Raw genomic sequence first — 144,179 nt, 5'->3', positions numbered from 1 at the left:
CTATTCATTGCCTTTTTCCTGGCTTCTCTGCATTAATAACACGTGTTTTCCTCTTCATTATTTAGCATCTGACCGAATTGAACTGATATCAGCCAATCAGCATCTCAGATGATGACTCACTTGCATTCAAAAACCTTAAAATCCTGAGTCCTAATCAACAAAAAATTAAGCTTACTGCTTGCTACACAGTGGGCTTTGAGCAAAGTCAAGGAAAACATAAAAACATCCTTTCTCAGCCCTCTCCAAACTGAAAATATAAGTTTCAGATTATAGAACCCTTAAGATCCTTTCCAGCATGGAGACCTATATTTTTAATACAAAACAATCATTACCACTGACTTTGCAGCTTACAAAGTGCTTTTATTTGTGCTTAGCTCATTTGAAATTCAGAAGCAACCTCTACTCTCTGCTCCTCTTAGCCCCAGTTGATGCACCAAGAAACTGATGCTCAACTTCCAATCAACCCCTATGAACTCTGACCTACACTCTCAAACCTGCTTTTAAAAATTTCACTCCATGCATCTCTCTGCTCTGGAGTTCTTTGTGGAAGATCTTTATCTAAACACAATGTGTGGAGTGCTTTTGAAGAAAGGTGCCTGAATTTCCTGAATTACAATGATCTGGGATACTCAGTAAAACACACATGTTTCCAGGGCCCCTCCCAGCAAGAAATAAAACACAGAGAGGCAATTCCCCAAACTCCCAAAAGTGAAACTACACAGGTAAATCTTCAGCTGACTGAAGTTTGAGAATAAGAAGTTCCAGGCAAAGAGAGCCAAGTTACTGCTTTGGAGATACAATTGTTCACAGCAAGGTTGGACTGAGCAACAGGCAAAAATCACAGGATGAATTAACTTTCATATCAGATCATAGAATCACCTTGGGAGATGAGCATCTTAAACGGAGGGCCTGGCATGGTTTCAGTGTCTCCGGTCTCTGCAACACCTTCAACAGCTTCAGGCAGGCACTGATGTGAGCAGCTGCAAGGTCAATGATTTGCCTCTCTTGAAACCAGAAAAATAAATTTAATCCCAGATCCAACCTGCAAAAAGCTGCTTTCTTGCTCTGAGAGGCAATGTTTCTAAAGTTTATTACACCTGGGTGTTGAACACACTGTGCCACTGACAACTACTTAAGCATGAAGGAGTACGTAGTAGAAGTTGTTGTTGTTGCTCTTCTTATTAAGATGTGATAACCAGAGCAATGGACTGGAAGCTTGGGAACTAAGGTTCAAATTCAGCCTCAATATATCACCTACCACATTTATTTATTTACAAGTCACAGAGCTCTAAAAGCCAGCAAGAAGGCTATAATGCCAAAATTCAGAGGTATCTTACAAATCCCGAAGGCAGATCCAGGCCTCTGAGGGAGGGGACTCTCCTGAGCGAGGGACTCACTCCTCCCTCCCCATCTCAACATGTTTTCTTATTCATCTTTCTTTCACCAGAATAGTTCTTCCTGCTGTCCTGTTTTTGGATTGGAACACAGTTGCCCTTCTGCCGCTGGGACAACCTGAATCACCTAATCTGAAGCTTCCAAGTTGGAAATGCCCCAAAGCCTGAAACTTTTTGAGTGCCAATGTGATATGACAAGTGGAAAAATGCACACCTGCTCTCGCTTGCCAGATTGAAGGCAGAATGCAGAGGTGTGAAAACCATTACAGAATAACACACTCTGGCCAGGAGTACACGGTGTGCACGAAATACAATTGTTGTGCTAAGACTTTGGTTCTTTCCCCGAGATATTTCATTTTAATATACAAATACTTTGAAATAAAAATATAACTCCAGAACCCAAAGCACTTCTGGTCCCAAGCATTCAAACAAGGCAACGTCAAGTAGTAATACCTGACAGTTACTGCATGCTTAACCTGAGTAAGACATTACTCCAGTGCTTCACAAGTATTATCTCATGTCCTCGTTACATGTTCTTTATGGAATCGAGGTCATGATTACACTCACAGAGTTCAAGTTACTGCTATGGACTCCAGGCTGACTGAACCTAGATTTCTGCCCTGCTTAGGCTTCTTTATTTCACACAGAAAAGCTGAATGCTGTCTCTCTGTCCCATTGCACATTTAAAAATAGAACCACGTTTTCCTACATGTGGCTAGTAACAGCAGTTTCACAGAACAAATAAAAATTAGGCAGTGGACACTACAGCAGTCACCATGCAACTAAACACAAAGGATGATCTTTCAGTTCCTCCCTTCCCTTGCTCTCAGCATCTCCTCATCCCATGGTTTAAGCATAAGCCCTCTCCAGAAATCTCTTCTACTATTTCCAACTCCCTCTCCAGCACTCCTCTAGTTGTTGCTCTAGACTCACGGCTCTCCTTGTAACTGCTAAGCATCCAAATCTCTCATGGTGAATTCCCAAACGCCCAAGGCTCCAATGATGACTCCTAGCATTAATATTCTTCCCTGAAACATCATACTCGTATCGTGAGCTGCCTACCTGTCATTTCCATTTGGATATCTCACACAGGCCTCAGAACCAATAGATGCAAATTATTGTCACAGGCAGAAACAAAGTGTTCTTGAGAACTGTGCTAAGGCATTCCTCATTGTTGGAAAAAAGAAGTGTGCTGTTGGACCCAGGGCAGAGGTCTAGCTTCTAAAGTCCTTGCCATATGGGTGAGGTTTCTAATCCCAGAGGCCCCACTTCCCACCCATCTCCCTGCTTATGGCCTGGGAAAGCAGTCGAGGACAGCCCAAGGCCTTGGGACCCTGCACCCACATAGAAGACCTGGAAGAGCTCCTGGCTCCTGGCTTTGGATCAGTGCAGCTCCAGCCTTTGTGGTCACTTGGGGAGTGAATTATCAGAGAAGTTCTTCCTTTCTGTCTCTCATTCTCTCTTTATCTATCTATCTATCTATCTATCTATCTATCTATCTATCTATCTATGTGTATATATATATATATATCTACATATATATCTGACTTTGCAATAAAACTAAATCTTTTAAAAATAAATAAAAAAGATTTTAAAAGGAGTGTGTTGTCCCAACTGCCACTTACAAGCATTTTAGAAAGCAGTTTATGAAAATGATTCACACACTAGAGCAAAGAGGCAGACAACCCAAACCCAATGGCTTTGTTGAACTACTTACTGAAACAAGCCTGAAGCTGATCGTGTACAGCTGAACTTAAGATTTGAGATGAACAAATGGCTGGGGTGCAAATGCTAGTTTGAATCATTTGTTCTCTTACTGCAGATACTATCAAATTCATTCATATGTTTCCTTCCTTTCAGGCTTTATACACAATGAGTTGCTGATTCTAGAAATGAGTAAGATCTTTCTAGCCCCAATCATTCAGTGAAGAGATGAACAAATCTGGCAGGTGCTGGCAAGGAAGGCAAAACACTTTGTCACCAAATTTAAAAACATTTCTGTTTACCACTTAAGCTCCTCCATATTTCTATTTCTTCCAGATCCATTTCAGATACATTCAGGACAACATGGAAGAAAGACAATTTATTTTACTGAAATTGTGACAGATGTGACCATAACCCCATCAACCTTACCTTCTGCCTGTTCCTTTTAGATCCAACCCCAGCATCTGCTCTCCCCTCCACATCACTAGACTTACCAGAACCATCTATGCACTGTGTATCATTGTCCATTACATGCCCCACCACGGTACCAGAGAGAATGGCACATGAGACAGCAGGCACTCATTGCTGAGTTCTATGGTAAGACAGCATTTGAACAAATCTGTGACCGTGAGGATCGTCGAACATCGTGGTAACCACAGCTTAACACAATATACACCTTATCTCCTTGAGTCCTCACAAGCAACACATTGGTGCAGACACCATTATTAACCCTGTTTTCCAGATGAGGTAATGGGCCACAGGGAGGTTAAATCATTTGCCAAAGTCCACACTGCTGATAAATGAAACCCTTTTTCCTGGATCATAGAGAATAAAGGTCAAGTGAGTGAAGTCCCTGTGATTTATTTTGTTTTAATTAAATCAGTCTTATCTAACAATTTCAATTCAAAACAGTAGATTGAGAAGATAACCTAGCCAAGCCATGTGGAGAGAGGTAAATTGAAAAGCAGGAGTCTTACTCCTCTCTGCGCAGCCTTCCATCCAGCTAGCTCTGCAGGAATAACAATTGCTACACGTTTCTGGAAGATTTATGGGGACATTCTTCTTGTGCAAAGAAGTAGTTCCTCCTTTGAAACATCCTTTCTCTCCCTTACCCCAAGATGTTTCCTTTCCCCCTTGGACCTAATTGGTCCCCTTCCTAGAAGGCAGGCATGCCCTGCTGCCATGAACTAGCCCTGGCCAAGGTCGTGGGAGTGGAAATGATAGTGTGCTGATACCTGTTTTGCCTTTGAGTGTCCTTCCGGCTTCCACTTGGGCCATGAAAAGACCAGGCTTCATGTTATTTTATTGGTCGCAAGAGGAAGACAGACGTGCTGGAATACAGTCTCCATAATCTTAAACCCAATTACACTTACCTAATGAGACCTACAGTTAGAGGCAGTCACTCTCCCAAGTCCAGCCTAGATGAACAAATCACAATTTTCACAAGTGTTAGCAGTGAATGTTTATTTTAAGCTACAAAATTTGGCTTGAAATAAATCTGTTACACACTAATTGCTATCTGATACACCCCCTTCTTAGTACTAAATATTACATCCTGGCCATTATCACTGACCTAGCCAATAATTTTGGACATCCATTGACTAGATACACCTGCCAGACGTCCTGCAATAAGATATTTAGGGCATCTTAGGGGAAAAGGGTCATTTTTCTTTTTTTGCCTAGTTTCCAGATTAAATATAGGAACACAATCTAATTTGCATTTTAGATTTATTAAATCGATTAATTTAGTTTATAATACAGTTCCAAAGGTTCTGGGATTTCCCATCCCCTCTACTCACTGATTTCCCCTATATTATTACAATTGTATAGTCCTTCAAAAACAGTCCTAAGTCCATCATTCTGCTATTTAAGTGCATCCTGACATTACAGGTATAGACAATGGCAAAGAGTCCAGCATCTTATTATCAAGATAAATTTAACAGCTTCATTGGGAGTGCATCTTTGATTTGGAAGTAGAGATGCATACTGCATTGTATTTTCACATCTGGATATGATAGTCTGTATTATACAGTTCTCCTAGATGATTACATGTGCATTCATGTTTATATATCTGATGATTTTGCATTTTGCATGAAGATTGGCATACACATGCCAATAAACATATATTTCAGATTTTAAAAATGAAGTCTTTTGGTATAAGTATGTCACAAATATCCGAAACTTAAATTTAGCCAAGAATTCTGTATTTTCACTTATTAAATCTGGCAACCAAACCTGGTTGACTTTTAAGAAACAAAGAGACTTTCATTCCCCCTTCACTTAAAGTTTAATGTCATTTATTCTAACAGTGCATGGAGTCATCATTTTCAATGAAAACTTATATGCACAAGTGTGTGTGTGTGTGTGTGTGTGTGTGTGTGTGTGTGTGTGTGTGTGTGTATTTGAAATGACTTTGTCATGAATACACTTCCCGAATTCCAGGGCAGGTGAGAGAGAAGAAAATTATGTGGAGTTTATTCAGTTAATCAAATGAGTTATAAATGCCCTATCTAATAATCAAGGGAAGCTGGCCATTTTCAGCATTACAGGAGTAAAACAGAGTTAAATAGCAGCAGCCACAAATTGAGATTATAATGGCTACTTCTCATTCCCCAGTTCATAGAAGGACCCTATCTTTTATTGTCAATTTGATTAAAGGTTTTAGCTTCAAAATAAAACTCATGTCCAAGGGGCTTTCATTTTCCCTTTAATAAACAGGCATAATTCACTTTCCTTTTCCAAATAGCATTTTGTTACAATGGGGTTTTTGAAACTGTTCTTATCTTTGAGAACTCTTGCTAACAGTCACTATCATATTCTTTCGGGCGTGGGCATCCTTGCTCTAGTAAAGAAATAAGAAATAAGTTTATGGCCTCTGGTAATTGGATCACCTGGGAAGAATGGAGAAAAGGTTGCGTAAAAATTCTTTCCCCTTAAAGGCTTTGTCAAATGGATAAAACACAGCACTCTGAGTCACTTGCAATAGATTCATTTTTAACCAACATTTTGTGAGCATCCATTATGTACCAGGCAGTTCATAGACCAATATCACTTAACCTTGAGCACACATTATAATCACCTAGGGAAACTTACAAAAATACAGCTCCCTGAGTTTCATCTCAGAGATTCGATCTTAATTGGTTTGAGGAGTAGCCAGAGTGTTCCTATTTATAAAAATCCTCCATAGGTCTAAGGTAGAAGCAGCACTAAAGACCACTGCCATATGTGATTTTGTTTTTTCTTCCCCCAAATCTGGCAAGAATGACCCATATGAGAGGGTTGCTTATTATAAGGCAATCTCCGTGGCCTCCTCTCTAAGCTCAGGCCTATTTAATTCTCAGCTTCATATTAGGTCAGATAATATTGCTATGATGTTACAAGACTGTTTTGAAAAATTGAGTCCTCTAAGAAGAGTATAAATGTGCAGTACCTCTCAGAGAGTTTAAACTCCATACACCAAAATGTTATGCAATAATTTAAATCCCTTGTACTCTCTCATGGTTTAACACACCCTAAGTTATCAGTAGTTTAAGTAGTTCACATAACCCCTCATCCAACCCCAATCTTATTTTCTCTCCTATAGGTTTTCTTGTTCTATTTTATTGGATTATTGTAAATGAAATTCCACGCCTCTTGTGGGTCACTTATATCTACTCTGCCTGTGTATGTTTTCATTATGATACAAAAAGCATAACTTCCATTGCGCCATTTTAAATGTACAATTTCTGGCTATTGAGTGTGTCCATGTTACTATACACCTGTCACCACTGCTTCTGAAACTTTTTAGCTTGTATCCATTTAATAATCCCTCCCCGTTGCTCTTCTCCCAGCCTGGTGAAGTTGCTTTCTTTTTGCCTCTGAATTTGACCATCCTAGGGAAGCTCATAAAGGTAGGCTCACACAGTCTGTTCTTTCAGGTCTGGTTTGTTTTATTCAGCATAATGTTTGCAAAATTCACCCAGAAAACAGCTGAAAACTCCTGCGGACTTCCGTTAACAGCAAAGCACGGAACCGTTACTGGTGTTAACAAAATTAAGAATTCCTTAATGTGCTCTAATATTCCATTTGGATTCGCTTTTCTCTGATTGTCTCAAAAATTTCACTTTTTTGACAAACCAAGGTGGATGTCTTTCATGTTTCTTTTCGTGATTTCCCTCATGAGAAAATTGGCACAGTGTAACAAACCAGGTCCTTCATCCTGGAAAGCTGCATTTTAACTGCTTGCATTCTTCCACACTATGAAGCATGCAACCTGCTCCTCCAGCCTCACAACCTCCTAGAAACAAATATTGTGCCACACCGGCAGCTCACAGGTCTGCCTGTCCTGCTTACATTACTTTTAATATTTCCCAAGTGATGTCATCCAGATGCATGCACCCAGTTTCTGTATGATAGAATGTCCACACTGAAAAGAGGCTATATACATACAGTTGCTCAGAATTGACGTCCTCCCGCCAGACTTAATTTTCCTCTCTTGAAAGGGAAAAACAGATCCAGAGAAGTTAATGCCTTGGTTAACATCAGATGTGTGTTAACCAATATTTACAGTGCTTCTATTCCTTGAACATCCCTAGGTTTTTGCTGAAAAAGTTACATCAATCTTCTGTGTGCTTCCACTTGTCTCAGTTCACTTTGTTTCTTCTTTCACTTACATGCTTTAGTGAGACACAGAGGACACACAATACACTGCACTCATTTAATGTATATATTTTGATGATTTTAAACCTGCTTATAATAGTCAGCTGTAATCAAGACATAATGCATGCAGATCACCTTCTTGTGTTTTCTCATTCTGTAGGTTGGTTTGTTTGTGATAAGAATACTTTGCATGAGGTCTTCTATTTTAAAGTGTACACCATCAGCTTGCTTACCATAGGAGCTATTAAATACAGCAGATCTCTGGTAAGGATCTGCCTCCTGATTTTGTGGGTTGTGCCTTCTTGGTTGTGTCTTCACATGGCAACATGAAAAAATAAATTATCTTAGGCTTGGTTTTTAAGGACATTAGCACAATTCATGAGGTCAAATGACACATCATCTAATATCATCACTTTGGTGATTAAATTGCATCATACAGATTTTGAGGAGTCACAGCCATACCATTGCCTAACTATGCAGCATGGCTTAGCTCTAGGAATGTTTACAAAAACTTTGATTTGCTTAGGTTTCCAGGTTCCACATTTAATTCTCTTAAGGTTGTACTTCTTCCCAATTCAGGCCCGAGATCTAACACCTGAGGATGTGTCTTATTCCTGAATCTAGAAGTCCACATCATTTCCAAGTTATATGTGGGCTCTGTCTTCTTCTCCTCTGCCTTCCCTCTGCCCTATTCCGCCCACTCCTACCCTGGTCCTTACTTCAGTCACTGTGGCTGGGGCCATGCTACCTGCTGAATCAGTGTGATCCCTAGGTTTCATCTCCATATCGCCCCCTACCAAAGCCTTCTCACTCCTCCTCCCAGCTTTGCAAAGCATCCCACACTTCAATGATGGGCCAAATAAGGAGCTACTAATAGTAAACAAAATTTGTCCCTGTGCCCCGTGCATGCATTGGGGAAAGCGTGTTCACAAGCTTCACAGGTGCTTATGATGGAAAGAATTACCAGCTTTTCCAGTTTGGACCATCAAGTTAAACCACGAAATTACTAACATGGCATCTTAAAACACCTACAAAAGCTCTTGTTTACTTATCATGTCAGCTAACCTATCTCTTCCAACCAGACATGGCATACTAAACTACTGTAGGATGTCTGGAACTAAGCTAGAACAAAGGAAAAATGACATAATTTACATCAGCATTGTTCAAAGGTTATATTTTTGTACTCTGTGTATTAGTCACCACAATCAGAAAACAGAATGATATTTGTCTCTTTGGAACTAGCTCGGTTCATTAGGCATAATACTCAAATGAAATGAAACCAGCATAAGAGAGAATTCTTTGTAAACCCATGTTAATCACAGCACAATACACAACAGTTCAGATAAGGAATCAATTCAGATGCCCCTCAATTGATAACTGAATAAAGAAAACGTGACTTATATAACCAGGAAATACTACTTAGTCATTTAAAAAAATGAAGTCTTGTCTTTTGCAACAAAGTTAATGAAAATAGATTTTCTCTGACTTAGTTGCAAAACCATGGGAAAAGTTTCACAGTATTCAGTTTGCTCACTGATAAAAATGGGTATAAAAATACCCACACAATGGGCCCAGCGCAGTGGCCTAGCGGCTAAAGTCCTCTCCCTGAATGCACTGAGATCCCATATGGGCACCGGCTCTCGGCAGCTCCACTTCCCATACAGCTCCCTTCTTGTGGCCTGGGAAAGCAGTAGAGGACGGCCCAAGGCCTTGGGACCCTGCACCCATGTGAGATGACCGGAAGAAGTTCCTGGATCCTGGCTTCGGATTGGCATAGCATCAGCTGTTGCGCTCACTTGGGGAGTGAATCATCAGACGGAAGATCTTCCTCTCTGTCTATCCTCCTCTCTGTATATCTGACTTTCCAATAAATAAATAATTTTTTTTTAAAAATACCCACACTATTTTAGGAATGAAACCTGGTGATCAATGCAGCTAGGGCACTCACTATAAGCAGGTTTCTTTCACTACTTCTTTTTTTCATAAGCACTATATTTATTCTCAGGTTTCCTACTGGAATTCATAATCTCTTGTTTAAATAGGATTGTTCAGGTTGGAATAGACTCATATTAAGTGGGATAAGAATCTGTGATTCTCGTTTTTGTGTTCCATTACTTACTGGATAAATTTTGCCCCAAACGATCAATGTGTCTGTTGGCTTTCCTGTTCTATTTTCAGATATATTTCAAACACATCAGTATCAAAGAGCAATGTCAGTGTTTGGCTGTCACATTGGACTTTGCCACTGTTCAAGCACTTGGCCAATGTCAGTATGGGTGATAAGTAATTGTTTCCAAAATTGAAAGGAGCCAATAGCTATCCTGTTGGGGAAAATATAATTAATGACACCTTTTGGAAGACAATTTAATGGCTTGTATTTAAACCTCAAAAGTATATAAGGTCTACCTTTAAAAATCCTAAGAATATTTGGCAATAAATCAATCAGAAATGAGCCTGCCCGGCATAAAATGAATTCAATAAATGCTCATTCATAAACATTTGAGGGCAATGAAATTCCTTAATATCCAAATTCAAAAAACCCTTTTGATTAAATAGATTGTGAGTATTCATGAAATGGAAACCAATGAGGCCAATCAAAATCTCCTGATAAAATTAGAAAATGCAATCTTTTTCTAGGTGAAGAGAGCTGATTATAAAATAGCAGAGTGTGCTTTTTTAGAGCCAAATGCACCAAAAGCAATATTTGCATGAGATCATTAGTCTTTTTTTAATCTGTCTATTTTCCAACTTTTTTTTGTAATCTTCAAAAAAGTACCGACAATATTTCAAAATTGGGGGAAAGGGTGTATTTTTTATTTCATAAATAACTCTTTCAATAGTATCATGCCACCACAGGGGAATCAGAGCAGAGCACAGGGACTTCCAAGAATGATGGAGACACTCAGGGCCTTTGGTACATCACGGGAAATGTATGAGGATCAACCTGTTTGCTGTTTCCTCACTCTGTTTGGGTTCATGCTTAAAGGATGCCATGTGGAATTGTCTAGGGTAAACAGAGCTGCATTCAGCTCGATGTGTCTTACTAAAGGATGTCAGAATAGGAAGGAGTCTCTTAGATAAGACACCCAATCTCAGAGAAGGCAAGTGAGTTGTTACAGGCCACAGAGTTAGCACCACACACACTGAGGCTTACGTGACAAAGGAGGAAAGATAACCACTGAGTAAAAGGATTCTTCACAAAACACATCCATTTGGTTCCTCTGGCCTTTGTCTCCAAAACCTTTCATTCTTCTTGGACCCTCGTGATCAATATCATGTTTTCCAACTGTGCTGGCTTCACAAGGTTTTAGCTCCCACATATAAGGGAGAACATGTAGAATTTGTCTTTCTGCATCTGCTTGATTTCACTCAACATGAAGATACTTATGGGATACTTACAGGAGAGATAGAGTTGGGATACATGGAACTCTGTATAACTACCTCACAATCCTTGTTTCGTAAGTATCTTTTAAAAGGCGTTAGAAGTATATTGGACACAATGGTGTATAACAGTAAAGAGACAAGATGAAAGTTACTTATAAGCACTCCTCTACAGGCCACGGTTGTGGTAAGCTTGATGAGAGTACAGATTAAGATTCTGGGACCATGAAATGATTGGAGTCAAGGCTTCAAGAAGAAAGGCAGATATCTGTTCCTAAGAAGAGAAAACTTTGTTCCTGAAACATGGAGGGGTAAAGAGGGGGGATGAGAAATGTTGGCATATAAATCATTTTTGTTAGATGTATGCAATAGTAGCTAAATTCCATGTTCGGTAGGGACAACTAACTCAGCTCATTTTCCCTAGGATTTTCCCAGTTTTAACAGTGTCCCGCCTGTGTCCTGGGATTCCTTCAGCCCTATGCAAACCAACAAAGTGAATCACCATGTGGTCCCAAGTGCTGTATATGGGACTGAGAAACCTCATCTGACATTTGAGTTACAAAATAATTTTTTTTAATACAAGAGATTGTCAAGTTTTGCAAAAACACTGTCAAGTTTTGCAACAGGTTAAATGAGCAAAATGGGAAAGAAATCAATTCTTCCCACATCCAAAGCATCTATAATTTTTCAAAAGTCACTGCCTCAGTCATAATAAAACTTTGTAATTGTTGAAGAATGTGAGAGTCTTGATTAGAAAATGTCTCTTGCCATTCTTTTGCATGAAGTCTAATACTTCAATTTTTTCCCTGCCAACTGGGGGAGGGGGAACTCATGAAACTGAAGAATACAGCAGCATTCAGAGCTTTTGTAAATTATGTAAAACTAAAGATGTAATTGTTGCACTGTCACAAAGTCCTGGGATTAGATGAGTTCCTATGTGCAATGACAGCTTATAAAGCATTTGTTTCCAGCTTTGGCTGTCACTAAAGCTGCTGTTTGTATTTTCATTCTACTTTCAAATCCTGTGCAAATGTGAATATTGAAGGCAGAAGGTAAAAACTTAATAATCATTGTGTTGGGCCAGAGCTGCTTCTGACACATGGAAGCTCCCAACTATTGTTCTCCCAGACTTCCTCAATTTGTCTTCTCCAATCTTTTCCATTTTCTGCAACTCTAGAATGAAGATTTGGGTTGCTACTGCCTACGCCCATCTTACTTCAGAAGACAGTGTCGACTCAGGATGGCTAGGCAAGGTAGTGGCAGATGTACCTTTCCTCTTATGGCTTAATAAAGCCATGTTAGTGATTAGCTCAGCTCTTGAGGTATCCTTAATAAATGCAACGGTAAAATGGAATAAATGCAAAGCGACAACAATGTGACTTGACCAATTTAGCTCTTCACTGAAGTCCTCCTAAAAGGACCTGATTCTAGTGAACAGAGATTAATGGTTCCCAACCTTAAATGGCAATAGAATCACAGGAGCTAGTTGAAAACAGACTTGCCAGGGAAACCATTATAGGCTTTCCAAATCTAGAGATCTGCGTTTTTGACACTCATCTCTATATTTAAATACTTTTCAGGTGATATCAATGTATAGCCAGGGTCAAGTACCCTGAGTCAGATATGTGGTACAATGGGCATTAGGTACATGTTTTCTTTTTAACATTTATTTGTTTTTATTGAAAATGCAGATTTACAGACAGGGAGAGACAGAGCAAAAGATCTTCCATTCGCCAGTTCACTCACAAATGGTCACAGTGATGGGGTTAAGCTGTTGATCTAATCTGACACAGGAGCCTCCTCCAGGTCTCCAACATGGATGCAGGGTCCCAAGACTTTGGGCCACCGTCCATTGCTTTCCAAGGCTACAAGCATGCAGCTGGATGGGAGCAGCTGGGACACGAACCAGTGCCCATGTGTGAATGTCAGTACTTGCAGATGGAGGATTAGCCAATCTAGCCATCATGCTGGCACACAGGTGGGTGGTTTGCAGAGCCATGAGATGTACACTTCACCTAAGAAAAGAATGCTGCCAGGGATAGCAGCACAGTTTCCAGGCTCAGGAAGACCAGGGCATCCCTGCTCTGCAATACATAAATTGCTTGAGTTCTCAATTTCCTAAGAAACAAATTGGAATTAGGATGAAGACTTCTTTGTGCTTGCTATGGATAAAAGGAAACAGTCATGTGTAAAATGTCCAGCTGCACAAATACAGCATATAAGAAATGGTAGGAAACATGGTGGCTACTTCTGAACAGTCTGAATCATCCTCTGGGGTCCTCACCATTCACATCAGTACTCAAAATGTGCACTTACAGGGGCCATCTACAAGGTACCTTTCACTTAACTAACTCCCTAGACTGAGGAGGATGTAAAGAAAGAGTTGGCAAACTTTCTGTGCAAGAACAGAAAACAAATGTTTTTGTCTTGGCAGTCCATAGGGTCACTGTTACAATTGTTCAGCTCTGCTGTTACAGTGTAAAAATGACTATAGATCATGTATAAATGAATAAAAACAGAAATGTCCTCATTCCAACAAAGTTTCATTGACAAAAATAGATAGTGGATTAGATATAACCCTGGGCTGGAGTTTACAGAACACTGTTGTAAAGGATTAAAAAAAAAAAAAAAAGGTAGGTAGGTTAACTCTTCTGGTTGCTGGGTAGAATACCTGCAGTAATGTGTCTCATCCCATGTATTTCGCTTTTAAGTACATTGAGGCAAGGGTAGGCTGTAATACTTACCATCACATATGATCTTCTTCAATAAGACATTCTTCTCAGCAAGACAGCAAGACCCAGAGCCTGCTTACCATTACTTTGCCTTTTACACTGTAACAGTAGAGCTGAACAATTGTAACAGAGACCCCATGGACTGCCAAGTGGCACAGGTAACGTATTCAGGCAATTGCAAGTTTATATTATTAAAGCTGATACAATTTCTTTCTGGTTCTCCAAAGACTCATATTTCTAACCAAGACTATGCTATGAGGAAGCGCACATCCTCCACAAGAACCGGCAGTCAAAGCCAGTGCCTGTCATCTGAATAAGCCACCTGCCTTTCACATGGGTCATCCCACACTAGACAAGCCTCCCAATTGAAGTTAAGAATCACCCCCACAGAGCATCACCCTGGATGAAGACCATGAATTTTAGGATGGTCCCTTCCATAGTAATAGATAAGGGAACTTGGATACTTGGAACAGAATGCTTCCATAAAAACCTAAAATATGTGGCTTGGCTTTGAGGTAGGCAGACACTTAAAAGGCTTTGAGAAGGTTAGTGAAAGCCTCAAGGGCTTCAGGGAAGCCATCAGAAATGAAAGTGGGTCAATGTTGTTTAAAGCTCAAGGAGGAAGTTCATTCTCACTAAGTGGCAGAAAAGTTGGCAATTCAACCAACTAGGATAAATGGCCAAAAGGAAATGTAACTATAAAACTTCTTAGTTTTTTTAAGGTGGGATTGCAATGTTGGTAGAGCCTCCTTGCTCTTCATTTATGATAAAATGAAAGGAGAAAAACAGAGCTCAGGAAGAAATAGCATGCCAATGAACCAGAATTGGCTGGTTTTGAAAATAAAATTATTTCTCCTCCTAAGCCTTTTCAAGATTTCGAAATTTTGATATGTGACTTTAACAGAAAGTTGATTAAAGAGAGGCAATTATTAAATATTTAAGATGATGTCTGGATATGAAAGACATAGCTCAGATTCTCAGATTCTCCGTATTAAATGAGAAGGCTTCCAATAATCTTAAGGGCAATACCTTTGAAGAGACTCAAGAAGAGCAACAATTAAAAAAAAAAAAAAGAAGTCTCTGTTTCAAATTGATTTGTTGGTGTTGCTTTGAATAATGAACATGTCAATATGATTCATCTAAAATCCCAACCTTCCTATATCTGTATTTCAATATGTGCAAAATTTTTTAAGATTTATTTTTATTGGAAAGTCAGATTTATGGAGACGAAGAGATACAGAGAGAAATATCTTCCGTCCACTGATTCACTCCCCAAGTGGTCGTAATGGTCAGAGCTGAGCCAATTCAAAGCCAGGAGCCAGGAGCGTCCTCCAGGTCTCCCACACTGGTGCAGGGACCCAAAGCCTTCGGCCATCCTCAGCTACTTTCCCAGGCCACAAGCAGGAAGCTGGATGGGAAGCGACACTGCCAGGATTAGAAATGGCTCCCATATGGGATTCTGGCACATGCAAGTTGAGGATTTAGTCACTAGGCTAACAATATATGTGAAATATATCCACTTTGTATAAATATATAAAATATCCTATTTTAATAGTAATAATAAATTCCAGCCCTTCATAGGAATTATTGCTATAGAGGCAAATAATTTGGACTAGAAGAGATAGGAACTACACAAAATTTTAAAAGTGATTTGCAGTAGATTGTAGCATGAGCTATAGATTATGGAGGAGGAAGGATAATTCGGAGTTTGGAATGAGGAGTCAGGGGCAGCAACAAGAGATGTGAGAAGCCTTTCCCAGGCAGTAGAATGAGCCCTAATTGAGAAACTAAGAGCATATCTCAGCTTCTGTAACAGATGCATGTTTCTTACTTTCTTCATCTTCGAATGGAAACACCTATAGGGTTATTCTATGCCTTTCTCACATTGTATCCTCGGTGGGAGGGAAGTGGATAGTTTTCTTTTTTTAGTCACAGCTTTTCAAAATGGTACTCCAGTGGCTACACCTGAGTCATAATGAGATGAGAGCCATAATGAGGAGAGGGATATGAATGTATTTTGTTTCAGGATGAGGATGAATTACTATGGCCAGAAGTAAGATTTTGTTTTCCAAAATATCTACAACAGTACCTTCAATCCCACATGTTATTCTTATAATGAAACACCGACATTAGTCTTAGTCTATTATGCACTGTTAGAACAGAATACCTTAGTCTGTGTAATTTGTCACTATAAGTGAACAGAATATATAATGCATCAACATCTGTGATCATGAACCCTGTCATGCAATACCAGTATTAATGAGTTTATCAGGGCAAAAAACCTCATGGCCAAACCACTTTCAAGGCCACAACTCAGCACTGTTAAGATGACGCATCTCAAAATGAGTTTCGAAGTGGACAAGCATTCAAATCATAGCAGCACCCTTCTACCAAAATGTGATAGCATGACTTCTGAGACCAGATCATCAAATATGGCATAACTTCTGCCTAGGTATCTTGGCATATATCTCATTGGAATCTAGTCACGTTGCTGTAATGAAACCCAAGCATTTTGGAATTGCCAGTCATATGAGAGGGCCCTCTTGATAATAGATCTTCCAGCCTTATAAAAGCCATCTCAATTAACACCCTGAGGAGCAGAAATACACTATCCCTCTGAACCCTACCCAACCTTCTCGTCTGTCCACTACATGGATGATTGTGCTTTTCTAAGCCGTTAGGTTTTAAGGTGTTTTATCACACAGCAACATACGATTGGCGCACTTAGCAACTGGTGGAGCCCACATTTGAACAATGGCACTCCGACTCCAGAATATAAATTTGTAGTGGACACAGAATGCTGGACTGTCCAGATGTCCATTCAAGGATTGAAAGGCTTCTTCTCTCAAATGCCCACCAACAATTTTCAGTAATTGTCACAGGATAAAGAGATCACCTTCCTGGCCAGGGGCAGGCTATCCCCAATGCCTGCTTCATGCAGAGTCAGTAAACATTCAGATTCTTTTCCTTCACTTGAGCCCCAGTTTCACAGCTTTCTGTGGGGTCAGCTAAGGCCTTCTGCTTCTGCACCACAGCCCAACTTCTCTCTTCTCCCAATCTGCTTCTTTCACTTCCTCCACAGGTGTTGATCCTGAGACCGCCCCTCAAATTCTTGCATGCAAATTTCCATTTCAAAGTGCCCTCCTTGGGGAATACAGTCTGTATCATTTTTTCTTAACCATGATTAAAATAGGGTAATGGGGTGAGATGTTTACAAAAGTGGGTAACTGAAGGCACTCAAGCAGAGGCACTGATGGGAAAGGGGTAAAAGGAAGTTAATTTATGTAAACAACTATTGCTGAATGCCTACAACATCTTGTGCATATAGAGGTAGCAAAATATCTTTATGTAGAGAAATTTACCATATGACAAAGGATTTAAGTAAAGGAAAAATTTAAGTTATTATGCTGTAAATAGGTGCCACGTAAGCAAAGATTCTAATAGAGTTGTGGGAAACTAGTGGGCCAGCACCTCAAAGCTTAAAAAATATAGCAATACAGAAATATAGAACATGAATTGCATCTAAAGACCAAGAAGCATTACTGAAAATCCAAAAATATAAAAAATGGTGGGTCATGTGGCTGGAAAAGTGGACAGGGGCTGGACCATGAAAGCCTTTGGTACCTGGCTTGTGGGATATATTTTATTTTATAAGTACCACGGAAAGGTATCAAAAACCAGATAATCAGAAATATATCCCTATTCTGGAAGGATCACCTCAGCTACATATTAAAGAATTTGTAAGTTACCAGAGTGAAAAGAAGGAGAACATCAAGATGAGAGAGTGTGGTCTTTACTTTTAGCATTCAGTGCAGCAAGAGAGATACGGGGATTCTGTACCTTGCCCTGACTTCCTGCCAAAACCTGGACCATGTAACCTGGGCATCCTGTGATAAGTATGGCTGCTTGTATTGATTAAATGGAGCAATTAGCTGATTAATACTCTCTCCACGGAGAGGCTGAGAAAGTTGAGCAGTTGACCAGCTTCACAAGGGCAAATTAGTTTCTGTATCCCCGCCACCCCCCACAATCACTCCAGAAAAAAAGCCTCAGTTTCTCAAATTGAAGGTTTAGTGAATTAGACACTTGTGCAACATGCCACTGGCCAGGCAAATGTGGAGACGTGCTGGGCACCCCAAATACCAGCTAGCCACATCCTGCCTGAGAGTGTCCACTTGGGAGAATGTTTCCAAGATGAAACATTTCTACTGTCAATGCATGACCAAGAACATCTTGCCTGCTTAAACCAGAATTTGCCTTTTATGCTTACCTTAAAGACAAAACGGGTTTGCTTCCATGTGCCTGGGTCACAGAAAAGAAAACTGTGAAAAACTTAATAAGGAAAGAACCTTTGCAAAGTCACATTCATGTTCAGTTTGGAACAAAAATGTCCAACATCATGGCACATTAGAGATCCATAAAGCTGATTCAATCCTTTGTGATTCAATTCTCTTGGTATTAGAATGCGGGAGAATGGTGGGGCAGGGGGAGAAGCATGTTTTGTTTTATCAACTCCAAGATATCCACGCACACGTGTAGCAACTATAATTCATTTTATTTTCATTTCTTCCTTTTTAACTAATTTATTTTTGACATAGTTTCAAAGGCTCAGGGATTTCTTCTCCCCCACTGATTTCCCCTATGTTGTTACAACAGGATAGTCCTTCAAAAACAGTCCTAAGTCCATCATTCTGCTGTTTAAGTGCATCCTGACGTTGTAGGTCAGGATGGCAGAAAGTCCAGCATCCTATTGTCAAGATATATTTAACAGCTTCGTAGTGACTCCATCTTTGATTTGGAAGTAGAGATCACATATTGCATTGTATTAAATAGACTATACAGGAACTTCGGGGTTTTTTGAAAAAAAAATAGGCAAAACAGATTATTGTGACAAAATGTTTGCTTTCCATTTAACGTTTTCTTCCAACTCAAATTTCTGTGCCAAAGGAATCACTGTATATCTTGCGTATTCTTCCAGGAATAGTCTACCTCCATCTACACACACTCACACATACACACACACATAGTCTACCTCCACCTACACACACTCACACATACACACACACATACGATACTTCAAAAATTCTGTGCAAATTGAACTAAGGGTTTATTCTGATGAAAAAGTTGAAATCCATGCTTGATTTTTCAAAATATACCTTTCCATGAGCTTTTACACACACACACACACACACAAACGCACACTTATATCTGTCTATAGCTATGTATCTATACATCTATATATCTATATATCTATATATCTATATATCTATACATCTATATCTATATAAAAACAAGGGACCATGCTATTAGTCCATTTTCTAAATTAAGTAATATGAGAGCATACAGGGGATCTTTTTTCTGATTTGATACAGGATATATATATCCTGGATACCTTTAGGATTTAAGGCACATGTATCTTTGCTTACTTAGAAGATACACATGATTCTACACATATGCATGTGCAATTTATTCACCATTCAACTAGGTCATTGAGATTTTGTTAAATGCTAGAAGAATCCTGCTATGAGCATTCCATATGTGTGTGTATGTGTGCGTGTGTGTGTTTGCGTGTGTGATGTATACATGTACAGAAGTAGCGTTAGTTCTGCATGTGTATTTAAATTTTTGAAAAATATGACTGAGCTTTCCTGGTAAATTTGCTCTTGTTTCCCACCATGCTGCCTCTTAAGGCACTCATGGGTTTCTACTGCAAGCACCTGCAGTTCTTGACTAAGAGACTTCTCTAGTTTTAAGGGTGACTTTTGTAGGCCAGGAATGATGAAGAGTACACTTACACTAGATGCACTTACATTGCCACCCTCAGCCAATGGCAAGCAGAAGGTGATATATAAATGTCCCAGTGTTGTTTGCTCTTTGGCAAGCGACAGCTCTATATGGTTTCCTAAAGATCCCAGTGGGATTAGCCTTAGTTTCTCACAACACTAACCCTGTTATGCAGTTGCTCTTTTATTGGCTTTCTTCTCTCCCCTCTCTCACTTCCCTACCTCCTTATCAGTGCTTCCTAGGATCATCTTCCAAATAAACTACTGGTATAGCTTGAATGTTTTCTAAAATTCTTATACTACAAACTTAATTTCTATTTCAATAGTGTTGGGCTGTGGGATCTACTTAGATGTTTTAGGTCATAAGATGGGATTAATTCACCTACAAAAAAATGGCTTGCAGGAGTATCACTCTGTCTTGCTCTTTCACCTTCTATTAGGTGAGGGTAAAACAACAAGTTTTTTTAAAAATGGTTGATTCCTTAGTCTTGGGTAATATGAGAAATACATTAACCCTCTCTGTTAATTATTTCACCGCACATATTCTGTCCTAGAAACCTTAAACACATAAAGACAGTTGCTTGCCCTTAAATCTTTATCTCAGGATCAACACATGTATGAAGTACTCTCAAAAAAGTTGGTAATTCTTATTTCTGTTAACAATGCTTGTTCCTTGTTATCCCCATCAATCTCACTCCTGACCCAGTTCACCAGTATTTATTAAATCTTTCATTCATTCAGCTGATGATGTGTCAATATTTTTTGTTTCAGACACCTTTGATGGTTTGGAGTGTAACAAAGGCACTGGATATCAGATGCACTCTGCGTTCTCTGTGGTCCATTCATCTTAAGTTGGCAACTGTCGTTGTCCACTTAGCGTTGCTGTAACACAAAACCTGTGATGGAGTATCTTATGAAAAAAAAAGAAACTTAGCTCACAGTTTCAGAGGCTGGAATTTCAAGATTTAGCCACTCCATCTTCTATGACTCTGATGGAGACCCCCTGGATGCATCCCAACATAGAATGGTAAGTACATGTGAGAAAGATCACATGAGAAAAAAAGAAGCAACAGTGCAAGCTAGAAAGCCCAACTAGCTTTGCAATAATCTTCTCTCCTACAAACAGATCCAGTCCCTCTAGAACTAACTCACTTTGTTGAATTTGGCGTTACTTCCTTTTGAGGGTGGTGCTCTCAAATATGCAATCTCCTCCCATTTGGCTCCATTTTTCAATTTCCTGCCATGTCTCAGTGCAATCAAATTGGGGACCAAACATAGCACATGAACCTTTGTGGAAAAAAACAGCATACAAAGTATAACATTCTCAATTATCTTGAAAAAGGAAAATGCAACATTATTACTCCACAATTGGAAAAAAATCGCTGAAAATACATATCCTTCGTTCAGGTAGATGCAAGTGAGGGGTATCAACTACTTCTGTGTTAATCAGCTTTTCATTACTGTAATTAAATGCCTGGGACAGACTATAAAGAGGCTCATTTATCTCACAGCTTTGGAGGATGAGCATCTGAACAACATGCTCTAAGTACTTGGAAGACCCCATGGTGGATGGTGAGAGTGATAGGAAGCAATCATATCTTGAAGCCAAAGGCAGAGAGAGGGAGAGACAGGAAGACACGCTTTAACACAACACGCATGAAAGAAACGATCAGGGTACCACAACCAACACCTTAATCCTCTTTGATGACCTAAGGACCTGCCTCCAGATCTCATCTCTTCAAAGTTCCACGTCCCTGTCCACTATTACTACAATGGGGAGTAAACTTCCAAGTCATGAAGCTGTCGGGGATACCCAATGATTCCCCCATAGCAATCTGTGATCAGCATTAGCAAGACTGGTTATCAAATCCTTCCCAGGCTTGCTAGGGGGTAGAATAGGAGAGAACAGGAGCTGTCAGACCCTTGGAGTGGGTCAAGAAGACCTTGGAAAGAAGATGATCTTTAGAGGTTCAGTCTGATCCAAGGGGGTGAAAAAACAAAAACCTACACAGTGGGCAATTTTGTCATGCAACTACCAATGTTTTGTTTTCATGATTTATGGGCATGTTTTTGTTTTCCAGAGTGCCTGTTCTCATAGCAAAGCACAGCATCCCAAGAACACTCATTAATGGAGATATTATTGTTTTCCAAAGAACAAGAGTCACCATTACCCGGGACAAAAACCAGACTGCCCTCTCTGTTTCTGCACCAGGCTTCCAAGCATTATTTACATGAACTCCACATTCTGTAGTCACAGCGGGAGCTTACCTCCAGGTATCCTCAATAAAAATTGTGATTTTGAGTGGTCAACACTCTCTTCCCAGCAACTATTTCAAACTCTCACCTTTCTTTTTAAAAGTTTCCTACTGTACTCTTCTCCTGTTACTCTAAGTATATGAGTCTGATTTCTATTCTAAGAACCAAACAGTCCAAACCTGGGCTTCTCCACAGATACAATTCTCCCCCTCTATTTGCAGACCTCATTTATTTTCTGTGGGTTCCTCCCACACATCATGCTAGCACTGAGTCCTATCCTTCTATATTGTCCTCTTATCAAGACTTCACTACAGTAACTTGATGCCATCAAAAAATGCCCAAACCTTTTCCATATTTAAATAAAAAGGTTTTCCCTGTAACTCACTCTAGATACTTCCCTCTCATTCTCATTCCTTTGATAATGTAAAGCATTGAAAAACATTTTCATCACCACTGTCTCTACATCTTTCCCTCCCCATCTTTTCTTGTAGCTTCTTTTACTCTACACAGCATAGAAACTGTTCCACTTTTTGTGTAATTTCCAAATTTCACCTTAGTCAAAATCTGCACAGTTGTGGTTCTCAAATGTAAAACAACTATCACCCAGGAACTTATTAGAAACTTAACTTCTTGAATCTCACCCAATAACTACTAATTTAGAAATTCTGGGGGTGAGGTTCAAAAACCTTTATTAACTCCCTTCTCTGATATGCATTGCAAGTTCAATGTCACTAATTCTTCCTCTTCTTTTTTTAATGATATATATATTTTATTTGAGAAACGGTAAGACAGATATCTTCCATCTGCTGGTTCAATCCCCAAATTAAGGGCCAGGTCGAAATAAACCCAGAAGTCACAGATTCAGTCCTTGTTTGCCAAATGAGTGGCTGGGACCTGAGTACTTGAGCCATCATCTGCTGCCTCCCAATATGTGCATCAGCAGGAAGCTGGATAGGAAGTGGAGCCGCTCTTTGACAAGGCACTTCAACGTGGGATGCAAGAATCTCAAGCAGTCTCAATTACTGTGTGAAAATTCCCTCCATTTCTCCTTCGCTACTTTGCTTCACCTGCAAACTAGACTACTATCTTTTCTTCTTTTACCTTTTAAAATTTTCCATTTATACATTAAAGGTGGTTATCCCTAGAGTTTTATTATCACACACTCTTTCCACATTTCTTCATTTATTGACATCAACATAAAGCACAGCCTTTATTAGGCAGGACTCTTTCGGCTTTAAATGACATAAATGCAATTCAATTGAATTGACCAAAGTTAAACAAAAGATAGAATTTTTTCTTCTCTTGTGTAATATACTTGATCCAGAATCTTAAACAAGGTCATCATAATTCTTATGCTTGTTTCCTCTTATATTCTACTTCCATTTGAGTAACATTATTTTCAGGCCAGCTTCCTCCACATGGTCCTTCGAGGCTCCAAAATTACATGCTAACATTGACAGTAGTAGATGCCTATCCTAAAGCAACTGAGTGAATTAGGTTTTCTTAAAGTTGAGTCACATCATCAACACTTATCCCTCATATAAACTGACATTTATTTAACACACTAAGTGCCTAACACGTACAAGGTATTGCATTGTGATCTAAAAAACTGAGTCCTTAACACTGGGATGTTCTTATCCCAGAAGGAGACACAGAACAAATAAAACAGAGATAAACAAGTACAAGCATCGGAGCATGACATGGTAGAGATGGTGAGGCTGTTGAGTTGGGAACTAGGCTAGTTTCCTTGAGAAGAGCAGGATGGTGGACACAGGGTGGTCTAGGGAAGAGAGAACAATGGTCACGTGGAAATAGTCCCAGGGAATAAGGAGGACATTTAGCCACCATCTCCAGATCTTGCTGAGTGTGAAGTTCAAGAAAAATAAAGACAAGAGTTTCTAACACCAGCTTCCTCAAGAGACAGGTAACTTTCATAACAAAAAAAAAAAAGAGGGGAGCAAAAGAAGATGAATTAACAGGGTGTTTTGCTATGAGTTCCAGAGGGTTCAACAGAGGGATTTAGGGAGAGGTATACACGAGTAAGTCAAAATAAGAAAGGCACAGAGAAGTATAGCCAGTCCACATTATAGGAGAAAAAAGGGATCAAAAGTAAGCGAAGTTAGTCAGTGTGGTCTTTTAGAAGGAAGTAAGTAACCAGTTCTGACTGTAGACTCCTATTTGAGACTATCCTCTGAAGCAGTTTCCAGTAATGAAGTATGAAGTATTGGAAGACATGATAGCCTTACTAGAATGAGAGCTGTGTTAGTCTTATGTGGAACCCTAAATCAATTCCTCTTAAGCTCCTCTTAAAGCATAGCCTTTCTAGGGTTTGAAATCAAAAAATAAAAGAAAATAAAAATAGAAAAACAAGATCATTTTCCTTAAGGAGACAGAAGGAAGTGAAACTGAATTGCCTCATTTGACCCAAGTTGTATGTATAGGTTTCCTACTTAACTTAGCTAATCATCTAAGATTAATGTGAAATAAAATTATTACAGTTCCAACTTTCCCATCATTAAACCATTGAAGTCAAATAAATAACCAACCATGGTGTTCTCCTAATAGTTGATATCATGTTCTTTTAGTTGACAGCTAATAAATAAGATCAATATGACTATCTGTGGTTCGAATTAAATTTCAGAATATATCATTCTATTAAGTAATCGTTCATACTGCACACTCAGATTAAGTGTCCATTTTGGATTAATGGAAAGAATGGTGAATTTTACGATAGGTGATACTTTCTAAGAGCTCTGCAATCAATCATGAGAGCTGGCTTATTTATTGAGGCTCAAATAAATTTGAGAAAACTAAAATCAACTTGAAACAGGTCAACTTGACCTAAACCCAATTTTTCTGCCAAGGACAGACCATCAAGAAGCTTTGCATACAGATGACAGAGCACAATGAGTTCCAAATTAGACAACACTATAGGCTTGTTTGATGTAATTCTCACCTTAGCAATACCTGCCCTTTTGAATGCCTAATCTTTAAAGTGCATGCTAATACCTTAACATTATTAAGTAAGGAGTTTGCCAGAGAACAAACAGCTCACTCAAGGTCACACAGACACTGATGCTGCAAGGGATATCAACCCCCTATCTATCTCAATCTGTGGTTATCAATAAGAAAACTCAGAGAAAATAAACAACTTCACTGAGGCCATAGAACTATTCAGTAATGCTTCTGCATGTTCAGCTCTGGTCTGTTTCAATCTCTGTGAAATTTATTTTGGGATTCAGGAAGTTTCTCTGAGCCTACCTTAATGATCTTGAATTCGTGCCTATCCCACCCCCATCCCCACCCCAAAAAAATGTGTTCCTGAATCTAATTTCCTTTAGCTGTGTTTTTCTCTAAGGTCCAGAAATCTGGAAGAAATACATTTCCCAAGCAAGTGCCCATCAATATGCCCAAGAATGTATCTTATTCATGTTTTGACTCTTGTACTGCAAAATACCAATTTTCTTCCCATGGTTTTCTTGTCTTGTTTGGATTACCATACTTTATTACTCTGTATCCTCCTTCCTCTTATCTAACTTTCTCCATTTCCATGAGTTTTCAAGTGAATAAATAGTTGGACACGTGGTAAACTCTAACTAGGCTTTTACATTCTAAAGTTTCACAGGTATCATGCCTAGTTTCAGTCCTTGCCTTGGAGCACTGCATGATTAGCGCTGGTAGCAGTTTGTTGTGTTTCCTCTCCTTCCCACACTCCTAACAGTCTTTGATGCAAGATTGCGAGAAAGAGCACACCAAGGCTTCAGGAGAGAGGATGAGAGTTCCAAGAGTGAGCTCCTTAGGCAGACAAGACCAGACACAAGTGAAAAGTTAACCATGGCTGGGAGTGTGGGCTTTGTTCCATGCTCCTATTGGGAAGCAAAACAATGCATGAGGACATTGGTGTGTGGGCTATGGTGTGTTTACCAAGGGCCTTTCCTGAAGGCTTCTATCTCCTTAGTACGATGTATGGTCTTCAAGACACAGTGAGGATAGAAATATTGGATAATTAGGAAAAGAAAAGTAATTCTGAAACAAACTTCCACAAGAAGAGGTGAGTGAATAAACATAAGTGAGTTAGGATTGCCAGGAAGAGCCAAGGTCTCCCCTCTCTACCCACTATGGAAATAAAAACACAGAGCTATGATCACGTAATATAGATTAGGTGTATGATTAGGTATTCAACAGATCATTTCATGGTTATGTTGTCTCTAATTTCTTTGTATTTAATAAGATAATGAGTTCCTCATGGGTAGAAATCATACCTTGTCCTCTTGGTGTCCCTATAGTCCCTACATCAAAGGGATTGAAGCATCAAAGGTCACATCAATACTGAGGACATTAAACTAGAACTGCACTCATTATCCCTCTAGAATCAGAAAATGACTTGGCGTATCAGAGCTCACAATCTCAATGACAGCACAGAGAATGTGCCTGATGTGATTGGTTTGAACACATTCTTTGACTTTTTTGTTTTGGAAGTTTTGGATTGAGGTTCATATTTTGGAGAGACCCAGTTGAGATACAAACACCTAGACTAAAGAGTCATTGGTGTCATATTCCAGCAATAATGTTAGAGAACATTACATGCAGTCGTTATAATGTCACTGGGCAGTTGCAGCAAAGCTCTATCTGGCCTATGTCGAATATGCTAACGTTTGTACTTGTAGCAAATAGACAATTGAAGTACAATTCCTACCTAAATAATGAGGAATTTCTTGCCTGAACTGGTGCTTCCAATTTATAGAAATTATACTTTTAAATAAGAAAATGATTTATTTTGTAATTCTGAATTCATTTTGCCAGCTTTGAGACATCTTGGGCTTTTAAAAATTCCCTTTTCAAAGTAGGTCAATTCCACAATCAAGTCATGCAGATATTAGGTAAAGGAATACAAGTGACAGAGTGCTATGAGTCTGGAAATACGCGTATGAGAGTGATGGGGATAGAGAAACACTTCCCTTCTTAAGACAGAGCACCTTGACATCTGAGGTAAGAAGAGAAGCAAGAAGATCAATTTTACCTTCCCCTAGCATTCTCCCCTGAAGTAGGTCATAGAAAACCTGTCCTCTCTATATCTGGAAAAAAGGAAGAAAAAGTACCTGAAGAAGAATCTGAACAAAAAGGTCTTACTCGATTAAAGCAAAAATGAACAAATGGGATTATATTAGCCAAGAAGCTTCTGCACTGCAAAGGAAACCCTCATAAAACTGAAGAGGCAGACAGCAGAATGGAAGAGAAGACATTTGCAAACTTTGCAGCTGATAAAGGATTAATATCCAGAATCTATAAGGAGCTCCAAAAACCCAACGGCAACAAAACAATCCAGTTAAGAAATGAACAAAAGTTATAAACAGATATTTTTCAAAGGATGAAATGCCAATGGCCAATAGATGTGGAAAAGGTGTTAGGGATCATTAGCCATCACAGAAATTCAAGTAAAAACCAAATGAAGTTTTACCTCATCCCACTTAGGAGTCGGCAAAATGTAGGGGGACAAAGGACCCTAATCCGCTGTTGGTTGGAATGTAAACTAGTTCAACCACTAAGGAAAACATTTTAGAGATTCCTGCAAAATTTGAAAATAGACCTACCAGCTATCCTGCTCATTGGAAGTTACACAAATGAAATCTGCATACAAGAGGGTTACCTGTACCCTTATGTTCACAGCAGTTCAAAGCACAGCAGCTAACATACGGAATCAATCCTGATGTCAACCAACTAATGACTGGACAAAAGAAATGCAGTATGTATGCACTATGGAACAGTACCTTGCAATCACTGGGATCACATATGGGTTTCAGTTTGTGTCCTTTTCTCCTCTAGCATCCTGTTGTGGCCTCAGAAAGCAGAGGATGGGGCCCTGCACCCACATGAGAGATCCAGAGGAGGCTCCTGGTTCCTGGCTTCAGATCTCTCCAATCTGGCCATTGCTGCCACTTGGGAGTGAACCAGCAGATTGAAGATCTTTCTTTCTCTCATTCTTATTACGTTTCAAGTAAACATTAAACTAAGAGATCTACAAAAATATTGTATATTCTAATATAAGGCAACCTTCATGCAAAATACAAACCAAACAGATATATAGGTAAAAAAGCATACACGTATATTTTCATACCGTCTACTGGAGACTAGCATACCAGGAAGCAAGGATACATTGCAATAGGTATCTCTGTTCCCAAATAAAATGAGCAGTCAAAATGAAACAACTAAATATAACTTGACAATACGATATTAGATTTTCTGCCTTTGTCCATACTTACAATGCTATAGTGCACTTTAGATAGCTGAATGCGAAACTTACAAAAGACTATATTATGCTAATAACACAGGGAGAATTTATGGGAGAGAAAACAGGAAGGGAACAAAGGGTAGGGAAAGGGAGGAATACTTACACCTACAAAACTGTATCGTAGAAAATCATAACAGTAAAACATTTTTGAATAAATGAAGATAACTAAATTCTTTACCTCTACTTCTCTGTTCCCTTTCAGTACGCACTTTGATGAGATACTTTATTTACCCCCTTTAAAACAGCAAAAATATGAGGAGCAATTTTCTGTAAGACACAGAGCTCAGCTTATAAGTACATAGCCATTTAAAATTATTTCATTAATGCATCCTTCATTATATGATGTTCCATGAAAGGAGAGATGGTGTATGGCTTTTCTCATCGTTAGATTTCTAGTTCTCAGTGTATTGTGTTATGTTCAATAATGATTTTTTTGAGCGAAGGGATAAATATATGCATAAAGGTATATCATTTACATGCATACATACAAAAAGAGAAGATGTGGACAAAGTGGCAGGAAGCTCACAGGGATGTGTCATCACACGAAGCTAGTGCAAGGACAGGGACACAGGAGAGCAGGATGCCTGACCAAGAACAGGTGGAAAATGTGACAGAATATTCTACCAAAAGAGTTGGGGTCAAAATGGTGGTGAAGCTCCTGTAGCAACCACAAAAGTCAAGCAGGACAAAGATAATTGTAGCAAAATAAGTAGTATAATTTGGCCAGGACAGATGAAATAATGTATTTCGTGGTACGTTTATTTGTTTATTCAGTTTAGGTGGAATTGTCAGGGGATTAGAATGTTTTATGGATTCTGTGATATCCCCACCCTTCCCCCCCAAAAATGTATGATTCAACACATCAGCCTCTATGATAAAGAACATTTTGAAACAGATTCCTACAGTGTGAAGGGCTGACTGCTTTGTAAAGAAACCCATTAGAGCTTGCTTAGAACTAATTCTTTTTGAGATCTTGAAGTTTAAGCAACACAATCCATAAGAGCATCTTTTTTCTGAAAGTGGAGATGGTTGGATGGCCTGCTTTCATGCAATTCAGTATCTTACTAAGCTGGTCGAACTGATCTGCTCCTGCATTGACTATTGGGTTCCTGGACCATTCCAGCACAGGTTGAGTTTGAAGTTAGGAACGAACAAGGTGTAGTAAAGCTCAACTGGAAAGAAATGTCTCCATGTGGAAGGTCCTATTGTGTTGCGCTCATTTGATTGGTTGTTCTTTCCTTTTCTTCTCAGTCTTCTTTCTTCCCATTGCTTCTTTCTATGTTTGTTTTACACATGCCCACTTACTTAATTGGATGAGTGGAACTTGGCATGATAATTCTAAACATCTCCAAGGGAGTTTCTGTCTCGATGACTGAAAGTAAACTCCTTGGGCAGGGAGACTGCTCTCAGTGAATGGCTGGGATATCATGAATGCCTGGAACATACTCAGCTGCATTACATGATCACTGATAGACCCAATCCCATTGTGTTCTTTCAGGACTATGAAAAAAGAAAAAGTATTGACATAATCAAATCACACTTTTCGGCTGGTTTGTGTAAGGCATAATTTTCCCACATGACAATGATTGATTGATACATAATAGTCCCATTTAAAGGGATGCTACAGTTCAAGGCAGCCATGGGAGCCCAGCCTACCATTTCTTGACCAATTTCTTGACTTTGCCAATTTGCTTGACACTGATTGAGTTGCATGAATCTATTCTCTAACTAATATAGATTAGTAGTTCCCAAAGAATGAGTTTTCTGTAGCTTGGATGACCCCAGCTTCAGTGGGGGTGGTTGGATTAGCTCACTAGTTAATTCTTGATTGCCATTCTTGCAGTCATTCATTCAGTAATGGCTTTCCATTCCCACAGAAAGATCCTTGGGTGAAGGACAGAGCATTAGGCATGTTTGGGACACAGGTGTCTTTGAAATTTCCCTAAAGGACTCAGGGGAGATCCTGTAGAACTGTTCTTTATAAATTGCAGAAGTGTAGATCTATCGCCACTGACATTGCACGCTGATGACGGCTATTATCTAGTTATTTCTGACTACAATTAGCATCTGTTCCAAGTTCTTCCCTCCAACTATAAAAGTTCTCATTTCCCAGGAGCTTTGGGTTTTATGTCTTGTTTATTTTGAGTTCTGATCCTAAGAGTTGGTTGGGTTTGGCTTACAAGAATTCCTTGCCCCAGTACGCCTGTCCATTGGGACAACACCTGGTGAACAGCCTGTGGTCCAAAAACATTTGCTTTACCTTCCAAACCTCCAAGATAGAGGGAGTCAAGAAAGGTCAGATGTTAGGAATTTTGGCCTAGATAACCCTCACTTGGAAAGCTGTAGCTTTCCCAAATTCTACAAATGCTGCCATTGCCTCTGGATGCTTTCTGGCTTTTCTCGAGGTGGGACTGCCACCTTGATGGGAAACCAAGCTGGGAGGGCTGGCAGTGTCATGGGCTGGCAGTGTCATGGCTCCAACAAGGCACAAATCTGAAGTCACTGTTGTCCTGGTAAAGAATTGGGATTGGGCTGGACATGGTAGCCTAGAAGCTAAAGTCCTCGCCTTGAACATGCTGGGATCCCATATGGGCGCCAGTTCTAATCCAAGCCACCCTTCTTGCCATCCAGCTCCCTGTTGTGGCCTAGGAAAGCAGTTGAGGATTGTCCAAAGCCTTGGGACCCTACAACCACGTGAGAGACACAGAAAAGGCTCCTGGCTCTGGCTTCAGATCGGCTTTGCTGCCACCATTGCAGCCACTTGGGGAGTGAATCAGTGGAAGATCTTCCTCTCTGTCTCCTCTCTGTATATCTGTCCAATAAAAACAAAGAATATTTAAAAAAAATTGGGCTTGTGAAGCCAAAAAACAGTTGATTAAAGGGGGTTTGTTCTGCTAGTATACATTAGCCAGAGAAAGAGAGGGGGGAAAAAAAAAGAAAAGAGGAATCTCATCAAGAAAATCAGAAGCCAAAGAAAAAAGCAAGCCAGTCGGCATAGAACCCAGTGTAAGCATCCTACCTGCCTTGAATTGCAACAAAGTCAGCACCACTTCAGGAGCTGTCATTAGAGCACTATGGGTCCACTTCAGAACTGCCCAAGAGAAAAGCTGTCACCTTTCTGAAAATCACCCAAACGCATGGATTCAAAGGAAGGTTGCTGTTCCCTAGTATAGAAAAGGGGTAGATGAGATGTATTACAGATGTGCTTACTTTTATTATTTTTATTTATTATATTTATTGTTATATTATTTATTTATATATTTATCCTATTAATATTTATATTATATCTTTTTATTTATTATATGCAAATATATTTATTATCTTTATTTTTATTTTCTTTTATTAAAGATGTATTTATTTTTATTGGAAAAGCAGATATACAGAGAGGAGGAGAGACACAGAGGAAGATTTTCTGTCTGATAATTCACTCCCCAAGCAGCCGCAACGGCTGGAACTATGCCAACTTAAGCTCAGAGCAGGTAGTCTCTTTTGGGTCTCCCACAGGGGTGCAGGATCCCAATGCCTTGGGCTGTCCTCGACTGCTTTCCCAGGCCACAAACAGGGAGCTGATGGGAAACAGGGCTGCCGGAAGTAGAACCAGTTCCCATGTGGAATCCTGGCGCGTTCAAGACAAGGACTTCAGCTGCTAGGCTACTAGGTAGATGATTCTTTAACCTTAGGAAATATAGACACCAAAGATTGCATTGGCCCAGACTCTATAACTCTAAGTAGTGAAGCACTCGCAAGCATTAAGATTAATTGGAAAAGATTAAGGCCTTTATGTCAGATCAGAATAAAGCTTCCCCACACAAGAGTTGGATTCAATAGACAGATCCTTAGAGCTTGCCATATCTGAGGTTCCAGTAGGATCACACTGCAGAAAAGCTCTCCTTTGTTCTCACTGCAGCTGGGAACGGAACCCAGCTTTGCCGAGCTTTACCTCAGCACTGGTCTGTGCTCTTGCACACCACTGCTCCCAGAGAGCCACTCTGTATTCCTGCTGCTCTGGCTGCTGGTGTGGGGATGAGCACGTGGTACACAAAACAACACAGTCTTGCTAGTGGCAGATACGGAGCAAGAAAGTGCTGTATATTAGTCCCACCTGAATTTCAATCTGCACTTTAGTAGCCACATGACATTAGCTAAAGCATTTAACTTCTCCTACATTAAAAAATCATTTGATGATTTAGTATGCTACAAGAACCCTTATTTCGAAATGAAAATAGTAATATAGTCTTTCATTGAGAAGTGTGAAATGAGATCCTTAAAACACAATGTGAAATAAAGAGTTGAATGCTCAGTTGTGGCATGTTTATCATTATAATTATTAAATTAACAACTGTTGACTGAAAACCTATTAAAAATCGAACATGATGGACCTGACACAATAGCGCAGCAGTTAAAGTCCTCGCCTTGAATGCGCCAGGATCCCATATGGGAACTGGTTCTAAGCCCAGTGGCCCCGCTTCCCATCCAGTTCCCTGCTTGTGACCTGGGAAAGCAGCCGAGGACAACCTAAGGCTTTGAGACCCTGCACCTGTGTGGGAGACCCAGAAGAAGCTCCTGGCTCTGGGCTTTGTATTTGGAGCCCAGCTCCGGCCTTTGCGGCCACTTGGAGAGTGAATCTGTGGACAGATCTTCCTCTCTAGCTCTCCTCCTCTCTGTATATCTGACCGTCCGATAAAAATAAATGAATCTTAAAAAAAAAAAAAAAAAGCAAACATCATGCTGAGAGAAGAGATGTTTTGGTAAACAGTAAGATGCCGTTCTGGGCTGTCACAAGGGAGGCAGTGCTGAGGGAGTGTTTTGAGTGGCAGGATGTGAGCATAGGCCTTTGAGGAGACAGACGCTGGATGCCAGAGAGGATGCATGAGACACAGGATAGTGTCAGGGAGTCGACTCCAGCCAGCAGTCCAGGGATGGATCGCCAGGAGTGATGACCGGGGGAGGCCAATTCAGCCATCAGAAGTTCGTCAGTCTAACATTGAACACTGCTAGGCCAATGGAAAGGAAGGGTATGAATTTTGAAGATATCTTACAAGAAGGTGGAAGAATGGGAGTGATTGTAGAATAGGAAGTCATGGGAATGGGAAGTGATTATAGAATGGGAAGAATGGGGAAGTGGATCGTAAACAACAAAAATGAAAGCCACAGCCAAGGTGACACAAAAGTCCAATTGCCTGGAACTGTGAAGAAGAAAACATAGTAACTATGCATCCACACGGCACTCACACATGCTCCAGTTTTAGCTTGCAATAAGTACAGATAATGTAGTACCCACCGATAAGGATTTTAATGACTTCTTGAATAGTTCTCCTGACTTTAAAATAATACCTGCTCACTGCATTAAAAATGCAGAAAAATGTGAATAAGGTTAAAATTCACTTACATCCTGCCACTTAGGACCAGACACAGAGCATTGCCTTGGAGAGTTAAGCACGTGCAAAACTTCCCTCTCTCCATTTACCGAAGGGCAGATCACCACCAGACACCGCCTGAGAGAAGCTTCTCCCATTGGCCTAAACGGCAGCTGTTCTTAAAAGAGCTTTGTGAATGAACTTTGTGAATTAGTTATCACAGGTTAGGGAAAGAATTTAATGTTTTATCTTTTGAGGCCTGACTTGTTTCGTAAGCATAATGGCTTGCAGTTATATCCATTTAATTGCAAAAGACAAGATCCCATTCTTTATTATGGCCGAGTAGTATTCCACAGCATACAACCTCTATTTATACATGTGCTGAGTGGTAGATATTTTTAAATTTTATGCATGCATACTTAAGCTTTTTTTCTCAGTTCTTTGTTACTGTTAACTGCTTTATTTCTGCCTTTTATGGATACTGTAACTTAATTGTTAAAAGTAGGAAACTATAAATAAATATAGGAAAAAAGAGAATGAATGCAATTCTTACTATCTGGAGACTCCAGGCACCTATTTATACATATATATGCATGGGTTCCAGTTGCGAGGTGTGTGTGTGTGTGTGTGTGTGTGTTCTATACATGCTTGTTCCTCTTACTGAAAGGAAAAAAAAAGAGCAAAATCTTGTTTATTTCCTTGCTGCTACTCAGCAGTCTTTTGTGAAATATTGCTGACATAGCTGAGACAAGTGTTCCCTGATTTCCTTTTAGCAATGTTCAAGAAACAGGAAGTTTGGGAAACGGAGGCTTTATAAAAATGCACAGAAGGAAAATTTAGATATGGAAGGCATCAGCCATTGATTTGACTTGTCCTTTTTGCAATTGAGAAAAAAAAACAGTATTACTCAGTTTTCATGGTGGAAGACCGGTGAGGACACCTTTGGAGCCACTAGCACAAACGTTCATTTCAATGTGCCAGCTCAGCTAGGCCACAGCACTCAGATAGGTGTTCAACCACTATCTCAAATGTTTCTGTGAGTTCTTTGTGCTGAGATTAACATAGCACCCACAGGGCTCAGAGCTTCCCCAGGACAAGCCCTCAGTGCCTCAGCCCTTAAGGGGAAAATCTCAATGAAGTATTACCTTTTCCTTAAAAAAAAAAAAAAATAAAAGTAAAATCTACTCCCCTACCCCCAACCCCCACGTAAACACTATAATTCAGTCTTTCAAAATGGAGAATCTGGCATGACCACAGTATGCTCAGCCTGCCGTTGTGGTTCTGACCCAAGACTGAGCAGATGGACCTGGGTTATAATGGAAGAAGCTCTGCCAGTGCCTGCTGACCCTGCAGCACCATGGTGTTCCCAGGGCTAATCGCGGATAAGGTAACGTATAAAACTGGGTATGCCAAGGAAACATGCGGGACCTAAGACTGGTTTCTAGTCCTTTAGGATGTAAACGAGGGGGCTGAGGATAAAAAGGATCCACCGTGTAGGACCCCAAGTGCATGGTCCAAGTCGTGCACCATGTTCCTGCAACGCTGACTCTCTCCCCGTCCCTGTGTAACTTTCCTCATGCTGTTCCCTCTGACTGGAATAGCATTCGCTACCTCGGAGGTGAACTCAACTTCAATGTTTAATTCCAATGCTATTCTCTTGGCAAAGGCTTTTGGAATGTCTCCAGGCCTTCTAGAATGTTCGCGGGGAAGAGAAGGTCCTCAATCACCTAGAAATATAGCAACACATTCGACGGTGGCATCTTAACAAACAAGGACTTTATTCCAGGCTTCTCTGTCATGGCCATGTGTTGGTTTTCTTAACACAATAACATTTACCCTACACCGAATCCCATCATCAGACTTGCAAATGCCGCTTGCGTGTTGTTTTCCATAGCTGTTGGCCACCTGCAATATTATTTGCTTGCCTTTAATATGCTCTCTTACACTGAAATTTTTAAGACTCAGAAACATATGTTTTTAAATTCCGTTTTTAATATATCTATTTTAATTAATTGCTCTATGTGGAACATATCCTTAAAAACATACCATAAATGCAAAACAGTATTGTTAAACTATATTATTAGGTTCCTATTTATTATTGAACAGAAACTGCCACCTGCAAAGATTTGGAGCTTAGTAAATGTGAGAGAGACATCAAAAACAAACTAGTATTGAAATGAAACTTTCTTCCTCATAAATTCAGGATAGAAAGAGAATTTGAGACCCTGGTACAATGGCTCAGTGGCTAAATCCTTGTGTTGCAGGTACTGGGATCACAGATAGGTGCCAGTTTGTGTCCTGGCTGTTCCACTTCACATTCAGATCCCCTTGTGAGCCGGTAAAGCAGCAGAGGTTGGCCCAAAGCCTTGGGATCCTGCACCCACATAGGAGATTGAGAAGAAGCTCCTGGTTCCTGACTTCAGAGAAGCTAAGCTCCAACCACTGCAGCCACTTGGGGAGTGAACCAGAAAATGGGAAATCTGTCTCTCCTTCTCTCTGTGCATCTGCCTTTTGAATAAAAAATGAAGTCTTAGAAAAAAAAAAAAGAAAATGCCAAATGGAGCTGTTTCTGTGCCTAAATGATAGTTCAACACATCATAGTCTGACGGTAGATGTTTGAGCCCACATTGGAATCTAGTGTGGTAGGAAGGGTGGGCAGGGAGCAGGTACTTGGCCCGGATTGTCAGCGCCTGCGTGTCTCCTTTAATGAGCCATCCGGTTTCTATACACAAACTCCATCTCAGGCTCTCTTTTTTATAAAGATGGGTTTATTTAGTTGAGAAGCAGAGTGACAGAGGGAGGGGGAGAGAGAGTAACAGAAAGACAGGAACAGAGTCCCCCATCTGCTGGCTCACTCACCCAATGTCTACAACAGCCAGAGTTGAGTCAGGCCGAAGTCTTGAACCAGGAACTCTATCCTGGTCTTCCATATGTGTCACAAGGGACCAAGTGCTTGAGCCGTCACCTGCTGCCTTGCAGAGAGCGCATTAGCAGGGAGCTGGATCGCAAATGCAGGAGGAACTCTATCCCAGACATGCCAATGCGAGACGCAAGTGCCCCAAGCATGAATTTAACCCATTATGTCACAATGCCCACCTCCTTAACTGATTAGAAATCTATGATTGATTGACTGATTTGAAAAAGAATACTCAGATCATTTTTCTAAATATATAATGAGGAAATTTATCACTTCACTCCAAGAAATTGTATGATGTTTTTAATATTTGGCCTTATCGTTACTTATATTTCAGACTTTCAGTCACTCCACAAAAGCTCACACCCACACCAGGAGTTGAGCATTATGAAAATGGCCATAGAGAAGGTGTCTGTGACTTTTAAGATCTTTCTTCCTCTTTATACACTTTATGCTTTGACTCTTTGTAGAATACAGTGAGTCTAATATCTGCCTTATCTATGTCACAAGACTTGATCAGTTTTCAAACGCATCTGAACAGAGCTTCCCAATACCCCCTACCCACTCCAGACTCCACAGCCTCAGTTGAGGTTGCTTGACAGTTTCCCGGAAGCCCACTAGAGGGCGCGCACATTTTTCAATTCCCAAAGAAAGCACCTACGTGGGTCGTACCCCTGAGGTTTGGAAATGATTGTCTCCTTTTCCCACTTTGAATTCAACATGGTGCAAGTGTGGTGAGCTCTCAAGTTCTCATTCCACTAACCCATCTTTACCCCATGCAGTGACTTCTCCTCTGCCATAACAAAGAATGCTTTTGCTCACAAAACCACAACAATTTCGTTTGTTTCCAGCGTTTGTCCTTTTGACATTTTAGAAGAAATAAGATCCAAGTCTGGCGTTGAAAAGAAAGCATTGATTTCTTTAGTCAGAAGAGTTGTCTCTCCTTCCGGGTACCCTAACTGTGGGGCAAATGAGTCTTTGAGCTAAGCGGAGAGGGCGGGAATCCTCCGGGGGCAGATCTTTTATAGCTAACGTCAGTCCGCTTGCTGGGGTTGATTTTGAGGTCTAGCCTTCTCCTGTCACGTTTACATTCTGGATGGACAAGCTGTTGACCTCAGATGCTGAAGAATGCTACCAAACTGTCCCCACTGACCACAATCCAAGAGAAATAGCCAATGATTTCCCCCAATGATTTCTTTGCCTGGTAGATTGCCCTCAAACTTTAGGCCTCATGCTGTATTTGATTCCAAAGTCCCCTTATCTTCAAATACCCATTGTGGGGCTTGCAGGTTGTGCAGTCAGCAGATATGTTCATGAAATAAATTTCTGACAAGTCCTGTAATATTGGATGTGAAGTTGCCTTTACGATGAGTTCCTCTACAAGGAAAATAGGGGAGACAGGAAGCAGGATTTGTCCAGATGAGATGGCACTGCGGTCCCCTTTCCCGGAACCTCAGCCAGCCTTCCCTTTAGGGAAATGAACGTCTTTTGTTTGCTTGCTTCTTGTTGTTGTTTTTTTAAAAGGTGTCAAAAGTCTTCAGAGGCTGCAGCTTTTATGCAAATCAGCTAGTTAGGAAGGGCTCTTGGAGCGTTATTTATGTCTCAGAGGCATTACACATGTGAAAGGTGAAACTGTGAATCCGAATTTCCAGGAGTGGGCGCTCTCGCAACGAGCGCATCCTTGCCATCCGTTATTTTGGGGTCAACCAACTCCCATCTCTGTCAGGTTTTTTTCCAGGCAAGAGACTGCACGATGTTTAGCCGTTGGACCCTAAGCTTTTTCCATCCAGGGGGCACTTCCTAACAGGAACTTCACTGGAGCACTGCGTTTCCCAGCACCTTGGATTCTCAGGGAATACAGGCATCTGTTCCCTCCTAAGCAGGTTCGGCTTTCCATCTTTAAACAGTAATCACATGGCACGTTTATTGCCCCTGCCTTTCGTGTTGCCCCCCTGGAATTAGCCAAGAAGACGGCCATTTCTCCAGGAATGACCACCCTGCTTTGTGGCTGGCTCCCCTCTGCAGAAACACAAACCCTCCTCCAAATTGAAATCTGCATTAATCACCTCAAAAAAATGACTTCCTCTATTGGAAACAGCACACAACGCCATGCTTCCACAGCACAGCTGATGACAGTGACCACCCACTGGCATTTCAGTTTTCTGTGATTGTGACAAAAACTGGAACATATATTGAAACCCAATGATCTTTTAGGGTAACTGGAGTAATATAAAGCCAAGAAAGTGTGTGGGGTGGGCCAGTGCTGCTGGTGTCATGGGATGGCAGGTGTTCTGTCCCCCCAAACAGCCCTTCTCACAAATGAGTCCAAGAATAAGCTCATCTGTGCCCAGTGAGAGCACACCAGCCAGGTGGTGAGCTCAGAGACATGCCATGGTGGGGCCAAGTGCTGGTCTGTCTGTCCCTAGGAAGGTACCCAGTGGGAAACAAAGGACTCAGAGCCAAGGTTCTACCAGTCCCCGACTCCCCAAACCTGGAAAGCAAAGTTCTTTCTCCCCTAAGAGACAAATGGGATGAGCTGTTTGCTTTTGTGCACGGTGTCATCAAAGCTCCTTCAGAAAAGGGCCTTGCTTTTTGCAGAGGGCATGATCTATAAAAGCTGCAAGCAAGAAGGATTTGGGCTCAGTCAAGTCGCAAATCAAGCATGCAATGGGAGTTTGTTCAAAGAATCCTTGATTATTATTTAATGCAGAGGTTACTCACATACCTCCATATGCCCAGACGGCCATCTGTTGGTGATGGGATTTTAAAGACTCTTCCACTCACCACTGACATGTCACAACTTTGTGCCACAAACTTCTTGTAACATAATCCCTCCTTCCCTATCCTGGATTTTCAAAAAGCCTGACTTTCCAGTTCTCAGACTACCTGCTACTCCCTCCTTCTGTGTACCCTTCCTAGACTGAAACGGCCACGCACTCACCACATGACAATTAACTTTTCCTCTGCCACTCAGGTGAAAGGCCAAGGAGTCCGGACCACGTTTGCCCCTGTTTCGTTCCTCTGAAGCCCATGGATGAGGTGGCACAGTTCCAGACCTCTGACCTGTATTTCTGAGAGGGGAACATTGCTATAAGGTATTAACCATGCAGAAAACATCACCAAACCCAACCCTCCATAAGACCCAAGAAGTTCTCCTTTGAAAGCATCGCCTCCACCCATGAGCTTCTGCCAGCCGGGAACAACAGAAACAGCGAATGTGCCAGAATTGTCAAGTGCCCTTTCAGCGACGAGCAAGACACAAGATCCAGGGAGTCCCACCACCTGTGTGAAACTGTGCCTAGGGAGACACCCAGGGAGAGGGCTATGCCTGATCTGGGCTTTTGCAACCCTATTTCATAATCCACTTTCTTATCAACTGCTTCACAAAACCAAAGAGAAATAGGTACAAATTGTATCGACTAAAGATCAGAACTCGATTCTCCCTGACCAAGGCAATATACATCAGAAACAGCAGAACAGCTGTCTTGGAAGATGCTGCTAGCCACTCACCCGGAAGGGGGATTTGAATGACATCATAACTCCTGAGAGGGCAAAGCTAGCCAGCTTCTCTTGTTTACAATTGGAGAAAGAACACACATAAACACATAGCACATACATACAGAAAAAAATTGAATATTAGCTTTGTCTTCCAATGCCACCGCCTCCCCCCAAAGTTTTAAAGGTACAAAAATGAAGAAACAATTTAAAAAAGAAAAAAAGTTCACTTCACAGCTCAGCATAATCTTTGCTTCATCATGGGCAAAAAGCATGGCCAGTGTCCTGCAGGAAGCCAATCCAATGCCAGCTGCTCTCTGTATAAGTGGGTTCTAGGAAGTGAGACCAGTTCCCTTACCTGGCACCTCTAACAGGGGGTCCCTTGACCTCTGTTTTCCAATCGAGTTGACCCTGGTCATTTCAGGTTATAATTGTAGCACTTGCTAGAGGTGGTTTTTTTCTTCCTTACTTACTTCTATTGAAAAAAAAAATTGCCCTAAGATTAAAAAAAAAATTGTAAATTGTTCACCCATCCCCCACTTAAAATTTTTCTAATACTGGTAAGCTGTGTTAGCAGACATGGGTGTCTCAGTGCCCAGCATAAAGTTGTTCAGAAAGCAGACCCTTATTTTCTATGGCAGACTAAGTGTTTTCATGCCTGCTAACCCTGTCACTAACACACATTCTTTTAAGGGAAAAAAAATTCTTCAGTGCTCTAGTTTTAAAATGCAAAGGTATGATGTTATTTGTCACCATACCCAAAAAAGTCCTTACTAGAGAACTTTGCCAGAAGAGGGAGAGAGAGCGAAGGCAAATGTTCTCCCAGCTGTTTCCTGTCTACAGTGTCTGTGTTTTGTAGATAAATGTGAGGATTTTCTCTAAATCCCTCTTCTGTTTGCTAAATCTCACTGTCACTGCTAAATTCAGAGCAGATAGAGCCTGCGCAATGGAATAAAGTCCTCAAAATTGAAATGTGACATTGCTCTCAACATCTCCCATCTCTCTGGATTGCGCTTTGCCTCATTATTCCTGCTAACCAATTCATTTCCAGACTTTACTCTTCAGAAGCCATGGGAAAAATCAGCAGTCTTCCAACTCAATTATTTAAGTGCTGCTTTTGTGATTTCTTGAAGGTAAATATTTTTTTTTTACTCTTTGAAGTCATTGGGGGAATTTAAATTGTGTCCTGTTTTTCTTCTGCCTAGAGCGGGTCTTCACTTTAAATTTTTCATTGTTTCGGAACTGAGAGTTATTTATAAAATGCTGAATGTGCAATTTCATGGGATCAGAAGAGACAGCTCGGAGAGATGGATGCATTCACACAGATCTCTATGAGTAGAAACTGTTGTAAGGTACTTATGTGAAATCCTCCACTTGCTCAGGGCTCCGGTGGTGTTACTGTAGAAGATTCCTTTAAATCTCATCAATGGCTAAGGGTCACAGAATGTGCATAGCAACTTTGGGATCTCCCCCGACCCCCCCCAACCCCCTGTCTCTCTCTTTTTTTCTTTTGCAGGTGAAGATGTTTTATTTTTAAGATCTTACTGGGATGTGTGTGTGTGTGTGTGTGAGAGAGAGAGAGAGAGAGAGAGTACTTGTCAGGACTTTATTTTACAAGACATGCCTCATGTAAAGCATTATATTTCAGATGATATTAAAGCTTTTAAATATAATCTTTAGAACTAAGGTCTTGGAACTCTGTGCACTTAGTGCCAGGAGAGTCTAACTTACAGTGAAGTTTAATTTGCTCTTGTGAAAAAGAAATCCTTGACAACTCTTGCTGACCTTGCATATTCGTACAATCTAAACAAATGCATACTGTGTGTGGGAAGCAGACGCTTTTGTAGCAGCCGCTTGTCCAGCTTTTTTTTTTCCCCCGGGAGTGGACTTTTCATGGGCAAAGTTTGGACTGAGGGTTTGTGTGTTGCAAACGTCTGATTTTATCTGCATTGCCAAGTCTCTGTAGGTAAATCTGGCTGCCGTTTTCAGTGCACTAACTTCTCGTTTCCGATCACTGGCCCTCGTTCAAGTTTCCATTCTCAGCAAAATTCTATCCTTCACGACTCGTGTTTTTCCAATTTGCAAGCACTTTAAAGTCGCTGTCACAGACTCCTCCGAAGCGACTGCTGAGGGCTCAATTCATAAAACGTCCCAGCCACTTAGTGCAGCATTCATTCGCTGCTCTCACAAACAGCGCTCGGATCTTAGCACAGAGAGTAGCTTGGGAGTTGAGGATACACCGTTGTCAGGCACCTGACTCTGCCGTCTTTGGAGATGCCAACAACACACACTCTGGCCACCTTGGTGTGCAACAAAGGCAATCAGTACATATACTGCCTAGGGGATCTGACAGCTGGGGGTTTTGCCTGTCTGCTTAGGTGGTCAGCAGCCAGGCTGTGGAGTGTTATATCTATATTGATTACGAGTTTGGGAAATCATCTCCAAATGAACTTTTTCATGCTGGGTATGCTGAAACGTTTCAGGAGTCGTGGTGTTGACAATAAGTTGTTAACTTTTTCTTGGACTTGCAGCAGGAAGTGGCTGGAGGGAACTGCATGGTTTTTCAAATGTAATTCCATCAGCAAACTTGTCTAGAGACAGAACTCAGAAGCTCACCAGCTAATTGTCCTCCCAGTGTCAAGGTATTTTCAAGGAAGGGAAGAAAGGAGCAGGCTGGAGCTGGGGGGGGTCGCCCTTCTGGGCACCTACAGGAGCCACACAATAGGAAAGGGTGATTTGATGAGGGTGGAGGGGATTGACTCATTTCCCAGCTGTGCAATTTGTTCATTGTTGAATGGACAAAACGCAGTTTACTCGGGTTTGCATTATACCTGCCTGGGTGTCCAAATGTAACTAGATGCTTGCCCAAACCCCACCCACAATGCGGCACATGTTTTTAAGTCCTTAGTTTTCTATTCGCATCAGCCTCATAACACCCACCCTTACCTGCTGTGAAAGACCAGGGACAAAGACAAATGATTGCACCTACAGTGAGTATTTTCTTATGACTATTGCCCTCAGATCTTACTGGGCATTTGTACTGCAGTCCAGACATCTGGACTCAATTGATATTCTATTTATTTAAGATTGAAAGAGAAATCTCTGGATTAGTGAATGATTTTTGAGAAGCAATATTCATTTTTTTTTCCTCTTCCTCGCTCTTCATTCTTTTCCCCCTCTATCATATCTGCTGCTCATCTCTATCAGCAGCCTTTTTACATTTGGCAAAATAAAAGGCCAAATGAATGAGGAACATATGGGGACACTTATTTCAAACTTTTAACTTTCAAGCAAGTTCGTTATTATTTTCTTTTGTGGGAACACGATGTGATAAATTCTCTGGTTCTCTGTGGGTGGACTGGACTGTTCCCTAAACCAAAGGAAAATGCACTAGAGGTTCTGTCTGGTGCTAGAACTATAAGTACTGATATTTATCTGACAATATAACTCAGCAAGAAAAAAAAAGGAGATATGAAAAAACCTAAAATCTTAATTGTTAATGCAAGAGGTATACAGGATTGCTGCACTTTCATGTGTTTTACCAGAAGTAACTGTTACAAATAAGGATTTGGCACCTGATGACTAAATTTACTAATGCTATGTGTTGGGATGCCCCACCCCCATCGGGGATGTCCCAAGAGCTGAAGGACCTGAAGACATCCACCATGGTAGGTGCTTAGCTTTCTGCATGATTACAGAGTCCACCAGGAAGGGAGGGGTGGAGAAGCAGGACTCCTGACATGATGTATATTCTATGGCTGGCACATTGCCAGAGTGTGGGGGCCTATGCTGTAAAGTCAGATGGAGGTCTGCTCTTTCGGAAGGGACCATGAAGTGGATCTGTTGAAGTTCCTTCTGCAAAAACTCAAGGGGAAACCTCCAATGACTTCTTTTATAGCTAAGACAAATGAACACTGGGATATAAATTGCTTCTTGCAGCCCCAATACCTTTGGCATTGTAGGGGAGAAGGGCTTCATGCTGTGGTCCTACAGAGAAAATCAAGGAAATGTCCAGTTGAGCTTTTACCTTCTCTTATATTTTATGTCCATTATTTATGATGATTTGCAAATAGTGGGTGCTTTTCATCTTCTACTGTTTTACAAGCATTAACTAAATATTTATACCGTGTTAACAAGAGTCGGAGTTGGAGGGTTTTTTTTTTCCCAATTGCTGGGCTGAAGGGCTGGCCACAAAAATGGAAATCTTAATTAAAATGATGGAGCAAACTTTACCACCAGTGCAGAGCCATTAAGTTCAGAGTTCATGCAGGACAGGCAGGTGGCCAGAAAATAAATGGCTGAGTCTGTTTCTCCAAAAATAATGGCATTGAATGGACCTGTCCCTGTGGGGAGGTTCGAAAAAATGGGGGGGAGCTTAAAAATTATGGCTTCCAGCTTTAGTCAAGAATGCTTTTAATAGGGTGCTTGCCTCACTTCCTGTCAGGGGTTCTTCCAGTGCTACTGGAAGCAGTTGCGTCTGAGAAAGGTGAAGCTGCTCACCTTGGGAGCTTCCTGGAAGAAAGCATGTGTCTGTGACAAGTAGCAACATGGAAAAACTTAAGGCTCACCTTAGCTCCGTTTGACTGCTTGGGGAGAGAGGGGTGACTGGAGTCGGAGGAAGCTTGCCCTTGGCAGGTCAAACCAAGTCAAGCCAAGTACGGGTCCCTTGGCAGGTTTTGCTATAAAATGGATACAGTGACAAGCAAGTCCCTCCAAGAGTTGAAGTCAGAATTCCTGTGCATAAAAAAGGAAAAATTAAAAAGAGGCTCAGGTTTTGAGCCCAATATTCAGTAGAGGAAAGAGACTTTTTGCACCTGTGTGCATCTGACATTGGACTTGCAGCAAGGGGCTCCAGACTGCAGCAGCAGCACTTACGTAGTGTGCAGGGTCAGAAGCAATATCCTAAAGTGTGGCTGCTGGACACACTCTCTACTTTAAAAGAAACCCAAAAGCCTTGGAAGCCAAGTCTCTTTCTGGCTTTCTGCAGCTCCCTTGCTACTCCCAGCAGACCATAGAAACTGGAACCCCTCCTCCCCACAGCCAGACACAAAACCTCCAAGTGTTACTCTAACCTTTGTTTGTCTTTCTGTGTAAAAACTGGCAAAAAAGAAAAAAAAATACCTTCTCTGATAGTGGGTCCCAAGCCACTCCCTCTGGAAGGGCTCCTCTCCCCACCCAGGGATTAGGACTGTTCCATAGGGGGCTCACGAGAAATCAGAAGGAACAGGCATTGCTGGGTTTCCCCACCTCAGTCTCCCAGCATTAGATCATACCCTTTCCGTCCAATCACATCTCTACATGACTGTCCATGCTCCATTGGACCTAAGCATAAAAATCAGAGAGCTCCCCTGGATCTTTGGGTCTTCACTGTGAAGTCTCCTAGTTCAGGTAAAACTTTGATTTTAAAATGTTGTATTTTCTCTTATTTGTCTTTGGGTATAGGAGTGCCTTCCATGACCTTTGTGGTGGGTGCTCCTATGGAAGTAGGAGTCGATTTTATTTCTAAATCTTGATTTTTTTTCTTTTTCCTTTCTTTTCTTTTTTTTTCTGTTTCTGCTTTTTCCTTCTACTTGGGGCTGGATTAATTGCTGATATTCCCCAGCTAAGATTTCTCTCTTTTTCTCTCTCTCTTGCTCTTAAAAGAAAATATAATGATGTATAGTGTTTTGACAAGTTCTTTTTTAACCACAGTAAATTCTTTTTCCTCAGTAGCATGGGCATCATGTCCTGATTAACTTCATACTCTGTTAAATAATGATTGCATATGCTATGTGTGGATTGCCAAATTTTAGCATGTTTGAACTAATGAGCATGTATGGCTTCAAGTCAGTTTTGCTGACAACATAACCTTCAGTCATTCAAAAGTTTTAGCAGGATTTCTGAGAGCCAGAGGTGGTTAATACAGGCATCTTTCATTTTTCATGTAAGTGTTTCAAGCTAGTTTATCCCCGTTAGTTGTAATCAGAATCTCCGAAGCAGGGGTTCGGAGCGGTTTGACGCAAGCCTGTGCGCAGCCTGTGACCCCCAGCTGTCGCTCACACACTCGGTTGCACTTGGGTGCCAGGTGGTTCCGATCAGTGTCAGATTTGGAAACCCGGGAACGCAGGCGTCCGCCTCCCACCCTCACGCGCCTCACAAGGACCCAGGAGGAGCCCTGACCCTGCTTCTGTTTCCTTGGCAGGTAAAGATGCGCATCCGGTCCCTCTCGCATCTCTTCTACCTGGCCCTGTGCTTGCTCACCTTCACCAGCTCCGCCACGGCCGCACCGGAGACGCTCTGCGGGGCTGAGCTGGTGGATGCTCTTCAGTTCGTGTGCGGAGACAGGGGCTTTTATTTCAGTAAGTAGCCTTCTCTCCCCTGTGCTGTTAAAGTCTGAAGTAGAAGGCTCCGTGGATTTACAACCGCAGAGCTTGTGTGAAGAACTGAATGCCTGCCCGTGGCTGGCAGCCACCCTCAGCCTCTGAGATTCCTCACCTTAAAGTAAGCATAGAGTTTCAGCGAGGCTGTGGCAGGTTTTGCAGATTTACGATGGAATTTTCCTCCTTAACAGTTTGTCTTTATTTCTTATGGAGCCTTTTCTCAACTGTTACCATTTTCCCTTGCTCTTCATGCTTTCATTAAAAGATGGGGGCAGAATGACGCTGGAGTGTTGAGTCTGAGAACTCGGTGTGCCCTTCGAAATCTGTGGAACACGTTCAGGGCTGTTTTTAAATGTATGGAATTTGGAGTAAGATGGTAAGAACCTCCCAGTCAGTGAGTGCACCAGGAGTAAGAATAAAGAAGACACATCCCAGGTTTTTGTGTGTCCTATGAAGTCACCACAGACAGCTAGACGGTGAACTTCACTCAAAGGCACCTTTGCATTAAATCTGCAGGTTCTCTCTAAAGGCATGCCAAAATGTCATACTCCTTTCCCCCCTCTGTGCTAATTGCCCTGGATGTTTTTGTTATTGTCGTCCTTTGGCGCGGCTCTTCTCCGGACTCGCCAGGGACATCTCCATCTGGGCTAGGGAATCTGACAAGTGTAACATCACTTATCTCCCCAGCGGGTCTCAGGTGATTAGAAAGTTGACAGTGAAAAGTAGACAGCCAAGCCAAAGCCTGCAAATAACAAAACAATAGCCAGTGATCCCTAAAGGAACCGGCTGCTTAAAGAACCCACCTTGCGTGCAAGTGCTTTACCATCTAGAATAATTCAGTGGAAGAGTTAAAGCCAGTTGCTCGTTCTGTATACTTTGGAATTGTAAAGGGTTCCAGGAAACGGAGCATGAATCATCTTTAAAGGTTCATATCGCTCAAGTGTAGACAGCTTACCTCAGCTACCCACTAAGCTTTCAATAGCGCCTGTGATGACTCACACACTTGAAGTTGCTCTCGTTTTCCCAAATATGAACCCTTCTGTAGGCAGGTGTGTGTGTGTGTGTGTGTGTGTGTGTGTGTGTGTGTGTGTGTGTGTGTGTGTGCTGGGGATAGAGTGTGCACACCAGTCTGGAGGTCAGTAGGGGGGATGTGAAGGAAGAAGCTGGTAACTGGCCTGATGGTCTGTGCTGGCCTTGGATTTGGCAACAGTGTTTAAATGACTAGTGACAGGCAGCCAGAAGTGCTTTCTGCCATTTAAATGAGCAGTTCTCACTCTCCACTCTGAGCCAGTGCTTTAATTAAATGAATTCATTTATTTTCTGGCAATATAGCAATTCTATCCAGTTCTGTCTAGCAGGGCAGATGAATGAGTTCATTGGGTGGGTGCTTTTCCAATGGCATATTAGCTTTACTTTTTAAAAATCCTATGGAAGGTAAATGTGTGACATCAACCTGACCCAACAGAGATGTGTAACTGCTCTATAATTTGCTGCGACTGTTCGGCATTTTGTTAATGAGTAAGTGGCCCTCGCTTATTATTCACTAAGGGATTTTTTTTTGCACTGACAATCTGTAAGATTTCTTCTCTTATCTAGTTCAATAGGTAATTGCCAAGCCCACAAGAGTTCCCTGTTACATGCCAGGTTGACCCCTGAGGCTCAGCATGACATGCTCCAGGATTTGCATGGAAGTTAGATTCCGTGCCAGTAATGTTTGCATTAGATGATGAAAAGTAAGAATGGAAAGAATGTCTTGGTTTTAAGTAATGCTATGATCCTTGTGTATGCTCACACAAACATTTGAGACTATTGGACAACTGTCACAGAAAGCAGTTCCAAGGCACTGAAAGGGTTCTTTTACTCTGGTCACCGCAACAAATGCCAGCAAATATTTTTAGTTTTATGTTAATAACTTGAAAGGAAAATGTATATATAGCCATTCGATGTTTAGAGTATGCCTTTGGATGGAAAGTGGTTTTGTAAATCATGTGTTATTGTCATGAAGAGGATATGTTTCAGATGTTGTGCCTTACAAGAGTTCCTTGATTTATGTCACTACCCTGCCTGACGTAGACGCTCATGAGCAAAGCTCTTCTTGTTAGCTTTGTAATAGACTGGAAAATCCTCCTTATCCAGAAATTCACCATTTAAATCATTCTAATTTAAATGAAAACATCAATGACACATCTGCTACACATAAGAAAATATCCTAGATGCTTAGAAACCAAAGACAGGTTGACCTAAACTTCAAGGAACCTCACAGTCTGGTTGGGAGGGCAAAATAATGCACGTAAATATTACCAAATGTCATGAGAAAAATACTCTTGGGAGAATAGGTGGTGTACTCTGTGCTTTCTCTGAATATTCTTTTCCATTTGTAACTTCACCTTACCGAGTTCTACCCTCACATGAATGACACCTCCTCAATGGACTCTTTCATGCCAAAGACCATATTTTTTTTAAATACTTTTGAATACCAGTATCTAGTTCAATGCCTGGCTCACAGGGTGGCCATGCATATTTGATTATTAAGCTGCCAGAATTGGACTCAATTTAATATAATGGAATTATACTCCTTTTTTTTTGGATTTTTGCCATATGAACCATCAAGAATTAGGGTTATCAAGTACTTTCATGTTTGCCCAAGTATTTGATAAAATGATCCTGTTTTTTTTTAACTGAATATAGCACATACTAACTGACTTAGAGGCTGTAACTACATTGATGGTCTGTTTGTGTCTGAGCCAATCATTATTACTGTTGTCAACAAATTGTATTGCGTTTCCTTTTGTCCCTTGAGATTTACAATGTGTAGAGAAGTCAGCTCTTGGCACTTGGAGTCTTTGAAATACTCTTTTTGAAGAAAGCATTCTTCCCCACTTTCGTTGCCTGTTTGGTGACACATTTTTTTAGCTTTGTTTTCAAATATTTGTGGTAGCTATGCCTTCTATTGTAAGCTGCTTCAACTCTTTCAGAAGTATGGATATTTCTTAACAATAGGAAATGCTTTCTGATCCTGGTTTGAATTTTCAACTCCTCAAAGAAAATTGCTTCCCTCTGAATTTTTAGTCAATCCAGAATTCTCAAAAAGGAGAGTTTTCCAATGCCACTAGAAATATTCTAAGTCAATATTTTGTTCCTGACTCCTATTTTGACAAGATTGACAGTGCTGAGGGTGAGCTCATTCTGTTCAAGCTCAAGTTCCAGCAGAGCACAGGGGAGCAACGTGCTGCATGGTTGTGCTCTGTGCATCTTCCCAGCATTCGTGGAGCAGTTCATCTAGAATAGATGCAGCTTCCCCTCACATTTTTGTGAAATTAAATATCCTATGTAGAGCTAATTAATGCTTCTTCTTTGAGTTTCTGAGCAAGAGAGCCTCTCAACCAGCCTGGTACTGTCCTAGTCCTGGGGGGGGGGCGGTTTGGGGGGGGCAAAAAATGGTGATTTAATAGAGGTGAAAGTACATTGAAAAAGAGCTTGCTGTTATCTCATGCGATGCATGGAGCCCTTGCAGGGCTGGCTCCCTCTGACTTTGTTTTGCATGAAACACAACATGAAGCAAAATGAAACAGGAGAAGTTAAGCTTGTCATGGACATGAATTTTGACAGCCATAGCGATTAACCATTTTGACAAGCTGTTTAGGGGCTTGTAGAATTTCTCTCCTTGGAGATACTTGAAAAAAATGATGGACAACCAGCCTTCTTGGATGGTTTCAATTAGGAGCAACCAAAGGAAAGAGAATTTCTGGGGTCTTTTTTAGTTTTAAGAGTCTATAAACAATCCCTTCAATAAACTGTATATGCTTGACCTCAGTGGTCTAGGAAAAAGGAGAAGTAAATCAATTAGGAAGGAAACTTGGATATCCCTCTAGCTACTCCAGATTTATAGATTTTGTAAAACATACTTCCAATGTGTAGTTATTAAGAACACATTTGAATAAAAGAATGGTGCTCTTCCTGTGTTAAAGTATATTGTTTTTATAAAGAGTTTAAAATGCAGTAACTTTTCTAGTTTGAGATTGTTATTACTAACTCAAGCTTCTGTCCTTCAACTGCTCCCAGATTTGTCATTCATTAGCTGTATGACTTCTTGGCAGGTATTTACACTTCCTGGGTCAAAATGTCTTTGTGAAGCAAGGGAATTTTGTCAAAGTAAATGATCTCTTTTAACTTTAACAAACCAAAAGTCTAGGTGACAATTAACAAGGATTTGTTTCTTTTCAAGAAAGAGGAACCTTGGATGTAAGCCGGGACCAAAGAACATTTAGGCTCCATTATCTTCTGTACATAGTTTGTGTTGGTCCCCAAAGATAGGAGATTCCACCCACTTAAAGAAAGAGCAGGCAGCGGCTTTGTTTTATTTTGCTTTAAGTGGGATTTAATCCTTCAAAGATACAATAGAAACTTGGAAATAATGAAATGCATGCAGGTCTGCTGACCAAAGGAGTGTGCCACAAGGAAACGACACTACCAGGTTTTGTTGTTGTTGTTGTTGTTGAACTTTCTTGGTAGGGAAGACAGTAAGTTCATCTTATAGCTTCCCTTTATTCAATTAGAACAGGAAGGTACAAACCTCTTGGGTTTTTTTAAACCTATTGGTTCTTAAACCTATTCTACTTAAAGAAGGATGTGTGATTTTAGGCACCCAAAGACACCTTCATCCACAAAGAGCATTGTTTTGAATAGGACTGAATTTGACTGGTAACAATTACATTCCTTTTCTTGATATTTGTTAACTGCCAGTCATTCATTTATATAGTTGTTGTTTAAAGTTAGGAATATAATTACAGCATGATAAAGCACTTTGGAACTAACTGGCACATGTAGAGTTTGCCCTTATGATCTTGGTCTTTCAGTGCCATAAAGCTAAGAATGCAGAGACATCATTCAAGGAAGCTATTCTTACCATTGATCTTTAAATGTGGCCAGGAGGATTAGTATATGCAACCAAGGGGCCACTAAGGAAGTAATGGTTTCTGTGCCAGGTTGGAAAGTCTTTTGAGTCTTTTCTGGCATGATAATGCCCTTCCAAATCCCTTCTCCCAAGACGAAGAATTATGAACAGGAAAGCAAAGAATTCAAGACCAACAACAAGATGTCTATTGCCAATTGCCCAGGGCTTGAACCCCAGTTCTACAACTTTCTGGATCAGTGAATTGGAGCAAGTTATTCAATATCTTTATTTCCTCAATTTTCTCATCTATAAAATGGGAAAATGGGATCTGCTTTGCAGAGTTGATGTGGAGTTTAAATGAATTAAGAAATTAGAATATATTCACTTGGAATGCATTCTGACATTTAGTAAACACCATACACATGTTAGTTATTATACTTATTCTCTTTTGGGATCTGTTTCAAGATGTGTGGCAAAGGTTGAGGTATCTGAACAGTACAATTAGTTATATGTTCATTTTCTTTTCTTGGCAGCAGCTGATGAAACCTATTAGTTGTATTAGCAGTTGTGTAGTCATATTAATACTAATAATAAGAATTATGCTTTGTGTTTGTCCATAACACTTTTGCAAAATCTAGTTGTATCAACTTTATTTTATCTTTACCCAAGTCTTGCTTCATTTAGCAAATAAGAAATAGGAGACTTGGAGATTTTCTGAATCACTTTACTGGATGGATCCAAAACCAAAACAACGTCCCTTGTCTCCAAGAAGTGTACCTGTTCAGCCTTTAGCAGCTCAGTATGTTGCAGTGTAAAGATGTTCCAAAATCCAGTCCAATCCTTTTAGAGATCAACAGCAGGAATATCAGGGTTATTTGGGCAATTTTTAACACTGACCTGAGTGTAAGATTAAAGAAGGGACCCATGGAATAACCCTACCTCTTAACTTTCTGGATAAATTCAGGAAATACTAACAGGATTCTTTGATTAGAGGCTACTGGTGTGTAAGATTGCTTACAGGCTAGAGGCTTGGATCCCACTCAGTAGAACACTGCAAATCACATGTGAGTACCAGAATAGGCAGTGTGATCTTGGGAAGGCTGTCTTCCAGACAAGTTCAAATTCTGCTCTTCCTGTGACAGTGAATCTCAAGTGCTTCCTTCCCTGCAGTTATTAGTTTTGCTAATTGTTTTCCTTCTCCAAAAACATATGGAATAAAAGCTGCTCAGTTGGGTAAAATATCTTTCTTTGGATGCTATGATAATTGTGATAAAGGAGAGGTGGTGACAAGGCACAAGAACTATATAATAAGCCAGGTGGAAAGACTCTTCCCTAAGCTAACCATGACAAGAGCTATGGGAGTAGCCAGGGATTTTAATCGCAAGTCTTCCACCTGTGCAGGTGTCACTTAACCTGTTGTTTGAATACCGCTGGACTGAAATGCATCCTATATTTAGCAACTAGTAAGGTAGACATCTGAGATCAAAAAAAAAAAAAAAGAGTTTTAGCATTGTGCAAAGTTGATTGGTCTCCAAACACCTTGTCCAGACATCATGCACCATTGCCAGCATTTCTCAGGGCCTCCATTAAAATCAGACTCCTCTCTCTCTCCAGAAGCTTTGCTTCTCATTTTATGCCCCACACCAAATAATTAGACACACTGGAAAAAAGCACCATGTCTCTCCCAAAGAGATTTTTCATTGTTCTCAATGATGGACTGCAAAGCATTTGCTCTTTTAGGCAGCCAGACATCTTTGACAACAACAGTGGCAAAAAAAATCATTTTTGTGCTGAGCTGCTGCCCTGGCAGAACTCCACCTTACACCTCTCCATGAACCATTAGCAGACTCTTACATACCAAATAATGACTTTTGAAGTTCAAACTCCCAGGCCTTATTAGCTGTTAGTCTAAGGAGATGACAGCATAGCATTTTGTTTTTCTTTGTATGTATGTGAGATTGTGTTTAAAACATAGTAAGGAGCTGTTATTTGACATACAATTGCTGAACTACAGTAAGTTGTATGCCTATTTAATGCATTGTTTAGTCTCATATTGGCTAAAGTCACTGAAAAGAACACTTGGCAAGCTTTGGCTTCTCATTCTTGGCATAACTACCCTTCTCTTACTTTTTTTTTTCACTGAACTTTAAATAACAAGAAAAAACCCTTCACTTACTTTACATCTGGCATATTGCTTTATGCAATTGGCCAGAACCTTTACATGTGACCTTCTGCATTTGTCCTAAGGTAATTAATGGCTTTGCAATATTTGATCAGCAAAAGCATGGACACAAAGAGAAATTGTGCAATCAGCAAAGACCACACAGTCTTTTAAATTAAAACCTTTTGCATTAAAAGCTCAGACTTTCTGCAGAGATAAGGGTTTCTAAGCCAAGAAAAAAGAAGACATTCTGAAACCCCAGGGAGGATACCCAAGAACCTGGTTATTGGTTAAGTATATTATCTCTTATATCTCCCCCTTAAAGCTATCTCATTGTTGGAGATAAATAAAATTGAGAGATGCTGCAAGTTTGGAAACCCCTAAAAATAATTTTATCAAGCACCAAGACTGAAATCCAGATAGATGTGGTATATCCTATTAGTGGTAGTTAATTAGTAGCAGAATTAGGAGATACTATTGATTCGGTTTTCATATCCCAATGTAGTATTCTTTCATTTTGCACTAATTAACCCTGCCCTGTCAAAGAAAGTCACCTGGTAAGTCATGTGACCTTTAAAGACTCTCCATTCAAGTTTATCCAAATGGCCATAAATCTTAGTGTATCTTTCATTTCGATAAACTCACCTGGGACTTAACACATTTTCTTTCCTTGCTGTTGAAATTTGAACAGATTAAAGTGACTCTATGCCTGACTCCTAAGTGATGTACAAAGCTTTCACATATTGTATGTTATATGATTCTGACTCTCCGGTCACTCTCTCCAATGTTAACTTGGTAAAGCTGCTTTGGAATGACTTAGCAAAGCTGAACTCCTGGAAAATCTGAAACAGTCTGATGAGTTATTGGATCAACTTTTTGCTGGAGATTTCCCCAGTGGTCTTAGACCAAAAGAAATTTACACCTGATTGTTTTCAGATTTCTTAAAAAAAATACTCTACCCATCTTTTCTCATTTTCTTCTTTCATCTGCAGTCTTCCTGAGGTACTGGAGAGGCTGGGTGAAGGGCTTTCAGAGAGTTGGCCAGGAATAGAGGTTATTCTGTGAGTCCTGCTGGGAAGATGGTACTACCTCTGTGCATTTACTCTGATGAAATGGCTCTTTCCTCAGAGGCAATCTATTTAGAAAGCCTGACCTGAGCCAACTGCACATTGGCCAACTCCTCAGCATCTATGAAACTGGGGGAAGGAGCACCACGAGTTAGAATTCTGGATTCAATTGCCTTGAGAACACTGTAGATTTCTTTGCTCTCTCCTCCCTGAGCCTATCTCCAACTCCTCAATATGATTCAGTGGCATGTTTCTCAGCCCTACTTTAGTCCCGTAATGCCTACTCATGCTTCCCTTAAGTGCCACAGACAACAGAGGCTCTCAACCTCAGCATTATGGGGGGGAGGGAGGAATGAAGAACTGTCCTGTGTATTAAAGAATGTTTTTGCAAGATACTTGGCCCCTACCCACTAGATGCCAGTAGTCCCCTGGTCTTAGTTGTGATCGTGAAAACTATTTCCAGGCATTGCTGAATATCCCAGAGGGACATAATTGCCCTCAGGAGATTTTAAGGACCACAGTACTAGATGAGCATCCAGCAAAGAGGAGAGAAATCGTAAGTGAAAGTCACAAACCAACTGTCGGTTACTGATTAATCAGAAGTCTGTGATCCCTTACCCAGCATAAGCAATGAGAAGAGCCATTTGGGGTATTTGAAAATAGTATCTGTAACCTTAAGCGTTTTTAACTCATTTATGTTAGTTCGAGAAGTTAAGGCAGGCAGAAACATCCAGAGAAAAAATTGTGTGCTTAGGATTCGATTGTGACCATCTGGAGCAAATGAAAAAGAAGCTGGCTGTGTTTGACCTCAATATTTGTGGCCATTCCCTTCTCAGTCACATAATAAATAAATGCTCAAATCCTTACCCATGAAAAAGTCTGGTTCCAACGTAGTAGCCACAATTTTCCTTCTCCTTTCTTGTGCCTTTCCTCTCTGAGTATCATCAGAATCATTTTGTTGCCCAGTGACAGTCAGAAGTTCCATGTTTGGGCCTGACCCAGCTTCCCTCCTGGAAAGCTCAGTGACCTTGGAGAAGCCACTTCACAATGTTGGGGCTTTGTGAATGGGAATAAAAACAATTATATCTCAGAATATCTCTGATGCTTGACTCTACAAGGATGTGGAATTGAAAGAGCTACCCAAACATATCTCTATTTAATGACTGAATTGGAAACTTTGCCTTGCCCCCTCATCATGGCCCCAAAATTACTTTAATTGGCATAAAATGTTAGTTAAAATCTATATAAGTTAATTGGTCACTGTATCCTAACCTTCTTCACTAAAAAGAAAAGCAGGCTAGGAACTCCTAGTCATTTGTCACTTTGTGTTTAGACCACCTAAGAGTTAAAAAATACATTTTCAGAACATTCACTCAATATTACCCTTCCTTTGTTCTCATTGGACAAAGAGCAAAAGACCACTTTCCCATACTGAGCTTGCTTAGATCACTTTTTCCCATGAGGTAGCTAGTCAGTCATTCGGATACCACACAAGGACCAAAAATTCCTGTTCTTTCAAGTCAGCTATTGGTGAATTCTGCTGAGCCTCCAGAAAGCAATGCTCAGCAGAGAGAATATACTCACTAATCTGAAAGTCCTATTTGCATTCTCAAGTTGCCGATCTAGACTACTTCCTTTGCACCTGACTTAGGGGAATCGGATTTTTTGTTTCAGCATGACTTTGATGACAATGAAACGGAGTTTTGTTTCCATATGGACCAGGGACCATGTGGTTTTTCTGTCTCAGGAACCTCTCATCCCATGGTTCCTAGACATAGGATTTGATGCAATAAAGAAGCTTTTGAACCACACAACCAAGTCCTGGTTTATGCTGTGAATTTTATTTTCTGTTTTATTTTAAGCTCTTTTCCAAAAAGAGGGAGTACATTTTAACATTTTTTTTTTCTATTCACCATAGCATGAAGCATGGGGAACTTAATAAATACTTTGATTTGATATTAACAAAGTCATTCCAAAACTGTTTCCTTCTTTCCAGAGCCTAGAATATAACCCCCGGACTTTATGTTTGCTTCTGCATTGAAAAATGGGGGGAAGGGCGGGTGGAAGAGGGAAGTGTACAAATGTACTTCAGATGTTGTCTTTTGGGATCCCTTCCATGCTGTCTCATGGAAAACTCCTAGCTCCATAGGAAACTAATTCTAGTCAACAGGGAAACTTCAAAGGCTACATTTAGTTTGGAGATCAGAACTTCCACTCAATTCCTCTCTTACTTTTATTTATTTGGAAGGAATTGTGACAGGCAAGAGAAGGTATGCAGCAAATAGTACCTCCTGGACAAAGAAATCCTGAGGTAGGCATAACAGCTGGAGCAACTAGCCTTTAGCGAACACTACAAGCAGTTTCTATTTGCAAAGCAGAAGTGAAGAATTCAAGAGCTAGAAAGAACCACATTCAGCAATCTTGTCCAGTGGTCTTACTTCCCAAATGAGAGAACCAACGTCTGGAAAAAAACATGATGTACAGGAGGTCACAAGGTGTACTTATGGGAAAGCCAAAACAACAGTTAAGTCATCTCACCTTCAGCGCAAAGCTCTTTGCTTGTAATATTTAGCCTTGATGAATTCACGTAAAGCCAGTGTTCATAGCTATAGTCCATACGTTCAGAGTGTCATGATCTTTACATATAACACATCAGAATAGTCTTTGAAAATTCAAGCACTTAGGCATTCATAAAAGCTTCCTCCGCCCAATTTCAACCACTCATTGGTTACCAATTTTAAAGTCTCTCTTTCTTAAATATGATCAGTTTAAAATCCATTAACCCTAGTAAATGGATCAGAGACTCTTAAAAAGTAAGGGCCTAATTTCTTTCTAGAGCTAGTTTTGATTTGAAATTATGTCAACTGACAGACTAGTGGTTGCATTTTATATTATCTATTATTAACTCATAATTACCCAAAACAAAAGGTATTGTTGATGCATGGTCTCTATCTCCACACATTCCTAATGTGCTAGTCTTCCATGAAGGTCTTCCATGAAGAAGCTTAAATTTTCCTACGTAGTTTGAGTTTTATGTTTCTTTCCATTAAAGTTTCCAGCCATTCATAGGCATATTTAGTTTGGCAGAAGGTAGTGGTGACTCATGGAATGAAGAAATTTGAAGGCAAAGCTACTGAAAATGGATCTAATTTCTCTTTGGGGTAATTTGGGAGCGAGCAATTGATAATTTGTCTAATTTTTCCTGGTTTCATCAGCTGCCACGCTGCCAAATATTTGTTCCATATGGATATTTCATTATTCCTGAAACACGTAACGCATTTCAGCTGCAACTATATCTAATGTGGTCAAAGGGTGAGACTATTGTTGGCTTATTTTCTCATTGTTTTTGGCTGAACACCCTCAATCAATGGCTATTGAGTGAAAAACCAGGATCATATTGAAACCATTTTGAGTATGTTCCTTCCTATGGATCCAACAATTTGTGTGTCTGTCAAGCATGGCAAATGTTCCCTATTAGAAGGATGACTGTGTTTTCAGCATACACTCAATTGCCAGCTAATTGCATTTACCTTATAATTCCATTTTCTCGATGAAGTGTAGAGATATATTTGGCAAAGCAAAAAGTCCTTCTTTTTTTTTTTTGTGCTGATTTTTGCCTCCCAGGATGGAACAAATGTTAGAGGATGAATTCTGAGAAGATGAAGAAAACACCCATACAATAAGCATCAATTACGCTTTCCTTTAAAAGAGACAATCTGTGGACCCTGACTCATAAGAGCTTTCAGACTTGTGGAAGATATTAGTGTCGCAAGTCTGGTTGGTATTTCTGTAAATTATTGGTCCTTTGAGTGCAATTATTAAAATCTCCCCTCCCATATAAGACAGATGAGGCTTTACTAACGTTCAAAAGCTCCATAATGTGCAGGCTAAAGACACTGAGGACTTCTGACTGGTTCTGAAGCACTGGGGATTTAATGTTGTAATGTCACTCAGGGAATGACAGACTTCAATCAATATAAATTATGTCAATGCCCCCTCGTTGCATCATTAATAACAACAGCAATAAAGGACAGAGAAATCTCTCTGCTAAAAAAAAAACCTGGATTTCGTTGATGACTTTGGCAAGCAGAATCTTTTGTTTATAACGGGCATTTCAGTTTAATTGGTAGATGCAGAAAGAAGGTACATGCCAAAGTTGCATAGTAAAAAAAGAAAAAAAAAAAAGCTTAGTGTATAGAGATGAATGGATAGTTAAAGGAGCACCAGGGTTCAACTGAAACAGCATCAGAGGACCCAGAGACCCCAAAGCAGCTCATCAAGTGTTAATCAGATCCCTAGAAGCTCTGAGGACCCCTGGGCTAGAAAACAGTTAATGGGTACTTGTTAATTAGTGTTTCTCATCTGATAACAGAGAATGCAAAACAGTGAGCATTGAACTTTCACTGAAGATTTGAAAAATGATGTCAAGGCCAAGCTTGCCCCTGGTCACTAACAATTTAGAGGCTGATGACCTGCCTCACACTTCAAGTTGGGAGAGCTTTTCCTCAGAGGAATTGTAGACCTGCTCTAAGGATAACCCCATGGCCTGACTTTCTGTGAACTGGAAATTGGAACTCCTAATTGCTGTGACTGCAATTTCCAAACCCATCCCTGGGGCCAGGAACTGAGTGCCAGTGCTTAAGACCTTGCCAGTTTTCTTTTTTTTTTTTTTTTCAAAAGTTACATTTTTCAAGAAGAGCCAAGAAAGTGTGCTGAAAAAAAAAAATGCACCACAATTCTAATTGTATTCAGTGGGCAAGCACATTGCTTTTATTTTTTCATTTTCAACCAGGTTTTAACATTATTTATTGTGAGCTTGATTTTATTCGTTCCTATAGGATTCCTATTATAATCTATGAGAAATAGTTTTAGTTCTAGAAAAACAATGCATGCCAAACACCTGTGGAGAGGTTTAAGTGTAAACTCCAAACTGGTTTGTAAAGAGATACGGTTGGCTTCCAGCCTTTGCTAGATCCATTCTGGAGCTTAACAAACTGCCAGACCTATTAAGGAAGGTCTAGGGATCTGGAGGACTTGCTTTGCAAAACAAGATCGTCTCATGACACGGCAGGTCACAGTGACAGAGGGCCTAACACCAGCATAAAGGGAGGGATTTGAACTACAGTTAGGAAATCTCAGGTTTACTCAGAAATCTGACTCTAAATAATTTGGTCAATTTGATGACTTGCCCCCTTGATCTCAAAACCTGTTGCCATTGAAATAATATGAAGAAGAACCAAGAAAGTCCACCTCTGGAATACAATTGTTGTGATCCATCCTCCCAGTTTTTTTCAGGGGAAACAGACGAGCCATCAAAACAGTTGTCACATACATTCCCCTTGAACTTTGGGTACTTGCCACTTGTTGGCTATTTTCAAATCCAGAATAAGCTGATATTAGACCCAGACCAAAATTATGCATTTAATATATTTAGAGTTAAGTTATTTTAATACAATGGTATTGGTAGCTCCTTAAGGCTCTATTCATAGAATGCATGTTAACAAGATAATATTTATTTCCACCCTAGCAAAATATGTGAAAGTAAAGTTTAAAAACCAACCAATTTACTTATAGAAACATCATCTCAGTCACCTATTTTGTGCTACACATTATCCAGGGAAGAAAAAGCCACACCTTCAAAGAGGTTTTACTCAAGTGTGCAAGGACCCATTCAATATGAACTATACAATCTCAAGCTTGAGTCAGATTTCTCCTTTTATTCAATTCATACCATCTACTGGGTACCTTCTGATCAGGCAAGTATTCATGATGCAAAGGTTGACAAACACACAGCCCCTCTGCTTGTGGAGTTGATAGTCTAGAGCAAATGTCACAGGACAGGTTCAGTCCCCATTCAAACCCACCTGAATATAGCCTGGAAACATTTTGTTCCACTCACCAATTTAATGTCAGAATTATAAAAAGATATAAAGACTAATGGCTTCTGTTGAAAAACAGAGCAGCCAACCTGGATTTCTGGGTACACTGTAGAGCCTTTCATGTAATATGTGCCCTTTCAGTCTTTATTCTCTTGTTTACTCCCTCTTGCTTCAGCATACAGTGACCCATACCACTCTGGTTCCATGCATACGTGATCTTTCTGGATTTACTTCTTCATCTTTCTCTTCTAGTCAATTCAGCACACAGTTTTTGTACTGCGATAGGCCCTCCAATAATCACTGTATTTTATATGAATAAGACCCAAACCTTATCTTCTTAGCTCTCCATAGTTACCCTCAAACATAGCAAGAATACAGCTCAGCTGAAAAATAAACAAGTCCACAGTTGAAGGCAGAATCCAGGACTGAATAAATGGACATTCAATAATTTAGATATCATCAAAGGGGTATTTCTTCAAGAGCAAGTAGAGGTTTTGGCCAGTGACCTTGTAAAACAGCCAAAGCCAGATTCCCAGCTAATGTAACGGACAGGTTATGCAATCGCCCAGAGTGTTTAAGACAGTGGAGGCCATCAAAACCAACTCCTTAGACAAAGCAAGTTGTAGCATTATAGTTTGTTTTGCACCAAGATCCAGAACAGCTGTTACCAATTCCCTGGAAGATGACACACGTGTCCCTCCTCCCAGTCCCAACACTGGGTCCTCCTCATCACTCACCAAAAGTATTGCAACAGTCTCCTCAATGATCGCTCTGTGTCCAATCTTGCTTGACACCAGTCATCCCACCCATGAGATTAATCTTTCCAAAGCACAGTTCTAATCACTTTATCCCTTTTCTAAACAACCTCCAGTGACCATCCATGGCTAAGTAAATAGAATCCAAACTCTCCAATTTGACAGGAAGGCATTTTTTTAAAGGTCTCTATCTGACTTTCCAATAATATTTCCTAATGTTTCCTTACAGCAGTGCGTAACAAACGGTTAGTCCGTAAGGCGTATCCAGTCTTTATAACTATTTAGTTTGGCAAATATAATGTTTTTATAAAAATTTCAGTTATCAGCCAATATTTACTAAAAGGCTCTTTTCTTCATATTGGCACAGGCAATTTGTTTTATTCAAACTCCTGCCACTTTTTGTTGCTTTGCTCTGGTCTACGTCATTGCTCATATGACTTGGTATAGTCTTAATTCATTGACTTGATTAGTTCTCTGAGTTTACAAATGCCCCCTACATATACCATCATCTAAACCAGATTATGTATTGCTGCATGAGTTATTTCCCTGGACATTTCCCATGTTCCTCTCTCAAATGTCACCTCCTCTGTAAAATCTTCTACCAGATGTCAACTCTTTTTCCTTTGAAGAGAAAATCAATCATATTGCCCTTCCAGCATGAAGAATCTGTTCTAGTTTGTGTTTTTTGGTGAGTGTTCGTGCCTTATACCATCTGGTTGACTATAAGGTGAAGGATACACTTTACTCATTGCTATCAGATCCCATTTAGTTCTTCATACACAGTACAGTCGATATCTGCATGGAATTAATTAAGTTATCCATTTTTCTTTTGTCTTACAGGCCTATATTAGGCATGTGTGCCCGTAAGAAACCAGTAACTCATTTCAAAGGCAGACATGGCTGAGGAGGAAGGCCCCCATGGACCTGTAGGCATTTTCAAGCAGGGAGTGAGAAATGTTGCAAAACATGATCCTTTCTGTTGGAAACTGGCTGTGATCTACAGATTAAAACACTATTGTATGCCTCACAAGGAGCATCAACAGAAAGCCCTGTAGAATATTCTAGTTGTATTAGAATTACAGAAGTCAATCTATTCCTGGGACCCAGCTAAAATGGTGATTTGAGCCAATGCCAGGAAGAGCAAAAATGCCCTAGGAGAGGAAAAAAAAGAAAAAGAAACACAAATAGCTCTGCATGCTGCTTTCAAAAGTATCCATTTCTAAACATCCTGAGAACCTGGGAAGGGGCTCTTGTTTCTGTTCGCCCTGGCACAAGGGCTCTCAACATGTCACAAGGAGTCCAATTTTAAGCTCCAAAGCAGAGCCAACTTAATGAATTAGGGTTGGGATGACCAGCTGTAAAATGCCAGCCTCTTTCAAGGGAAAATTAGCCATGATTTGAGAACTACTGTACACCCAGCAAAGGGCTAGGAACCAAAAGAAAGCAGCAATGAGACAGCTGGAGAATACAGCTGCATTAGCAAATGTGTGCCTTGTCCCCATAGCATATAAAGGCGAACCTTAAGATAAACTATAAACTGATTCAGGAAGCAACCTTAAATATATGTAGCAATAATCATCATAAACCTATACATTCGGTAAACAATAGTGCTACAAAATAGTATTGTTACTTTTCCCTAGTCCTCCTAGACATGGAATATCTCCAAAAGGTTTACTGGATTTTGTAAAGTATCTCTGGAACTGTCACTCTCTTCCTATGCGCACACATACACACACACACACACACACACACACACACACACACACACACACACACACAAAATGAGTTCTGTGAATTCTCCTGATATTTAGAAGCGGGAAGGATGTTGTCATCTTTAAGCATTCTCCACCTGCCTGGTCCTCAGATGGATAGAGGCATGAATGTAACCTGCAATATGAGAAAAGCTAGAAACATTGTGGGGGGAGGGGGAGGAAATGATGCTTTCATTTTGGATTGCTGCAAAGTTCATGAGAGCTGCTCTTCCCTTTGGTAAAGAAGCTGCCAGTCCAGTCTTCCCTCCCCATATTAGCTGACAAACACAAATTCTACCGGGGGCATCAGACTGACCTTTTTCCTGACCCTCTGTAGGCCCAAGCGCAGACAGGCTCCGAAGCAGAAACCACAGGCACCGTTGGTTCCTTTTCTTTCACACTCAGATTCCTCAAAATAGAGACTTTTTCTGAATTAAACTAAAGTCTGACTGTGAGTGTCTGGGCATATTTGAATAATATTTATTTTGCCAGTCAGAAGGCAATATGGGATCTAAAAGAGAGTTCTGAGAATAAGGTAAGGAGAGCTGAACTCTCTGAAGAACTTAGAATTGGCTGTTTATAAGCTAGGAGCCTTTGGGCAAGTCTGACCATTGTCATTGGGTACAATCTGCCTGTCAGTCCATTGAAAGGAGTTTTTGTGGGCATCAGGAGAGGCAACACCTGTGGCTCACCGCAAAGATCGGAGAACCGAGGCCCACCGTAGGTTTCAAGAAGATAATCTGGATCAATTATTGTTAGAATGGCAGGAGTTCTGGGCTAGAATACCTTCTGAAAATGAAAGTGGGTTAGTCAAGATGGTCTTTGCACACCTTCCACAAGAGCTTGGGGACAGTCATTTATTTTGGGGTCACTTTTGATTTCTGTGGACTACAATTGCAAGGATAAAAGTAGGAGTCACTGTATTGCTGGTCAGTGCTTTGCATATTCTGGCTTCCCATGAGTAGGGATAGGAGGTTAATTAAATACATCTCCCGGGCAACAGAAATGATCAAGGCTGCCCCTGGCACACAATTGTTACAAAAAGTAGGCTTTTGTTTCAGGGGAAAAAAAAATCTCCCATAGAGAAACATGGAACGCCAATGAGAACTATAAATAGGACTATCATTTATGTCAATTATAAATAGATTTGCTCTCTTTTGATCAGACATAATGCTAGCTGAAAATCTGTAGTGGACAAAACTAAGGAAAAACTCCCGACAAAATATTATTGCATGGTAGTAGATGTGATGCTTTCTCTTCCTAAGGAATTATCTCCACTCTTCCCTAAATGAACACCTTCTTCCCATTTGCATTTAGACTTCTGTTAAGTTTTTGAAGCCCAGATTTTGATTTTCAGTTAAGTTAATGAAGTCCAGTGTTCAAACTTCATCAGTTCCTTAGGCTCTCTCCTTTCTAGACAACACATACACCTTTCTCTAGTGGAAAGATTGAATGGATGGAATGTCCATGCTAAGAACTCAGGGAGGGCAAAACTTTCTCCCAAGACAGCCAGCATGACCCATTACACAAGATGCCTTTTTTGCTGAGGGAGAGAAATTCTTTAACGAGTTACTACAGGCATGTGGACCCCTAGTAAACACGTGAGAGCAGCAAGCTAAGTACCAAAGGGATAAAGGAAACCCTTAGTAGAGAAAAGGCCCCACTCAGAGGCTGTTGCTACTGAGCCCTGCTCAGATAGGGAACCATTTTTCTGTAGCTCAAGAGCAAGGGAAATTACCCAGAAGGATCCCAGCTCTTTGATTCTGGCTAGCCAACTCCTTGTCCTCTGCTCGTATCCATGACTCATCTCTTCCTGGGGCCAGAGAGAGCAATGGCAGCTTCCCATCAAGCTGTCTGCTAGGTTCATCCTGGGACGAGGGATTGTGGATGGAGCGGCACAGTGCTGCAGTCCTTTACCAGGCATGCTGGAAAGCACTGGAATGCATGTCTCCTCGCTGCTAGCAAGAAAGGATGGGAAGTATTGCTCTAGTCTACCCAAGTTGCCTTGGAAGCTTTCAAGTTGGGTTCTCCAAGGCCTGCCAGTGTGAAGGAAAAGATTATGGGTAGAGATGGCTGGAAGCAGATATGATGAAAAGGAGCTCCTCTGGGAAGCTGCTTCCTCGATGAAGTGGCTTCAGTGGGGGATGTTTTTAAAGAAACTGAACTTGTCAACTGGAAATTCACTGCCTGACCTGAGATTCAGGGGAGATTTCTGGAAAAATACTAATCAGGGATTTGGAAAGCCTAGGTCCCAACGCATAAAGAAATATATTGAATATTTTTAAAGATATAAAATTCTTAGAACCGCTGGACAGGTTTCTGTGTGTGACCGCTCTCTTCCAAGCGGCATTGCTCAACAGCCCAACTCCCATCAGAAGACTGACATCATGCTGTTGTGCAACTCATGGTGTCACTTTGCTAACTGCACTTGCTGTGCATCTGACTACTGAGAAGCCAGTGGCTTTAAGTTTTGAGTCAGAAGTTCTAAGCAGAATCATTCCTGTGAAACTTAAACCCTCCATTCTAAAAAGTCAAAACACATTTGGATCTTGTGAATTGAGAATGCCAGGGCCAATATTTTACCCCTTTAATCAAATCCCAGGAATGGCATGGTGGGTGGCTAAGGCTATGTTATCCCTTCTCCTTTCTTCTTCCCCTAAACTCCTTAGCCAAGATTCTCCAGGCTTGAAAGAGTACAATTAGGAAAGTAGCTCCCAGCCTGTGTGTTCAACCCTAAATCTTATTCATGGTAGAGCCGGACACAGTGAAATCAGGGGGCAGGAGCCTGAAAATACCAGTATGTTCCCAGACTAATAGAAAAATGGCAAATAGGAAAGGCTGCTTCTTCCCATTCACCTCTGCATTCCCAAAGACTTGGAATTCTGTCACAATCTGATTCTCCATCCAACACTAGCCTCTGACAATTGACTCCTTGATGGGTTGGATCTCTCCTCTGGCTGCATTTATGAACAATTTTCAAAATTGAAGCAATGAAATCCTTTTCCATACTTTAATAGGCTGGCTTGGAGTGTTCTTGGGAGCTTAAAGAGGAGTGTTGAGTCCTGGATTATTCACAATGTGCCAATGACCTTCAGTCTTGGTTAAGTCAGACATTGGCATATGCAGTTGATCATCTACTGTTAGTACTGATCTTGTTCATTCTGTGCTTCTGTCATCCTTCAGGGAAGTCTAAGAAAATCAGATGGATGAGTTCTCCTTTGCCCCTGGTGTATGTCCTCTCCTTGAAGTAGAATGAGTGAGCAACCCAGTATTCCCCAGGCTTCATGATATACTCTAGAGACTCAGCAATAACCTGTCTTAATGCTCAGTTTCAGGATGGGAGGTGTTTGTAAAGTGCAATGGTGTTTACGGTAGGCCTTGACAGGTAGAATTTTGGTAGAGTAATTCTAGACAGGGAAACTACCCCAGTGAAAAAGCACATAGACTGCAGGGTGCAGAGTGTATTTGCAGGCATATGAGACTATCTGTAGATGCTGGGTACTATGTTGGCAGAGATTAGTGGCAGATAAGCTCAGAAAGATAGGTGCCAGGATCCACTGCATGGGCGACCAGGGCCCCAGCATTCGGACCTTCTTCCATTGCTTTCTCAGTGTTTCTTATGTGCATTAACTTTTTTCATCATCAAACTGCTTTGTAAGAAGGGAGTCACTGTCAGCACGTCACAGGTAAGGCTCCTGAGGCACAGAGAAGCACACAATGTGCCTGATGACAATTTGTTTTCAATACAGCAAAACCAGGGTTTTAACTCAGGCAACTGACACAAGCACCCACACCTTTGCAGCCTACTGTTTGTAATGTGCCTTTATGTTTTGCTTTTTGTTCCATCTCCTCTTCGCTAGTAGTGAAAATACTGGGTAACTGTTAGGCTATGCTCATTTGTTCCTTGCTTGGGGGGAGATCTATTTCATCTGCAGAAACTGAGCTTTTCCTACTGCAGGCCCCTCTTTCTTTGTATACAGAGTGACTATCCCAATCATAGTTATAGTAAAGTATGTTCATCTGTGCACTCCTTCAGGCCAGAATTGATACTGTAGTCCTCTTTAAACCTTCAGAAACTGGGACAGTGCTTTGCATGTACAAAATGCTCAATTAACATTGACTGAACGGATTTGAAGAGCAGAGGCCATGAGCTGAGGCATGAAGAAATGTTCCTGATCTAACCATACCTCTTTAAGATCATCTTTCCAAAATCTAAACAAAACAAAACAGAAAACTAAGAAACACTGAACCCCACAGGGAATTCTCCCCACTCCTAAAAACCTAAAACCCATAACAAACAGTTTGGGAAATCATGATGTAGACAATCTCGGCCACAGACCAAACCCACTATTCCAGGTTTAGCCTTGCTTGGCTGCAAAAGAATACTGGTGGCAACAGAGCTTCCAGATGCACAAAATGGGGCCATGCATGGCTGATGCAGCTTACCACAGGCTGTGAGGCTCCAGGCTTTCTGAGAAGACTCCCTTCATCCTACTAAAGCTCTCAGCTTCTCAACCCCCAAAACTCAGACTTCCTGAGGGAGATTCAAAAACACCCAATTTAATTAAAACCTTTTATTTTTCACATTGAAGTCACAGGTTTTCACAGGGTGCAACGTGTTGCTAACCCAGCAATTTCCAGGCTAGACTATTCAGCAACACAGGTGCTGTTTTCCTTTTAGGGCCTATGTCCTTAAGTTGCTTTTCTGCATAGATGTCTCCAGGGGCCAAATTTCCCTGGGCAGGTTCCAGCCCAAGCTCTCTTCTTTTCAGTTAGTTCTTTTCTGGCCTAAATGATTTCTTTCTCCCATAGGTGAGGTTAGCTAACAGATAACACTATCTTTTTTTTTTTTTCAAGTATCCTTTTAACATTTACCATTAACTTATCTCCAATGTCAGAAGAATTGACAACAGCAGTAAGAACAATAGAATGATGTCCAATAAGCATATGTTGTGGTCTACATTATCCAATGGATAAGATTGACTTAGCACAGTTTCAGCATTACAGATCTGCAAAGTTTAATACTACATTACACTTGATATATATACGGATATATACAAACATTTACTGAGCACCCATTCCAAGACAAGCTCTCTCTTCTATATGATGCTGAAGCAGCCTGGCAGGGTTCCTGTGTTAGCTACTTAGAGTTTAGCCAGAAAGGTACAGATGTGTGGTGCTGGAGGAGACCAAACAAGAGAGTAAATGTTGTGCTCTAAAAGTACCTAAGAACTCCATGGTATATTCTACAGGCTTTCCTCCAGTTAAAATGTGCCTCTCAGCAACCTACCTGTTTCTGCTTCAGTAGGCATCATTACACACTCTAGAGTAACTAGCTTTGGATTCTTTATGGCAAAGAAACACACTAGGTCCAGGTTGGGCTCCTGATTGTTTTCCCTTTTAATCCCAGCCTGTAAGGCAGGGAACTTCAATGGTATGACTTTTGGGCTTCCAACTGTTTTCTTACACATTGAGACAGTACAGGTATGCCGCATTCTCTTGTCTTGAGAAGCCCCACAATTCCTCAAGTGTTAAAGAAAGGAAACCATAACGCATCTGTGGACGTGGATGTTGGCACCTGGATCTCAAATTTCTGGAAGTACTGGCTTCCTCCAAGTTCATTACTCATTCTGTATAAACAAACAAAGCAGACAATAAGAAACATTCAGTCATTATCACATTATTTGCTTGAGAAATACTGAAATGTTCTGTAGAAGGAAAATTAGCGATCTCATCTCAGAAAATCAAGTGCATCAAGATGTCATAGGTTCTGACACAATTTCACTGATGAGACCAATCTCCACCCATGGACCAGTTGGTCTATTCATAGAAGAGTATGGAGTAAACTGGCTAAAATAGGTGTAGGGAACCATAGATCAATTCTGTATATGACACTTGTGATTCATTTGCTATAGCATTGATGTATGTTTTGATATTTATTTATTTTCTCAGTAGTAGCCTGATTTTCCAAAACCCATCTTTCTATCCCCTGATGTCATTAGATAAATCTGCTAAAATAAGATCTTCTAAAACCTCTTTCAAGGCTGAACCTTCATGACTCTGTACCCCTAGATCCCAAACCCTGACTCCAATTAACAGAGATTTAGGAGAAATTATCCAGTCTTTATAAAACTCCACACACAATGCTACTGTTGTCCTATTAGCACTGAAAAAAAGCAAAATTAGACACACAGGGGCAAGTGTTTTGTGCAGTGGTTGAGATAGCTGCATCCTATAAGTAATGCCTGGGTTTGTGTTCCATGCCTGCTTCCAAGTCCAGTTCCTTGCTCATAAGTCCTGAGAGACATCAGTTGTTGATCAAGTATCTAAAGTCCTGCTATTCATGCAGCCAAATTGCAATAGGTCTGGCTGTTGCAGGCATTTGGGATATTAAATCAGTGAATGGAAGACATCTCTGTCTGTCCCTCTATGTCTCTCTGCATTTCAAATTACTTAAGAGATGCATAGACAGAAGGATATTAGTGAGCAGCATGTAGATACTGAGGACATGAATTCAAATTTGCAAGAGAAGTTGTTTATATTGATATATATATCAATGACTTGAAGTAGGTAAACATCAGTACGCCCCTTGCCAGTGATTACTATTATGAAACAGCCACAATTGCCAAATTAGATGGTGTACTGCCTTGGCCTTCAAACAGAAGGTAAAGAAGATATTGTCAAGTGCAGATGGGCAGCATTTTATCAGATCCAAGTCAGCTACAGAACCACCAGGAGTCCATTTGTCTTCAAGGGGAACATTGTATGGTAGCCACATTTCTGTTTGTGCTAGAAAGCTGCTCAAAGGATCAGAGCAAGAGGGGCTTTGCAATAAAAGTTAGAGAGACAAAAGGCAGGTGCAGCTCTCAACACACCCAAAATTTACTTAGCTCTTTGTGCTACTCTCGCACTCTTTGTCATGGAATAATTTCTAGAAAAGTTTTGTGAAAGTAAAGAGATGATATTTTAAGGCTTGAGCAGCAAATGAATGAACTGGGCAAGGAAAGCATAAAATTTAGCAAGGAAAAAGCTAAAGGGTAACAGGGGAATAATATAAAAGCCCTGGAAAAGAGTGCTTTTTCTTTAGAAAATCTATGTGAAAATTCACACCTATAAAACAGATATACTCTGGATTAATCGTCTCAAAATAAAACAATTTTAAGTCTTCAGCTGGTGACTTCACACTTGACCTTGTTGAACATATGATTCTTGGGAACTTGTCCTCTATCTACATTGCTAGATGAGATAAAAAAGGAAGAATTCGGTGTTCCTTGGAGGTCCCTCTACTTACCTACATTTGTGCTTCATTTCTATCAAATGGCTATAAACTAAGATCTGGAAAGTTCAGGTGATCCAGATGGCATGAGAGTGTGCCAAGAGTAGACAAAGAGTAACTACAGAATTATAGGGTTAGAAGAGACCTTTGAATTCATCAAGCCAATCTGCTGAGAAGGCAGTCTCTTTTTTGACATCCTAAGGGAGGCCTGTGCTTAAATCCTCTAGGTACAGGGACAACAAACAACTCCCTCCCCTGTTCTGCAAACAGAAAATCCTGGCAAGGCCGCATCCTGCCAGTCTGTGAGATGTCTGTCTCTCTCACGAAAGGAGACCAGCCAGCAGTGACTCCTTACCTAAAGCTTCTTAGTTTGTACCTACTAAGGCACTTGACCTCATTCTGTTTTGAATTATAATCATTCATGAGTTATCTCCCTACTGGATCATAAACTTATTGAAAGCCACACACTGTATTTACCCATCCATTTTCACAGACTACACGGTCCTTAAGGAATTGTTTTGAATACGGCAGGCAACTCATACTTCTCCCTCCTTTTTAAATTGCATTATTTTCAAGTTGAGTTTCAGTTTAGTTGTGCAAGAAGAGTAGTAAGATTAGAAATCACATCGTCACAATTCATTTAAATATCTGGAATTTTTAATCTATAAAAAATGGTAGACAGTAAAAAAGTTTCTTGAGTAAATTGATGAGTGGCTAAATCAAGGAATGTCTACTCATAGAGAGTGCTCTCCTCTCTCCTTTGCAGTTAAGGTGGCATGAGTTTTATTTATTTGACCCCGGCTCTGTTGTTACAGCCTAGTATTGCTGAGCTACAGGTATCATCATCACTTTTAATCCAACACTGATGTAACCTGTACTTTTGGTCTTTGTAATCACAACTATGGGGGCATTTCCTAGAAGCGAAGAGCTGCTGGACACTTCTAAGTAAAACAAAACAAGACAAAACAAAGCCCTGCAAATTGGGCAGGCCTCTTCCATGTTGTCAAAGAACAGGAAGGCTCAAGCTACAAGCTCTGTTCTTGACCACTCACCACTCACAATAGCATTGAGCCCTTTTCTAGAATTAAGGGCAGCTCAAGCTTGATGTATGCAATTGATCAAGTGGAGTTATGGTAGAGACATCTAAGATATCAGTAACACGCCAGTAATTTATTATATTGTTCCTTCTACAAGATACTATTACAAAAATACTTTGTGAATAAGTTCCAGGAATATATTGACTTAAACAATATAGAAGGTTTTTTCTTTTTCCTTTCACATAGTAGGCCCAAGACACATAGTTAAGGGCTGATGAATTCTATGCTGTACAGAATATCTCTGTTCCACAAACTCCACAAGGATCCAGCTCTTTCAAGCTTTCTGTTTTGCCATCTTTTCATCATGGCCCTCAAGCACATAGCCCAGAATGGTAGCTTGAATACCCAATACTACACACAGCAAACAGCAAGTTTCTTAAAAAGCAAAGCAGATGTTTCAGTTGTTCTTTGAAGAAGAATCCCAGAAACTATCCAGAGACACTATCATTTATGTCTCATCAACTTAGGCATACAACCACACTTAGCTATAAGAGAGTAGAGTCAAGATCACAGTTTCTATTGTGGAAGAAGCAGAATGGATGCTGAGCAGTGACCAGGAATCCCCACCAGAAAGGCCATTTCTGAGCTCTTTCAATCATATAACTTACATGCTCGAAAGCAAGACACTGCACAATGAAGTTGATCTAGAGTCCAACAGAGCCAGACATCAATGTGACAGTGTTACTTAATGAGCTGTGTGATCTTTGAACCACCTTCTATGATATCAAAAATGGAACAATAACTTCCTTTTATATCCCTGAGGGATGAGTTGAAATAAGAACAGTACCTGATGTGTAATAGATGCTCATTCAATGTGTATTACGATGATGATTTTATTTGCATACAAGGATAAAAGAATGACTCTGCTCCAGGGTTTAGAACAACTTGTGCATGAAGCATTAGCAAAGCTGCTGGTTGCCATGTTTCATGAGCAATTTCACACCCCATCCGTTACCCAGATGTGTTAGAGAAAATGAGCAAGTTCAAAGGACCATCACTTATCCTCAAGTGCCCTTTCCTTTCTGTCCTTCTAGGATGATATTGAACAAGACAGAAGCAATTAATAAATTTCTCAGAGCCTTAAGAGATGATCATTAGAATCAACAGGCCTAAACAAGTAGTCTTACATACAACGATCACCTATTTATCAGGTCAAGAAAACTAATGTAGAAAATCACTGTGGGGAAAGTAATCCCTTTGATATCATTCACTGTTGCACAGCAGGTAGATGGATTAAGAAGTATACCAGGCTTTATTTTACATTGTTTCATGCTAAGTTTCTCTGAACCCCACCCCAACTTACCCCGAGGAAAAAAAAAATTACACCACATTCTTGCTATTGGCTTCTCTCTAGGCAGGAAGTTGTAAAGTGAAATGAGACACTACTCAGAAAGGTCTGAGTTCAGATTCTTCTTGGCCACATAGAAAGGTGACATGCAAAGAAATTTTTCAGGTCTTAGTGTTTCCAACAGTCAAGTGGGGATATCAGTGTCCACAGTCTAGAGCTGTTGTAACAGCTAGTGTATATGTAAGCCAGATGTCCCTTGGTTCACCAGTCCCCTTAGGTTATGCTTTTCTCTAATGTCCACGTGAATCCTGCTTCTCCCAAGTTAGTCTGTTCCACAGAAACTGCCAACTATTGTCTACTCCCAATCATTGCTCATGACTCCTAAATCTGACACCCAGTGTATCTCTCCCTTTGGTCTAAGTAAGCTGCAGTATAGGGAAAAATCTGAGAAGGAGAGAGCCATGAGAATTTTGCAGAAGCAGTAGGCTTAAACCTTAAAAGGTAATCTTCAACTGAGGTTGAAGATAGCCCTAACTCTATATTTAACTGAAGCTGAAGATAATGGAGAACTTGATTATGTCCTGGATCAAGAGGAAAAGAAGTGTAGAATTGTGAAAAATGATTGCCAGATTTTGAGTTCAGGGAAGCAAGAGAATAATGGCACTGTCATGGGCAAATGCAGAGGAGAATTTGATTTGATTTGATTTTACGTTGGCTGAAGATGAAGACAGAAAAGGTGGATTTGGTTTTAGAGATATTGAATCATAGTGGAAAGTTCAAAAGATGATCCCTTAGGAGACTGCTTCAAAGCTCTCAGAGAAGCACACAAAACAGGCTTGCCAGTCTGCCAGTACAGGTGATCACTCAAGACTGATGCTTGCAAGATTAAATTTATAAATCACTTTTACATGAAAAGGAAGAAAATTGCCATTTTAGAATCTCAAGATGGCTAAGCACCATCTCCCTCAAAATCTCATTCCTTTCGGTCAGCACTTGAGTTTCTCTTCATTGTTATTTCTGTAACCAAAATTTCAAATAATATATTACAGTTGGCGTAAGACTTATATTGTTACTGGCTCAAATGCCTAACTTGCATATAGGGAAACTGACCTACTGGAGAGTCTGGGTGACCTCTCTGTGTTCATTCTAGTTCAATCATGCTGCCAAAAATCCTACTATTCAAATTTCTGCTCTCCCTTGCTCATTTTTTCATCTGCAGTTCAACTACTGAAAGTATGGTTTTGGACATTCTAACCACCTTAAAAATGTTCCTCTAACCAAAGTATAAACACAGTAAGAAGATAGTGTGGAGTAAGATGTCAGAAAACCTGCATTTGAGTTCTATGCAAAAAGAACTGACTGTCTGACCTGGATAGAGACATTGAATCTTCCAAGTTCTCAGTTTCCTCATTTGTGTAGTAAGAGGATGAGTCTGGATTAGCTCTGCAACATCATCCTGCTCATGAATCTTGGAGGACTCAGCTATCTCCAACTGGGTCCACATCTTCCAGTCCCACACAAGATGGAGAAACAGACCATCCCGGCATTTGGGGAGGCCTGGCAGGACAAAAGCTGGCCTTTCTCTGTGGGGGCTGGAGAAGGGAAGCAGCTGAAGCAACACTCTCCATTTCCTCCTCATTCAGAAGAGAACAATCGAGCTCATCCCAAGGGAAGACCTTCGGATTTGGACAATGTGGGGTCTGTCTAGTGACGGGAATGGAGGATTACTGTAGAACAGGGGTGCTTAGTGGTAGTGATTCTAAACACTGAATCAAAGATAGAAGAAAAGCCAAGAGGTCTATAGGTCCTGTCCCCTGCCTCTGTCTAAGCTTTCCAAGGCAGATGGTTATCATCCTACATTTATGGATCTCCAGGGTAGTAATTGCTCAGCTTCCCACAGTGCCCCAGGTCAGCATGCTTCTTTCTTATAATCAAGAAATTCTTCCTGATGTTTAAGTGCAAATACTCTCAACGCCACTCCAGTCTGTTGACCCTTGTCTAGTCCTCAGTGGAGATGAGAAAGAACACTGTGTAATAGAAACCATTCTTATACATGGTGGTGGTGATTAAATCACCTCTCAGCCTTTTCATTTTAGAGCTAGATCTTAACTTTATTTTCCACACAGTTAATCATCTTTTTTTTTACTCCTAGCTGGATCCTTTCCAGATTTTTCAAATGAATCTTAAAATAGGAGGATGAAATCTGAGTTCCCACTCTAATTAAAACCTCAGCAATGCCAAGTTTTGTGGAAAATTACTCTCTAGGCTTTCATTTCAAAACTCCCTACACACACTCACTTCATATGACAACTTGTAGCTTCTCACTCATGCAGGGTCTGCAAATATTTTGCTATAGTACTCGTTTTGTCCATTTCCCAAAATATTTCTGTTTATAATGACTCCATTTCTAAATTGTGAAAGGTATTTTAAAATTTGAATCCTTTGTTCCAACATTTGAAGATATTTTCCTGACTCAGCACACCCTGCAAGAACATTCTATTCTATTGTTTGTCATTAATGAAGAAATCTTGATTTTTTTTTCATCCCAGAAGGATCTGAGTATCACTCATTTCTTTTGATACCTAAAAGCAGAAAGTCTGAGCATGAAAAGCAATGCAGAACACCCCCCTCTCCATTTGCTTATTCTCCAATTATCCTGTGAGCATCCAAGGGTAAACACTAGGGATTCAGAGTTCTGCAAACCAAATTCTCATTCTGCCCATCATTGTGGTCCTACATTTAAACTAAAGGAATTCTTTACATCCTTATTCTACACAGAACTATTGACAAGGCTATGGCTACAGCAGAGAACAAGACTCTCAGCTTCACAGATTTCACGTTGCAATGGGCATGGAGGAGGAAAAAGACAAAGTACAAGTCAGCCAATAAGTAAACAGGCTCATGCCAAACCTTGATAATGTTTTGAAGGAGACAATGGGATGATAGACTTACAGGAGGTGGCCACCTTAGATAATGAAGACACAAGCGGCCTCCCTGAGAAGACCTTGAACATCTTGTAGCTTAGCTGAGTTCTTTTATTCTGAACCAATCCCCTTTAGTAAACCAAGCTGCCTCAATCTGTCTTCAAGACCCAGAACAAACTTTTGCTTTGATGTGAGTGGTTGATAATGCACTATTCCTTGGTTAATTATTTCTATTCCTAAAATACTTCCTCTTTGATGTTCTTTAATCAAAAGAAGAGATAAATGGAAGGAATTTTAGGATGCAATTGTCTTAATTCTTCAGGAAGTCAATCTACATTACTGAAAAACAGGAATCGTGGTTAACTGAGTGATAGTGGACTTCAGTCAAAAAAAAAAAAATTCTCTATAGAGCTTCTTTACACCCTGGAATGTGCCAGTAAACTTTAACACTCCCCAGAATGAAATGATGCTTCCAGAAGTTTCCTAAGCTTTGTGCACGGAACCCCTGGAAGATCACCCTGATGAGCCCACCTGAGGAAATGTCTAGTGCCGTTGGATGTTGAAATTGGCATTTGGAATGTGATTACAGATCACAAGCAGCCTCTATGAAGGCTGCCCCTGCATTTCTCAGAAAGGCACAGTTGAAAGAAGCAGAAGTCCTGAATTTGTCTCAGCTTCTCTGTGACACAGACCTGGACTTCAGTAGTTTTCTCAGCTCATAGAGCCTCCTGAAAATTTACTGAGTATCTTAAGTTTCCTTTTGCTCAGAAATCTACCAACACTTATAAGTATATACCATACAGCTCCCTACCAGCACCTATCCATGGACTTCAGGCCTTTTAAGAACCCATCCAAATGTTAAAATTTGAGTCCATTTCTACCTTCAGATGATGTGGGTTTCTTGGTGCCTGCTTTTGACTGCCATACAGACTACTAGGCAACAGACTTGTTATCCTTTCACTTCTCAAGATTCCCTTCAGCCTAGGTGACCAACTCAGTGCTTATACCTACAAGAAGCTTTCATAAGTTTGTGGGACAATGGAATTAAAACATAATGTGAATTTTTAATGAACTTTTTTAAAGCTCCTTCATATGTCTAAGCTGGTGGCAGACTTCTCCTCAAAGGGTCCCGATTGATAGAGATGGCAGGACAGGATGGGGGAGACATCTCAACATAGTGGGACCAGGCAATTGTGACGATGCCTGATTAACTTCTCCATATGCTAAACAGCCCCTTTTCCTTCTAATCTTTCCCAGAAATAGATAAATGAGAAATACAGGTGCCAAAGTCACAGAAAGGAAGTGCCTAAAAAATAAATAGTGGAAAACCAACTGTCTTCTTTAAAGGGAAATAGACTCCAGGTCCTGGAAGCATGTTACAGTCAAGCCAGCAGTGGTCCTGTCTACCCTCCTCATATTCCCAATATGAATTCCCTTCCTGTTGGGCATCATTTGGTTTAAAGATAAAAGAACCTCTCATGCAGTCTCACAACAGGGGCTTCACAATTAAATAGGCCATCATTGTCCTTCTGTCATTTATGTACAGAAACAATTGGATTAATTTACCACATTTCCCTCAGTGAAAATTATCCAAACACTTGCTTGAGAAGGGTTGATCATTATATATGCCTTGAATGATACACAACAAATTATCATTTCTCTTTTTGAAAAATTGGGTGCCCTCTGGTTTGTGTAATAGGAAGTCCTCAGTGAATATACCACTGTTACTCCCCTTTGCTCTGCTTTGCCATGAGTTTTGAATGCTCTTCGAGAAAATACTGTGATGATGTTGTGCTTAAGGCGTTCTCAAAACCCAGCCCACCTTTTTGGCCTTTGTGCCTCTAGGAGGCACAAAAAGGGTGAAAATAGAAAAAATAAACTTGAATTCTCATGAAGTCTGTCTTAACCAAGTTCTACAATTGAGCAAACTGGCTTGAATACCAACCTGACAATTTTCACAGCTTAGAATTAGATGAAACTAGTTATTCCAAAAAGGCAGCTTTTTATATCAGAGGACGTCCCTGTGTTTCTAGTTTTCCATTTGGCTGGGGAATTAGCTAAGGCTCTAATTTCCTTCTCTGGGACCTAGCTTGTTGTCTTCAGGTACTAGCTGGAATTCAGAATGACAGACTTTGCAAATAAAAAAAAAAAATTGCAGGGAAGGGAAAAAGGTCACCATGTGTTTTTCATTTCACTCAAATTTCTGACTTTGGAGGGTTATGATCATTTCTTTGTTTTTGCAATAAAAATGGTTTTGCTACCTGACTAACATATGGATACCTTTTTTAGGCAGTTATCAGAAGATATGAAGTCTTTCTGAAGTTCTTAAGCTTTAAGAAGTCCTCAGAGGCTCTTTTCACTAGCGCTGTACTATTTGACATGTATTTATATATCACAAGTTGGCATCACACAGACATATTAGCACTACCTGAGAACTTGGTGGAAAAGCACATTCTTGGGCCCAAACTTAGACTTAATGAAACAACAACTTGGGGTGGGGGAGACATTGAAGGAATCCACCTGTGTGTTAAAGAGTTCTCCCTAGGAGAATAATGCTAGATTAAGTTTGAGAACCACTGATATGTTTCAGTCACTGTACGACCACCTACCATTTGGGGTGCTGGTCCTGTTGGGCATAAGCTCCCTCAAGAACTGCTCGTCCAGACTCATGAACCTGACATGGGTGTGGAATCAGGAATGGAAATGGAAAAGGCTTGTTATGGGAAAACAAAAGAAATTTTAGGCTCATAAGTAAAATTCTCAGTTTTCTCATCTATTCAATGGGAATACTTCCATATGACTCCTGGGTTTGTTGAAATGGCTAAAGGACAGAGTGCACTGTGATGTGCTAGCTACTCCCTTGAGTTAGCCAAGAGTTGGTAATCTGGATCTATGTTGCTAAAATGATACAGTAATGCAAAATACATTATGAACAGCAGGCTCATGAAGGGAACATGGCAGAAACTATGTTTTTTGTCCTCCCAAATATTGATCATACAATGACTATGCACTGATAAATTTAATTAACATTAGCTAAGTAATACTTTTGGGATAGTACATTTATTTATTTATTTGAGAGTGACAGGAATGGAGGAAAAGAAGTATCCTGAGGAAGACAGAGAAGAGAGAGAGAGAGAGAGGGAGAGAGAATGAAAGTGAACCAATCTTCCATCTGCTAGCTCAGTCCCCAAATGTCTGCAATAGTTATGGCTAAGCCAGACCAAAGCCAAGAGCCTAGATGTCCTTTTGGGTTTCCCACATGGGTTGCAAGGACCAAGTATTTGGATCCTCGTTTGATGATTCCTAGGCACATTAGCAGGAAGCTGAATCAGAAATAGAGTAAACAGCACTCAAGCCATTACAATATTGAATGAGGGCATTGCAAGTGGTATGCTAACCCACTGTGCGATAGTGCCCACACCTGCTAAGTGTTTAGTCATTCCTTCATCGCAAGCATCTTAATAAGCATGCCCATAATCGTTTAGAAATGATAAACCCAATGTCTTGACAACTATTTCTTGAATATCCCCACCCCCCACATGTACTCTAGACACCTATGGGCTCTTGGTGATTTGATATTTGAAAAACAGGGTCTCTCTCACCAATTTCATTTTCCTTGTACTTAAAAAACCTCTGAATTCCAAGTCCTGTTTCCTTCAGAGGAAACTGCATCAGTAATCGAAAACAAAAAAATTTTTTTCTATTCATGGGATATAGATACGATTCCGTTTTGTGTGCTACCTTAACTATCTCTTTCCAAATCTGGGTATAATTCTCTCTGCCTTTTCTTTATTATTAAATTCCTTCTGGTCTTTATGTAAAGTGTGTGTTTTCATCAGAATAGGATTGTCTGATAAAACTCTTTGAGTCAAGAGTTCCATTCCCAAGAATTTATTCTGACAATGACCTATGAGTAGAATGTTATCTATACAAAACGCTTATCGCTGCATTAGTTAAAATAATGGAACTGGAATTATTCCAAAGATATCGTCATAAGAAATATATTTTTTAAATCCTTAAGTTTTAAAGTTATTATAAAGACTATGAAGCATATGGGAAGTGATTTCAATATAATGCTAAGTGGAAAAATACAATGTACAGTAAATTTATGCTGTGGTCGTGGCAGCTATGTCAGAATAATGTGTGCATATGAATGAGAATAAGAAAGAATTTTAAGAATGAAAACAAAGTGATTTGTTGGGCTATTATGATTATGGGCAAAATTTCTTTATTTCAATATGTGCTAAAATTATTACAGCTTCATACAATCAGGGGTATTGAGAATAGGATGGTCTGGATCCATACTGAGCACAGTTGAAACTGAAGAGTAAGTTTACTGCTTGGGGAGTGAGCATCTAATATCCACTCATCCTTTAAACTGCACAAGTGCAAAATCTTTCTCAAGGGTAAAAGTCATGCCTGGCATTCTTGCTGGAATTCTCCAAAAAAACCAGAATTCTCCCACTTTCAAGGTATCCCCAGTGGAGGTGAATTGGCTATAAACTAATTTCTTATATGACTTCTGGTAAAGTTACTTAACTAGCTTCCTAATATGTAAGATGAACGTAGGGTAAATGCTTGCCCCACGTAGATGCTGTAAGGACAAGAAGAGGACAAGAAGAGTAGCATTTGTTATAGTGACTTAATAGAGTCCTCACTTAAAAGGAAATTTTTGGTAGTGTATTATGGCAAAGGACTCAATGTTTGCAAATGTTAAGGAGAAAATTGTGCTTAATGGAAAGGTTTGCAACTTTATTTGATAATACCTTTACGTTATATTATAATGCCTTCTTTTTTCACTAGTTGGTCAGGATCTGCTAGGTTTGAGCCTTCTTGACTAGTCTGATTCACATAAAGGCATTGTGTGCTCCACTGTGCTTAGGTCAGGCAAGGAAGCGCAACAGTGCTTCCAACCAGGTAGCATGGTCTGCATGGAACCTGTGTCATTTAGAAAAATGCAAAACTTCAGGACAGGACAAGAAAGAGACACTGTTGGTGATCCTACAAACGACTAATCCAGATGGGGGAGATGAGAAAACTGGGAAGCCAAGAGCCACAGCCAAGGACAAGGGAGGAATTTGGTCTGAATGGAGAGTGTTAAGACATCAACAGCCTGGAAAGAGAAGAACAGGGTGATTTGTGGCCTGTTGAGTACCAGGAAAGAAGATGTGGCAGAAGAAGGCACAGATGTTCTGAAGAACAAAAGGAATTTATGACAGTTCACAATCCAAAGGCAGAAAATGCCTGCCAAGGGCAAATCTCATTGGATTGGGAGAGTGCTAGTGCAACAAAATATGAGAAAATGAGGACTTCTTAAGAGGTCTTTACCACTGTATCTTCTTGAATAAGAAGCCAAGAGGAAAGAGGAGGAGGAAGAGGAATTGTTTCAGAAGAAAAATCAATTGGCTAGTCTTTAGAAATAGATTAAAATGTTCCTGAATCAACAGCTCCCTTTTTACTATCGTTCTTTGCTTGAATTTACAATTGAGGAAGACGGATGTCTGCAGCTCTCTCCATATTTTCAGATCAGGACTTCTAGTAATCAAACATAAAAGCTTTACTTCTCTCTTCCCTTACCAGTTATATGGTAATTGCTGCGGAATCCTGAGGGTCAAGTCCTCCTAAAATTTATGTATGTAATTTTGAGTCAAACAAACATTTGGCTTATATAATGGAGATTATGGAGACAATACCATTCAGTAGATCAATGAGCTTGGTATTCTTCCTCCCAATGGTGAGATGCTTCCAATGTAGTTAAAAGAAGCAGGTGATGGCTCAAGGTGTGGAAGAGAAAGTGGGAACTTGCCTGCTGCAAGAATGTTTCAGGGGTTAGGCATTGTGCCTCACCATGTTAAGCTACCACTTTAGACACCCACATCCCAAATGGAAAGGCCCAGGATGGTGTTCCACCTCCACCTCATCCCCGCTTCCTGCTAATGTATGGCGAGTCAAAAGGCAATGACTCAAGTACTTGGCTTTCTGCCATCCATGGGAGAGAGCTGAACCCAGCCACGTGTATTGCAGGCATTTGGAGAGTGAATTCGTAAATGGAAGATTTCCATTCCCACCCCATTGTTTTGCCTGTCAAATTAACTAAATGAATGAATAAACATTAAAGAACAAAAAGACTATCAAAAGACTGTGTTTAGACCCTAAACCTAGACCTTTGCTTCTTGCTAGTACTAGAACGAATCATGCCTAAGTATTAGCAATAGCAGTGCCTCCACACAGCTTTGCCAGACTGAAATCAGAGCCAACGAGAGCAGACAGAAGACAAGTGTCAGGGGAAATAAAATGGCCCACAAGCAGTTCTCCTGGCCCTGTGTCCCTGCACCAAAGTAGCCTCCCCAGCTGTGGGTCACATTAGGCCTCATGTGGCTTGTTCTCAAAGAGGCCAACTAATTCTGCAACCACAGATAGATTTTGTGATAAATTGGAAAATGACTTCTGGGGCAACAGTCTCTGGTTCTCAGAAAGGAAATTCACAGAAGTGAATGAGTGCTGGGCCAAGAGGCCAAGAGGCCATTCCTCACACTGGGTCCCAGAGCAGAGTGGTGTGACCATTTACAGCGGGTTTGAGGTGTACGAAAGAAAGGAAAAAAAAATAATAATGAAACAGTGTGATTTCTCCAGGCAGCAACCCAAGCTGAAAATATTATTCTTTACTGAATTTCACAAAATAAATAAGAGAATCAGATTTTTCTTGATGAGTAATTATACTTGCTAAAAAGCAGTTAATGAAATTTGGGGAAAGAGGATGAGGTTGGTCCCACCTGAAATAAAGATGAGAACACAAATTCGTTTGCACTTAAGCTATGACCTACCCACTTCTTTCTCTCCTTATTCATCGGTCACTTCTTCAGTTCAGAAAATGCACATCTTAGGGTGGGTAATGCAATAAAAAACCTAATGAGTTCCATGATTACCACATTACTAAGAAATTTATTCCATTTATCTTGAGTTTGCCATAATCTCTAGAGCTATATGAAATTATAAAAATTATAATTTATGGAAAGCACTTAAAGTTTCTTGATCATATTTAGGTAATCAAATGCTAAGAGAAAAAGGAAAATTATATAGTAGGAAAATTCTGTAGAACAAAAAGAAATAATGGTCAGATGAGTGTCTAGATTTTATCTAAAATTTCCTAAAATATCATAATCCCACTCTAAATGAACCATTCAGTTTCAGTCTACATACTTGTTGGTATTTTGATGACTAATACTACCACTTGCTTAAGCACTTGTGCAGTTTTTAAATTGTTAACTATCTTAGCATGAACTCATTTTACTAAGAAATGGGGTAGCATTTGACAAACCATGCTGATCATCTGAAGGTTTTTTCCTGTCCTCAGCAGAGGTTGAATAGCCATGGCATAGACAATGATTGGCCAGTCTGGACATTTGTTCACATTTTTAGAGATGAGGTCATACGCAGTCGCACACAGTCCCTTGGAAATTATTCCTCTATCTATCTAAATGGAAGGGAATGCCACATAGAGGATTCATGTGGATTGATAAGCGGCAAGGAAAACAGAAAAGTAAGACATTGACCTACAATGAGTACTTGGAAGTTAAGCCTTCTAGCTAACAATGTTGACAACCTGGAGTCACTCACATATCTTCTGAAGGTGCCACTGTGGCGTAATGGTAAAAGAGCATGCCCAGGGATTTCTAAAAATGTCCCTCTTACTAATTGTCATTTCCAAGCACCCATCTCTCTTGCTTTGGAAAACTGGTTTTCAAAAGGCAGTTTGGTTCTGTCTAGTGATCCAACAGTTGCTGCAAATTACGCTCTAAAGGATTCTTGCTTATCTTTTTCTTTTATCACATGTGCCTTCTGCAGTTCTCCAGGATGGCCCCATCTCTCCCTCCATATGCAAGCCCACTTCCAAATTAGACATTTTCCCATTGTTCTCCCCAAAGCTAATATTGACCCCTCTTTTCTTAAATCCAGACCATATATTTCATTTACACCAAAAAAAAAAATCTGGTTTTCTTGTCAAAGTGACATTTTGCCATTAAAGCTCACAGCTATTTAAGGAAAAGCACTCATATGCCACATGAGTGCATTATTGATTAAAAAGCATAACCATCCGGATGACAGGATCATATTTGCACGGGGGAAGTTGATAATGCCCATTTTTTTGTTGTTCAATGTGAAAAACATTGTTCAGAGTGTTTGGGTGATTTGCCGGTTCACACAAAGGATCTAGGACAGGAATACTGTGTTGTTTTCAATTATACCATTATTTCTGTCTTTCTTCTCCCTTGTTACATAGTGCTATAGAAGCATCTTTGCAGGTAAAAAGAACACTGTTGACACATCAGCCTGAAAAGAACACCATATACAGTAGTGTTCAAGTAACACCTGGTGCTACTGGTGTTCAAGTAACACCTCATGCAGTAATTTATATCATGCAATACCCCCTTCCTTCTTCTTTGCCTGTGTTCAACCTGCCGCCAACTCTGGCAGCTTCTTTCCCCTCCATATTGCCAAGGGATGCTGTGAAGGCTGTCTTCCAGCAGCTGACTCTCTATGTGTGTCCAGTGCCTCTCTTTACAGGGCTCTCGCCTGCCAAAACTCTCTCTTCAAACCTGTCACATCTTACCTCTTCACTTTCCATCCTGACTGTGTCACACTCCTGGGAAAATGACCAGATGTTCCCCAGCAATCAATCAATCAATAAATAAAAATTAAAAATTAAAAGAAAGTCTGATTGAGGAGACTAACAGAGAGCAGGGCTCATGAGAGTATAAGGTATGTGCCAAGTTGCAAAGAAACGATAGACTTTAGAGTGGAACTAAAAATAAACAGTAAGTTGTTTGACATCTCTTTGTCTGATTCAACTTTCTGTGGCACCAGAAAGAAGGGTGTTGCCCTCTGTTCATGAATGCCTTATGTTTTGCTTGCAAGATGTCTCTTCTCACATCAGAAAAAGTAAACTAAGAAAAACAATGTAAGTGTAGCAGATAATGCCTGGGCACGGCTACAATCTCCAAGTTGGAGCCAGACTCAACTTACAATGTTCGTCACAGTCTTTCTTCAAAACACGAGATAACTGTGATGCATATATGTGATTCCTCAGCACATTCTTCTTCTCTCTTCTGTTTGCTCTCCTGTTCAGATGTGGGTCTGTGATAGACTAGGGATTAAGTGGGCCTAGAACCATTGTGTGCTTTGTAACTGCTTATTCTCAAAACAGGGTTGGCAAAAGAGGGAGCCCTGGTGGTTAGTCAATCAGGAGAAGAAACTAAACTCTAATTCCTAGCCTACCATTAACTCAAAATGCACAAGCTTTTCCCCCTTAACTGCATCAGTAAGAAAAAAATAATGCTAGTTACTGTCAACAGCAGGAAAGAACAGAATAAAGAACAAAAGAAAGGACAAGACAGAGGTGAGAAATGAGGTGTGATGAAAGATGAGCTATCCAAACGCCAGCTGAAAGCACCTGGGAGATTACTTCTGACCATGCGTTCCACCTACAGCATCACATGCTTTGTAGTATTATTTTGAAATAAGATGAATAGGAGCTAAAACTAAGATCAGTTGTTTTAACTAGTGGGTTACTGGGGGAAAAAATCAAAGATAACATGGGGTTAAGACAAGCCTTTCTGACTTTGCCTATTTTGAATTGATTTGAGGATCCACTCCCACAGATTAATTCTAGATTTAAAAAAAAAAAACCCTTCAGGATAATCTATGCAACAAAAAAGTTTAGCTATCCTTTTAAGAGAGTGGTTACTCATTTATTTTAATGGCGAACAGTCCTCCTCTTTCTAGAAAGCCCATGTGTCTCAACCAAACTCCGGAATGGGGGCATTTTTAAGAATAGGGGCAGAACAAGATACCTGCCCAACTAGCTGTGTTAAGCAATTGACCTCCATAGTATCAATCAGCAACATTTATGTAATTTGCTGCACATCAGACATCGTGTTTCTTCACATACTTGACATACATTCTTACTTATTCCTCACAACACTATTAGGAGAGACTCTTATTATATCTGTTTTATATGAGGTCTTAGACGATTTGTTGCCTTGCCAAATCAAAGGCAAACAGTGAAGGCATGGTAGAATCCAGCTCTGAAACTTGTGCTTTTAACTACATTAATGACTACCTCCATCACTGACATGGCAGATGTCATGGGGTGATCCTACCCAAGCCCTGTAATATACTCTAAATAATACTACCTACCTAAATAGAAAATGGTAGTTGATGGATATAGCAGACCCCACTGAGATAATTCAGGCATAAAATGTCCTCTTGGCACTTGATTATCTTCCACCTTAGACATTGATAAACCACTCCCTTAGGGTAACATTTCTGTCCAGCAAAGCATTTCTCTTGCCAAAGCATAATTTTGTTGGCTGTATCCATCTCCTTCAAGCCCTGGAATCAGACCTAAGCTAGTAAATTGTGCTGTCCTGGCAAGATATTCGTCCTCCAGGGCATTGTATTAGGCTAAAGTAATACATCACATTGCTTCCCACTCTGTCGACCCATTTCTCCAAAGAGTCCTAAAAGTAATGGTTCTGCTTTAAATCTCCAGTTGTTCTCACCCCTTAGAATTCACGTCAACTCCCTGGATTTGGAAGCCAAGGTGGGATGAATAGCCCCCTTCTCATACCTGTTCTTGAGTTGGGCTTCCAAAAGAAGGGAGATTCTCAAAAGAGGGGAAGCCCCAGAGAGCTTCACTTCATTCTTTTTAGACCCATACATACACAAACATTGACTTAATTGGGTAACATTAAGACTTTGGCCTTTGGGGTCATGGCAATTTAGTAGCTGAGAAAGAGTTGCTGAGTGATGAGGCTGGTGTCAGGTCAGACAGGGCCGTGATTCCTAGAAAAGATGACCTCGTCCAATGAAGAAGCAATAGGACTGGCAAACATGGCCAATTAAAAATTAACATGAGCCAAAAGTGAAATCAATGCCTGAATTTGATAGGTTTTCAAGAAAAGTTTATAACACACAGTTCATAGAATATAGGACATTTTCTCAGTGCTCACTCTTGCAGATACCAAAGATCAATCCTACTTGGAAAGATACTTCCACAGAAAAAAGGCACAAACGTACAGGGTTCACATGCAAAGTATAAAGCAGGTCATATGTGCATGTGTATAGATAAATATGTATCTTCAAAAACAATTCTTTTTTCAAAATATTTAGCATCAGCTTCAATACTGACAGTCAGTCACTTATTTTTTTGCTATGTGTTGGAGTGTATATGTCTACATACTCGTGTTGTGCTAAATATTAAGGTCAGTAGTAACACCTTCTTTCCACACATTTACCAAGTACAGGACACATATCTAAAAAGTTACTTTAAACTATGTATGATTTCCATACCATTTTTTCAATGCAAAATAGTGCCTCTTAAAGATTTTAAATGAAGTGGATATCCTATGGATATAAGGAGTATCACTCTTTCAATGTATTACATATTGGAACTGGATAATAGTCTTAGTACAGCTGTTTTTACACTAAGAATCATGCAAGCCTAGTTTTCCATATAAACCTATCAGGTTGGAAAATGATTCTTCCTTTCCCACAAATGAAAAACACTATTAAAATGCTAATGAGGACAATTTTAAGATTACTCACACCTCATACAATTTTATACTAACACTCCACACAAAATTATGTCAACTGAATGTTTTTGTTGCTAAATAAGATGGACAACAAAGAAGTCTTGCACTAAGGAACTAATAATTTTGAGTTATTGTAAATTTCAGTGTGTCAGGCATTCTGAAATGAAGCATTTGAATGAGAAGCCTAATTTTCTGACTTCTGCAGATCTTAACTGCAAAATGCATTATGTAGTCAATCCTTGGTTAATCAAAATTGACTGGAGATAAATATCTCATTCACTGATAATCCATTGTTCTCTTCCATTAGACATATAATTGGCAATTTTCTAGAAACATTTCCCAAAATTCAACTTGTCTTCACTTCCCTGGTTTGAAACAATTGATCCCTTTGGGAATCTCCTCCTGTTAGCCAATTTCTACAGAATAGTTTCATTACTCAGAAACCGAAGAGTTACAAGGCTATAACTTCAGAGCCAGCGGTAACCCTATTGGAAAAATGTTTGCACTTCTGTTATTTAAACACTAATTCTTCAAATTGGTGTCTCCTTGCTCCAATGATGGAGTTAACTAGTTAAAGTAAAACTTTCTCAATAGTAGCAGAGGGAGGTTTCAAAGGTAATTAAATTCAAGTACAATGTGCCAACTATATTCTCATAAATGTATAAGCAAAATGATCTTACAAACTAAAGATACAAACTAGCAGAGGTAGTACCATGCTTACCAGTGATGAATACTGGAGCTCTTTGCTCTCCTGGAGCATATTTCTCTTCAGAGATGGAAGTGACAGAGCTGTTTGCAACTTTAACAAAATAAGATTCAGCTAATTGGTGTGATTTTGATGATGCCACAATTCTGCCCCAAAACTTTGTAACTAGTAAGCTTGCCCTAAAGATTATTGAATTACTCCATTGACCATGCATTACTTAAAGGGAAGTGCTGTTGTTATAGAAGCCAGCTGTTTAACCATTGGAATTCTGCTTGTTGGCCAACTCTCAAGATAGAGCAGGACATTATGACTAAACATTATGTCTACTTAGAGAAGAATCAAAGTCTAAGTTAGGTGCTGGCCAACTTGTCTGGTCAGCAGTCTTTAGTCTACACACTATGAAACCCCTGAAGCAGAAACTATTGACAAAATCTGTATATAAATATATGCATTTGCAATGTCAAAGCTTTGTGAGAAAATTTCTGCGGTATGGAATGCATGTCTGTTCACTCCAAGAGTTGAGTGAGTGTGTAGACCTTTCAGAGTGCCAGTAGAGCATAACTCTGGAACAGTGTCTCAGCATAGAAGAGACTATCCAAATCCTCTGACTTTGTTGCTGCAGAACCGCAAAGAAAAATAGAAAACAGATTTCTAAATCAGATATATCTGAGTTTTAGATTTGAAAAATACACTAAAAATTTGGCTTAGATTAATTTTCTCTTCCATCACTTGACTTGTTATAGAATCTTCAGAATAGAAAAGACCATAGCAATGAACCACTGTATTCAATACAGGAGTCTATCCACCCTTAGGTTCTCTGTAAGCCTTTACTTACCTGCTTCCCCCAGTGGAGATCTCACTACTTTTCAAGATGTGTCCATTTTCTTTTCAGCGTTCTTTAGCTCAAGCGGATTTCTTAAAGTAATCCAGTATATGTTTTCCATTTCCATACCAAATCTGATTCTGTCCAGTGAAGCAGATTAATCAGAATTTTAAGGACATATTAGAGCAATCAATTGCATCTCATTTAAGAACTAGTCAAATGACAATATCTTTAGAGATCACTGAAACCACGTATTTGTTTCAAAATTGATCCTGAAGCAAAGTGTTTTATTGCTTAATAAAACAGTGTGTGAGTTTTCTTATTTCACCCTTTAGCATCTCTATTATGGTTCTAAAGAAAAAAAATAAGAGGCAGCTGAAGATAGCAAACAAAACTTCCACCCTTAATTGAGACATCTCAATTAATGAGAAATGACGATTTTTTAAAAATATCTTGTAGTACCAGAAATCAAGTCTATAGGACACTGCAAAGGCAATAGGTAAACACTTGTTGTATTCATGTATTCCAATGAAGTACAATGAGTCCATTATAGACATTATGAATAAACAAAGAAAAACATCTAAGATTGTGGTAGCTAGATAAGTGGTACTTGTATTTACAGCAAAATCTAAGCCTGTGCACTACTATTTCAGTAATATTTTAAAAAACAAATTCATGCATAAGATAAACTTTATGGGAAATTACAGAAATGTCCTAAAATTCATGGTTATGAAATCCATCAATCTACGAACTAAAAGAGACAGCTATTTCATCAACCATGCCATTTCGAACTGAGGTCATCTAATAGAGGTAACAAACCAGATGTGTGCTGTGTGCTATTATTTTTCACTGTGCTGATGATTGCTGTCTATTTCACAAGAGGAAATAGACCTATGGTGAGTTTCATGCCTGTTACTGGTCATCAAGGGAGGAATGTGCAATACAGAGAAATGTCCAAGGCTGATGTCTGTCTTCTGGAGCCAGCAGGGAGCTTTGGTACCTATGGGAGCTCAGAAGTGGGATTTCTTGAGAGTTGCCTGAAATGAACATGAATAACAGGTCTCAGAGTCACATAACCTACCCCTCTCCATTTTCAATCCATGAACATGGATTTTGAAATCTGTTGTTCCTGAGTTAGCCAAGCTTGAAAAATTTTGGAACCCTTCCTACCACCCCACCCCACCCCCAAACATCGAATCACTCTTCCATCCTCAACAAATAAATCCCAATTATGTCTCATTAAGAAATTTGTAGTTTCAACAAATAACAGCCACAACCTGTTGTGGATTACAAGGAAAATTACTGCAAAGAAGGTCAAGACCCCTTTTCTTTCCTCCCTACCCCAGGAGAAAATTCAATGTCTATCAGCTATCTTTGGCTGGCTAGTCACTTAATAAAAAGTATGTAGATGTCCTTTGTGGATTATGAAGAACCATTGAAGTCCATTTGTGTCTTTGTTCTAATTTATAGTCCCAGGAAAAAAATTATAAAAACAAAAAAACAGAAAACATTGTTTACACTGCTCCGGGGACCAGCAGACCCTGGGCTTGCCAAGGTCTGTCTGGCAAGCAGCAGCAGAATGGACTTCTGTTCTAGTCAATTCTCCAATGGCAAGTGAAAGCACTGTTGAGGCTCCAACAGGGGACAGCTGCTCGACCCTTCCCAAAGTCCACGTTATGGGAGCGGGATAGAAACACAGCGCTCTCACATGAACCCTCGCTGAGGGATGAACTTCAGCCGCCCTAAGAATGACAAGAAACCTGCCTTACAAGAGGAAGCAGCCCGTGGCTCCCGTGCCAAGCATCAGGAAAGCATTTAGGTTTTTAGAAGATGCCATGAACAGTTGGCCCTTTGAGCAGGAAGGCAGCCAAGTGAGGCGAGTAGGAGGCCATTGCCTTGGGTTTCATCTCCACCAGTGAGGGAATTCAAAATATAGATGAGAATTTTGACTCTCACAAACCCATCCTTAAACATGGTATCATTTCTGCATACATGTAAACTTTTTGTTTAACCTATAATAATGCTTTCTTCTGTCAGGAATTAAGATTGAAAAAAGTTAAGATTCCCTAAGTGGGTTCTTCTGGATCATGCATTCATTAATTTTCTTCCATAAAGACTGGATGTCAGTGGAGAAAACTCAGGCCCTCTTTCTCCCCAAGGAGGCAAGGATTATGAGAAAAGACCAATATTGATGTCCAATTGCCTTGTCTGAGCAAGACGAGCTTCACTTTTGTCAGTTTGATGTGCTGGTGTATATGTGAGATCCCGTTTAACAAGACTGCTTTGAAAAACCAAAAAACTTTCAAAGAATTCAGGGCCATTTTAAGTTCCATGTTAGATTATTTTGCCCTCCCATTTAATTTTGGAGCCAGAAAAAAAAAATGCCCAAAATAAAATAAAATAAAACCAAAACCTACTTGCCAAATAAAGAGGTCTAACTTAAAAATCAATTGATTTGTAAATAGCAAAAGAAATTTGATTCATGGTGTTCACTCTAGGCAATCAGAATCACATGAGAGAGGGCATTGATTTCCTTCTGTCTCAGTCTAGGAGTTCATTTGTAAAAAAAACAAAATTGAGTGTTTAGTTCTCTTTGGAGTGAGAGTGATAGGAAAGAAGCCTTCTGCCATTCTAAGCTCCAAGGTTTCCGGAAATATTCAGAAACAACATGACCTCTTCATGGACCAAGACAGATCCCAGGAAGGGATATTTAGAAAGAACAAACCAACATTTATTTAGTATTTATTAGGCAGCATTGTAAGTTATGTCAACCACAATGCATAGCTTATGTCTTATTGTTCTTGCAAGGAAGATACTAACCCCATAAACAAAACAGGCTGAAAGTGGTTAAAGTGCTTGATCAAAGTCACATAATAAGTTTGAATCCTGACTCTATTAATAAATATATGAATGACCGTGAACTCCGAGACTGGATTTTCACTACAGTAAAATGAAGAGCCATTTCTAGACTTACAACCTCTTTGATAGAAAATCTTATTTTACCATGGAGCCCGTTCAGTATAAAACCAAGCATTTGAGCTGTCCTGAACACAACTAGGTTGATTTGCTTAAACAGCTTTTTTTTCACCAACATTGCTAGCACCTCTCAATTAGGACAGTACCTAAAGGAACCTAGGACTGAGCATGGACAAGATCTTTGAGAGCTTGTGGAGAATTACCATGGAATACACCCTGAATAAATTAACGCTAGTAAGGGTGGTATCAACTATGAGAGACACACGGGAATCCAGAAGGTCTGCCGAGTCTGGAATTGTTAGGAGGCTTCCAGGAGAGACTGAGATATTGGGCGGCACTGGGCTGGGGAGAGAAGCCCCATGAGGAAGTTGAAGGCAGATCTCCTAACACGCAACTGCTCTGCATCTGATTTGTGCAGACAAGCCCATAGGGTACGGCTCCAGCAGTCGGAGGGCCCAGCAGACTGGCATCGTGGATGAGTGCTGCTTCCGGAGCTGTGATCTGAGGAGGCTGGAGATGTACTGCGCACCTCTCAAGTCCGCCAAGGCGGCCCGCTCCGTCCGTGCCCAGCGCCACACCGACATGCCCAAGACTCAGAAGGTAAGCCCAGGGGAGGACCTAGCCATCCTCGGGTGCTCTCCATTAATCTAAGATACTTTTCACACACCTGCACAAAGTAACTGTTGGACCAGTGTTGATATCTTTCACAATCATAATTAATAGTAAATCATGTGACCCTTCAAATTCTGAGATTGTGCAATTGTGCAAAGATAAAACTCTAACAGGAACTATTCAATATTCACATTCAACAGCAGCTTTCTAAAAACACAGAAGTTTATGTTTGATTGTAAGAATTGCCTAGAGATTTCTAATGATCAAAATCTTCAGGCATCTTTTTATAAAGCATGCTATAAACAGAGCTTGGAGATAACATCTATGGCATGTTAAGTGCATAGGACATCCAAGGCACATGAGTTACTTGGCAGATTTTTGTTAAGTCAGTGAGTAAACAGATGCATAACAATGGCTTAACTCAAGTTTGGCACATTGTGTTGAAAGAATGAGAACTAAAGAAAAGGTGAAGGAGGAAAAAAAAAGAGAAATAAAGAAGATAAGTGTAAAAAAGGGGAAAATCTGACGTAGGTCTCCTTGGGGATTCTTTTTAAAATTAAAAAAGAAAAGAAAATCGCCAGGATGTAGCTGTAATCTTTGGAGCAAAGGATAATATTGAGAAAAAATTCACAATAGAAGACTAAGAATGACACCTTTGCTGTTTCTTTCCTAAACCACAACTGAAGCCAAAGAAAGGCTTCAATGACTTAGCAGAGATGTGACCCCAGGGAGCCACCTCAAGTGATACAAAGACACTAGGTAGGGCCTGGTGCTTGGAACATAGCAGCCAATGATGCGTCAAGGGAATAGGACCCCAAAAGAAACTTCTGTGTGGACATGGAAGAAAACTGTTTGAGAGGGCAAAGATAGGCACATACTTTCTGTTCCCAAGCACCCCTCAGTTTCTAGTTTGGGAGAAAGTGGGTAATAGAGATGAGTCCCAAAGTTTGGAATGTTGTGTCCCAGGACCCAGTTTTAGATCCCTTACATAAGCAGCACTCCTGACTCTCATGTCATACAAGCCTGAACATTCTGGGTTGACTCAAAGGCTTGTTCTCCAGGGACACCACAGGAACCACCTGTTCTCAATGTAAATATTTTTGTGATGTTTACAGTATCAGCCTCCATCTACCAACAAGAAAACGAAGTCTCAGAGGAGAAGGAAAGGTGGGCGAAAAGAAACACCCAGGAGGGGAAGAGAAGGAGGGACAGAAGAAAGTCAGCAGATAAGAGGAAAGAAGAAAGAGCAGAGAAGGGAGACTGGAGCTAGAAACTGAACACAGAGTCAAAAACAACAACAACAACAAAAACTGGAGGCGAGAATGACTAAAGAGAGGCAAGGATGATTAGACAGCAAGCAGGAAATGAAGACAAGTAGGTCTGTTGGAGCTAGAGAGTACACTGAAGGAAATAAAAGTGACATCATGAATGTGACTAACAAATATGGGGAAAACCGAAAAGAAAAATGTAATACCCAAGAAAATCCAAAGAAAGGCAGTGGCAAAATGCAAATAAAAAGAGGATAAAAACTACAGAAGGCATAATCTTTTTTTCCCTAACCCCTGCCACAAATTAACCCTAATTAAATACAAATGATTCAGATTAATTTTCATATTTACACACACGTTAACATTTTATATGAATCTTTAGCTGAAGAAATGTCCATGTCAATTTATGTTTAGAGTTAAATATTAGCCCAAAATTGTTAGCAAGACTGAATTGTGTCATAGGATTTCCCAGATTTCCTTTCCCACAATGTCATTGGAAGCTGCATTTCTGAGTCAATCCCAAGGTTTAGGCCAGAGGGCATCCAATATTTGCCTAAAGACCTGTGGGGTAACCTTTTAGAGAAGGTTATTGGCCCTCACTCTCACCTCTGATTTTTTGGAATCAATTATAAAAGATGCATTAGTTTGGTAGGATGTCATAACAAACTACCATAGGTTGTTATGGTTGACTGCCATAGGTTGACTGCCTTAAATCATGTATATTTATTTTCTTGTAATACTGGAGCCTGAGTGTCCTAAACTCAGGAATCAGCCCCTTCAAGGTCTGTAGGGAAGGATCTGTCCCAGGCCTCTCTTCTCTGCTTCCAGATGGCCTTCTGATCCTCTCTCAACCCACTCTTCCCTCTTTTCTCCTTTTCCAAGCATATTTTTGTATCCAAACATCTTTGCATCAGATTAGTTGGGACAAAACCTAATGATCTCATGATAACTCAATCCAAATGCAACACAATCATATTTTGAGTTACTGAGTGTCAGAAAGGAACCAGATTCAGTACATACCAGAAGACTTTTGATGTCTGGTAGTAGCCTTTTTATTGCAACTCCTAGAAATACTCTCTATCACTCCATGTACACAGAGATCTAGAGTTTTAGATGTGAAATCCTGAGTCTCTGAGCTTTTCCTTCATAAAAACACTGCCATGATATGTTAGACCTGGAGTAGGTATCAGGAAGCATTTGGCACAATTCCTTCATTTTAAAGACAAGGACACTTAGACAAGGGCAAGACACGCCTCTGTTCTAAGTTGCTCTCTGCTTCTGGCCACCAGACAATAGCACATAATCAAAGTGAGTTGACTAAGAAAGAATTCTGAAATCAACAGAGAACAAAAGGCCCCGTGAAGTCTTCCACTAATTTAATATTCCACAAGGAGGAAGGCAGTGAGCGAATTGAAAATAAATTGCTGCCTTTCATTGAGGATTCAGAAGAGTGAAATAGAATCACAAAATTCAAATCTCAGAAAACTTCTCTCATTTCCTTTATGGAATCAGTGGGATCAAGGTCTTCATAGATAATAAAGAAAAGTCTCAAGACCCTCCAAATTGTAGATTGTAAGAACTGAGAAAGGATGCAAGAGAGAAGCACTCACTCAGCAAGCAAACATTCGATGAAAGAAGATGACAAACCAAGAAGTGAAGTATTTCATCCAAGTGGCCTGCCTAGAAGACGTGGCACAAAGAAAAGTCTCTTCTGCCTAGTGCTTCAGGGCCCTGCCATTGTTTCTACTTCGGGACTCTGCTTTCATAATTCACTGAAAACCCAGCATCCCTTGCATATATATGTATATGATGGAGATGGCCGAGGCTGTTCAGATCCAGGAGTAAAATGTCAATCAGAAGCCTGACAGTCATCAGTGAGAGCCAAGCTGCTGGGTTGGGGGGTGGGGGAGTTGTTTGTTTTTTGTTGTTGTTTTGTTTTCATTTTGCTTTGTTGCTTGAAAAGTGGATCCCAGATTATCAGAACAAAAGGACCAAAAAGCTAGTCTGGTAGCTGAGTCCATCCAGACAACTGCCTTATTCAGGAAAGGCTACTTTTTCCTAAGAAGACATCACATATTGGGGCCAACCACAGGCCAATACCTCTGCAACCATCACCTTAGAGTAGACCACAAACATAGATAACTTGTGAAGAGACCACAGTGCAGCAGAAGAATTAAGAATTTGTGTCCTGTTGAAAGAATCTGGAAAACTAGTTATACCAAAGCATAAATGTCATTCAAAAAATAAAATCAAATCGAAGGAAGGAAGGAAGGAAGGAAGGAAGGAGGAAGACAGGCAAGAGAATGTCAAAGAATGCTTAACTTCTACACTGTGCATTAAAACACTCTTCTTTTTGGAAGTTGCTTAGTTCATTCTAAAGCAATGAATTTGAATAACTACAGATTAGTGAATAATATGAAATAAGGAAACAGAAAGGATCTCTTGCTGCGTTTCTATATTGTACTTTCTAGCACCAATATTCATTTAATGATGGATGAATAAATGGGTAGATTAAATAAAGTAATATATCCAAAAGGATAATGTTAGAAAGACTTAAAAAGTTACATGGCTCAGATTAGTGCTTCTAATTTCTATTTAGGATAGTGACTCAATGTGTTCTAGAAGTAAACTCAGTTTTCATCATCACTTAAAATGTCAATCACTTAAAATTGCAGCAATTTCTCTTAGAGAAAATTAATGATGGCATATAAAGGTAATAGTAATAGGAATGGAGTTACACTAAAATAAAATCGTTGAAATAAGTAGTTGTAATGGAGCAACTACAATGTCCAAATCTCTGTACCAGGCATGAGGGAGAGTTACAAGCATCAAATGGGCAGTCAAACACAGTCAGTAACATCACTAAGTGACTTACCAATGGCCTCCACTCAGATCCTGGATTTCCCACTTACTAGGTGTCTTTGGACAAATACGTAACTCACCTATGTTTCAGTATTCTCACAACGAGTGCACCTGCCTCATCCAGGTTTGTGAGTATTTATGGATAGCAAGTGACGTATGCATGCTTGTGTGTACGCATGCAGTACTTAAATGGTTCCTGACACTCAGCAAGCTTTATTAAAAGGATACCTGAGAACATTTTACCTACTTTTGGAAATCAGAATCATATGAAAAATAAGGCAGTTTTCTGAGGTTGAACTGAATCTCAAATCACTAAAAGCTTAGATCCCAAGCTTGCCAAGAATTTTGTTGAGCCAAAGTTGAGTGTTAGGCATGTGATAGGAGAACTGGATGACCTAAGACCCCTGACAGCCCAGAGAACCTCTAGTTCTATGAATAATCCCCATGGAGCTGATAGGTTAGCCCTCCCACATGTTAAGCTGTTAACTTTTACTTCAGGATCACACAGCGAACTTTCAGAAAACTAACATTTTTCTCAACCACTTAAAATCAAATGTATTATGTGTTTTGATTTCATGGTGCCTGGGGAAAATTTAATTGTAGCAGGAACTCCAATTCTTGCTGGTATTAACTGAAACTGCCAAAATAAATAGAAATGTGGGATATTTCCGGGCTCACACAGCTTCCGGGACACTTCAGCTTCTAGGGCTGCCGATTCAATGCCTTTCACAGGCATTTGATTTTCTTTCAAGCACCTCTTGAAAACAAACAAAACAGCTCCGAATGTGTGTGCTGTTGGGATGGAAAGGTAGAAAAGGAGGCATAATAATAATAATAATAATAATAATAATAATAATAATAATAATAAGTGAATTCCCAAAGAGCATTGACCACCTCCCTGCCCAGAAAGAATATCTATGGTTTCTCAGGTCATAGGAGTTCAGTATCATGAATGGTGGGAAATGATGCCTGGTCTCCCTCCTTGCCTATGTGAAGGCAACAGGGCATTTTGAAATATTTATGCAATAACATGGAATTTACTACCAATTCAAAGGCAAAGTTGATAGCCTGAATTTGAAGTAGAAGAGTGTGGTGGCATTAACAATTCTAGGTGAAGCAGGATTCTTTTATATAAAGTTCAGAATATTCACTATAGAATTTTTTCAGTTGAAATTCAGGATCCTCAAACTTTCAGGGAAAAACAAATTATGGAAAAACAAGTATGGGCTTCAAAGAGGTTTTGTACCAAAATAAGTTGATCTTTTCATTCTGCCTTGCCATAAACTTTATGACATATCTTCTATGTTTGTCTAGGTGACTATAATACAAAGGGAGCAAATAACAACAGTTCTAAGAATATGATTATATATAATTTCTCCTTCATTTATTTATTTGTTATTTGAAAGGCAGAGAGAGAGTAAGAAAGGCGAGAGAAAGAGAGGGAAGGGGGAAAAAGGCGAGAGAAAGAGAGGGAAGGAGAAGAAGCAGCAGTGTTTCCATCTGCTGGTTTACTCGCTCTAATGGGCTGTGTCAGGCAGAAGCTGGGAACCAGGAATTCCAGCCTGCTCTCCTACACAGGTGGCAAGGACCCAAGCAATTGGGTCATCATCCACTGTTTTTGCAGGCAGATTAGCAGGGAACTGGACCTGAAGCATAACAGCCAGAACTCAGAAGCAGCAGCTTAACCCACTGCCACGATGCCACTTGGAAGACAAGTCTACTTGCAAAAGAAAAGCTAAGAAGCTGAAATGAGCAGTCTCTTCAGAGCCCACTAACTTTCAGGCCCCTGGAAAGTCCAGAACAACTTCTTCATCATCAAGGGCCTGATTGAAGTCAGAATTTTTTCTTGATGGTCCCATGGTTATGGAACCATGTCTAATGGGACTCCTTAATGACTGTACCCTTCTTTGCTTTTTATCTAGCAACCAAAAGTGACACTTTAGAAACACAAACTTATGGTTGCACTACAGAAAGAAATGAAAATTGAAAACAGTGGAGAAATGAGGGCTATTGGACAATAGGTCTTTGAGTCCATGTCTGACACTTCCAGAGAGCCCTTTAGAAAGTTTTCATCATTCTAGGAATTTCATTATAGCTCCCATGGGCTACAGTCACACCAATAATAAGGGCCAGAAAACTCTTCATCTTTTTTTTATTAACTGATACAGTTACAGTTTTAAGAATCATTGGTCAGGATACAAATTGTTTGAATCTTAGAGGTTTGATAGAAACAAAAATGCTAAAGTGCATCCAGTTGACTAGAATACTAAAGAGTCTTGGCAGTAATTCAGAAAGCACAGTTGGCAACAGAGAGCAATTTTAGAGACGAAAGTATTGTTTTCTTTACTGTGGGTATTTGTGTGTAGTCCTAGCTTTGTTGCACCTGTGAAGATTTTAGAGTGAATGATTTTCCACAATTATTGATAAACATGGGACCTTGGTTCTCCTTTCACGGAGGACAAATTCCTGGAAAACAAATCATTATTCAGGAGGAACTGCAAGATTTTTTTGTCCTCTGAAATATCCAAGTCATCAGTCTAAGTTAAATGCTATAGGGAAAATAAAGGCAACATTTTCAGAGGCACAGCCTTGCCTTCTCAGAATCTCCCTATATTGTTCATCTGTACATCTCAGTGACTCTCTTAGAATCAATTAACAGGATCACCCATTTCCAGGCTTAACTCATGATCCGTTACAACCAAGAGTCCTTGCATTCATACAGTCTTCTTTCCATCTTTTTTGTGCCCACTTCTATGTGAGACTGGCATGATTGACAAAATGATTACTTGCCTCCACTACTACTACTATTCTCTGTCTTAACCTTTATCTTCCTCGTTCCCTCTGGTATGTGATTCCATTACCTTTGAGTCAGGTAAAGTGACACACACTACCTTGTGCAAGCACATGCTCTTGTCACTCTGCCAGGGCATGGGGTGTAGAGGGAGCAAACGGCATAGGCAGTGTCTTCCTCTAACTGGCCATTTCTATAGCACAGGATGTTAAAGGCAAGGTGAAGAAAAAGTTGGGCAGTTCTTGTTTCCAGTAAAGTAGCTCTAAAGTTCCCAATGAGAAACCAAGATACTCTTCATCAAACCCCAACCAGTCAAATAACCCAGGTTTCCAAGGGAGGATTCATATGTCAAAAATACTAAAAATTTTGTGTGAAATGTATAAATACTTGCATGGGACTTTCTGTGTAGCCAACACCAAGAGGTTAGATAATTGAGGACCAATCAGGTTAAGATGTGCGATTTTCACAGCTGTAGATAACAATTATGGCAAGACAAAAATTCCAGATGACTAGGAGTCAGACTATAGCAGGTCAAGTATGATCATTTGAATTTACATGGCACAAGTGTGTACCTGGACAGTACACGAGGCATTGCAAGAATAAAGAAGTACATAGCATAAATGCATAGCACCAGTATTGTTTTTTTTTTTTTCCAAAACTGTTTGATGTAGGTAACTTTTGTGTGCTCTGGGGAAATCTGTATAAGATTGTTTCCTTTTCTAAAAGAATGCTGGGAGGAGGTAGAGGCACTCTGGGCAGAATGTAAGAGCTCTGATTTAAAAAAAAAAAAAACTGTATGCATACTAAACTCTTCTTGCTGAATTTTCTGTGTTGGAAAAACACTGGCTGGCACCTTGCATGTTGACTTTTATATGCAGAGGTTCCCATCAACGTCAAACAGATGCAAATCACTTCAATTTGTCATAGTGTTATTTTGTTCATCCTGAAAGTTCAAGAGAGCCTTCTAAGCTTCCAAAATTTCTCTCAATTCAGTGAGGAGGAAAATTTAGAATACAGAGTTTGAATGTTCTGCCCAGATTTGTCTCACACACACAAAGAATGGGCAGAAGAGAGCAACACCCTTCGCTACTAACCCTATGAACTCATCACTGTAGCACTGAAATGATGCCACAAGCCCCAGGCCTCCCATCATCCAAGGACTGTGATATAAATTACAGCCCACAATAGTGTAAAGATTCTAGCATCAGTAGTATGTCAAATGGAGCAATCACATTTGGCTGCTTAAGGGAAAGAATCATCAAATCTAGTTTTTAGGTAACAATGTGCTGAATGTTTAGTATGTATCAGTAAAATTACTAGAACCTGGTATTTCACTTTTTAAAATAACACAGCATTTGAATCTTTCAGGAATCCCCCAAATCACTTCCTCCTGGGACAAATATACACTGAAATCCTTTTTTAATTTAAAAACGTAAGAGAGAGAAAGAGATAAAGCTAACTAAATAAGCTGCTCATAAAATCAATAGTCTGAATAACCCTGAATTCTAACGTATTTAACAATATCCTTTAAGGTTACAGATGACAACATAAACACCTCTTCACAGCAAAGGAACATACCTTTGTGTATGTGTTTCCCTTTCTCCAAGCTTTTAAACCATTCTGGTGATCGCTTCCTACGTCACAGACAGAAATATTTGAAGTAGGGTCAGGCGGTATCTTTTGAAGAGGCAGATAGTTGCTAAATCTGAAATAATGGTGGGATACATATGTGCTCCCTACTTTCTGGAGATTCTTAGAAGTTCACCAGTTACTCAAGCTACAAACAGTTCCAAAATCTATACCCAGTGCAGTCCTGGAATTCCAACAGCTACTCTCTTTCCAAACTCAGGCACAAAAAATCAACACTGCAGAATGAGATGTGTTTTGACAACAGTAACTATTTTAAAAGTTAATAAAGATAACAGCCAACGCCATTAGGCACATTCTCTGCTGTAAGGGCTATAACAAATCACCTCACTGAATTACTATGAGCCTATATGTAAATACTGTAATTATCCCTATTGTATAGACAAGAATAACGGGCTGAGAAAGGCTAAATGTTTTGTTCTCACAAGTGGCCAAATCAGAATCCAAAACTGAGGTGGACTTCAGTGTGTTCACTATGCACTGCACTAACTCCAGCATTTTTCAGTTGATATTTACCACACTACAGGCTAACAACTATAATTTCCCAGACAGGCTGGCACTGGGTGCCACCTGTCCTCATATAGAGTGCAGGAAGCAGGTGGCTGGCACAAAGTACTTGATGTGAACTTGAACCCTATTCCATCACTCCTTCAAGAAATATAAATCAATTTATCAAGCCCTCCCTGGATTCTTGGGAGTCTATAAAGAAAACAGAAGTAGGCAATCTACCCTAAAGAAAACTAACCCCTGCAGAATGTACTCTCGAGTACACCAAGGCTGTAACAAAGGTAAACCCAGACAACTGTGACACGCACATCTGCCCAGATTCACATTGCTGACAGTTAAACTCAAAATTCATGCTGAAGTCAGAGCTCTTGAAACAGTATGCTCTCTTAAACACAATAATAGATGTTATCCCAGCTCAGCTACATGTGTAAAGGTGATCACATTTACTCACAAGAACACTAGGAGGTAGGAAGAATCACCCCACCTTTTTATATTTCTGGACTAGGAAACAGTGTATTGAATGTCAAAGGCCACACAACTCCTGGTGGATGAGGAGCTGGGGTATTTACTTCCCACATGCAGAAGTCCAGGTCCTCCAAGAAACAGAAGATGACAGGAAATTAAGTTAGCTAAGATGTTGTGAGCAGTCCTGCCTGTGTGAAAGAAAATAGGAAATGATACAGCAAGCATGGAGAAATAATCAGATTGCTATGTAAGTCTGACCCAAGCAAAAGAGAGAGAGTTGGTTGGGAATGTTCTAGGCTGTTAAAGAAAGTTGAGCATAGCCATCACTGTCTTTGAGCCAAAGCATGTCAATAAAGGAATCCCAGATCTTCCATGAATGAATCTGCTTGGTATCCTTATCACACTCAGGCATTGGCTTGTATTATGGCCCTGCCAACCTGAGCCAATCCACCATAATCAAAGGACAGAGTCATACAGGAGTAGGGAGTGCAGAGCAGGGAGCCATCCCCCCATAACTACATAAAGGGGGTTTTCAGAAAGCAACTTTAGGATAGGCAGACCAATGTTGTGCCAAGTTAACTATTTACCCTTCAGCCTTTCTTAATGAGGCAGACACACACGCGAGCAGTACAGAACTCTCAAAATGTGTACTTTGTCCTCTGGTTTTAAAGTCACATCCCAAAGTGCTGAGATTGCATGATATTCAGTCTCTTTGGCTCCCAGAGATGAGAGGCTGACCCAATTCTCCTGGAATTTGAGCCTGTGATTCCCTGAAGTAAAGAGATAACAAAATTGATACTGAGACATCTAAATCATTCTGTACAATTTCACATGTCCCCAGGACAAACCAGCAAAATAGCTGCTCTTTTTAAAGAGGTTAAGCGTTGCTATCTGGGCCAGTTCTCCAATCATCCACTGCTCTTTTTCCCATATCTTGCCCTTTTGGAGAGAAAATCAATGCTAAATTTAGCACTTGATGCTATACAATAGGCAGCTCCTATTCTGCACTAAGCAGTATTTTCCAAGTATTTTTATTGGATGCTAGGATTTTCTTAGACTTTGTATCATACAGAGCTTAACTATGTGGAGTAAGTGAAGAAGAAAGAGTCTAAAGAAAACACCACCTCCTCCATAGAATTTAAAGAGCCCGTTATCATCTTTCTTTTTGCTTCAGTTTCACAAGCAAAAATCTCATGAAGATGGGACAAAAGAAGGAGTCCTAATATCCGGGCGGGGAGGGGAGAGACTATTTTTGCTAATCAAATACTGTGCTACTAAACTCATAGAAACACTTATAAATAGGGGTGGAGTTCACTCTGTAGGAAAGGAGCATGCCCATCCTCCAGGATTAGAGATTTCTATCCCTAAGGCACCGTCTTATCCTCTAAAAGAGAATCTACCACCCACTGGCATCATAAATAATTTGAGACATCGAGACATCATCAGCTATTGCTATTGGAAGGAGGTTTAGGCTTGGAAGCCCCAGCTGTTGTTTTACGTCTTGGGGAAGCAAGATAGCAAGGAGGCGAACTGATGAGTTCTGCAATCAGAAAACAATGGTGCCAATCCCAATACTTATCACATCTTCATTTTAAGAAACTGGGCAAGCTGTCAATTCCTACCTTTAGATCCCTTAAAAGTTAAATGGTCAATAAATGAGTATCAGACCCTGAAAAAACGATGAGATTTAAATGAAAAATATATGCAATTGATCATGCATATAGCCCCCCGCACATGGTAAGTGTTCAAGCACTGGGAAGTGTGATTCCTTCAGTCCCAGATCCAGCAAGTCATTCGTATGCCACCTGGAGCACATCACGGAGTCCTGTGGAGTCTCAGCTTGTAAATGAGCCTGATGTGAATGACATCACCTCCTAAGGTGGCAATAAAGATTCAGTGAGAATCTACTCTGAAATGTTAAGCACAACAATTATTTTCACTGTTATTAGCCATCATGATCTTAACCAAAATGCTTGTATATAGGCTTTTAGAGGAAAGCTTAGATGTGACTCATGCTGGGTAATAATAGGAGAATGTGAATGCCTAGTCCAAGTCTTCCCTATCTTCCCCAAAAGCTGGTTATGCATGCAAATGCAAGACACATAATCATGCATGTCACAAATTAAGTGCTTCCCAACCTTGTTCCGCAGTGAGTTCTTTAATCCTTCCTTCAAAAGGATACATTTCTTCAACCCTAAGGTCAATATGTTGGTAAACTGGACCAACATTTTTTTTTAACGCTCTTACCTTCTCTGGTGTCAATAGGAAACAGTATTTACTCACTACTACTGTTTTCCTTTCAAAAAACTGTCTAGTTGCATACTAGAAACAGATTCTACTGGTTTGTTTGTCTTGGACAAGCCGTTGAAGTGAAAAGTTTTTGCTTGGCTGAATGTGGGACAGTTTCATAACCCTTCAAGAAGTGCACTGAAGGTGGGTGCCAGCTCTGATGACGGCTGCTTCTAAAGCTCCTTCACTTGCTGCACATTGTCAAGGGTGGCTAGTGTCATTAAATTGAGACAATGAGCAAAGCAACAGATGCAACCAAAAGCGACTCCCCGGGTGCTTTTGTTTTGTCACTGTCATTGTCTGTAACACAAAGAAGTCACATGTAAGAGCCTGGGAAGAGAGCCAAATGCAAACCAGACAACATCACAGCTGGTTTTGAGCAGCCTCAGCTGTACCCATGTGTGCATGGGAGCCCTGCTACTCAAAGCAGTGTCAGCTCTCCTCCAGGGAGTCTCAGCCACAGCCTCACTGTGATGCTGAGACTGACCCAGAAGAGAGAGACCCATGGCTATCTCTGTGAAGACTCCACATGTTTTCCCTTTTGCTGCAAGAGAGAAGAAATAGTCTCTCTATTGGGTGACAATGGAGAGGATCCATGTGATTGGCCAATCTGACCTTCTTTTCACTATAGTCCTCCTGAACCTGAAGATGAAACATGGAAGATGATTGGTTATCTTCTAGAAATGTGGAAGTACTTCATGAGGCTTTCCTTTCCAGTTGTTACCATTTCATTCTCAAACATTTAAGAAAGTTTGGGTATTCTAGATTCCTAAAACTCTCTTTATCCTGGTATATGCCTTAAGCAGAAAAAAAATTAAAATTAAGGTCAATATGTTAGCAGATTAGCTGATTTGGGACAGCTACCTGTTAGCTGAGTTTGGTTAGCAATTTGCCTGAGAGCTGGTTTCCTAATAGATGTTTTAGGACTTTTCGGAGCTGCATCTCCTCAGCAGGGTTCAAGCAGGATTCAACAGTTGTTTCATGGAGAATGGACACAGTGATGACCATACTATTTGTTTTCATATGTCTATCTTTCCTTTTTCTAGAGAAAACTTGTAAGAAAGAAAGCAGAGCAGGCTTAAGATTAATAACAGAAGCTTACTAGTAGCTTAGTGGTAAATGCACAGCAATACGTGTGTATTAACTGTACTTGGGTTTGCATAATAATCTGCATGGTATTTCAGGGGGAAATGCCATGATTTTAATCAACTAGCATTTCAAATTATTCTACACAAATACCCAGGTTCTCACTAGCATTTTATTTATTAGTTTTTTTGTTTTGTTTTGTTTTGTGTTTTGCAGTGGTCACTGAGCTAGCTAGTTGTTTTAATAAGTGTTTTGATTCCGTGGTGCCATCTTTCTCTACTAGGTCACTTCAAGGTGTTGACCATCAACTCATAAACTGAGTGCCATTTGTTCTCCTCAATTTTGTTTCAAATTTACTTATATTATACATGCATACAAAGCAAGAAGAAGTACAGACAAACTGTAATGACATGGTTCTACATACCTTAAAGGAACCCTTCAGATCCATTCATTGGTTTAATTCATTCTAAAGATTGATTCATTAACTAATTAATTGAGATATTTATTTAACACCTGCAATATACTTGGCACTTTCCTAAGTTTTAGGACTTGAACCACAGACAGACAGGCCTCTGTTCTGATAGGATCTTTGTCCTGAAAAAATACTCACTATTCCATACTAAGACATTATTTTTGGATAAGTGAATGGAAGATAAGTATGAAGAACCCAGAATTTTTATTTTTGGATTGGTTAATTTCCAATAAAGTTGTCATAAGAATAATAACAGGAAAATGAGCAAATAACAATAGCAGCTACTGCTGTTACTAACATTACATATAAAATGTTTACCATGTGCCACACTTATTGAAGTACTCTTACATACACTAACTTTTTCATTTTTAATCCTATACAATAGATGCTTTTCTTCCATTATTCTCAGAAAAGCCAAGGCCCAGGGTTCTTGTCTTTCAGGTTGACAGGTAAGGCGTAAAATGTAAAAGCTTGGGCCGCAATGTTGGAAAGAGCGGGGTTTACTTACATGGACAGAATAAGCCCTATTCTATAGCATAAACAGGTAGTTACGGTTTATTAGCTATAGTACAGATTGTTGTAAAGAATTAAAAGAGAGGAATTCAAAGCTTCCCTTAACATGCACAAAAAAAAAATCAGTATTTAAGGGGGGAAATGCTAATCACCCAAGATTGATCATAGCACATTGTATATATGTGTTTATTGATGACCTTGCATCCCATAAATGTCAAGCTACATTGCTTTAAAAAGCTAATAAGGTGTTTTAAAGAAATTCATAAATAAAGCTTCATTGAGTTCATGTCATTTTTTTTCTTTCTTGTTTCTAGGAAGTACACTTGAAGAACACAAGTAGAGGAAACGCAGGAAACAAGAGCTACAGGATGTAGGGAGATCCTTCTGAGGAGCGAAGAAGGACAGGCCACCGCAGGACCCTTTGCACAAGTTACCTGTGAAACACCGACCAAAAATCAGTTTGATGATATTTCAAAAATGGGCATTTCCCCCAATGAAATACACAAGCAAACATTCCAGCATTGTCTATAGGAGTGATTGTTCAAAGCTTTGCACCTTGCAAGAAAAAAAAAAAAAAAGAGGTTCAGGAGTTGATAGATTGCTGTTGATTCTTTATCAATAATATTCTATAGAATATTAATCCCTGCCGCTTGAGAGCCACAAATGCATGGGTGTCCTAGAGATTCAGCTGCACTAAATTGTCCTCCGAATCTTGGCTGCTGGAGCCACTCATTCAGCAACCTTGTCAAAGTGGTTTATGAATTGTGTCCTTATTTGCACTTCTTTCTACACCACACAGGCTGTTTTGCAGAATTTCACAGTCTTCATCTATCCCTACCACCACCTTCATAACATTTTTATGTGCCAAATTTGGTCTCCTCAAAAGCAGTAGAAGATAGTCAAGTAGCACACCAATTCTTAACCCACGAGTTTCCACCTGTGGCATTTGTATCAAATATAAGTTGAATGCATTTATTTTAGACACAAAGCTTTATTTTTCCACATCATGCTAAAAATGTAATACAAATAGTTGCAACATGAGGCCAATCATTTTTAGGCGTATGTTTTAAACATAGAATGTCTCCTCAACTCTCAGTGGTTCGCTCGAAGGATGAGTTAGCATGCAACCTGTGTAGTCACTTCTTTTTATTTTTTCCATATAGAGCACTATGTAAATTTATCATATCAGTAATACAGGATCTATCAAACAGTATGTAAAACTTTGTTTTTGTTTTTGTTTTTTAGTACAATGGTGCTATTTTGTAGTTTGTGATATGAAAGAGTCTGGCCAAAACGCTAAAAGGTGAAAGCAAAACAAAAAGGAAAACCTGGAGCCAACGTTGGCACAAGGAGGAAAGAAATAAAAAAAAGTCCACCTGTTTAGGAAGAAAGGCAAGTGTGCCCTCCCCCATCCCACCCCCTGTCCGTACACACACGATTATGTTTTTCAAGAATCCACTAATGCAAACTGGATGGGTGAGACCAGAGAGGAAGCCTTGGAATGGGAAAAAGCAGAAGGCTGGGCATTTTAACAGCCTCAGCTGCTTCTTCTAACTGAAGAAATTAGCATCGGTCAACTCTGCCAGGGACTTGCCACTGTGTGACCTTGGGCAAGTCCCTTCACCCCTCTGTGCCTCAGTTCCCCCATCTGCAGATGGGGACAATACATCATGTACCTACCTCAAAGGGGTGGCATGAGGGCAAAGAGTGAAAGCTTCCATCTCGGACCTTGTGTCGCTATGAGGGGTTAACATCAGAGCCGTAGAGTGGCTAAGATGCAGGAAGTTTTACATGACCCATTCACAGTCTCTCTCTAGAAACTGGCTAATGCCTCTGACAGCACCATTCATCTGAGTGAAGATAGCCCACTCACTAGTTGGCGACAGCTCACAGCTCCGTCTCCTTGAAAACGCTTTCAAATAAGTGGGAAATATTTGAGGTACTGTTTTTGAATTCTGTTTGGATTTGTGAGTACACAGATAGTTAAAGAGCATAGTGGAAGAGAAAAAAGGAAGAAATCAAAAAGATCCCCACCCATGGTTAGGAATTATTTCATGTATTAGCTCTCCTGAAACATGCAGGCAGTTACTTTCTAGTAATACCTCTTTCTTAACGCTGTAAAAGACATTCTATTTGTTTTGCAGCGAATGGGATTTTCTTTTCTTTTTAGGCAAAAAATAAAATCGCCCAAGACTTTGAAAATATTGGAACAGTATTTTAGTTTTAAAAAGTCACAAAATTACTTTTTTACACAATCTTTACGCTTATCTTTTGTTGAATCAAGATAACTTTGAAAATTTTACTGCTGTTGTTGAAATGTGCTGACCAGAGCTGCTTACTAAAAGCAAAAATTCCTTTTGCCTTTCTATCTGTTTAAAATGGTAGTCTCTGGCTCTGTATTGATGTGTCTTAGACATAACAATGAATATTCAGAAAACTCAATATTGAGGGTGGGTCCAGGATAGCCTAAAAATGTCATCCATGTGTGGATCAAGATCTAATTAGAACAGAATCACCAGGCATTCAGATCTTTCTATTAGCATGAGAACATTTTGGCAAAAAGCATCCATGCTTGGTAGCTTTCTGCAAATTTTGTCCTTTGCATTCTTGGAGACTGTATCTCAAACACAAGCGAACAGATCAGATCTTTAGCTTTCCCGCTCACTAATTCACCTCAAAGTGTGAGGGCCAGAAAAATGAAAAGGTTTTTCAGGATCTCTGACAAAATTCCAGAAAAGGCTCTGGTTCTTTTATTAGTCCTGTTTAGTTCATGAGTGTTGAAATCCCAACCCCCAGAGTTTTTTCAATTGGATCTTGGACATGCTGAGCAGTGTGTTCATTCCCATGGTCTAAAGTCAAAGAAAACATACATCACTCTCACTCTTTGTTTTGCAGACTTACGTCTACTATTGAAGAAGATGTTAGATTCCTTTTCCCGTAACACTTCCAGTGTTGCTTTCTTGTTTTCAGTTTGTACCTTTGAAAATAACTTATTCCAACAAAACTCTGCAGTCGCAGTCTTCAGATTAAGGATTTTCAAAACAATTCTGCAAATATCTGTTACTTACTCTCTTCACTAAACTTTATGAACAGTTAAAAACTCCCCCTTTGTACAGGAAAGCTTAAATAGTTGATGCTATCCTTTTCCACAACACATATCTTTCCCACTGTATCTCAAATCAAATAATTAAAAATTAACTATTATTTTTACATAAATTAATATCAGATGAAAATCGATAGAAATTATGTATAGTCAACTGATCACTACAGAATGAAGCAAAATGACCCAGCGTGATAAAAGGAGGGGCACTTAAAATTTCTCAACTTAAATCTTGATAAGCTCTGCTTTCAAATAACATTACTACACATTTTAGAATAGAAAAATTACAAGAGGTTTTTAAAAAGACTCTAAATGTTGGTAAGAATGGCCTTTTATTTTTAAAGCTTAGTTATCAATGTACTTGAAACTACTCAACACTTGTCAAATTTCAGTTTCCACTTCCAAAAGGAGCCTAAAGTGTTATTTGAATATTTAAGATGAAACAGCTCCTATGAGAAGGTTAATACTTTTCTTCAATAGAAAGCCCTCTTCCAGAAGTGAAGAAAAATTCAACATCTAACACACACACACACACACCCTTAGAAGTCACTGCCTTGAAAATCTTGTTAAAAACGAAAGAGCCTGGCCTGCCTTCAGCATCATTCCCCTCCTTGAAATGTCAGTGTGTATGTAGATGCACCCAACCCATGCATGCGGTTCCAGGATTTCTGTTACTAGTTGATGCATTTGAGAAAAACACTTAGGATGGAAAATGTAGCGCATTTTGCTTTCCCATTTATTGTTTGGCCAGCTATGCTAATGTGGTGCTATTGTTTCTTTAAGAAAGTACTTGACTAAAAAAAAGAAAAAAAAAGAAAAAAAAAGAAAGCATAGACATATTTTTTTAAAGTATGAAAACAACAATCCAATAGATAGATGGCTTAATAAAATAGCATTAGGTCTAGCCACCACCACCTTTCAACTTTTTATCACTCACAAGTAGTATACTGTTCACCAAATTGGAGTTTGGAGGGTACAGGGGCAGAAGCAGAAATTTTTAAAGATTAGAAGGCTCCATTATTTTATTGGCTCTCAAACTCAGCAAAAGTTAGCAACATGTGATCTAATCTGAACACCCTAATTTAGAGCTTGGAATATAAGGGGAGAGTGGGGAGACCTTCTAGGCCCATGGCAGAACTGAACCGATGGTTAAGTTGTTATCGTGTGTATGTGTGTGTGTGTGTGTGTGTGCGCACTCTGCTTTAAAATAGATACCCAGCAAGTGATGAAAATTAAAACAAAGAGGAAAAGCTACTAGAAACTGCTTCTTCTGCCACATCCTACTTGGGTACTCTGGTGTTTACTGGTTTGTAGAACATTCTCCCTTCATCCAAACATCTCACAGAGCAGTAGCTCTCCTTAAAGCAATCCCTGATATCATTGGGAAATGTTGAAAAGTATTTCCTTATGAGATGGGAGTTACCTACTGATAAAGAGAAGGAATTTATAAGAAATTGTTGAAAGAGATGGCTAACAATCTGTGAAGATTTTTTTGTTTTCTTTTTTGGTTTCTTTTTTGCTTTATACAGTCTATACGAAAATCTTACTGTTCAAATCTGACTTGGTCCTTTTCTTCTGTATTCATATTGGAATGAAGTTTAATAAGTTAAGCCCACCTAGACTCTTTAACCTTTAGGCTACGTAGACATATATGTTAATTTCTCAAATCAGACAAATCAGTCTTAAAAGACAATTTATTATAGCAGAACTTGTTTGGCTGTCCTTCTAAGAAAGATCTTCCCATTCAAATCATTTGGACTTTCCTATTAATGTTTTCAAAAGATGAAATCTGATTTATACTACAGCATGTTTTATTTCCAAATAGAATGGTGAGCCTTTATGCCCTGCCCTTCAATAATGATAAAGTTCCAGATCTAAGAGGGGGGAACAAAAGGAAATTTCCATTGATTCTTTCTTTTTGTTTTTTATTTCAATGCTAGTATTTAATCCTATAGTACATATTTGCTTATTGCTATTTTAATATTCTATACAACTTTCTTGTTAGATATTAGAAACTGATACACAGATATCATTTTTGTGTGATTTCTATTTTTTAAAAAAAATGAGGAGACAAAAGATTGAAGCTTTAAGTATACATGGTACAAGATAAAGATATCAATTTAAATAACCACATCCTATCTGAAACAATCCTTTTTTTTTTTTTTAATTTTTTAAGGTAATCTCTCATAGCTAAGATAGAGGCCCAGGGGATTTTTGAAACATTCTTTATCCCTCACAGTCCCTGCATTTTTAGTATCTGCCTCAGTTCCTTATACAGGGTTGTCCAGTTTGAAACCCCAAAATTAAAGGAATCGCTTTCAAAACATGTATTTCACACTATCATCACTTAATGGACAATGACATTGATCTTGAGCATGGTCCCTTCTCCTTCCGCGTTTTTCAGTTGTCACTGATATGATCATTCAAGAGGAAACAAAAACATCATTTATTTTTTTTAAATAAGAGAACACAAGAATATAAATGTTCCTGCCAAACTGAAATGCAAGCTAAGCTGGAGATAACTTTTTGCCTACTTGATAATTTGGGCTGAATCACCTGTCACTTTCAAAATGACCTTTCTCTAATCTTAGATTTTACTTTTTAAAAAATTACTCAGACCCCAAAGTAAACAGGCCTTTTTTTTTTAACCCAACGTTTGCTGAGGCAAAGCAGCAAACGATGAAAACAGAACTCCATAATCCTTTCCGCACCATCACTGACCCTGCTCAGAAATAAAGTTGCTCCTCTTAATCCTTTAATCTGATTTTGTTTGAGTATTTATCTTGTACCTGCTGCTAAACACACTGCAGGAGGGACTCTGAAACCTTGTTGTCTGCTCGTGTTTCTTAATTGTGTTTATGTATCATTATGTGTACTCAAAATATCAAAAACTTTCAAACATCATGTAGTTTATATTCAGTTTACACAAAAGCTCCAAATTTCATGTCAGATTTCTTTTTGCTAAAAACTAATGAACCATGAGAATTGGGATTACATCGTGCATTTCACTTCATGTATTTTTATCATGCTTATAGGTTAAGTGTGATAAACTTACAGATGCTGAATTAATTTTCCCTGGTACTTTGAAAGCAGAAAACAATATTCATTATATACATGTAAGCTCAAAAGCATATTTTTGTTAAATTAATTTTGATTGTGTTTGAAATTATTACTCAATTCATTTATGGCAGAAAAATATCCATCCTAATGACTTCTAAAAATGTAACTAACTGAATCATTATCTACATTTACTGTTTAATAAGCATATTTTAAAAATGTATGGCTAGAGTGTCATAATAAAATGGTATATCTTTCTTTAGTACCTACATTAAAATTAATCATGTTTGATTAACTGGTTGTTTCAATAATGTTGATGTAATGTGTCATTTATTTAGAATTCTACTGTTATCCAGTGCTTTTACTCATTAAAGTCATTGCAACAAAGAAACATAAAAGCATACCCAGAAAAATAAAGCCAATCATGTATCAAAATGGAAGAGTCTTAGGAATTTATACATACTTAAAAATCGATGTCTCAAAGGACTTAACACTCTGCACAAGTAAGAAATGTGTGAGTTATACAACCATTGCGAAGAAAGCAATCTAGTAACTCCACTACTGTAAAGCAGCAGTATGTTAAACTCCTTAGCACAGTCTTTGGGAAAAAGATTTTCCAAACATTATAACACAGCAAACATCACTTGATATACTCCCATACCAAGAGAGTTTATAAACTCGTGATCTCTCAACGTTGAAGTTATGTTCAGTAACTGATTCTTTACTAAATGGATGCTCAGACTATCAAATGATAGAATTTGTAAAAATACAAGGTGTGAAGATGAGCAAATTCCCTTTTTAGAAAAACAAAGCATATGATTCTATTTTGCTTTTAAAAATTAACTATTTGAAAACTTACCTAAACATAAAAAAGAGCCATGAACCCATGTGCTCAGTGTTAAGGAAACAAGGCTGGAAATTTCCATTTGTGCTACCCAGGTGCTGTGGGGCTCTCAGCACTTGGTCATCTCCAACTTCCCTCCCTCAAAATTCCCAGGGATCGCTTCAGGACATTCTGCAAACTCCTCTTCCTCCAAAAATTCATGCTCTTAGTGTTTCAGTGTTCTGTGTGGCATCTCCACAATGCCCACCCAGAACAATACCTTTCTCCTTTATTACTAGGCTAATCTAGTGACACCGTCACTAGAAAATTCTATGAGATTCTAATTCATGGAGTTCTTCCTCCATCACAGCTTTCCAGAGTGGGACATTGCTGCCTCTCCTTTTCTTACTGGACACATCCTGAAAGTATTTTCCTAACAAATGAGCAATCCTGTTAAGGGGAATACCATCTCCCTTCAAGGTCCTCCACATCAAACCACAGCCTTATTAAAAAAAAAACAATGGAATCTGGCATTTTGGAGCAATAGATTAATATGACACTTCACTTTCCATAACAGAATGAAGGTTTGAGTTCAAGATATTCAACCTCCAACCCAATTTCCCAGTAAAGTGCCTAGACCCCTGTCACCCATTTAAGAGACCTGGTTGGAGGTCCTGACTCCTGCCTTCAGCCTGGCCCAGCCCTGGATTTGGGGGCCATTTGGAGAGTGAACCAGTAAATGGAAGATATCTTTCTCTCTCCCTCTCATTGTGTCTCTCTGCCCTTCAGATAAATAAGTAATATTTGTCTTCCTATAGGAAGATGTAGCAGTGATAATTACTATCAATAATAATCATTAATAATTGCTGACAACCTACTGTGGTAAGCCATTAGGCCAATTTACAAACATTATAGTAACTCTTCTATCTTATAAATAAAAAAATCTTAAACATCGGACACTACTGTGAATCATACATTTTACAGACAAGGACGTGGAGGCCAAAGACCACATTATTGAAAAGTATAGAGAAGAGGGTGCATAAATCAGATCTGAAGACAGGAAAACCTGTGTTTGTACCACTTCAGGATGTAAACTTCCATCCAGACATAAGAACAACTTGTTACACTGACTGATACATTCTCAATCAACTTGGGCTTTACATGTTATAGGTAGAAATGTACATTCTTGAAAGACAAGCTACCTTTGATTATGATATTATCAAAATAAGCAGGCAATTCTACACAGTCACCAGTGTACCTGACTAGACATTCAATATTACCCACCGCGTCTCCTCTGTTTGTGTACGTGGTGATATTCATTCTTGACAATGCATTACACCTTGCGTGACATATACAGGTAGACCAATCTCGGGAAGGTTATGTCCTGGGTGCTCCCACAGTCCACAGAAAAGCCATTTTTGCATAAACAAAACTGCAAGTTGATCATCAAGAATCTTATTAAGAGCCAACAATGCGTCACTGATTTGTTCATGATAGTCTTAAAAAGTCAATGAGGTCTCAAGACACATGATTGATTTAGGGCTTCCAGGGAGAAATACGCACTCACGCACTGAAGCTTATGAGACCTATATTCCAATATTTCTGACCTTCAAAACAGTCTCATTCAACCCATACTAGGGTTCCCAATGGGTACACTACTAGCCCTAGATGGCATTTGGTAATTGTGTAGGATCCCGTGGGTTGTCACAATGATTAGAGAAAAAAATTGCTGGCATTTATTGGGTAGGGGCTAGGGTTCCAAGCTTTTCATGAAAGTAATCATCCTGTTTACTACAACCTCTAGTTCTAATTTATAAACTCAAAATAACTAGCATGATTTTAAACTAAGTGGAATTTTTCATGCATATGATTACCATGTAAATTAAAGGAAAGTTGTAATTCACCTGAAACTTTCCCTAGTGCTGTCTCCTGTTTTATAATATCACATAATTAGTGGCCATCCAAGCACCGTGCTTGGAAACTCTGCTCGACACCTGTGTCAATCTTCATATGCAAATCTTACATCCATGATTCTCCACATTCATGCAAGCATTGGAATACTTAATTATATTTTCTAGTAGCATTATACCTGAGCATTTCTAACATGTAACATGTGTGATTTTATTATAAGCTTTTTCCCTTCTATTTCTCCTCTATATTACAATTGAAGTATTATTTTAATTGATGTTGTATAATGGCATTATGTTTGAATTCCATTTTGCAACATTTGAGAGTAGAACATACTTTTTTATAAGAAGGTGCGTTTTGGTTTCATAGGGTTAAAGTACTAAGCTATGTCCACCAAAATTGAACCACTATGGGTCACAAAGACAGGGGGATGGGCCCAACGTGATAGCCTAGTGGCTAAAGTCCTTGCCTTGAACGCACCTGGATCCCATATGAGCGCCAGTTCTAATCCCAGCAGCTCTGTTTCCCATCCAACTCCCTGCTCATGGCCTGGGAAAGCAGTTGAAGACAGTCCAAAGATTTGGAACATAACACCCAAAAGGGAGACCCAGAAAAACCTCCACACTCCTGGCTTTGGATTGGCTCTGCTCCAGCCATTGTGGCCACTTGGGGAGTGAACCATCAGATGGAAGATCTTCCTCTCTGTCTCTCCTGCTATCTGTATAAACTGCCTTTCCAATAAAAATAAAATAAATCTTAAAAAAAAAAAACCAAGACGGGGGGGATGGCAGTCTCTTCATCTCCTTCTGTGATTTTCCTAAGCATAAGACTGGGCTGAAAACTGTTATCTTCCTCACCTACTTACAGATAAAAATTAAATCTCTTGGGATCCAATAAAGGATAATAATTATGGTTAATACAACATCTGGTTCCTAAGTGTTCTTCCCTTCACCCTGTGATAAAATGACACGGCTTTGAAAAGACTAAAGCAATCACAAAAAAACACAAACAGGTATAAATTGGACTTAAGACAATTACAGCAATATGTCATAAGCAAAATAAACCTTGGACTTCAAGGTAGAGAATCTGGCCTGGCAGAGAGGTTTATCTTTTAATTAAAGAGAGGGAGAGTTCAAGATGAATGGTCCCATAACATCCTAACTCTGTGTCTCAGTGATTCCTGCCTGACTCAGCCTCCCTCGGAAGGGTGTCCAGAGGGGCACTTTCACTCAGCATGGAAAATCAGAGACTCATAGCTTTTATTCATGGAAACTGGCCCCCATGAGTGCCATGGCTGACCTTCTTATTCTTCCTGATGAATATGAAATGGTCTTTCCCAACCACCAATCTCTAAATGATGAAAGGGTAAGGTACTGGTGATTGTTCCTTGAGGGAAAGAGTATCAGAAAGACACGCAGAAAAATTACCCAGACTTGCATTTCCCCATCTCGCATGGGTTCCACTTCAGTCAAGCTTTCATAACCTAAATCACGCAACGGTAGGGCTATTCTAGAAGTAAATTTCTTTCCTGATTTCTCCTGCCTGTCTACACTCTAAATATCATTTAGAGATAGACATATCTCCAACCCCTTTCTCTATACAAATAGTTTCTCTTGGGCTATTCATATTTTAAAATTCTCCTTTGGTATTTCTGGATCTTGGAAAGAAATACTATCACCACTATTCCATAGAGTCTGCTGGCTGTTTATTTGCTCACCCTACAAGATTCCCTTTCTCTGCTCTGCCTCACAGCCAACTATGTCCCTCAGCACCTATGCTTCCCTTTCAGAGTCAGTTCAGCTGAGATGAGGTACTGGTTTAACTTGAAGAAGGAAAGGGAAGAAGCCAAAGCACTTTCTCTCTTCTCTCTCTGCTCAAGTAGCATCTTTGACTATAGTTGAAGCGTTTCCTTCTGTGGCCCCTGCAGCCCAGCCCGGGAAGCCTTCCATCCTTCAGTGCCTGCAAGATGGACTGACATCCAATCAGAGGGTTTTCACCCAATAGCATCTCCTGTAGCCTGGGGGTCATGACTTCCTGGGGTGTGTATCTGAGTTGACTGCCCTCCTACTTGGCAACTCACCTCTTCTGTCGCACACATTAAATTCTATCTGATTAAAATGCCTGAAAAGGTTTCTGCTCTGCTTTCTGGACCCTAATTAACATATTCGGGAATGATAAAGAGTAAGAAACAAGGATGCTGAAATCAGGCAAACGTGGTTCTTTGTTGGTAACAACAACAACACTTCCAGCTGCATGTTCTGGGCAAGTTCACATAGCTTCCATGGGACTCGGTTTCTTATTTTGTAATATGATACTAATAACAATATTTGCCTCAGATTATTAAACACTATCATATGATAGTTTCTAAATGTCTAGATTTCTCAAAATAGTGAAATTTTTAAAAACAAAATGAAAAACTGAGGGAAGCTCTGACACCAAGTGCTAAAATCTTTATTTGGCTAAAATAGTTCATAAAAAAATAACTATCAACCATCACCATTGAATCATACATAAGAATGACATTTTTTAAATGAAAAGATTGCCTCAGAATAAGAGTTCATCCCTTAAATTGAATTAATTGAGCTTTGTAGAAAACTCATTAAGAGAAAATTCTTAGTTCATTTTTTTTTTAATTTCTCTGTAGCTAAGTGAGGCCACAGGCATATTCTTCTTTTGCGTGGGTTCTGGATGTTTTCATCATTATTTATTATAACTGTGTCTCTTATTATAATTAAGAATGATACTATCAAATACAGCTCTAACATTACCAAGCTACAATTCTCTTCATTGGCATTACGATATCCGTTTCTACATATACTCTAACTCATAGCATCAACTTGTCTGACATTGACAAGTGGCCATCTTTTTCCTAATGATTATGTAAAATGTACTTGCACTGTAAAGCAAATATAAATTTTGAAGTTTAGCATATTCATTTGGTCTTTCTGTATTTTTTCTACTTCTTACCTAAGCATAAGCCATACCACAGAACTACAAACTTCCAATATAACAATTTTTAAAAATTTTTTAAATTTACTTTCATTTTACTTTAAAAGGGGAGAGAGAGTGAGAGAGACAACAATGAAGACAGATGTTCCATCTACTGGTTCACTTCCCAAAGGCCCACCACTGCCAGGGCTGTACTTAGAACGCAATTTGGGTCTCCCGTGATAGCAGTAGGAACCGCAGGACTGGAGCTGACATCTACTACATTCCAGATTTCACAGTAGGAGGAAGCTGAATTGGAAGCAGAACAGCCAGGACTCAAACTGGGCATTCTGAAATGTGTTTGGGGGTGCGGGGATATCACAAGCAGCAACTTTAACCACTGTACCAAAAGCCCACCATTTTTAGCTATTTTATAATTTCAGACATAATGTCTGTTATAATGTGAAGTAATTACTGTTTTCAGCTAATTCAAAGGAACAACACAAATGCATTAGTTGCTTGTCATTATGTTTAAAAAAAAAAACACCCACCAATCATACTTACATGTATTTGATTGTACTCTTTAGCATGGGAATATAGTTATGTGTTTCATGCCTTTCCTTTTGGTCATATGTACTTCACAGAGCACTCTTCAAGATATTAGTATTACTCTAAGAAATCTATTATACATTATTTAATGGCCTGGTTTCTTACTCCTCAGCCTTTTAAACTTTCCATCATGTTAAATAATAGAAGCATTCCCATTGTGGCGAGCTCTGATTCCCTGAAACAAAAAGTAACCTATTTTCAAGTCCTTCTTAAGACATGAGGATTTATTTTGAATCTTTCAATACATATCCAACATTGTTCCAGATACTTTTTTGGGGTTCACTTCTGCAGAACCCAGAGTGTATCAACTGCAAAAGCCAACTGAGGACTTCCAGCATTGCTTTTAGAAAATGCAGAAACTGCAGAAACAGACTTTAGATACTGTCCAAGCACGTCCCTATAACTCTGTCCTTGTGTGGAACATGACTTTTGTGGGTTTGTCTAGGGCTCTTGCATGAATACCATCATCCTTTTAAAGACACGACACACTTTGCAAGAATTCAGAGTTTACAGTTGCATTTCTTCTTAAGTGTATAGAGTGAGCTAAAGCTGAAGAAGCCTGATAAGATAAGGAAAAACTGTCAGTGAAAAGTTTGATTAAGGAGTATTTTTGGTATATTAATGCTCTCTACAGTTTATTTGTCCAACGTTAGTAAGCCAGTTCTCACAGTCAACTGACAATGCTCCAACAAAAGTAAACGTTTCACCAAAGAACAACACACTCCTAGACTATCACACAGCTTGTTGGCAGGCAAGGAGAAGAAGATGAAATGGCAGACTGAGAGGACATGTGCCTGATCATTCCATTTGTACTTGGTGGTGACAGCAGCTGAAAATGTGATCTGCATCCCAGGATCTGAGAGAGCAAGGCAGATGTTGCTCTCAAAAGAGCAACCCACACCACTCACCGAGAGCTATTCTCCAAGTCATTTTAGTGGACTGCACACAACCACTCACACTTTCTCACCACACTCCTTTGGGAAAACTGCATAGTTTGGAGACTAGTCGAAAGGATGAAGGGAGAAGTCTGTGAAACACGGAATTCCATTTTCCTTTCCATGAAACCTACAAGTCTTTTTGGGGCTCAAACCCACAACCTTGAGCTTATTAGCACTCTACTCCAACCATGCCCAAAACAAATACAGATTGGAAGCCAAAGGAGCTTCAAACCACACTAAAGAATGTAAGCAATCAAGCCACAGGGAAACACATAAAGTAAACACTTTCTATATAGGCAAAAACAACAGAAAATTTGGAAAGAGCCTACATTCTCTGAATCCCTTAGTCATCTGAAAGCTTACTGGAAATTTCCATTTGGATATCTTCCAAACTTTGGCTTCAGCATTTTTCCTCTGTCAATCCCAGCCTCTAAAAGTCATTTTCTGTTTGGAATCTTAGTTTATGGCACCATTACTTAGTCAACCAAATTCAGAACCTTGGATTGTCCTTAACAATGCATCCCACATCCAAGGCACATTTAATCCAAAACAAAGACCTTGGAGGCCATCATTGAAACAGCTCTGCTTTCTCTCATTCTGACCATTCCCACCTAGGTAGCTTTAGCCCAATCTCTACAACCTTCTGAATAGTCCCAGTAACTGCCTCTCCACTCTCCTGTTTCCAATATTTCTGATTTACCACCAGGAGCATTCTGCTCAGTTCACCTCAAAAACAGCATGGACCGGGCCTGGCGCGGTGGCGCAAGTGGTTAAGGTCCTTGCCTTGCACGCCCAGGATCCCATATGGGCGCCGGTTCTATCCTGGCAGCCCCAATTCCCATCCAGCTCCCTGCCTGTGGCCCGGGAGAGCAGTCGAGGACGGCCCAAAGCTTTGGGACCCTGCACCAGCGTGGGAGACTCGGAGGAGGCTCCTGGCTTCAGAGCATCGGCCATTGTGCTCATTTGAGGAGTGAATCATCGGAGGGAAGATCTTCCTCTCTGTATATCTGCTTTTCCAATAAAAAAATAATAAAAATAAATCTTAAAAAAAAAAACCAAAACAGCATGGACCACGGTAACTACTTGATCTCTTACTTTTCCCCAAGGCATATCAAAGCTGTATGTCATTCACCTCCTAGAAATATCCCTTTTTCCTTCCAAAGATGAGAAAGCTAGCCATCATGAAAGACACAGTTCACGTCCAAGTTCTGTCTTTCTAGTCTACTTTACACTCTATGGATCTTTCTATTAAACTCCTGGGTCCCACCTCATAGTATCATTCATTCAGAATTTAAGACCAAATTAACCTACCCTAAGTTTATTTTTCCTTCATGGAGTGCTTCTCTCTCAATCAATTTGTAAATTCTCTGAAGGGAAGGATTTAATTTTTGTCTTTTAGGCACCTATAAAATCACATATGTTAAGAAAATACAGGAAAAGTCATGAGGAAAACAGATTTACATTATAGTGGGAAATACAATAAACAAATACATTAACTAGGTACTTACAAAGGGCAGGATAAAGAAAATAAGAGAGCTATAGGATTCCTCTTTTATCAGTCATAAAACACTGCCAAACCATCACGACGACCAAGAATTAATTTTGTTAAATAGAACAGTCACTGAGCGCTTGAAATACTACTGGCACAAATGAAATGTGCTGTATTTATAAAATACTTCCCACATTTCCAACTCTTCATGTAAAAAAGAACCCAACTGAAAGATCATATAAACTACATGCTACCATGGAAATATTTTTGTCATAATGGGTTAAATAAAATAGATGATTAAAACTAGTTTCATGCTTTTCATTTTTTTCATTGTGGCTACTAAACATTTAAATTATACATGGCTTGCATCTTTGGCTCTCACTCTATTTCTATTGGCTATAGCTGAACTAGAATAGTTACCAACTTCTCAGATATCAGGCATTTATCTCATTCGCTGGTGTTCCTTGTTGCCTAGCTTCACACTCTGACTTGGTGGATGTAGACTCAGTGTGGTCTTTTTCTGTGGTTGATCTACACCTTGGATTTCCTACTTTCACCAGTGATGCATTCCTGCTTTCCAAAGTTAAGGTGTCAGAATCTTGATCTTACTCACTTCTCTTCTTTAACCAGGTCTGTGCAATTCTCTCTGTAACGCCTCCATTTCTCACTCCTCTCTCTCCCTATAGCAATACCTCTGACACCTCCTCACACCAAAATTTCGTAGACTCTGTGCCTTCTTTGACTACAGTCTAACTGATATGCTATTGCTGCATCAGTTTTCCAAATCTATTACACTGAAGTTGGAGTTAAAGCATTGTACAAAGAGGTCTTAAAAACTCTTGCGACCTCCTTTGAAAATTAGAATAGATAGATTTATGAAGTTTTTCCGCTGTGTATCTCACATGTATAATTATACTTAACTGTCCCAATGATATTATGACAAAGATATTATCTTTATACTGATTCTGCAGATGAAATTTTAAGATTCGGGAGAATTAAGTTGGCATACCCCAAAGCACAACTCTATTTGTGCAGCCAGGACTCTCTGACCCCAGTGAGTGTGCTCTTTTTAAAAGATTTCTTTTAATTAATTAGAAAGGCAGAATGGTGTGGAAGGTGGGAGAGAAGGTGGTGAAAAGAGAGACTGCACAATCTCCCATATGCCGAGCCATGCCCCAAATGTCCACAAGGGCTGCATCAGGTTGAAGGCAGGAGCCCAGAACTCCATCCAGTTCTCTCATGTAGCTGCCAGGCATTCAGGCCATCATCAGTAGCCTTCTTAAGTGCATGCACAGGAAGTTGAATCAGAAACAAAGCAGTCCAGCCTCAAACTCACATTTCAATACGGGATGATGGCAGAGCAGATAGAAGTTGAACTTGCTGCATCAGAAAGCAGGCCCTGGGGCCTTGCTAGTAAATATTATGTTTTACTATTACAGTCACCGGGGGGGGGGGGGGAAGTCTTCACTATCCTTTGCCTCAAAAACTTGTTCCTCTTTATATCAGGGAATAGCAGCAGTACTTGCCCAGTAGCCCAGTTTAGAAAAACTCTGTCATTTCTGATGGCTTTTCCCATCTCACATTCTAAACTGAATCTACCATCAAGTCCCATAATCTCTCTCTTAAAAATATATCACTAGTCTAAGTTCCCACTGTCTTAAACATTTTCTCATACAGGCTTCATCATTGCTTATTTTAAAGTTAAGTTTTACTTTTTTTTTTCTTTTTTTACTGTATCCCTCAGAAAGATATATCTAAATCCAAACAGCTCCTCCCCTTCAAAATGTGTGAATGCAATCTTATTTTGAAAGTCTGTACATCTATTCAGATGTAATCAGTTAAGAATCTCAGGATACAAACATCCTGACCAAGAGTGGACCTTAATTCAGTGACTGAACAAGAAGAAGATAGTTTTGGCACTGAGACAGACACCAGGAAAAAAATTGTAAGAGGAGGAAAAGGAGGTCAATGAATGGGGCATAACAGGCTAATATTGTACCACTTGGTGTCCTGTTTGCTCTGCTTCTGATTCTCCTCCCTGCCAAAGGCTTGGGAGAGTGTTGGAAGATAGCCCAAGGCCTTGGGGGAGACGTGGAGGGAGCTTCTGGCTTCCAGCTGTGGACCAGCTCAGCTCTTTGTGATCATTTGAAGAGTGAACCAATGGAAGGAAGATCACTCCTCCCTACTCTTTCTCTCTAACTCTACCTTTCAAGTAAGATAAATAAAACCTTTCAGAGAGAGAGAGAGAGAGAGAGAGAGAGAGAGAGGAGGGGAACTGGAATGAGGCTCCCAAGAACTGAAAATGGAAAGGGTGACTGCTCTCATAGAGTCCTTTTTTTATTATTTCGTTTTATGACATGGTTTCATAGGCTCTGGGATTCCCCCAACCCCTTCCCAAACCCTCTCCCCTTGTTGGATTCCTCCACATGTTGCAGTGGAACAGTTCATATTCAGTCATAATTCCTTCATTGCGGGCATGTATCATGCATAGAGTATAGCATCCTATTGTCCAGATAGATTCAACAGCTTCATTGGGAGACCATCTCCGGTCTGAAAGTAGAGCTGGCAGAATATCATTCCGTCCAATGGAAACCAACAGCATCCCCTAGAGTCTTGAAAGAGATCATAGTCCTGGCCAGCACCTTGATTTTGTACTTCTGGTTTCCAGAACTGTCGGGGGGAGGGGGGAGAAAATCATTTTCTGTTGCTTTAAGCCACCTAGTTTATGGTAACTCATTATGGTAACTGTAGCAAACTAACACATAGTACTTTTTTCTCCTCAACTTGTTTTCATTTATTTAAGATTGACTGATTTGATTGATGTGAAAGATAAAGTGAAGGAGAGGGAGACACACACAAACACACAGATCTGCTATCCACTAGTTCACTACCCAAGTAGTTACAACAACAAAGTCTGGGTCAGGGCAACTGCAAGAACCAGGAGCTCCACACTGATCTCCCATTTGAGTGGCAGTGGCTCAGCACTCAGTCTGTTCTTCACTGCCTTGCCAGGAGCACCAGCAAGCATCTGGATCAGAAATGGAATAATAATAGCCCTCCCTAAACCTGTTTTCACACAGAAAAACTACTGGGTTTGGGTTCCTCTCAAAAGGATCTTGAAAATCAAAACTCCATCCTAAGAATAAGTAAAAAAAAAAAAATCCACGTAGATGGAAAAATCAGCAACTTTTCTTGTATCCATAAGGAAGGTGAGAACATGAGCTAACAACTGACCCCGAGGTTGGAGAGACAGACAGGCAAAGGCAGCGAGTCATGGCTTACTGGAGCAAGGGCTTCGGAGTGGAAACTGTGACAAGGAACAGAGCGGGGGTAGGAAAATCTGGTCTGTTGTGGGTGAACTGCTGGAGGCTGTGTGCTGGTGAGTCTGAATTAAAAATAACTCCAGAGGGACCTAGTCTTCCTAATACTGGAAGATCTGCCTCCAGGAACTCAGGTCCTCAGCATTAAGTCTCAGACAAAAAAAAAAAATCATACACCCAAGGGGAACATAGGAAAAGAGCCATTCTGAGATACACCCACAGCACTCTGTCCTTCCTCAGGAGGCCTGCCCTCAAAACAAGCTATTTAACCAGAGCCTAACCTACTGAGGTACACTCATAGCCTGACTGACCTGAGGAGAAGGGCAATACTCAACCACAGTCAGCTCTGGTCATTCTGCCCCACCTAACAAGGAAAACTAAGCCATCCTTGTGGAGGCACAGACTCACTGAAAGACTGAGAGCTATTCATAGGACCACGAAGGGCTCTAATCCTCCATAGGTTTCTGCCACAATACTGAATGCTTAGTTGCAGCTCTTTTTAACCTGGAACATCATGTGGTCTGGGAAAAATATCATAAACCATAACAAAGGACCAAAAAAAAAAAAAGCCCCAAATTTGAAAGGCTCAAGCAAGCATCAGAACCAGACATGGCAGGAGCATTAGAATTAACCTGGAACAAAAATTTTAAATAACCATGATTAATAGGCTAAGGGTTCCAACAGATAGAGAAGGCAACCTGTAAGAACAGATATATAACATGAACAGAAAGACAAAAACCCTAAGAAAGAACCAAAAATCAATGTTGAAGATCAAAAACATTATAACAGATCTAAAGAATGCCTTTGATTGACTTGTATTGGTAGACTGGCAATAGCTAAGAACAGAATCCCTTGGCTTGAGGATATAAATAAAACTTCAAAAGCTGAATAACAAATAATAGCTATAAAAGAAAAGCCAGGGACCAGCATTTCATTATAGCGTGTTAAGCTGTCACCTTTGACACTGGCATCCTATTGGTGCCTGTTTGAGTGCTTTACTCCTCTTCCTATGTAGCTCCTTGCTAATACTCCTAGGAAAGCAGTGCATGGTGGCCTAACAGAATCTTGCCACTTCTGTGGGAGACCTGAATGGAGTTTCAGGCTCTTGGCTGCTTCTCCCTGTTAACTCTAGAGGTCAAATAAATTAATACATAAATCTAAGAAAGGAAAAAAAAGGAAGAAGGAAGAAATATAGAAGGACAAAGCAGAATATCCAAGAACTTGGCACAAATACAAATAAACAGCATGTACATACTATGAATAACAGAAATTGAGAAATAATAATACTGATACTTTCCCCAAAATTCACAGGTCTAGGAATCTCGGAGAATACCAAACAGGATAAATACAACACACACACACACACACACACACACACACACACACACACACACACAGTAGAAAAGCAAAAACAAAACAAAAATTCCTGAAAATTAAAAGCTTAAAAACACCTGCAGAAGAACCAAGAAAAGAGTGACATCATCTTTTCCTTTAGAAATTATGTAAGTAAGAAGGGAGTAGAAGGAAATATGCAAAGTGTAAAAAACCAGTATCTCCAGCAAATTACTATTCCGTACTCTCCAAAAGCATTAGTCAAGAGTGAAGGGGTAGGCGCGGCGCGGTGGCGCAAGTGGTTAAAGGTCCTCGCCTTGCACACCCAGGATCCCATATGGGCGCCGGTTCTAATCCCGGCAGCCCCGCTTCCCTTCCAGCTCCCTGCCTGTGGCCTGGGAAAGCAGTCGAGGACAGCCCAAAGCTTTGGGAACCTGCACCCGCGTGGGAGACCCTGAAGAGGCTCCTGGCTTAGGATGGGCATAGCATCGGCCACTGCGCTCACTTGGGGAGTCAATCATCAGACGGAAGATCTTCCTCTCTGTCTCTCCTCTCTGTATATCCGCCTTTCCAATAAAAAAAAATAATAAAAATAAATCTTTAAAAAAAAAAGAGTGAAGGGGGAATAAAGACTCTCAAATAACATGTGGGAGTTTGTTAGCGTAGATCTGTCTTACAAGAATCATGCAAGTTATTTTGCAAGAAGGAAAATAAGGTAGGTCTGAGTCCTCGGGTCATCTTCTCTCCTACCATGAGCAAAGGTTCCAACCGGCTTGTGACAAGTGATGCCTTAACCTACTGTGCCACAGCACTGGCCCCTCTTACTCTGACACAGCCAACAGGGCTCTTTATCTGACCATGTCAGCTACAGACACTCTGCTTTTGATCCTCTCTCCTGTGGTTCCTCATAACACCAGGAATTAAATCCAAAGTGCTTGCCATGGGCTTTCTAGGCCCAAAGTGACCTGGTCTCTGGCTAGCCTTTCACCTGCTGCCCTCTGTCCACTCACTCTGCTCCAGTCTCTCTGGCTTCTGTCTGCTGCCCAGACAGAAAACTCCTTTCTTTCTTCACAGCCTCTGTGTTTGTTGCTTTCCGACCACAGAAGAAGTATTCATGCTATTCCCAGGGATCTTTTTTATTTCGTATAAAAGTTTCCCCCCAACTGGAAAGGAAAAAAGGAAACTGTTGGCCACCTCATCTAAAATGGTGTGTCCTGTTCTGGATCTTCTCATCCCTTTCCTTGCTCCATGGACCCTCAAGTTGTTCTGTCTTACATATATTCTTGTGCACTTGATTGCTTTCAGTCCCTTCACCTCACCAGTATGTCGGTTCTCTAAAAGCAGGGATTTCATCATGAGGAATCTCTACCATCCAATACAATCCCTGATACATACTGTATCATCCACATGCCTCATGCAACAAACAGATCAATGAATTAACACTTGAGCCTGGCGTGGTAGCATAGTGGCTAACGTCTTCACTTTGCATGTGCTGGTTCGTATCCCAGCTGCTCCACTTTCTTTCCAACTCCCTGTTTGTGGCCTGGGAAAACAATGGAGAACGGCCCAAAGCCTTGGGACCCTGTACCCACGTGGGAGAGTCGGAAGAAGCTCCTGGCTCCTGGCTTCAAATTGGCTCAGCTCTGGCCATTGCAGTCACTTGGTGATTGAATCAGTGGACAGAATAAAGATCTTTCTCTCTGTAAATCTGACTTTCCAATAAAAATAAATAAAATCTTTTTTAAAAATGAATCAGCTATTAAGTTGGGTTCTATGGAACATTTAGTAGGATTTTGTGAAGGGCCAGGAATTATGGTGAGTGTCACAACACATAAAATAACAACTCCTTGAGGGATTCACACGTACCAGGTCCTACATGAAGAGCTGAGATACTGTATCTCAACTAATTCTCAAAATGACTCCATTAGGGTGCCACAATTTCTTCCTGAATAACGAGAACTTAGGTCAAGTAGCTTCAACAAATATAATGGAATACAGAAACTATACAAGAATTCTTACATGGATTCCTATAAATCAATATAAACCCACAAATAATCCTGTAGAAAAATGGGGAACAGAGATTTGGAAGAGAAAACATTCAAATTGTTAACATTGGTATAAAAAAAGGCACTAACATCTTTTATAGTAAGAAAAATCAAAACTATAAGCCATAATGAAATAATGCTTTATCCATAATACTAAAAAAATTTAACATTTAGCAATAGCAAATGTTAACAGCATATGAAAAATCAGGTTTTCTCATGTACTTCACACACTTGGGTTTATATTCTGGCTCATGGGAGTGCACTTAGAAAGTAATGATGAAAATTCCAAATTCCCATATGCTTTAATCCATCAATGAAACTCTCGCATATATGTACAAGGAAGAAAGGACATTGTTAAAACAAACCCTGTCACTCAAGGTCAGTATTCTCAGTAGGGGAATGGTGCAAAAAGCTGTGAATGTCTTTTTCTTGGTCTAGTTTTATTCTGATAAACCAGAGTACCATAGGTTGGATAATTTACAGACAGTACATATGTATTTCTCTTAGTTACGGAGGCCGTGAAGTCCAAGACCGAAGCCCCAACAGGGTCAGGGTCTGGTAATAACTGCTCTCGGTACCTTAGTGGCACTTTAATCTTATATCCTTCAGAGATGACAAATGCCACATCCTCACATGCTGGAAGAGGTAGAAGAGCAAATGGAAAGCCTGTAAACTAATTTCCTCTACATTTTATACAGAGTAATTTATTCACACAGGCAGAACCTTCATGATTTAATTGCCCTTCAAAATGCCCCATCTATTAATACCACCCCAATGTGGATTGCATTTCAATACACAACTTTTGGAGAACACTGAATAATGAATAATGAATACGCAGCTAAACAGAATTGGGTAGATCTCCATTAACCACAGGGTTAGAATCCTCATCCCCTTTTTATAATAGAAGCTTTTTTTAAAGGTTTATTTATTTTTATTTGAAAATCAAATATAGAGAGGAGAGAAAGAGAAGATCTTCCTTCCAATGATTCACTCACCAAGCAGCCACAATGGCCAGAAATGAGCCGATCTAAAGCCAAGAATCTGGCATAAGTACCTCCCACACAAGTACAGGGTCCCAAGGCTTTGGGACATCCTTGACTGATTTCCCACAAGCAGGGAGCTGGATGGGAAGTGGGGTGACCAGGATTAGAACCGGCACCCATGTGGGTTCCCAGCACATGCAAGTTAAGGACTTTAGCTGCTAGAATCCCCCTTTTTAAAGATTTAGTTTTATTGAAAAATCAGGTATACAAAGAGGAGGATACACAGAGAGGAAGATCTTCCATCCAATGATTCACTTCCCAAGTGGCTGCAATGGCAGGGTTTTTTGGTATGTATGTTTTTTGTTGTTTGTTTTATTGTTTATTTTGCTGTTACTTCATTAACAACCATCCTGGAGGAGCAAGCATTATGGTGCAGTGGGTTAAGCCTTCACCTGTGATTCAGTGAGTGCTAAAGAGGAAAACTTAAAGAGGAATACGAAAGCTTGGAAGTAGTCACATATGCAATCAAATGTCATTTCTTCGTCTCTAATCACTGCTCAGTTAAATGAGGATATTTGGCACAGAGGGGACCCTTGTTAGAATAAAGATGCTCTATTAACTAGAGAAACCAGTGGAGATTACAGTAGCCAACTAAACTGTATTGGCCTTCCTTCCCTTACCAGCTGTTTCTTTCTGTTGAATGGAATTAGAAAAATTAAGCTTTCTAAACTCAATATGAAAATAGTTTCTTCAGACTCTAGAGAGCATGATCAGGTTCTTTACAAGAGAAACGATCTAACAGTGACTTAATAATGCATCTCCAGACTACAAATTGGAGGGACCAGACATGGAATGTTCATCAGCCTTTCTAATGGCATTCGCAGAGTTATTTTTATGCTTAATCAAATGAGTCTCAGACAGCTTTTGAATATGGAAAGGATGATACACAAATGTTTGTGCCAATTTCTGGTTATGCACTTTGCTTAAAAATTGACTTGGAATAGCTGAAATTTTGGCTGAAGTGGGTTCTTGGTGAAAACATAGCAAAATATGCAGGCATTTCATCCGAACTGAGGGAGGTGTCACTCCACCTAGAGTGTCGGGGTTGTAAAAGGTCAGTGAGGTGACAAAGTGACTAATTCTCATTATGCTATTCAACAAGGTTTTACAGATTACACTGTTGAGATAGATCATTTCTATTACATCTTCTGCATGCAGTATACATTGAAATCCTCTATTAAAAGTATCATAAATGATTATAAACATAAAAAAGTGTATCTCCTTCATTTGCTTTTGCGTTAATGATTCAAGTTTGTAACATAATATAATTTCGTAGTTAAAATGACCCAGGAAAGTTTCTACCTATAAAACAGCTGCTACCAAAACGTGGAAAAGCTGTTAAATTTAGTTCAAAAACACAGCACCTGAAAGGTGACCATGATGTCCAAGCTAATTTGGTATGTCTGAGACACTTCTTCCAACTTTCCATTTATGCTATATAGTAAGTAAGAATTTACCCCAAATAATCCATGGATGAATAGTCTCATTTCCATCAAATCCCTTGTCTCAGTATGTTATTCACAGTGTTCAGTTTTCTAGGAAATACTCAGTTAAAGCAGGAAGACCCTAGCAAAATCTTAAGAATACTAATTCATCTGAAGAGGGAAAAAAAATCACTTTTTCCTTGGCTAAAGTAATTTGGTTTGGCTTTCCACATGACCCAAATTCACCAGATAATTATGAGTTCTCTGTTTCTCTTCGTACCATTTTGGTCTGGCCTTTGAATCCTGGGTGTACCCACAGTCCAAGGGATTAACTGAACATTTCCCCTGACATTATTAAACCCATATACCATGCATTTTATGGCCTGCTGCAGGACCCCAGTTTGCCAACACTAAGAAACACACTCTGGAGATGGGTCTAGGCCCCCAGATCATTTAAAGGGAAAAGAGACATTAAAGCAGCCTAATTGGGGTTATGAAGTGCATGAGCTGGGAACATATTTATCTTACAAGCCTATATGTCCCCAAGAACTGGCACGCACATAGAAGGGGCTTAGCAATTATTCACGTACCTCAAGTAGTTTGTAGAAAAATTGCAATAAAATGTAAGTTTATTTTGGTGCAAAAATCTTAGAAACCCATAGTTTTTTTCATAACACGTATTTCCATGAAGTTGCCAAAGACCTCCTCATACTTCTTAAAAGGCTATTCAAAAGAAAATCACATGAACAAACAGAAAACCAAAACATCAAAATAAAACTAACTTCATGGTTATTGTAAAGGAAACTGTCAGAATTTTTCAGCTCTGTAGACAGAACCTCAGACATTAACATATACACAAATACACACACGCACACACACGCACGCACACACAACACACACACACACACATAGACACACACAGGTGACTTTGCCCTGTTGTGTCTGAGCACTTGCAGTAAGAACTACAATTAACAACTACTGAACACTACTGTGTACCAAGCATTGTCCTCACTAGTCTGTATTAAGTCATCTAATCCTTGCAAACTCATGTGGCAGAAATTATGCTGATGCCATCTGGCAGACAAGAAAGTCAAGGCTTTGAGAATTTCATAAACTCCTCAAACTTTCCAAGCAAATCAGGGGAAAGAAACAGGATTTCAGGCATTCAGCTTGACTCCAGAGGTCACACACCCCAAATGAAGCCAGATGAGGCATCCAGCACAGGTGTTGGCTGGAATTTACCCTCCACATAGCCAACCATCTTGTAGGGGTTGTGTCTGTGTTTCATGGCGTTTGTCAGTGTCCTATATATAATTGAAAAGACAGGTAACTCATATAATGCTTAGAAAACTCAGAGAGCTTTGGATAGTTTCTATAGAAAACTTCTTGCACAGAAATGCAAGCGGATGTTTACAGAAGTTTCTTCACTAGCAAGAATTCATATGGCATCTCCATCAATGGCAAGGCATGACACAGTATACGGCATTCCTCTGTTCTCACCAGCTCGCCTCCAAGTGGTCCTTGCAGATTCAATCTCCTCCCTCAACTGGTGGCCACTCCCTGCCAGCGAAGAGAAGGGATGGAGTAAACTGGTTCTTCCCTAGGCTCTTTGTAGCATCTTTTTATGTGCTATAGTCTATAACTTTCTTCCCTAATGATCTTCCCTTTTGGTTTTCAAGAGCTTTTTTTCCTCCTTCAACAAAATATGCCCCTTAAACTCAAAGCTTTGGCTTTTAGATCCATGCTTTTCTTGTAAACGTACAAGAACTCATTAATTTGTATCTAGTTTTCCTAATCTAACAACCCCAACTCTTCTCAATGTGGATGTCTCTGACTGAACAGGACAGAAATGCTATCACTGGAAACAGAGATTAATATTTCAAAACTAAAAGTCTTCCTTTTGTGCCAGTGAACAAGGCCCCTTAAAGTAAGAAATCACAAAATCATAATAATTAATGTTTGATTCTATTATGTGGGCCTTGTTGCCACTTCTTCAAACCTGCTGAAGCATTCTTGGATAGGACCTCCTTTGTTCCATAAGAGGAGCTCTGGGCCTTCGCCCCTGTCCTAGTCTATCTCTGACATCCTGAAAACCTTGGGAGAACCACTTTCCTGTCCTGACAGATTCTAAGTGCAGAGTCTATGGAACAATCATCTCACAACATCTACTTATGAGGCAATGATGTGTGCCAGACCCTTTCTGGAAAGGTATGTATATGTTGCCTACCTTGACCTTCCAAGAATCCTGAGAATAAAAAAGGCATTTTTATCTCCATTTTACAGATACTGCAACTGAGGCCTGCCATCCAGGCACAGCAATAGACTAGATCCACATCCAGATTTTCTGGACTCTGAATTTGTTTTCTACACTGCAATGTATATGTAAAGCACGCTCCTATTATTGCAAAACCACACACGGAAGTTTAATGAGAAAACACAAAAATCTAAAGTATATCCATGTACAATACTGGGAAGAGAATATCCCATAGTTAAACATTCTAATCAGGCAGAGCCATGAGATATCCTTGTCTGAGAAGATAAAGGCAACAAATGTTAGTAAACAAATTTCCTTTGGTTGGCCAGTCTTGGTTGATTACATTGATGGGACAGTTTCTCACCCTGCTAAGGCAAGACCAGAATTGCAAAATCCTGAGAAAGAGCAAGACAGAGACCACAAGCATTCTGGCAAAATTCTGGTTTGCTGTGGCTGCTCATGCTGACTTCTTTTTTGCTGAAATGATAAGAATCCCAGGCAGGCTGTCTGGGCAGGAAACTACAGCATCTTGGGAGGGAGTCTAATTGCAAATGGACAATGAACCATGTGCAAACTCTCATATCCCTGATACAAAATGAAGGGAAAAAAATCCCTCCTTTTGCTCTGGATGGCAAATTTGTTTTCCCACTGTGTGCGTGGGAGAGATGACGCATTCTATGACAGTTACTGTGAACAGGTGGGGGAAAAAGCAAGGGTCAGGTCCAAGAGGTCTGGTAAAACTTTCCCCTTTCAAAGTCTGAGGGAATAATAATGCGGTTGCCCAAGTGAAAACCTATCTGTTGCTATGCGTTCACTGTACACCTTGCTTATCCACTCAAAAGTCTCAATTAAAATCACAGCTGTGATTTGTGTGTTGGGTTCAGATGCTCTCCCATAGTCATGGCAAAGGAACAAAGGAGAAAATCCTTGTTGGTTGTTACACCTGCAACTGGGATAAATAGTGGTTGATGTCAGCTGCATTCGTATTGTATCTGGAATAATAATAAGGCTTTTCATTTGCAGAGAGCTTTATAGTTAATGAAATCTTTTTATGTGCATTTCATGGATTCATCAAAATTAAACATGGTGCCTTCTTTACCAAAAGCAACACAAAGGATTGCTTTTTCAAAAATCAGCTTCTGAAGTATGTGGATAGCCAAATATTGCTGAGTATTTGACAATATTTGCTACATACTTACAACAATGACTCCGAGATTTTCCACTCAACAATCTTTTCTCCCTTGTAACAAGAAAAACACATACACTCAGTATTTTGCCCATTTTAATTGGATTACCTATCTTTTTTGCTTATTAACTTACAGAAGTCACGTATTCTTGGCATGAGTTCTCTGTCAGGTATGTGATTAGTGAATGTCTTCCATTTGCTTATTAAGTCTGTGATTCATTGGCATTTAAAGCTAGGAAAATTGTTGGTGATTTTTTTCTTCATTTTTTCCCTTTTTCTTGAAAGGCAAAGAGAGATCTTCCATCCACTAGTTCACTCCTCAAATGCTCAAAACAGCTGTGTCTGGGCCAGGCCCAAACAAGGAGCCAAGAACTCAATGTGGGTCTCTCACAAGAGTGGCAGGACACAAGTATTGAACCATTATCTGCTGCCTCCCAGAGTGTGCACTAGTGGGATGCTGACAAGAAGCAGAGTCAGGACTTGAACCAGGTACTTCAATGTGGGATTTGGGCAGCTCAAGCAGTACCTTAACCACTGTACCAAGTACTTACCCCATAAGTGATTCTTTTTTTTTTGTTGTTCATTGCAAAGTCAGATATATAGAGAAAGGAGAAGAGACAGGAAGAGCCTCTGTCTAATGATTCACTCCCCAAGTGACCACAATGGCTGGAGCTATGCCAATCTGAAGCCAGGAGCTTGAAGCTCTTCCAGGTCTCCCACACAGGTGTGGGGTCCCAAGGCATTGGGCCGTCCTCGACTACTTTCCCAGGCCACAGGTAGGGATCTGGATGCGAAGCAGGGCCGCCAGGATTAGAACCAGTGCCCATATGGGATCCCAGTGCATTCAAGGCAAGGACTTTAGCTGCTAGGCCACCAGGCTGGGCGCTCTTATGTGATTCTTTAACCCAATCCCAGAATTCACAGATAAGGAAAGTGGACCTATTTACTACGTAGTGAAATTAAGACTAGAACTGAAAGCATCTGGACTTTTTCCTTCTGGGCTGTACCTAACATTTTGTACTGATGAATATCATATTGTGATCATATAATTAACATGCAAAAATATATAAACAAAACCAGAAAACAACCTATGGACCTGTATGTTTAACATGATTTAACATGGTTATACCTCAGACACAATAGGTTATATACTGTATGACTGTATCGCTATAAGGCTCAGAAGTAGGCAAAACATAACCTTTGGTGAAATAAATTAGATCTCTATTCCTTAGATATAGTAGTATAAGGAAGAAAAGATTGAGAAAAATTTCTCCAGGTATTAAAATGTTTTATATCTTGTATTCTTACCTAGTTGCATGAATGGATACATATGTGGAAATCCTCCAGATGTATTCTTAAAACATACATTGCAGTGTATATAAATTATACATCCATAGAAAACCAAAATAAAAATCAAGATTTAGTTATCTCTAATTTATGTGATGGAGATTGAGAAAAAGAATAATTTTGGTCCTTCAGTGATTTTTATCTGAATTATCCCTTTTGGCTGACTTTCACTATTACACAAACAATAATGTTGCCAAATTTCTACTACTTTGAATAATCTGGCTCTGTCTTGAACAAGCTGTGGGTTGGACTAATTGACCTTCACAGTCTCTCCAAGGCCCAAATTTCTGGGAGTTTGAGGAAAACAGATGTCAAAATATATACAATCTTTGAAGAGTGGGAAGGAGGATCAGAAAATATCTGGTTTTTGTCTTTTGGCTAGTAAGAGAAAGAAGCAAGCTTGCAAAATGAGAATGACTTGCCCAAGATTGCAAATGATAATAACTGGATGCAGGTCTGCAAAAATTTACCTCATTGCAGCAAATCACTCTTGTGTGCCAGGTACCTGTCGAGCATGGAGTTAGACACTGCACTGGGATCCCATACTCCATAACATCAGATAAAGTCATCAGTATGTTACTTTGTGAAAGAAGCAGTGAGATCTTTATCTCCTGCAAACTGACATGAGGGCACCAGTAGTCAGTATCAGATGACTTAAAAAAGAAGCCTGGCAACATCGACATGCCAAAGAAATATACCACATGATATCTTTTCCTGAACTCAACCTCAACATCATCAGATAAAGTCTCCTCGCCCTAGGGTAATGGGTTCTAGGCCTCTACCTTACAACAATGACAATGGAAAATGGCAATGTCAGGATCTTCTCTTTTGTACATTTTTACTTCCTTTCTAGAGAAACATATTTTTAAACAAAGTATTTCACTTTTGTAACAAGTTTAGCCAAACTCATTGCTGTAACCTGCCTGCATGATGTACCATTTACCCCCAAAAGCAAGCACGTGGTACAAATTCACAATTGCAAAAACAGCACAGTTCGGTTGACACACGCTCAGAGACAAGGTCAAAAGCATGGGTCGGTTGCAATTCTACTTCTGAGTAGTTAGACAAACTTCTGTTTTCTTTGCAATCACTTCACTTCTCAAGGGTTCCATCTCCTCCTTTACCAATGTGATAGAACTAAAAAATCACCACCATCGTTCTCTGCCAAGAAAGGTTGGCAATCACAGCCGGTCAAGAAACTGCTGATTCTGTTGTGGTGTTTCTGGGAGTGTGTGAGGGAATAATAATGAAGAGGGTTACAGAGGAAAAGAGAAGGAGAAAAGGTAAATAAGGAATAAGAGAAAATTGAGAGGATGATGAGAGAAACAGAGAGACTTACCAGCTGCTGTAGGGCCTCAGGCGGCTCCCCTAGCAGGTACCTAATCATCTTTCCCAACACACCTGAACCCATGGCAGGCACATCTATTTCCATCCTGGCCGAGCCGCCCCACTGAAGTCCTAGGATGTCACCTTGGCTGTATGCCTGTACTTTCTCATTTGATCTCCCACATTTCTCTTTTCTGTGCCATGGCGGTCCATCCCAAAATTACTTCTCTGTGTTCTAAAGGCACCATAATCTATATATTCCTGAACCTCAAAGGCTTGAAGTCCTGAGCCCCTAACCATTGTTGATGGAAGCTTTACTAACCACCGGTCTCCCTGAAATCTCGCCTCCCTGAAGCTTTGCATCTCAGAATTTACCTGAGTTATAGATGAGGATTTTTCAACAGAGAATACAGAATAGGCATTCAATGTGTCTCTAAAGAAAGCAACAGGAGTATTCAGAACTGAGTTACCAGAGAAGCAGTAATTCAGAAGGCCAATTGATCCCACTTCAAGGAGATGCTATGCATCATCCCTTTCTCCAAACCAGGAGTGTGCAAACCACATTTGGTCATGTTTCCTGACACCACCATCTAATGAGACCATAGAAAATTGTAAGCTTGTAGGCACCACCTTCCTCATCAAGTCTCCATTATCCACAATTTAAAACCCAAATTATTAGTGAAGAGCATTTGGTACAGTGGCTAAGATGTCCCTTCACATTCCTGCATGCCACATCAGAGTGTCTGGGTTGGAGTTCTGGTTCCATGACCCATTCCACCTTCCTGCCGATGCCCATCCTTGGAAGCAACAGCTAATAGCCTAAGTGTTTGAATCTCTGCTAGCTACTGAGTAGAGCCAGATGAAGTTATAAGCTCCTGGATTCTGCATAAAGAGCAGGAGGATTCAGTCCAGCTCAATGGCTCGACTGGTTCACCCTCTGACTGGAAGTGCACCAGGATCCCTTATGGGTTCCTGTCCTGGTTGCCGCACTTCCCCTCCAGCTCCCTGCTTGTGGCCTGGCAAAGTAGTCAAGGACAGCCCAAAGCCTTGGGACACTGCACCCGTGTGGGAGACCTGACTCCTGGCTTCAGATCAACAGCTCCAGCTGTTGCAGCCATTTGCAGAGTGAAGCAATGGATGCAAGATCTTCCTGTCTTTCCTTCTCTGTGTAAATCTGCCTTTCAGTAAAAACAAGTAAATCTTTAAAAAAAAAGAAGCTTGTTGGCCCCTGTCCTGCAGCCTTAGTCAAGCTTCAGCCCCATGTACACTGCTCAAACTCCATCTCCTCTAAGCAGAGGACAGCTGCTGGGTATTGCTGCATAAAAACCTACATGAGCCAAAAATATTCAATATAGCTGCTAGTTACACACCGGTAATGACCTATAGTTTATTATAATATCCCTGTAATAAAATGAGCATGGTAGACAGTCCCACTCCCATTATGCTCCCAATAGCATAACACTTCAGAGACATCCAAAGAAGAGTAAGGGAAGGGCCAGCATGATGGCTCAATTGGCTAAATCCTCAGTGTGCAAGTTCCAGTACCCCATATGATGCTGGTTCATGTCCTGACTATTACTCTTCTCATCCAGTTCCCTGCTTATGGCCTGGAAAAGCAGCAGAGATTAGGGTACATAAAAAACCTTGGGACCTTGCACACACATGGGAGACCCAGAAGAAGCTCCTGACTCCTAGCTTTGGATCAGCTCAGCTCTGGTCATTACAACCATCTAGGGAGTGAACCAATGAATGAAATATTCTTCTGTTTCTCCTTCTCTCTGCCTTTCAAATAAAAACAAATAAATAGTTAAAAGGGGAGGAGCAAATGGTTGTCATTCAAACCCTACCCCAAAACTCCACCTCTTTTGTATTCAATTATGCCTTGCTTCTACTTCCTCTGCTCCTCCCTCCCCACCTGGGTGTACAAAAGGATGGCTCAGTCCCAGTTTCATTCCTTCTTTAAGCTTACCCACACTCACTACTGAGTATTTCTTTTTTTAAGTAATTTTTGCTTTTTCTGGTCACCTTTAGGCCTCTTCCTTGAATTCCTTCTTATGTCAAGTTAAGAACCTGCACCCAGACAGACAGGGGCCACCCACAACAGCATAACCCAGCTTCAGCTGTTAAGGGTATCTGAGAGGTGAAACAGTGAACTTCAGACTCTTTTCCCCACCACCACCCCTGCTTCTTTTTCTGCCTTTCAAATAAATCCTAAAGAGGTGGGGGGACAGTGTTATGGAACAGAAGGTTAAACTGCTGCCTATGAGGCCAATGCTCCTTATGGGTATACGTTCAAGTCCTGTGCATTCAGATCCAGCTTCCCATTAGTGCTCTTGAGAAAGATAGCACAAGACAGCCCAACTATGCATGCCCTGGCCACCCACATAGGAGCCCTGGATGCTGTTACAAGTTCCTGACTTCAGTCTGGCCCGGCTCCAGTCACTGTGATTATTTGGGGAGTGAACCAGCAAATGAAAGATTTTCTCTCTCCATTCTAAATAAATAATAACAAAAAAGAACCCTAACATCACATGAAAAATTTCCATGAACTTAGCTTGTAGCACGCCTGTATGAGCCTGCTTTGCCTCCTTCATCTGGTGCTGTCATCAGAGGGAAATTTGAAAGATGCAGCTGGCCAAACCACACCCCAGACCCATTAAACAAGGCTCTGTAGGAATGGGACAATGATACTTTATGAAACGTTGGTAACTAGTCCACCCTGGTTGGAAAAATCATTCATTTGGTTAAACATCACCAAGGATCTGGTGAAGAAGAAAACTGCATGGCCCTACTCATGCTATTCCAAACCAGTACAAACCAGGGACTCTGAAATGTCTGTTTCCAATAGTCTTCCCAGAGGAACTGTGTTGCCGATGGCCTGAGGACTACCCTTGGGAAATTCTCGGCTCTGGGCATACTGTGCTTGGTCCTCACTCACTCTCTTTGGCCTTGCTCTGGCTTTGCTCTCTGCTTGGAATGCCCTCTCCTCCCACTGATCTTGCAGAGAACTTTTGATCACCTTCCAAATATAAACTTTTCTCTGTCACTTTTCCTGACCTTTCCCAGGAGGAATTAATCACTCTTTTGAGTTTCTGTAGCACTTTGTACAGGCTTCTGCTAAAGCATTTATCACACAAGGTATCGTGGTTATTTCTTTATGTGTCTGTCACACCCTTTAAACTGTATTTTCCTTTCTTCATCTCGCCAGCACCTAGCACAGTGCCTGGGACATAACTCAAATTGGCAAATGTTTATTAAATTAAGTGAGGTTGTTTGTGGAGTGGGTCATATCAGCTATTCATCAGTGTGCAGCAGAAGTAGATGCCAGGATAGGAAGCAGGAAAGATCTAACAGCCAGAGAGGAGAGTTGGCCATGGTGTGATGGGCAAAGAATTGCCAGGACCTAGGATTAACATAAGATTTCTTAAACACCCACAGTATACAAAACAATTTCAGGTTTGTTTCCTAACTCCAAACAAAGGAAAATACCTAGGAAGGTAATTGAAAATTAAAGCGGATATGAAGCAGAACTCCAGGCGGCTAATTGTATTGGAAAATAAGAGGCACTTATTCAAAGCAAAAGATCCCTGAGCCAAAGCCCAGGCCTGCAATTAAAACCTTCATGAGACACGTTGAGAACCTGAGCATTTAACAAGAGCTCCAGATGATTCCTAACATCTGTCAAGTTTGTGAAATATCAAGCTAAGCCAAGCTCAGTGCTGGGAGTATTTAGAATTTTAAAAGTTAACAAAAGGAAATCCAGCATCCTCAAAACACCTAGCGAGCTGTGTTGTTGTCACCAAGCTCCAAGTCTGGTGACAAGTAAGAGAAGTTCTGAGTTGAGGGAGCAATGGCAAGGAGTCACTCCCAGAGTCCCAGGAGGCACAGTTGACTTACGCGAACCCATCCAACGGTTCGCCTTGCCAGCTGAGTCTCAGCTCTTCCAATCCGTCCTGCACAAATGAAGCCTAGAGCTGAGGTAGGGCTGAGTACAAGATGAGAATCTGGGGCTGGGGAGAAACAAGAAGTATAGCCAGCACTGACAGAGTGGGTGGGAAAATAAATGAGAACTCAGGCAAAGGTCTAACCTGTCACTCCCAAAGGAGAACAACATGAAGTTGGGCTTCAAAGGAGAATATGGGCAGCTTCGCCATTACCTGGATTGAGTCAAATTGCAAAGCCTCAAAGCAGTCTCTGACTTTGCTCACTTCTGACATGAACTGCAAGCTTGGAGGAATCTCCAGAGAACCCACAGGTTTGATAATTCCCTAGAAAGATTCATAGAATTTACTGAAAACTGTCACACTCAGTTGTGATTTATTATAGGGAAATAATTAGATCCAGCCAAAGAAAAAGGCACATAGGACTGAGTTAGAGGACTACACAAATGTGAAACTTCCATTGTCCTCAGAATGCATTGGTGGGTGACAACATAAATGGCATAGTTCCATCCTAGCAAACCAGGGATGGTGTCCAGGATTTTGAAGGGAGCTTTGTTGCACAGGCATGACTAGCTGATTGCCCATATGGTTGAACACTGCCTTTGGCAGCATGCTGCCTTCCCCAGAACTTGAAGGTTGGGTTCAAGGAGGTGCCCCTGGTATTTGTCATCCTCAGATTAATGCCCACACAACCTAAACTGGATTACTTCATGGAGCTCTAGGGCCCCCACCTACATTGAGGTCATGGGATCAATGCAAGAAGAAATTAGAAGGAGTACAGATTTACTGAAATTTTGAAATGGAGATAAAAACATTCACATACATACATCCTCAATGACTCACCTATACAAGTATTTTGGTAAAGAAAATATCTCAAATTTGATTGAAATGATCTGTTAAAAGCATGCCCACTGTATGTGGTGCTATCTCAGGCACTCATCTACTATATGAGGGTAATATTATAAAAGTGGGATATTCACAGGGGCTGTCATGGTGGTATATTAAGCTAATCCTTCACCTGCAGCAACAGCATCCCATATGGGCACCAGTTTGAGGCCCAGTTACTTTACTTCTGATCCAGCTATCAGATAATGGCCTAGGAAAGCAGAAGAGGCTGTCCCAAGTTTTTATGCTCCTGCACCACATGGGAAATCCAGAAGACACTCCTGGCTCCCAGCTTCAGGCTGACCCAGATCTGGTTGTTGAGGCCATTTGAGGCAGATGGAAGATTCTCTCTCTCTTTCTCTCTCTCTCTCTCAGTAACTCTGCCTTTCCAACAAAAATAAAATCTTAATAAGAAAAGATATAATAAAGGAATCCAGAAATTAAAACCTTGTTGTGGAAGATAAGGAAGCAGCATTTTTCAATGTCTTTTCAAATAGAATGTAATGGGGCATATAAAACTCTGATAATGATCATTGCTGATGAGATGTTGGTGATGCGGATGTGTGAACATGACTGTGAAGGCAAAAATAAGTTTTAAATGCTGCTGGAATAAAATATCTAGCAGTACATAATTTAGGGCTTAAATGTGAAGTACAAGCTATAGCTGTGAAATGAGCTCAACAGGAAAATGAGTAAGGTCTGCAGAAACATCAAGAGTTTCTGAAACAACCTTGAAGTAGCAGGATGATTTTCACATTTACATATATGCCCAATATCTACTACACAGTCTCCAGTTCTGTTGTGGAAGCTAAGTATAGCTAATGCGGAGAGTGGGGAGAAGGGTAATACTATTGTATAGAATGGAAAGAAAACAGGATATTCTACTCTGCTCTCTTTTCCATTAACCACTAGGGGAAATGAAGTGAACTCAAAGCCAAGCCATTGGGGGGAAAGATTCTAGGTGGGAGCTAGTGCATACTCTGAGCTTCACCTGTTGGCTTGAACTTGCCAGGGACTGGGATAACAGGCAAGCAGGGGCCAACATACACAGCTTTTCAGAAGCCAGAATGAAGTTTGGATCTTATTTGATTTCAAAAGGAAACTTCTGGAGGAGTTCCACACTGACCTTATGTGCTCAGTGGCAGAACTGGTTAAGAGCAGATGTTTCCTCTTTTCACCTCTGCTATCAAACCACAAATTCTCTGGTGAAGAGACAAGGGTGAATATTTATTTCTACCCTTTCCTCATCCCAAATTCCTTTTACTTTCTCTTGAGACCACCAGTGTTCCTACTCTGGGATGACCCCCTCATTCTGAGGAATCCTGCTTCAGACACTGCTTCCAGCTTTCCTCAAGTTACCACTACACAGGAAAATCCCAGCGGATTCCTCTGGACTTCACTCAGATTTCCTTGTTACACCCCACTGTGCATCAGAATACACCTCAGAAACTTGTAAAATAAGAATCCACCACCACAGTCGGTTCTCAGGGAGGGGTGGCTCACATCCATCTCCCAGTCCTTATTGTCATCAGTTCTCATGCCCAATCCTCAATTGGATTCATGGAGGGATTAGTGGCTTACCCCTTCATGTAACCTGGATTCCAAAAGGAGTCCTGACGTTGGTAAATGAAACAGACCATTGCACGTACCAATTTGGCTATTCTAGAGAAACCTTGTCATGGGAACCACATCTTTGAAAGTCACACAAAACTGGCTCACTTGATCTGTAGACAAGAGGTCTTAGGATTGTTTAGACAACAGAGGTTAAATGCATCCAGCATCATGAGAGAAAAAAGACATTTATGAGACAATGTCTATGTGCCACATGTGGCCTTGGTACCTCTCAAATAGGCTGTGTCCATACTATTCCTCTGAGGTTGCAAGTACTATTCCATTGTGTAGAAAAAGAAAATCTAAGTATGTATAATTAAGGCAAATAGAACAATTAAGAGCCCACATCTGAGGTAACAGCACCCAAGCCCATCGTCCTAGAAACCATTTGGGAAGATTCGTGCAAGCGAAAGGTAAGAGTCAAGTCAAAGTCAAAGAATTTCTGGTCTAGTAACCAAAACTCAGACAAAGTCCCTTAAGACTAAATCGGAGCTGATTCCATGAGTCAAAAAGACCGCAGAATTATAGAGAGGGATTCCTGACATTGGGTCGATACAGGATTCTGGGGACTTTCTAACATTGCTTATATTTACTTTGGATTCTCAATGACCAATTAATGTAACCTAAAAAATGAAAATAACCATAGGAAATTAAACAAGAAAGTAATTTACTTGGCATGATGTATTTACTCATCAGAGGTCTTAAGACTCATTTCATCTACAGATTGGGAGAAGAATGGATTTTCCTCATGCTCATTGTTTTTTTCAGCAGAATCCCTCTTTTGTTTCTTCCCATCTCATGCAGATCTGACTGAGCTCCTTCTAAAGTGGTCCACCTCACTCTCAGGGCCTCATCAGTTAAGTAGGCACCAACCTGGAACTAGGCAAGGGCAGTTTAGGAGTCTATTTCCAGAGTTGAAATAGAATGCCAGGTTGATGTCAAGCTCAGCCCAAGTTTTACACTTTCTAATGCACATGCCCACATATTCTATTAAAAAATCTTTTAAAAGTATGAGACAATCCCTTCCTGGCATGGCCAGTCACTGATGTCCCCGTTTCTATGCTGCTCTTCCTGCCAAGCCTTGCCTGGCAGTCTCTCATGTTGCGAACTCTGACTTTCTTCTTTTGGGCAGTTTCATTCCCATCTCTTGCTCTAAATGAAACCACAGTCTCATGAGAAGAATTAGGACAGAAATAAATGGAGAGGGGAAGTTGGATCAGGTGTTGCTGGTTCCCTGGAGAAACCGCCAGGTTTTTTCCTGTTATCTATCTTCCCTGCCCCACTTCCAGCTCAGAATCTAAGACTCCAAGAGGATGCCCTTTTTCCTGTCTCCAGTCTAAACAAGCTGGGATTCTCTGTGACTTTTGATCCACAGGGCTTTGTCTGTAACTCCACCTTTATTCTGTATCCTCCCTGATCTTGACTCTTCTACCTGCTAGAGGTTTTCTTCCTCTACCCTGCCAAATTCCACCTCCAAAATCAAGCTCATTTCTCCCACCCTCTTTGCTTCCCTGTGCTCTGATCTCTAGGGTTATTGTCCCAAGATTCAATCATCACCATCATTTTATAACTAACTTTGGCCTTACCTGTTCACACGTGACATAGCTA

General features: G+C 40.1%; 1 protein-coding gene and 1 long non-coding RNA gene across 7 annotated transcripts; one reads left to right on the top strand and one right to left on the bottom strand.

Annotated features, from left to right (window-relative positions):
* Positions 1–40,731: 40,731 nt before the first annotated feature.
* Positions 40,732–112,592, top strand: IGF1 (insulin like growth factor 1). Of its 6 annotated transcripts, none has more exons than XM_040984531.1 (5): positions 40,761–41,076; positions 46,125–46,281; positions 91,912–92,093; positions 93,221–93,272; positions 106,320–112,592. In XM_040984531.1, exons 1-5 carry the CDS (start codon positions 41,014–41,016, stop codon positions 106,343–106,345), a joined length of 480 nt encoding a protein of 159 aa, XP_040840465.1. In that variant the 5' UTR covers positions 40,761–41,013; the 3' UTR covers positions 106,346–112,592. The 6 variants fall into 6 exon arrangements, with proteins under 6 accessions (XP_040840445.1, XP_040840465.1, XP_040840475.1 ...); XM_040984554.1 differs by lacking the exon at positions 40,761–41,076 and adding an exon at positions 45,271–45,331; XM_040984511.1 differs by lacking the exon at positions 106,320–112,592 and having other exon boundaries at positions 40,732–41,076; positions 93,221–93,604.
* On the bottom strand, positions 68,153–120,787 carry LOC121159440. The gene is made up of 9 exons (XR_005884367.1): positions 120,680–120,787; positions 118,386–118,605; positions 114,270–114,417; positions 106,440–106,560; positions 102,233–102,415; positions 101,665–101,833; positions 100,605–100,731; positions 88,530–88,657; positions 68,153–68,439 (listed from the first exon to the last, which is right to left on the bottom strand). It is a non-coding gene; the product is annotated as an uncharacterized LOC121159440 (long non-coding RNA).
* Positions 120,788–144,179: the final 23,392 nt, after the last annotated feature.

Source organism: Ochotona curzoniae, unplaced genomic scaffold, assembly GCF_017591425.1.
Source record: "Ochotona curzoniae isolate NIBS_2020 unplaced genomic scaffold, NIBS_Ocur_1.0 contig_1014, whole genome shotgun sequence".
Classification (NCBI taxonomy): domain Eukaryota; kingdom Metazoa; phylum Chordata; class Mammalia; order Lagomorpha; family Ochotonidae; genus Ochotona; species Ochotona curzoniae.
Note: the sequence above shows the minus strand (reverse complement) of the source record. Positions and strands in the feature narration are given on the sequence as shown.

Bases quoted from the DNA above. Each gene is read 5' to 3' on its own strand.
- IGF1 (XM_040984511.1), top strand. From the start codon at position 41,014: ATGGGAAAAATCAGCAGTCTTCCAACTCAATTATTTAAGTGCTGCTTT. The intron at 41,077-46,124 runs GTAAATATTTTT...TTTCCTTGGCAG, and splicing joins GCTTTTGTGATTTCTTGAAG to GTAAAGATGCGCATCCGGTC. The intron at 92,094-93,220 runs GTAAGCCCAGGG...TGATGTTTACAG, and splicing joins ACATGCCCAAGACTCAGAAG to TATCAGCCTCCATCTACCAA.